Here is a 106551-nt window from a genome sequence, read left to right as displayed (position 1 = left end):
AGGGGGGCGAATTTAATTTGTTGTGGAAAGGGGGGTTTTTCAAAAAATTGTATAAAATCAGCCTTTTATCCAAATGAGCTAAAACTTTCAAAATACGTTCTTTACAAGGCCTGCTGTAAGCTGGTTACAATAGCAAAGCGCTTCTTTAAAGTCCGTCACTCTGATTTTTCAAAAGTTTGCGTTCTCGCCTAATAGTTGGTCAAGTGGACAGATAATGCCAGGAAATAATTCAGCCCCTAGCCATGCTCATTCTTAGGATAATGAAACTTGGCACACATCTGTATGAGCTCTCCACCTACAAAAAGTTTCATTGAAGCCATGGTCTAAACCTCTCATGAAGTCGGCCATTTTGAATCAAACGGTACCCTTATGAAAATAGAATCACTATGTTAAAATATTTTTAAAAAATCAGTTGTTTTCCCAAATGAGCTAGGACTTTTGGAATATATTCCTCTAATCGCTACTTGTTTGATGGTAAACACAGCATAGCTCTTCTTAAAAGTCCGTCACTCTGATTTTTCAAAAGTTTGTGTTAACAGGAAATTGTTGTATCTCAAAAAGTTTTATAGCAATCCTACCCAAATTTGGAACAGTTATTTATCCTTTGATTATAGAAAAGACTGCCGAGTTTGGCGTGAATCTATGCATGTTTGAGCATCTTATGGGGTTTTCAACTGCCACAGTATATGGAATTCAAGTTTAAAGATTTTTCTTTCTTTAAATTATTTAATAAATCATCTAAAAAAAATCTAGGACATGCAAGATGTGTTCCTTGACATTTGTGATTTTTTTCAGGATTTTATTGCAAACTATAGATTTTTAATGAATTTTTTTGTTTTGAGTAGAGTCGGCCATTTTGAATTACATTTCACCCTTATGTGAAATCACGGACCTCTTTTCAAAAAAGTGTATAAAGTTAGCCTTTTATCCAAATGAGCTAAAACTTTCAAAATATGTTCTTTACAAAGCCTGCTGTAAACTGGTTACAATAGCAAAGCGCTTCTTTAAAGTCTGTCACTCTGATCTTTCAAACGTTTGCGTTCTTGCCTAATAGTTGGTCAAGTGGACAGATAATGCCAGGATATATTTTTCAACTGCCGCAGTATAAGGCATTCACGTTTAAAGATTTTTCTTTCTTTGAATTATTTAATAAATCACCTAAAAAAAATCTAGGACATGCAAGATGTGTTCCTTGACATTTGTGATTTTTTTCAGGATTTTATTGCAAACTATAGATTTTTAATGAATTTTTTTGTTTTGAGTAGAGTCGGCCATTTTGAATTACATTTCACCCTTATGTGAAATCACGGACCTCTTTTCAAAAAAGTGTATAAAGTTAGCCTTTTATCCAAATGAGCTAAAACTTTCAAAATATGTTCTTTACAAAGCCTGCTGTAAACTGGTTACAATAGCAAAGCGCTTCTTTAAAGTCTGTCACTCTGATCTTTCAAACGTTTGCGTTCTTGCCTAATAGTTGGTCAAGTGGACAGATAATGCCAGGATATATTTTTCAACTGCCGCAGTATAAGGCATTCACGTTTAAAGATTTTTCTTTCTTTGAATTATTTAATAAATCACCTAAAAAAGAATCTAGGACATGCAAGATGTGTTCCTTGACATTTGTGATTTTTTTGGGGATTTTATTGCAAACTATGGATTTTTTAATGATTTTTTTTGTTTTGAGTAGGGTGTAATACCGCTAACCGTGGATTTTGGCAGTGCTGTTTCTCCATCTTTTGAATATATACTTTTGACCCACCAACTGAGATTGCTACAGCAAATATCTGACAGATGAGATTCATCCCCAGATATTATCTTTTATCCCTAGTTTAACCCTTCCTGACCAAAGCTGTGGTTGTCTCCGGCTGGTCCAGAAGTGAAGCGTGGCGCTTTTTCCGCTGGCTGGGAAGGAGCAAGGGGGCAGCGGTCACTCACCTCCCGCGGTCGCGATAGGCCGAGCGGAGAAAGAGGAGGATGAAGAGGAGCAGCACAGGGTGATGAAGAGGATGAGGGGAAGCAGCAGCAGGCATAGGCTGAAGAGCAGGAGAATAGGCTGGGAAGGAGCGTGGAGCCAGCGGTCGCTTGGTTCCCGCGGTCGCGACATACCAGGCGGTGCGAGCTGCGAGGGCCGTCAATACCGCTCGCGGTTTTAATTATTATTATTATTTATTATTTTTCTCCGCGTAAAAGAAACAGCATTTTGGAGGCTTTAGCATGTTCAAAAACTCACCAAACTTGGCAGTAAATTGTCCCCCTAGTGAAATTTACGTATGATAATGGAATCCAAAATGGGCGTGGCCAAATGGCTCTACAGCGCCGCCTAACGTGAGTTGGGGAAAACCGTAAGTCACAGAGATTTGAGATTTGGCAGGTGCATAGATCTCACCAAATCATGAAAAAAGTTACATTATGGGTATGCTCTAAAACCTACAGGAAGTCGGCCATTTTGGCTCAAAGGCCGATTTTTGGCACTTTTTCAATTTTGTTGACGTCGAACTTTCGCGAACTCCTCCTAGGGACGGTGAGCCATCGGCTTCAAACTTGGCATGTATGCAGATAAGGCATGTGAGATCCAAACTTATCAAACTTTTTGAGTTTTCCAGCATTTTAAAGGGGTGTGGCCAGGCCTCGAAGTTGGCGTACTCGCCAACATTTTCAAAATGCAATAACTTTTACATATGAAACTGAAATGACACGAAACCTGGTAGTATTAATCCTCTCTCGGTTCCCAACAAAACTGTATGTTAAAACTGTTACATAATTGAAGCCACGCCCCCTGAGAACCGGAAGTCACGTTTTTTACTTGGAATGGTCCCTCTCTGTCCTACTTGACCTCATCAACCTAAAACTGTGTCAGCAGACAGACAACATGTTGTCCTAACTTCGTTTAAGGCACAGAGAGCTTTAGTCAAATGGTGTTGCCGTGGTGCCATGGCGAAGTGAGGCGTTTCGCCATGAAAATACGATTGGCTCTCATTTCCTCATTTATAATCAGATCTGCACCAAAATCACAAGAGATGATCCTAGTCCAACTCCAAACAGGAATCCAGAGCAATATTTTGTGGGCGGGGCTTAATTTTCCTACAGCGCCCCCTAGAAATAACAAACTTCAAACCACCAGCCCCAAGCCGTTTTTAGTCCTAGAATATTGAAACTTTGAACACATTTGCACCTCATCAGGCCCTAACTAAAAGCCTCTTGGACCCATGGTCTAAACCCCACCGGAAGTCGGCCATTTTGAATTTCATTTTACTCTGTTGTGAAAGCACTGACCTTTTTTCAAAAAATTGTATAAAATCAGCCTTTTATCCAAATGAGCTAAAACTTTCAAAATACGTTCTTTACAAGGCCTGCTGTAAGCTGGTTACAATAGCAAAGCGCTTCTTTAAAGTCCGTCACTCTGATTTTTCAAAAGTTTGCGTTCTCGCCTAATAGTTGGTCAAGTGGACAGATAATGCCAGGAAATAATTCAGCCCCTAGCCATGCTCATTCCTAGGATAATGAAACTTGGCACACATCTGTATGAGCTCTCCACCTACAAAAAGTTTCATTGAAGCCATGGTCTAAACCTCTCATGAAGTCGGCCATTTTGAATCAAACGGTACCCTTATGAAAATAGAATCACTATGTTAAAATATTTCTAAAAAATCAGTTGTTTTCCCAAATGAGCTAGGACTTTTGGAATATATTCCTCTAATCGCTACTTGTTTGATGGTAAACACAGCATAGCTCTTCTTAAAAGTCCGTCACTCTGATTTTTCAAAAGTTTGTGTTAACAGGAAATTGTTGTATCTCAAAAAGTTTTATAGCAATCCTACCCAAATTTGGAACAGTTATTTATCCTTTGATTATAGAAAAGACTGCCGAGTTTGGCGTGAATCTATGCATGTTTGAGCATCTTATGGGGTTTTCAACTGCCACAGTATATGGCATTCAAGTTTAAAGATTTTTCTTTCTTTAAATTATTTAATAAATCATCTAAAAAAAATCTAGGACATGCAAGATGTGTTCCTTGACATTTGTGATTTTTTTCGGGATTTTATTGCAAACTATAGATTTTTAATGAATTTTTTTGTTTTGAGTAGAGTCGGCCATTTTGAATTACATTTCACCCTGTTGTGAAATCACGGACCTCTTTTCAAAAAAGTGTATAAAGTTAGCCTTTTATCCAAATGAGCTAAAACTTTCAAAATACGTTCTTTACAAAGCCTGCTGTAAGCTGGTTACAATAGCAAAGCGCTTCTTTAAAGTCTGTCACTCTGATTTTTCAAACGTTTGCGTTCTTGCCTAATAGTTGGTCAAGTGGACAGATAATGCCAGGATATATTTTTCAACTGCCGCAGTATAAGGCATTCACGTTTAAAGATTTTTCTTTCTTTGAATTATTTAATAAATCATCTAAAAAAGAATCTAGGACATGCAAGATGTGTTCCTTGACATTTGTGATTTTTTTGGGGATTTTATTGCAAACTATGGATTTTTTAATGATTTTTTTTGTTTTGAGTAGGGTGTAATACCGCTAACCGTGGGTTTTGGCAGTGCTGTTTCTCCATCTTTTGAATATATACTTTTGACCCACCAACTGAGATTGCTACAGCAAATATCTGACAGATGAGATTCATCCCCAGATATTATCTTTTATCCCTAGTTTAACCCTTCCTGACCAAAGCTGTGGTTGTCTCCGGCTGGTCCAGAGGTGAAGCGTGGCGCTTTTTCCGCTGGCTGGGAAGGAGCAAGGGGGCAGCGGTCGCTCACCTCCCGCGGTCGCGATAGGCCGAGCGGAGAAAGAGGAGGATGAAGAGGAGCAGCACAGGGTGATGAAGAGGATGAGGGGAAGCAGCAGCAGGCATAGGCTGAAGAGCAGGAGAATAGGCTGGGAAGGAGCGTGGAGCCGGCGGTCGCTTGGTTCCCGCGGTCGCGACATACCAGGCGGTGCGAGCTGCGAGGGCCGTCAATACCGCTCGCGGTTTTAATTTCATCTTAATCTCATTTCTGCTCAGATTGGCGTCCTGACTGCTTTATTACCGTAATGCGCCTTGTATGTGCGAAGCTAATCTTTGAGACGGAGCCATCATCGGTTGGTGTGGGCGCAGTAAGATTTCTGCCAGTCTAAAAAAATCTTTCTATAATTGCGCACCTAATGCTGCGTTTTAATGATACAGGAGGACCAGCCATGAATGTTTTTTTAATGCCTGCTGCGTGGATTTATGAGCTTTAGGACCCAGCGGTAAATCAACCTCTGCGGCTCGAGTGCGCGCGAGCAGTCCGAGAAGACCCGGTAGAACGGAGAGGGAGGGGGGGGGAGGAAGAGTGAACAAGGGAGAGAGAGAAAGAGAGAGCGACGACCGCCAGGGTCCGGATGACTAAGAGACGATGGACACGGTAGGCTAAATATAAAACATTACATTTTCAGTCGTTCTAAGCTAGCTGCCGTTCACTCCTAGTTATCGCTCACACGCGTTGGTAAGCAGATGATGTGAAGGCAGAGAGGGTCGCGCGCAGAGCGAGTGAACTTGAAAAGGGTTCTCTTTTCTTTTTTTTCTTTTTAATGGAAAATCCCAGCAACCAGACAACCTTCAATCATTGCTGGACTGGTGTTAAACACGCCTGGTTCGCAGCCTCCCTATACCTCTCCGCCTGCCCCCTGGCAATGCTCCGTCCTCCGCTGCCAGCAGATGCAGACAGACACATCAGCGCGAGGAGCTGTCCAATGGAAGCCCGCGGGAGCGCGCCTCTCAGGGTTAACGGGTGCATTCGGTGTGAAACGCGGCCCCGTGTTTTTTTTCTCCTTTTTTTCCCTTTACCTGACCCACTAAAGCTGATCGTCTCTGCAGACACGTGTCTGTTAGCAGCGGCTGGCTCTCCGCACAGCCCCGCTGGGATTAGACCCGTTTATAAAGGCTGTCTAGCAAAGGCCGCCTGAGGTCGATCACAATATTAATTGTCATGGAGCTTTTCTGCCCGGCAAGTATGGGATCAGCAAATACAACTGTACTTCCACAGTGAACTCTTAAAATAAAAGCTAAGTGAGGCATTCAGTTGACTTTCTCTACCCATTCTTAAAATTCCTCATGTGTGTTTATAACTGAAGCATAGCTGCTTATATTGTAAATAAGAAATATGCTAATAATATTAACATTTTCCTGCAAAAAGTAAAGGAAGATTTTTTAGGGATCTAATACCCTACGTTTGTCAAAAACAATAAATAAAATAAAATGTGTTATTACAAAACACAAGGGAATGTGAAGACCCCTTTATAAGCAAAGTACAAAATAAATTGTTCCTTTAGAATTAGGGAAACATTGCCCGTTTACAGAGGCGTAGGTAGAATATTATTATTAGGGTGGCCAGGCAATAACCAGTGTACACTGAGGGGTGCCCGAAAGCGGATAGGTGCCAGAACCTCAGGGTCAATCTACACTGTTCCAACAGGAAAATGAACAATCACAACATCCATATTTTCTAAATAAAGACAAACTATACTTTCCTACAGCGTTTGCTAACAAATAGACACATATATTTAAACATCCATGCTTTCAAAATTAAAGGTGTAGTGGACAAAATTCATTCAGTTTTTTAGTCCTGGGGCAAACATCTTAGTCATTGTCATTACTTACCTACTTTTATTAATATTTCATTCTGCATAAAATAAATATTTAAATGTACTAATATCTACATTAAATAGATTAATTATTATTAAAGTATTTATTTATCTCTGATTTCAGTGAAGATTCCTAGATTACTTGCAGAGACATACTTTTCTCTTTACCCCATGTAAGACAAGATATAGTTCTGAAAAATGAAATTAATTCTGTATTTATCTTAAATGTTAGTATATTGATTTGCATAATTAACCACAGTGTTTTTTTTGTCAGCTACTTGTTTACATATAGAAAATTAAAATGTTAAATAAGTTGGAACATTCCACTTGAGAGTATTACTGCTGCCACTATCTGTATTAGAGGTAAAAAATGGTAGGGGTGGCCACAGGGGTGGCCAATGATTGGGTAAGGGTGGCCATGGCCACCGCTGGCCCCCCTTCTAGCTCTGCCCCTGCCTGTATAACAAGAACAAGACAGTTGTAGGGGTCCTTCTAAAAATCAATGTAGTAAAAAGTGTCATTCAAGAAATAAAACACAAAATCCTCCGTTATAAAAGGCAGTACAAACTGTCCTTATTACCAAAATGGTGGATAAAAGGTACATTTAAAATATCTAATGAAATGGTTTCAAATGTCCTTAGTATTTGAGGTTTGAATGAAAATGTATGTACTTAAACAGATCAATGGCAGCACTGATTATAATTTTGCATTATATAAATTAAAAAACACCATAGAATTTATTTATTTTTATTTTTTTTTACTGAAACCTGAAATATTCAGACTACACGCAGCTCTTCTATCCTTTGTAAAAGATATAGAAGTTCAAGCTTTGGCAGAAAATTTTAGGAGGAAAAATCAATTCTTTTATTGTGAAAGAAAGGATTTTGCTGTATAGTCAATCGCAACTGCTGTGAAACAATTTCTCCTTCCACTCTTGCGGGCTCTTGCCTGGGCCTCTTACTACGTCTAATTTAAACCACTGCCATCAAGTTGCTTGGAACAATTTAAATGTGTGTATAGTATAAAAAGTGTGTGTGTATAGTAAGTTTCTGTAAGAGCATAAGGCGTGTGAATGCGTGTGACCTAAATACTTTATACTTGGAGGAGTTTGCTGGCCTGCAGCCTGGAACTCATATAGGGAAATCCAGGGGTGCTGTGATGGATTATATACAATCATTTCTGCAAAGCCCCCGCCCTTGTTTTTTTATTAGCAACTCCAGCCTGCCTTTACAGTAGGTGATGTAAGGCCAAAGTGGGAGCAGTGACATACTGTACAACACAATTTGATCACAGCTCCTGCAGTCACTCTGATCCAAAACCCTGCTGGGGTCTGGTTTTCTCTTTAAGAACAGATCATTCTTGTACATTTACAGCTGGCTTGTATGTCGACGTCACCGCCATTTTAAATGTGGCAGAGAGGAGCTGTAGGGAGAGGTCCCTGATCAGAAAGGATGTCTGTATTAAAATGGAGAAACCTTATAGTACAAACCAGATCTTCTGACATTAAACTTTCACAGGTTGATTAAAAGAAAAAATATATTTCAGTATTATCCCCTGAATTTGCTAACTTTGTAGCCTGGGTGCCAGTCCGAACTTAGTCCCGCCCACAAGGTATGAGTTCGGGGAAGTTCGGTCTGGCTCTGCTCCATAGTAGCGCGAGAGTTATCGCCCACTGTCAGGCGATCCAATCAAATTGTCAGGGCGGGCTTTATACGACGATGGACAGATGATCAAGAGTAACGTAATCAACCACGTGACCAAAGCGCGCTTGGGTGACAACAATAATGGCTGCCGCTGGAGAGTTTGGGTGAGTAGATTCTGCTATTAGGTCTGTTCTAGAAGATATCGACAGCAAATTAATTTTAAAAGAGGAACAGAGAAACGCGATCAAGTCTCATCTTCTTATTCTAGGCGTGAAACTGCACGCTTTGATTTTTGTGGACAACAGCTATGCCTCGCTTAACATACGTCACGCACTCCGTTGCTCTTATTGGTTGTAGATCTATCCAATTGAGTGCAGAGGCATTTTTTTTCCTGGTTCGTTCGAAACACGCCCCATAATCACAGCTCTATGGAGCAGTATCAGACTCATATTCTGACTAGAATTGAGTCGGACTACGTCAGGCTACTAACTTTGGGGGAAATAATGTAAATTCCCATGTATCGTAATGTAAATGTATATGGGATTATGAGGGTTAATTATTTCAATCTTTTAAACACATGTGAACCTTAAAATATCTGGTATTTTAAGGTATTTTTTGGTATTTTTTTGAGGCAATGAAGGAAAATTAAAATCACTAATATAATGAGGGGAAAAAAGGGAGTATGGAGTAAAAACATAACAATACAAAAGCTGTAATATTGAGAAACAACCGTTTATTTCAGATTTCGAGCTAGCAGAGTAAAGCCAAAAGAATATGACAATAAACCCATAAATTACAAAAATAAATTTTTTATATTATGAATATACATTATATCATAAAATTAAAATCCCTCTAATACTGAACAAGTGTCACAGCAGATCCACAACGTCAAAGATGGTGTACGCTCTGACTTATCGTTGCATATGGCCAACCCACAAGTGAGGCGTCTATGTGTTCATGTCTATGGCCTGAATGAGGGAAACTTTAAGGAAGCCTCGACATGTTTTAGCATGGAGGTTAACTGAGTGACAGTGGTAGTTAGTGAGGGATTTTCACCACCCTTGACCCCAGAGGTTAAAGGGAAGTTTAGAGAAGCTGTGACAAAGAAAGCCTATACCAGAGGCAAAAACACTGGAAAAACGATCTAGAAATAAGTAAAAAATTCTCAAAATATGTGTATTTACCCTTTTTTTTGAGTAGGTAAATGAGATGATATGCCAATGAAATGAGTATTTTTACTCTTAAAATAAGATATTTAGATAAAATGCACTTGAAATAAGACAATGCATTTGCGTTTTCTTATTTTAAATGTAAATTGTCTTGTTCCATTGGCAAAATGTCTCTTTTAACTTCTCAATTCAGGAACAAATGCACTTATTTTAAGAAAAAATTGCTCATCTAGGTTTAGATTTTTTCCAGTGTATGGTTTGAGCCAATAAGTAAATCCAACTGCAATAGCACGCGTTCAACCCTAAGAGGGCAGCAGTGAGGCAGTTTTAAGACAAAATTGGAAGAGCTAAACAAGTTCACATGAAAATGTAAAAGATTGCGCAGTAGCATTGAAGTAGCAGGCGATAACCCTAGTTTATAGTTTATTTGCAGAAAACAAGTAATTTAGGAGGGAGTTATACTTTAAGTTAAGCTAAGAGAAGAATTAAATATCTGGAAATGTTTGAAACTGTTCATGAAGTGTACCGGAACTCTTTTTTTTCCCCAGCCAAGTAGGACGTCAGACAGAAGATACTGAGTGAAGCAGGATTTATGTCAGTTTCTCTCTTTTTTTTTTTACAGAAATGAATGATTATACTAAGGCTGCTGATGAAACGGCTGACAAACATGCATGCTAAATGGTTTATGTGAGCCAAAAAATCTGCCGAAAATAAATACAAACAAAACAGTCGGTCAGTTTCAGGGCAAAAATAGATTGTTTGTAGGATGGCCACAACGTTCCCTTCAACCCTTATGGTTTATGGTCTCTCATTTACAAACTAATGCTAATAGAAAAAAAAATTAGTTCTCTCTGAACGTTTTCTCCTCCCTTTAGGGCTGCTCTCCCTTCATATGATCCAATGTGCCCTGTGATAGAATCATTTGTGAGAAGTCATAATCATTCACTTGTTTATATCAGAGATATGAAGAAGATTCTTTTAATTTACTGGAAACTGGAAAACCATGGGTTCATACTGCCATTTCGTTTAGCAAATGAGACAGCTTATGCACTGCAGCATCAGTCTTTCTGACAGCTGCTGAGCTACTCTCTCTATTAGCTTCTCCAGGGAACACCTGTGGGCATTTTTGCTTGTTTCAGCTTAGAGTTTGGATATTTCATTTTGCTGCTGTCCATCAACTGCAGCTCAAAGAGATCGATCTACAGCTGTGACTTCTGAGATTCAGTATCTCTTTGCTTGTGTGCATCAGAGCGAGTTGTAGGTTGAACTAGGGAGGTGAGAGTAACAGGAGTGGAGGGAGAGATTGATGCTTTAAACAAACCTGGTAAATTACCTTTAAACAAAAATGCTGTCGGTTTGTTAGTTTCATGATGTGTTTTTCTCTTTTTTCTTGCAGGAGAGGGTGATGCCCGATGAAAAGAGAGATCTTTGCCCTGCCGACTGAATGAAGCTGCCCCTGGTGTTTCTGAGGGCCCTCTCCATGTTTTGATCTGCTCAGTATCTTAACTTAAGAAAGTTGGTTTTCTTTATCTGCTTCCTGCCATGCCGTCCAACAATCCCGCTGCCGCCGAGCAGCTTCAGACGCCAGAGAATGACACCTCTAAAGATGTGGTAAGAGGCAGACATTCCATATTAACTTTATAAGATAAAATGCTCTGTGAGACTAGTTCTGCTGACACAGAAGTAGTTTAGACGGATGCAGCTGCAGGAGCAAATATAGGTCATAACTGAGGTCATTTTATTTTTTACAGGGGGGCAGTCTTTTTCAACAAACTCTTTTTTCCATCAGGCCTAAAAATAGGTCTCTGACCTCTCCTACAGTGCTGAGTGAATAAAATCCAAAAGTAAAATAAAAAACTTTAAAAAACATGCATTTAGTCAACTAAAAAGTCAAAAATAAGCATAGATATCATAGACATAAGAAATTATGAAGGAAGGCTAACTATAACAGCACCACTCGGGCAATGCACTATTAATCCTGCTTCCATCAGGAAAAACTACAATCTGAAATCTGAGATGATGTTTCGTTTGCTGAAGCGCCTCTGAAATGTAAATAGCACACAGAACAGTAGTAAGAAGCTCAGCATCCATGCTTTACCTGCTTTGTGAGTCAACTGTCATGATTGCTAGGTCTCTTCTAGGGATGCTAAATGTGTCTTTAACTTACATCAGTGTATCTTATGTGCATTTTGAGCTGGTGTCTCTCAGAAGGAGTGTGTCACCTGCAAGTAACCCAAGTTTGGTTGTTTGTGTGTGTGTACAGTATATGTGCATGTTCTTGCTTATGCTAGCTTTTTAGGACCGTTTTTGTTAATATTTAATAATCTTCAGAGTACCAACAGGCCTTATGTGGAGCAGAGGCTGGTCCTAATGTGGGGGAGCCCCATTTTTAACCTTAGAGAGTTAGTTTAAAGGTATGGTGAATGGTAAATTTGGCCAATCATATATGTCATCTGTCAATCAAATTTTTTCGGTCATAGCATCTAGATTCATATTTCGCAGCTAATATACGCAACGGTTGAAATAAGAAATAAGAATCATTTACTTTATCATTGAGTTCCGTCCCAGTGTTCACGGGGATGGATGTCTGTGTCTTCGGCAGGCGTAGAGCTAACAGAACTGGCAGCGTTGCGAGGCAAGGGCTCAAACATGTACGGCTGGAAGCGTTCTACACCAAACCAAGCTTTTGCCGCCCTGGCGTCCTCTTCCACAACATCTTCGTCCCCACTTTCCTCCTCTAAATAAAAAATCTATGACAGAGGAGACTCATCCATGACCTGCGACACAAAACTATCCTCCTCTTGCATGTTTCCGCTGTCTTACTATACTTCTGCACCCGAACACATCAAACGTCGCTTGCGCCTGGTCGCGAACCAGTTTTGCTGGTATGCTTCTGCAACATAGGTCTGGAATTTCTAGGGACGCACAGCAGTTTCGCACCAAAGCACTAGGGGGAGCCTTTTCGAGAATTCACGAGAACTTCTTCGGCGGCGCCGGCGGGAGTGTTTATTTTACAAAACAACATGTCTGAGGCGTCGTACAAGTGGTTGTGTTTCCGAACCTCCTTGATTAAACTTTCTTTGTGGTTATCCATTGTTATTATTACTGCTTGGTTTTTAAGAGATTGAGATTTTTTTAATCTAAAGTGTACGGGTTCACTGGAGGAACTGTTCTTTTTTATTTTTTTGTTTAAATTTGTTTATTTAAAACCAAACGCTCAACAGATGGGGCAGGCTGTATGCATTTGAAAAAACTGTGAAAAAAACAGCAGCAGTCTCTGGTTTAGATAATAATTATTATCATTTAAATATTTTTTTTCTTTCTTTCTGTTTCAAGTTTAAGTAGAAAAATCGCTGCTGCACGGTAGCACTTGGAAGGGGGGGAGCAGCAGATGGAAGGCGTTTGTGTGGAGGTACAATTAAAAACAGCATTAGGTTTTTTATTTTGTTTTGTTATAGGTTGCTTCATAACCCATAGCCAGACTAATCTAGACTTGAAAGACTTTCTAATAATTTTAAGCTTAATTTTTTATTGTTTATTTCATTGTAATTCGGATCTGTTTCATATGATTTAATCCACTAATGAATATACAGTGTGACAAACACTGATCTCGTTGGTAGTACAGGGTTGGTATTACAGGGTGGAGTGAAGCCATCTGCTGCCATATTGGTACTCCCTAGTTAGACTGGTCGCAATGTAAACAATAAGTGCGCTACAGCGTCAACCAATGATGATGTTCTCATTTTCAGGAGGGCTTAACACATTTGTAATAATAATAATAATTAATAAATTAATCACTTTGACTCACCCTAGCTGTTTCATAGCATAAGAAGATTACTGTAATTTATGAAGTCTATAAATCATGTAATATGACATATTATACAAATCCATCACAACAAAATGAAGGCGTTAATGGAGCACAATAATACAGATGTGCTAAAATTGATTAATTGATGATGTAGACGTAATATATACATGTATTGATGACATTGTTGTGGTAATTACGTACTACATATAATTTCAAGATTTCACATCAAGACTGAATTACAAGTACATGTCTTTAAAATGCTATATTAATTCCCTATTTGAAAATTGTGCATGCATGATGCTTTATACTTTTATGCCGTGTCTGTGCATTAGCCTTTAAAAATGTTTGAGTTGCTTTTATTTCGTCGATATAACATGCAATATGTTACAGCACATGAATTTTTCAAACGAGAAATACAACAAACACTACAAAAACTTCGACATTGTTAACTTAATAAAGAATTACTACAATTACATTTTACAGTTAATTACTTTCTATTTACTTTCTATTTTCTAATGTTAGACACAATGTCGATGGCTAACTCAGTCAATATCTTCGAGTCAGTCCGAGATAACAAGACTAATATTAAGCTACATACTATGGGATACATCAGTGTATATATGGATTTTCTTGGTAAGTACATCCACTGAATGTGAAATTACCTGTGAAACATCTTCCCACAGCTGGCAAACTGCTTGTTGTTGCAGCCAAATGCTACACACGTAGGCATTTTTATGGCGTGTCTTCGTGGGAGTAGGGAGTACCAATATGGCGGCCTGTGACTTCACTTTTTTCAGGATATCAGTAATCCAGTGAATTAATAGAGATCAGGGGTGCAAATCATTCTTTTGTCCTCAAATGTAAAACATCCCTACTTCCATGTCCACACGAGGCGCTGTGATCAGTGCTCACTCAATGACTAATATTTGCTTAGCTTTATATTAAGCTCCATAAAATTAACTGTCTCCAACCCTGAAGGCTCTTTTTTAAATCTTTAGCAGGTCCTTCAGATTACTGATTTCCCAGGGTTTATATTTAGGGAACTAATTCACTGTTTTGGTGGGAATGGTCAGAAAACAACCTTACACAGCTTCTTCAGCTTCCTGTGACCATCACCTTACATTTCTCTTTAATGCAGGGGAGAGAAAAACAGGATTGTGATCTTAACTCCCAAGAGGAGGTTTTACTTTAGAGATGTATAAGTCCTAAAATAACTAGTCTAAAATTTTTTAGTTATTTTTTTTCCCTCTAGTAGCTGCTGACAAACAGTCGGAATGTTGGGAATGTAGCAGAGGGAGGCATGATAAAAAATCCCGGCCTTTGACTGTTTTGTTTGTAGGTTAGCAACAAGAAATATTATATCACACAGAGTGATGGCATTAACAGAAAGTGGAATGTAAACAATTGCCAAAACAACAGTGGTTAACTCTTTAGGTCAACGACATGGACAAAAACAAACTGCTATCAGTTCAATATCTAGGCTATAGAGACTCATTTTCACTGGATTACATCTTATTGTCAAGTGGCACTTAATTTATGGGTTAGACTCAAAAGCAATGACACTGGCCTGATTTATTTATGTGATAAACTTAAGGTACAAAAACAAAATTTTACATGCACCCTCACTGGCGTCTACCCCCACTGGTGGAACAAAGCCCCGCAGCTGTACAAAACCCCAACCCTAAACAAGTCACAGGAAAAATAGAAAGAGCAAGGTCTTTAGTGAAACAACCCTTCCCCCGGAAAAATAAAGCCCAGAAAAGCAAAATTACCGGGGTAAATGTGTATCAAATGCTACCTGCGCTTTCAAAAGCCCCAAACTTATAAAAAGACACAAGCTATTGAGTGGCAATGGAAAAGGGGATAATGTTACAGTCAGAGTAGACAAAGAGCTGGCGCAGCACGCAGCCTTTAAAAAAAATGGGAACTTGTCACCACCGACAGGGAACCGTCCTGAGATACGATATGTGTGCATTGATTCATTTTGTTTGGACTGAGCTGATCCTAAAATGTTGGTTATAAGTGAAGCTATGCTGTACTCAGTTAAAGCTACAGTGTGTAATAATTACAGGCATATAAAGTCAGAAATTTAATATATTATACATAACTATGTTATTTATCATCACCTATGAGCTCAGCCTTTTAACCATAATATTTGCGCTGCCTTAGAATTCGTTATTTATAATTACATAGGAGCGGGTCTCGCAGCCATGGAGGCTGACATCTTTGCGCTACGGCAAGCGCAGAGGCAACAAACTAGCGATTGCGAGATCTCCCATGACGCTCAAAAATAACTACGGCAAGTTGAGAGAGATGAACTGAGACGGTACTGAACAGTAGATGGCAGTATTATGCCTGAGAAGCGTTTAGTCTGCCTGAAACCAAAGAAGAAGAAGAAGCAGGTATACTGCGCATCAGTAACAAGAAAGGTGAACAAAGGCGGCAGGCGTGAGTGACTTTGCAAACTGTTTGGCACTGTGTGGCCAAACATCAGACGAATGGAGGATCATGCCTACTCTGTATCACAACGAAAAGCGGCGGACACCGAACCCCCGTCATCTAAGAAGCGGAAACACGACGAGAATAAACGCAAGCGTGACAAGAAACGACAAAAAACACGGATCAACATTGGCACGGCATTTACACGATGGAAGTCACTGATGGAGGAAAAAGGTTTTCAAAGTGACGCTCAAGTTGCCAGTTTTCTCTTGGACAGGTAATTAATCCTACACACACAATTGTCTAATATCACTGCAGTTTTTGGAGTACAGGATGCTCAGACCTGTCTAAAACAATAACATGCTGCGGCGTGATGATGCTGTTCCTCTCCAGTATACTTATTCAGCAACGTCCCTGACGTTTCATAGGTAATGATTCAGTAATTTTCTGTAAAATAATTTTCTGGATATATACCTCGGTTATTTCTCTCCGGCTCCTTTGGAGATCTTCAAGCTTTTCCTCCTCTGCTCTCACCCCGCTGGCACCCCTCTCTCGCCTGGCCCTAGCTGCACGGCCTCCCTGCCCTCGCCCTCGTCCTCTCCCTCTTCCTCGCGTTGTAACCCCCGTGCCACCAAAATGACTTGGACTCTGTAAACGGGGAATATATATTCTTCCAGCGAACACAATCTCGCTGTTAAACTAATGACTACAATTAGTAGTCTGTTTATATCACCATGCAAAGCAGCTCACCAAAACGTCACAACGATGTAGAAAAAATAACGGGTATATTTATTATCTTAAGTCTACATGAAATCTATACCCTACTCAGACTAATGAAATACTATCTGTAAAATTATCTATGTAAACAAACCTCATCACTTGAGAGGGTAGGTGATGCGGACGTCGTGGAAGAAATTTTGTCCCGTAACGCTCGCCGTACTGTTGGGGGGGAGAAGCGGTGGGGGGGAGATGTTCATGTTGCTGCGGTCTGCAGTCTGACCGCTAGATGTCGCTGAAAATTACACACTGTAGCTTTAAGAAAAACATGGCTGGAACCTTTTTTTTTTTGCCAGCAATAAAGAAGGGGAAAATAAACAAAGGTTTTATTAGGAAAAAACAACATAAATCGAGACTAGAGCACTGTGGCATGACTGAGAAAGAAGGGGAGAAATCTTTACATGATTGAAATAAAATAAAAAAAACTACTTGTAATTAGGGCTGGGTATTTTCGCCAATGTCCTGAATCAATTCGATTTTGATTAATACAGTTCTAAATCGAGCTAATCATAAGTTGGTTTGGTCATTTTTGTATAGTGATTTGTAAACATAAACTTTGTTCTTGGACATATAAAAGTTAATCATGACTAGGAAAAGAAATCAATGAAAAGAAAACTGAAATACAGTATGAGTAGGGGAGAGATAACCACATTCAATCAAACCTTTGCATTCTACCTATTAAGTTTGTGGATTCTATGAATTCTATGAATGATTTTGTTAAATCAACTTCAGAAGATTGTAAAGACATCTGTTGTGGACATTCCTGGCTGTCTTTCTGAGGTTTTTATATTATTTATACTGATATCAGAAATATGACTAATTAATCAAAATGAGGAAATAGCCTCATAAGATTTGGCCATATTTTCAGCCCTAGCATCAGCTCAGTCGGACTTTTGCCGTTTTACATTCAAAGTCTATGATTGACACACATCAAGGTGCACCAATAGGTCCCGCGGCACATATGGAGTATTGAAAGCAGCCCATTATGAGTATTTAAGCGTTTGAGGCACTTCGCCAGCAGCGAAAACTTAAGTTGGAAAATCAAAACTTTTGCTGCACGATGCACCAAGCAATCAATCAATCAGAGAGAGACTCTAATATGTGTTGGTGCCCTGGTAGAATATGCTGGGTGAGATAAAAAAAAGCTCTGGAAGTGACCCTTGTCAATTCTAAGCTCTTGGAGTAGATGGTGAAATTCCCCACAGACTGAAAGTCTTGAAGCAACTGGGGAATCCAGACCGGGCACAGAGGCGCCCCACCACGGCATTCTCTAGTTTTGTTTAGTAAATCATTTAATTTAATCCACTATTGTACTGGCAAAGAGAAGAGGAGATTCCTTCCAATGTGCATTAGACTTTTTACACTGCAAAAAACATCTAGAAATAAGTAAAAAATGTCTTAAATTAAGTGTATTTACCCTTAACTTGAGCAGGTAAATAAGATGATCTCCCAATGGAATGAGTATTTTTACTCCTAAAATAAGATAATTAGATAATATACACTTGAAATAAGACTAAGCAATTGTTTTTTTCTTATTTTAAATGTAAATTGTCTTGTTCCATTGGCAAAGTGTCTCACTTACCTCCTCAATTCAAGAAAAAATGCACTTAATTTGAGGAAAAATAACTTATTTAGATTTCCATTTTTTTGCAGTGTACATTACACTTTGCTGATGTGTGCCAATAGCACCTTTGATGCTTTGGATGGGCATTTCAGCTTAATATGGACAAGCATCAACGACGAAGCAGCAAACGCCTTCTTGCTGCTCAAAGCACGTACGGTGCTTACGCAGCATAACATAAATTATATTTAATTTAACTGTTTATTGACAAAATTTGCAAAGGTTCAAGATAAATTTAAGATGAAGTGACACTAAGGACTACATATTCTATTTGCAAATTATCTTATTTTCCTGGTTTAATACCTTTAAACTGGTGATGCACAATATCATTGGCATTCTCTCTATACTAGCTTTAACACTAAGCATTTGCCATTCACTATAATTCGCTAGTATACAAGGCACTATACATGTCACCAGGACACCCTAGGCCGCAGTTCGATGATCGACTTTGTCATCGTTTCATTGGGCTTGCGGCCGTATGTCTTGGACACTCGGGTGAAGAGAGGTGCTGAGCTTTCCACTGACCACTACCTGGTGGTGAGTTGGCTCCGGTGGTGGGGGAGGATGCCGGTCAGACCTGGCAGGCCCAAACGTGTTGTGAGGGTCTGCTGGGAACGTCTGGCCGAGTCCCCTGTTAGGCGGAGCTTTAACTCCCATCTCCGGCAGAACTTCGAACACATCCCGGGGGAGGTGGGGGACATTGAGTCCGAGTGGACCATGTTCCGTTCCTCCATCGTCGAGGCGGCTTATCTGAGCTACGGCCGCAAGGTTGTCGGTGCCTGTCGTGGCGGCAACCCTCGAACCCGTTGGTGGACACCTCCGGTGAGGGATGCTGACAGGTTGAAGAAGGAGGCCTATCGGGCCTTTTTGGCCTGTGGGACTCCGGAATCAGCTGATGGGTACCGGCGGGCGAAGCGGCATGCGGCTCGGATGGTTGCTGAGGCAAAAACTCGGGTGTGGGAGGAGTTTGGAGAGGCCATGGAGAAAGACTTCCGCACGGCTCCGAAGCGATTCTGGTCCGCCATCCGGCGTCTCAGGAGGGGGAAGCGGTGCAGCACCAACACTGTTTATAGTGGGGATGGTGTGCTGCTGACCTCGACTCGGGACGTTGTGGGTCGGTGGGCGGAATACTTCGAAGACCTCCTCAATCCCACCAACATGTCTTCCATTGAGGAAGCTGGGCCTGGGGACTCTGGACTGGGCTCTCCAATCTCTGTGGGCGAGGTCGCCGAGGTGGTTAAAAAGCTCCTCGGTGGCAGGGCCCCGGGGGTGGATGAGATCCGCCCGGAGTTCCACAAGGTCCTGGATGTTGTAGGGTTGTGTTGGCTGATGCGACTCTTCAACATTGCATGGACATCGGGGGCAGTCCCCCTGGATTGGCAGACTGGGGTGGTGGTCCCCCTATTCAAAAAGGGGGACCGGAGGGTGTGCTCCAATTACAGGGGAGTCACACTCTTAAGCCTCCCCGGCAAGGTCTATTCGGGGGTGCTGGAGAGGAGGGTCCGTCGGATAGTCGAACCTCGGATTCAGGAAGAGCTCTATACCCTCAGCAGGGTCCTGGAGGGTGCATGGGAGTTCGCCCAACCAGTCTACATGTGCTTTGTGGACTTGGAGAAGGCGTTTGACCGTGTCCCTCGGGGGGACCTGTGGGGGGTTCTCCGGGAGTACGAGGTGCCGGGCCCTTTGATACGGGCTGTCAGGTCCCTGTCTGACCGGTGTCAGAGTCTGGTCCGCATTGCCGGCAGTAAGTCGGGCTCGTTTCTGGTGAGAGTTGGACTCCGCCAGGGCTGCCCTTTGTCACCGATTCTGTTCATTACCTTCATGGACAGAATTTCTAGACGCAGCCAAGGTGTTGAGGGGATCCGTTTTGGTGGCCTTAGGATTGCGTCTCTGCTTTTCGCAGATGATGTGGTCCTGTTGGCTTCATCAGGTCGTGATCTGCAGCTCTCGCTGGATCGGTTCGCAGCCGAGTGTGAAGCGGCCGGGATGGGGATCAGTTCCTCCAAATCCGAGGCCATGGTCTTGAGCCGGAAAAGAGTAGAGTGCCTTCTCCGGGTAAGGGGGGGTGTCCTGCCCCAAGTGGAGGAGTTTAAGTATCTTGGGATCTTGTTCACGAATGAGGGAAGAAGGGAGCGGGAGATCGACAGGCGGATTGGTGCAGCATCTGCCGTGAAGCGGGCGCTGTACTGGTCCGTCGTGGTGAAGAGAGAGCTGAGTCAAAAAGCGAAGCTCTCGATTTACCGGTCAATCTACGTTCCTATCCTCATCTATGGTCATGAACTCTGGGTCATGACCGAAAGAACGAGATCGCGGATACAAGCGGCCGAAATGGGTTTCCTCCGTAGGGTGGCTGGGCTCTCCCTTAGAGATAGGGTGAGAAGCTCGGTCATCCGGGAGGGACTCGGAGTAGAGCCGCTGCTCCTCCATGTCGAGAGGAGCCAGTTGAGGTGGCTTGGGCATCTGTTTAGGATGCCTCCTGGACGCCTCCCTGGTGAGGTGTTCCGGGCACGTCCCACCGGGGGGAGGCCCCGGGGAAGACCCAGGACACGCTGGAGAGACTATGTTTCTCGGCTGGCCTGGGAACGCCTTGGGATTCCTCCTGAAGAGCTGGAAGAAGTGGCTGGGGAGAGGGAAGTCTGGGCCTCCCTTCTTAAGCTGCTGCCCCCGCGACCCGACCCCGGATAAGCGGAGGAAGATGGATGGATGGATGGACAAGGCAGTTTTTGTGACAAACAAGTGAGGATTATGACTGCACCAGCAGGTCACATGAATCTAAATGATGCAGAAGTCTGTCACAGAAGAGAAAAAACAGTTTTGTTAAAATTTATTTCAAACCTTTAAAATAAAACATAAAATCTATTTTTATAAAACCGGAGGATTCAATTGCACCTCCTCCCCCTCCATACTGGAGAAGAAGGTGCTTCTTTATTTATACAAACTGATGCAGGACGTCTGCTGTTATTTTTGCTGCTTCGGTTAATATTACACCCACTGCCTCTCTTACTACAGGTGTCATTAACACCACTACTTGGCTTCGTTGCTCACTCAAGGACCTGTTTCAGCCAAGACATGCAAAGGGCCTGGCAGGCAAGCGGGAGTTTGTAATAATTAAACTTGGAGTTATTTATTTACATTCTCTGCGGAGCGGTTTTGCTTTCCACATCCTCTTCCACGTTTGGGAGAAATTAGGGTCTTTTACTTTTTTTTTTTTCGTTTTCTTTTTTTAACACAAACGACCAAGCATTTAAATGTTAGCATGGAGTCTGACAGGTGAAAAATGGTTCCTTTCATTTGTTCCCCCAAAGCTCTGGGCGGTCCTCGTAAATCAGGCACAAGTTTGCAGTTCATTCTATACAACAGCCACATAAAGACCAGTCTCTCTCGCTTGTTTCCACATTCTCACACTGGCCAGGAGCCAATACAAAGTTTTCCTTATAGAGTGTTTCTTTAAAACTTCCTGAGATCTCTAACAAAGACTCGAGAAAATCCCAGAGAGAAACCAGAGGAAACTCCCGCGTTTGAAGAAAGAAAGAGCGACAGAGTGGAAGATGAGGCGATAAGGTGTGAATTAGTTGCAATTTATGATCCAATCCGCATGATAGGAGCTCCTATTCTGATGTTAAAAATAGAGCAACAGCTCTGTGGGATCAGATAAGGGTATTTTTCCTTCTTTTTTGTTATAAATTTAAACAAAACTAAATTGGAGCTAAAACACTTATGGTTCAAAACACTTTTCAATTCTTTTTGGCAAATTGAGTCATTTAAAGGTAATAATGTTTACTCTTTATATACATACTGGCAGCTGCATTTTTATCAATGTTTATTTCCAATTAATTCCTTAATTAAATTTTAACATATGTCCTAAAAACATTTTTTTTCCACCTTGCTTCGAGCATGAACAATTATATATTTTACAAACTACATGGCTAAACTTCTGACAGCTGTCAGAAGTTTAGCCTTGGGTGTAGCAATTATATGTAACTGATCTTGTGGAAGAACATTTTGTCTCCAAACTCAAGCTGCAATATGTTTAAAAGCAAGACAAATTATGTATCTTACCAAGCACAATGGCTAACTGTTTAAACAGGCTATACATATAAAAAATATATATCTTTTGTGATGATTTCTTTTAGTTATTCTATTTGTTTGTTTGTTTTTCATCAAATGTACTTTGAGAAAATTACCGTAATTTTTGGTGATGAGCTATGGGGTGACAAAACTAAAAACCTGTAAGGCCATAATGGGCTTTGATTAAATTAAAAAGCATAAAAAGTTGCAAAACTAAAAGCCTCTATCTAGATTATAGCGTTGGCGGCATCATGTTGTGGAGGCATTTCGCTGCAGGAGGGACTGCTGCATTTAACAAACTAGATGGCATCACCAGGAAAGCACATTGCTTATAAAACATTGAAGAGACAACTCAAAACATCAGCCAGAAAGTTTAATCTTGGGCACAGACAGGTCTATAAGGTATCTGTCGAATTTAGCCGGAGAGTAACTTAAGGATTTTAGTGCCTTAGAAAGTGTGTTCAAAAAATATAAAAGGGATGTTTGACTAAGATGGCTCACAAATCTGACTCAGTTACAGTAATTAGGTCAGGGAAATGTGCCAATATTTTTGTAGTAGCATACTCTAAACTTTTTTTTAGCAAAGAGAGTTGAAAAGGTATTTCTACCAAACACACATAAAAATGTATCTAAACATATTTGTTTGAAGACCCAAGTCTTGATGTTTAGCTTCAGTTAAATCCGGAGTTTAAAAGTGGCTTGTTTTTTTATCATTTTGTCTCATTGTGCAACCCAGAAACACCCACAGTGCACATTTTACAAGTCCATGCTATTCACAAAGCAGGAAATTGGTCCTCCTCCTCTATTGACATCCTGGAGGGGCACTAACTTTACCACCCTTGCAATTGCCACTCCACATTCTTTTCTGGCAAAAAGGACAACTCTAATAACCAGGGACTCACCGGCAGAGAGTAGGTGTTGTTCCTTGAGTAACTTGTTGGGTTTTAATCCAGAGAAATGTGAGTTTAAAAGATTAAAAGGAAATAATCAACACAGAGACCGGGTTTTGTGACGTCAGCGTCTGCAGAGCGGAGAGAAGGTGCTGGTTTTCTGAGCCAGCAGCTTCCTTCATGGCAAAGCCTTTTATTAAGAGTTTACAACATCATAAGGCGGGCCTAAAACAGAAGACCCAGTAATGATTATCTGGGAGGATGCAGGAAATAAGATAGTGTGAATTGACCAACTGGCTGGATGGAAATCACACAACCGTGTGATTCTGCCTCATGACCTACAGGAGGTCATAAAAGTTTATGACCCTTCTGGTTGAATCACAGGATAGTTATCACTCTAACATAACTTTTTACTCAGGGTGTAACAGACTGGGAAACATTGTTAAATGAACAATGGCTAATGATGCTAATGTTGCATCCCCCTAAATTTAAATACACACATTAAATTCCCATGCATGATTTTTTATAAAAAAAAAAGGTTTAAAAAATGGGTCCAAATGAGCTCAATATTTAGAGTAAATTTCAATACAGTAACATTGTCAATGACCAGTGACAATGTTAATGGTCTCCCATTTAAATCACTCACTATTGAGTTTCTGGGGGCATTATCTATTTTTCTAAAAAAATTGCAAGGGTTCCCAAAGCACAGTTATTTTGTTTATAAACATGTAAGCATACTTTAACTGTTAATGTATTTGCAGAGTAGCTTGTTGTTGTTCTACACTAATGCCATCATACTAAACCCATATTTCATATGTCTTATTTATAATTCGGACTGTGTTTCAGTTAACACTGAGATCACAAAACATAAAATAACTAGATTTACAGGCTGAATTTAAGGCTCACTTGAGAAGAAACTTTTTTTTTTTTTGATTTTCTGATGTTGTAAATCTAACCCACGATCATTACATCACAGTATTGTAAAGGTTTAAAACTTTAAGTTTAAGGAGGAAACAATTTCTGTTATATTAGCAAACAAAATTTTCACAGTCTACGATACAGTTGTGCTTATACCATTGAAAAGAAAAAGTGGCCTTGAGGGAATGTGAGACTGCGACTGACCTAATCAAAGATGGCAGACCAACAACAGGTGGTGGAGGTTGAGTTCTGTTGGAACTTTGATAATGATTGTTTAACAAAGGCTATAATTTGGACCCCGCCCTGAAACGTGGATCTGGAATTGTTTTTAAAATGCTTGTGTGTATCAGCTCTGGTATTTTGTAAAGACTCCTTTAAAGGCTCCTTTATATGGGCAAAATCTGGACAAAATGTGTTTTCTTCTGGCCTATTGATCGATTTATAAGGCAGTTATGAACTGGACAGTAGATTCATAGTAAATCAGAGAAAATGCAGATGGGAATGGATAGGAAACAAGGCCACAGGAAGGAAACTGAGATTGATCAGAGGACATGGAGGTTGGGGAAAAAAGAAAGAGGACAAGCTGTCTGCTGCTGATGGGATCCTCCTCTGTCTCCTCTGATTTGCTGTCTGGTTGCCTGGAAACTGCCTAAAATAACCTGGTGTGAGACAGAAATAGAACAAAGATATACAGCCAGAATGGTCATTGTTTTTTTTTTTTATCATTGGCATACTTTTTAGGGACCTAGTCTGGTGCTGTATTTTTCTCTGTGCATCCTCATATTTAAGTTAACTTGTTTTATTTGATTGCATTTTCTGCAACATATTATAGATCTACAGTGCATATTGTTAGCATGTGTTTAACTGTGCCAGTGAGTGTGCATCGTGACATGGCCGTATGCACAGCACACCAGGCACACAGGCATGAAGCCATTACTTGTTTCAGCCGGTTGCTAGGCTTATCATCAGTGAAGTGACATCACATTGTTTAGTCAGCACCGCGACACTGCTGGAGACAGTTGCTAAGCAGTTCTTGCACCTTAGCAACCACACCCTTGTCCCCATAAGTGAGGTCTAGCTGCATAGGGCGAGATTGGCAGACTAAAGGTTTTTAATGACATATCTGTAATAAAAATTACCATAGTTATAGAATCAAAACTATATAACATAGCTTGTGTATTGAGGTGTTTTCTTTGCAGCTTAGTTAAACAAGTGCTACAAGGTTGATGCCTCTTTTTCTGGAGGTTTAAAAGCAACGGTTTCCACCCAAAACCCTTGTTGAAAATGTACAGCAACAATAAAATTCAACAAGCTCTCAGACTATATATTTGTAAAGAGGAAAAATAAATGTTTGAAAAAATTAAGATCTTAAAAGATCTAGAAAAATAATCTTGTTGAAGTTTTTTTTAATCAGTGTAATGAATACTACTGGATTTTATGCAAAATACCTTTCAGTAATGTGTGATTGTAAAATGGAAGGAGAAGGCTCAAAGTTTTTTTCTTCAAATATGGGGTACAGAGATATCCGAAATTAACCAAAGTTGAAAAAATATATTTATTATAGGGCTGCAACTAACGATTATTTTAAAAATCGATGAATCGGACGATTATTTTTTCGATTAATCGATGAATCGGACAAAAAATATTTTTTATATTAACCTCTTTATTCCAAAATAAACATTTTAGACAGAACAAACAAGCACACAAGTATAGGTTGCTCATTAACTGTACTGGTGCAATATGAAAAATAAATGTTTGTGTTAAAACTACGCAAACTTACATGAGAAATGTAGCTGTACATCCACAAAATATAGGGTACTTTGTTTCATAAAGCGCAAAAAAAGACATTTTTGTTTTTAAAGCCCCTAAGGGGTTCAAACAAAAGGCCCCCCCCCCATTTCAACAAATGAGTTTTTTTAGACTAGAAGAGTTCTGCCTTTTAAGACAGGAAAGTATAGCAGTTAAAGTTGCTACTTGAGAAAATACTGAACCATAGAGATAAAAATAGCCCTGTGATTCAAATTATAAATTGTATTTGGAATAAAAATGAGAGAACTAGGGGTGCTAAAAAACACATCCTCCAAAGACTCCAATTTACATGGGAATGTGGCATATAATTAATTGACATATTACTGATCTTGCTGGATTTTATTCTGCTTTACTTCCATAAATTGCAGGATCTTTACTTTATCTTCGCCAGAAGATTTAAACTTTAAAAGCCTTGCCCTGATAATTTGCAAGTTAATTTATTTATAAAGTAAATGTAAACGCTGCTTAAGCTAATTCAAATGAAATTAAAAGTAAAATAAGTAGCCAACCTTATCACTGTCTGTAACCTACTAACACGGTAAGGAAAGCATCAGATGAGCTACCTGAGAAACTAACGTAACGTTTCCCCACTTTAAAACCAAACAAACATGGTGGTTCCGTGCCATGTTAATTTCTTTTGAAAAAAGTTGCCATGTTATCACTTTTTTCACTTTACAAAGCGCAGGCTATTTTAATTATTGTGATCAATTTGCGCCGTCAATCCCGGTGCATGCGCGCTTCCTTTTTCAGTCTGGACGCTGAGGCTCTGACTGCAGCGCTGAGAGGGACTCCTGCGGGAGCGGGGGGAGGCGCCCCACGGCAGAGTAGGAACGATACATGCTTTCACATAAGAGTCTCCAAAAGCCGCCAGTGAAACTGAAAAAAGTCGCCAGATTTGTCGCTAGTCGCTTTTTTGAAAAATAGTCGCTGGAGGGGTCTGAAAAGTCGCTGAGTTGGCAACACTGCACCTGCGGCGCTGACTCGCTCTGCCATATTTTTTTTCTTCCTCTTTCAGTCAAGAGGCAGTGATGACGGCGCGGCGGATGACGCAATAATCGCGCGACACAACTAATCGATGATGAAATTCGTTGCCAACGCTTTTAAAAGTCGATTTTTATCGATTTTATCGATTCGTTGTTGCAGCCCTAATTTATTAGATGCCGTATTTTTCATTAAGTTAATCCATCCTTTTTTTTTACTAAGAGGATGATTTAAAATAATCAACAATGTCAGCATTAGTACTGCTTGCTGTACCTCATTGGTAAAATTAGCTAATGTTTTTCTCTGATCTCTTTTCATTTAGTCTCCGCCTGAGGGAGAGATGTACATAATGAACTGTCACTGTATGTAAAACTGTTATAAAAACCACTAGAGGAGCCAAACTACTCCTGGACTAAAAACACTCTTAATGCCGCAAACATAAAATTGCATGATGGCACTTCATTAAAGTTTTGACTGTTTAAGTTAAGCTGCAGCAGGTGCTGTTAGGTTTTTTTTGGCTCTTTCACATATCCTCTTGGGTCTAATAAAATCCTTGTTCACACTTTTGCTCTGCAGTCAGTTACATTGCCCAAGGCTGACGTGAAAAAATAGAACAGGTTTGGTTGGATCCACAGTATTTCGGGGAAAAGGCTCCCTTTGCACTAAAATCAGTTTGTTAAAGAAAACAAGTTTTACATTCATTGAGAAGAAGGCTTTGCTGCCTGTGTTGCTAAATGTGGAGATACTTAGTTTCTACTATTAGTTAGGTGACTGTGGGGTTTTTAGCAAAGTCCTAATGGGAGGCTTTATAGCAAACAGTACAAACAGGTTTGGCTGAAAAATGAAAACTCACAGCCCGTTTATGAGTATTTGCTACTACCAAGAAAATCCAATCCCATGAATCTACATCATTGCAAAGACTAACTATAAAGCACAGCTTCATTTTTTTCAAACTAACCTCCAACTGGATTATTTTGCAAGTTATGGAGAGTTGGCAGTGGCATATAGCCTTGCGGGTCCTAACTTAGTCTTCTTCATCATCATGCCAGAACATGTCCCTCCTTTCCCCCTCAATTATTAAGTTTTTTTTCTGTTTATTTTCAAACTTTTGAAAAAACATTTAAAACCTAAATGATTATTATTTCTGCACTATTGTCTTTGTTTTGTCATTACATTATTAAGAGATCTGACCCACATGCAGAAAACCACTCAGGGAAACCAGAGAAAATGTTTAACAGGTGTATTGAGGAGTTCAAAAGGGTTGGATTCAGGGGAACTCAGAGAGCTGGTGAACCGGAACTTGAAGTGAGAAGGGAAGTTCACAGAGATTAGTTCAGGGTCCGTGGGAACTTTGAACCACGTCTTGCAAAAAAAACAGAGATAAACGGGACTCACGATTGCAGATAAAGGTTTCTTCCCAGAATCCAGTCAGTGTGGGTCTTTCCAGAGATAGAGGGGCTCGTTAGAGGCCAGACAGGTCTTGGTTTGGTTGGTTCCTGAGGAGCAATGGAGCGGACTGCCACATAGATTTCCTCAAGAACTTGAACGGGAGGTGTAGAGATTGATCCCCTGCTAAGTGTGAAGCTCAACCATCCTTCCAGGGGGAGAAGGCCAAACATCCAGTTTGCAGGATGACTTCCTGCCGAAAGGCAAACGACAAAAATCACGTTAGACTCAGAGAAACAAAGACTCAGTTAGACTCAGCTAAACTCAGCTTAGCTAGAGTACCCAAAACTGGCAAACACTCTGGCGTCGAAGTAGTGGCAGTCAGCAGGTTAAGAGTCCTCAGTAATGAGCCAACCAGCCACAGGTGTGTGGGAGGACCAACGAGAACAGGGCGCCACCTGGTGGTGGAGGGCGAAAACACAAAAACACAACCCACACAGACTGGATTCCTAACATGTTTCTTTTTATTTGGCTATTTGGCTGATTTTTTAAAATCTACTGTATATCCAGTTAATAACGGCTGAGTCTCAAAGTTCCTTACTGATTATCTAAGGCTGACATAGATTTCTGAATGCTTATGGTTTCAAAAGTGCCAAAACATAAAACATCACAGGTTACACCTTGTATGTATCACTAGTGTTCACTGGAAATTGCATCTGAAAACCCTTCCAAGCAAACTAGTTTATCCACAATAGAAAGTGATCTTGTCAAAACATATTCTTTTTTTTTTTATTGAATTGTTTTTAAAATCAAGCTTAGTGAGTTGTTACTCAGTGACCTGCTAAGGACTCTGAAATTAGACTCCTTTCAAAACATTGTGTCCAAGTATTTGGCATTAGTCCAGTCCAAAAGTAGATTGAGCTGTCAGTTTTTCGTCAAGCTAATTACACGTTTTAAGAACCTTATCTAATTATATTTCATATATATGCTCTTGTTACAGGTCTAATAAAATACCTCCTTTCTGCTTGAAGCAATTCAGATTAATCAAATCATTGCCATGTACAACTAATAGAGATATTGCTATAATAGAAAGAAAATTATGGTTGTTTTTAGCAGTGAAATAGTTACACTGAAAAAAAGGAATTTTTGGTCCTGTAAATACCTTGGTTTTTATGTAAAATTTACTGCAAATTGCAATGTAAGTGCCTTTACTTCAAAATTTAATTAATCTTATAAAATAGTGTTTAAAAAACTGTTTAAATATGTTCCCAACTCAACAGATGCAAGTAATGGATATATATGGATATTAAGAGTAAACGTGATGTTTGTTTTCTTGCCTGACCATATTTAGGTCAGAAATAGAAAACATTTTTTCCTTGTTGGCTGCACGCCGGTACAGTTTGTAGCACTGCTGCCTTGCAGCAAGAAGGTTCTGGATTCGTTCCCTAATCCAGGGTCTTTCTCCATGGAGTTTGGATGTACTCCCCAAGCATACTCGGGTTCTCTCCATGTACTCCAGTTTCCTCCCACAGTTCATAAACATAACCTCTAGGTTATTTGGCTTCTCTAGATTCTCCTTGTGTGTGTACAATCTACTAGCAAAACAAAAGTACATCTTTTGCTGATCAGAAAAATTTGGTAGTGCAATTTACTTGCGTTTGTTTGATAAATCAACTCTTCTGAGTACTAAGATACACTTAGATTTTATTGAGAAATTTACAAAGAATTTCAATGTGGACAGGCTACCTATCTTTTTCTAAGTGAATGTTACTCCACATTTCTTTCAGTCTATCAAACCTTCCTGGTCAGATTTTTTTAATATATTTTTTTGGTTCTCTGATGTAGGATTTATTCAAGGGGGATGAATGTGGCCTTGTCTTTGCAAGTAACACAATGACTTTTCAGTCTAAATGTTACAGATATAGCGCCCCTCGTGGCTAAAAGTTACACAATGCCGCTCTAACTTCTCTTCTAATCCTCCTGGTTCATTGGTTCTGTGTTTTTTGTCTGTATTCTTTGTCTTCTAAAACCCCCTGAGTTTCAAATAACCATAAAGAAGAGGCTTTATTGTCATTTTACATCATATAATTAAAAGTTGTTTTACCGAATCTGCTTTCAGCAGTGTAAACATCAATAATCTATCCTCCCTTTATTCTTTTTTTTTCTGCCTGATTGTTATTTCCTTCTCTCACTTTTAACTTTTTGTCTCACACCTCTACTTTTTTTCCTTTTTTCTTTTTGTTTTTATCAACATGTCCATTAGATCTGAGATAATGATTAATAGTATTTAACTTACATATACTTACATCTTGGTGCATTAAAATCAAATCTCTAATGCTCCACTTGTGAAATTAAATATATTACTCTTGTCCTTGGGATTAAAATAATTAATAATTAATAATTAATAATAATAATAACTATTAAGTACTACCCAGATAGGACACAAGAAAAAAATAACAGTCTGTGTTCACATTAGTGAGAAAGAATTCAGTAGCTGTCAGCGTTGGATTGGGAAGTAGAAGTGTTTTTGAGCATGTATGTGTGTTTTTACAGGGTCTTTTCACAGCTATAGTGGGGAAAGGCTGTTTTAAGTCTGCATGACTCACGCTAGAGGGAAGGCGTGTGAAAAGAGTGTCCTGGGTGGGCTGGATCATCCTAGACCTGTGAGGCTTATCAGATAAGATGGCTTGAATAGATCTCCCCTAGGCATGGGAGTGGGGAGCCAAAGAGCGATTAAGCTGGTTCCTCTCAGCTGGCATACCACACTGTATTTCCATAGGTCAATATACTCTCTATTGTGGACAGTAAAAAGCTTTTCATCACAGGTGGGAGAAGTTTGTCTCTCCCTATTGTCTTAGAGGTAATATATACCACTGGGCCTTTACGATAATGTGGGTGGTGTTCAAAGTTCAACCCAAGCCCACCAAGTATGTCATTAAAGCAACTAGAAGTTGGCATCCTGGTAGTGGTCAGGAGTCGAAGGTGACTTCTTTTCTCTTCTTAGTGTAAAGCTGTATTGCACCAGGCTCCCAGACCTTGAACCCCCTCTTTTAATCATATGGAGTTAACTAGCAATGGCCTTTTTTAATTGAACATAACACTTTTGAGATAACATAACTTCCAGTGTATTCTCATTATTAGTTCATATGAAATCGTGCGAAAAGTTATGCACCGTAATTTCGTACGTTTTAGTTTTTCGCCGCATTTCGTTGTATTTTTACGTCTTGCCTCGAGACAAGATATCCTTGCGCATGCGCATCTTACGCACCATTAAATAACATAGAATTTAATGTACAATTAACCCTAACCCTAAGATACAAAACAGCAAGCAACCTAGTTAGAGACCTGAAGAAGTGATTATTGCACTGTTTTTCCCAGTTTTACGTCCGTCCGCGGATCTGCTTTTTTCGTCTGTCTGGCTGTGCATGCGCACTGATCTGTATTTTCGAGGAAAAACGTCTAAAACGTACGAAATACTGTGCATAACTTTTCGTACAATTTCATACCAACTGATAATGAGAATATGTTGCAGATGTAACTTCAGACTTTTTGAGGATAACCGCTACGGTCATACAAACATTCACTTGGTGAATATGTGCAGAAAGAGAGACTGTTTCTCTCAGACTTAGTCCAGTGAGAAGACTTTAAAGGATCTGTTAAATGAGTTAAAGCAGCTGAAAGGTCAATTCTGGCTTGTTTGTGCGCAACACGACAGCACTTCATTATTTCCCAACATAAAGCATAAACTCTGGCAGTCATCTCCTTCTGACATTGCAGCATTTTATGGCTGATGGAGACTGTTTAATAGGTTTACAAAACGTAAGGATTCCAAAGATTTTCTGGGACTGAAAAGTTTGGGAACTAATTGCAGTTTCAGCTCCTCTCACTGTCATTTGCTGGGCCTTGTCTGCCATATTGTTACTGAAGTACAGTATCAAACTTATATACATCAACTCACTCTCAAGCCCTGCCCTGTAGATAATTGTGATGATGATGCTGAGTTTGATGTATTTCTTTGGGTTTTCATGGAAAATATATGCTTTTCAATCTAAATACACATGGATTTTTAGTCTATAAATGTATAATTCATTTTTTTCATACTGTTTTATTCTTTGTCCAGTCATGAAATATTTGAGACTCGTTTTGACTGCTTTGGAGAGAGTTCGGATGTTAAAGTTTTGTTTTAATGAAGGCTCTATGATGTCCTAAATGTTTGGAGTTTTAAATATATAAAGTCACTTCTTGGTGTTTGATGTGGGCTCTTTTTCTGTGTGCCCAGGGCCAAGACGGAGCGGATCAGGACAGACCGGAGGAGCGGCTGCCAGCGAGCCCCCAAAATAAGAGAAGAGTCGGCCGCCCTAGCAGGAAATGCAAGCAGCTGCTTCCTGTGAGTACTGTAAAAATAGTCAGCTTATTCACCTCTGAACCAAAGCAGACTGACTGATCAGTTATTTATTTCTAAGCTTTTTTTATAGAATATACAAAAATATAAAACAAACATGATTGGTTTCTTGCTGTACAAAAAAAGGCTAATTACTTTACTCATAAATAAAAAACTGAATGCAAGGCTTTTAGCTAGGAAAGTTTCATAGGGTGTACACCTTGGTGTATCACATCTTTAGGCTTTGCACGGCTTAGGGGGGTCCAGGGGTACCCTCCCCTGGAGAATTTTGAAATGTAGACTTTTTGAAATGCTATTTCCTGCATATTGAAGTGGAATGCAGCTAACTTTTGTTTTGTTTTGTTGCAACACTAATTTTGTCCTGACTATGGGAAGTATGTGTGCTTGACTAGTGGTGGAAATTTCATAAGGAAGACATGAGATAATTTTTAGGTAAAATATTATATGTTTTATAGGTTAATTCAAGCAATCAGAAAGTGTAATAATTCTTTCCCACCACACAAGCTTTCAGCATCAAAAAAGTGCCTTCTGCTTCAGTTTTGATATTTGTACACATTACGGTCGGATGTGCCTCAAGAGCGTCTTTGATGCTCCTGAAGCGCGTCCAATAAAGTGTGTACAGATGCATCTTGTGCTTGTGTTGCTCCTGTATTCAATGGCAGAGAGTGGCTTTGCTATATTTGCTGTGATAAGTGGGTAAAAAGTTGTTTTAAAATATTTTTATGCAAGAAACTCCAACTTAAAACATTGTCTGTGCAGTCAGTTCATCAAGATTACAATCCTGCCTCAAAATATTTACCCCATTTATACTACCCTTGAAAAACTGTGCCAATACCGGTCCGAGCTCAGTAACTGAGATAACTTATCGTGTGTAAATGGAAAGCAAACTGAACTGAACTGAGGTAGACACAACCGGACCGCGCTAACTGCAGACCAGTTCCAGAGGTGGGCTCTGCTCGGTTTTCCCTGGCTCGGTTCTCTGATAACAAGAGCGCATGAGCAGAACGCGTCATCTCCGTCTGGCTGCACATCCCGATTCACACTCCATTCCAGTAGTTGGCGGTAATACTCCTCCGGAAGTTGCTTGCCAACCAACACAAAACAGAAGAAGAACAACTATAACTATAAATTTACTTTAAAGTAAATAAATCAAAGGTTGCCGTCTTCGCCTGACCCTCCGCAAACACCAAAGTACTGCTATAATAATCAAGCAAAACTTTCTGAAAGTAAGGGGCGCCGCCATTTTGATTTTCTTGATTCCCTCCTTCTTCGTCTTCTTCTTCTTGTGTTTTATGGTGGTTGGCAAACAACTTTTGGTCCATTACTGCCACCAACTGCTTGATTTCCTCCAGCAATACTGGCAGTAATACCACAGATTGTCACTAGGAGGCGAGGAGTCGAGGAACTGAGATAGTGTGATGTGTAAATGGTCGTCAGAACCAAGCTTGGACTGGTTAACTGATCCGAGCTCGGACCGGTCTCGGCATGGATCGGTTTTTCAAGGGTAGTGTAAATGGGGTAATAATTTCGCTGCCAGAGCTGCGCAGACTCCCATACACTGGAAGCATGCCCTGAGTGGTTGCCTCTTGGGGTTTTTCCCCTGCTATTCATGACGACTAAAAGTAGATGTTAGCGTTTTTCAGGTATATAGTACAAATGGAAAGCAACAGAATAATAAAAGCTAACATATTTTGCCAGCGTGTTTTGACAATTTAAGTTAATTTAGGCGTTAATAGGAGGTTTTAGGGGAATGATCATTACGCTCTGCATCAGGAGCGCTGTCTGTCTCCCTGCCACCTTGTAGATAAGCTTCTCTGGTTGATGTGGCGCGTTGAGCAGCAAAAGTAAAATTTTTCGAACTCCAGCATCTGCTGCTTGTGAAATTTTGAACATTTGTGTTTTCGGGGGGAAATTAGGGCGTACCAAAGCTGCACATTCCAAAATTCCAAATTGTCACTTTTTTAGTAAAGTGCTTACAGTCTACCTCTGTATGCATTGCTAGCTAAAGGTCTCCTGCATGCAAAAGAATTAGCCTTCAATAATTGTGTTTGACAGATACAATCTCATCTTCACCAAGGATTATGTGGGTTGCCTTCTTTTTTGCTTTGCCTCTTTAGATTTTTTTTTTGCTCTTCTATAATGAGCAAAAAATCTACTAAGAGCAGGGGTTTCCCCTGTGCATTGGCTGGTTGCAGTTGCATGCATGTGTAAAGCCTTTCTGCTCATGTAACAATGACCCCAGGGCCTTCTCATTATCAGTCATCAGCAAGGCTTCAACACTCACATTTTCCACTTATCTACTTTTAAGTCACAGTGAAACTGGAGTTAAAAGCATCTGGTGTAGTTGTCATGTGATAGATTTCAAGTTAAATATGGGGCTTCAGGATAATGGACTGTGTAAACGTTTGCATGGATTTTTAAACTCTCATGATGTTGGAGCCCGATTAGGCCAAGGAGTAAAAAACAACAGGTTTTAGTAATATTTTGTCAGATTTCAAACACAAATCTCCCAATAAGCATCTGTTTGAAATACTTAAACATTTAAAGGATGTCTGAATTGCTGCCTTAACTTCATTAATCATTTTTCGTTTTAGTTAAGAAAATATCTTTATAGGTAAAGGGTAACTAAATTCAGTTAGAGTGTAACTTCCCCACTGTTTTCCTTTTTAACTGTTCACCGAACATTTAGTTGTTTTATAGCTGTTCCTTTGAACAGATTTGATGATGTGTTTATTTTGGTGGTACTCAGCTTTCTTTTGCAAAAAAGCTCTGATTAAATTTCTTGTGATTTTTTTCAGCAGGCTTAAAAGAACAACATTGACAGGAATTTTTTTTGCGAGAGGGACATAAGTTAGTCCGAATGGAAAAAAAAATCTAAAACTTATTGTTAATTTTTATTTTTTTATTTAAGTGTTTTCTGTTCAATGACGGCACTCAGGTCTCATACTGCCTGGGCTGTAGATTTAAGAAATTGCTTAACAGATCCTGTCTGAAACCATGAAGTTGACTAAAATATCTTCAAAATATTTCTAAACCTTTTGGCTGTGAGTGAACAACAGGGATAGCCATGATTCAGGGGGTTATGGAAGAAGCTACAATTTAGATATTATATGTCTTCTGTGTTTATTGAGATTTGTTTAAAAAGCAGATATACTTTAGTGTAAAAAACTATCTTCCCTGCACTGCAGGTGGATTTCCTAGCCATGCTCAACCAGCTGCTCTCCTGTCCAGCCTTTTATCTCTAAGCACACGTCAGTCAGTTCCTGCTCTGACATCTGTTCTACTTCACCTTATTTAGGACAGCTCCTCCTTCCCAATAAGCTGTCTATTATGTTCCGTATACCATTGAAAGTCAACCTTATGTTGATCAAACAGTGAAAAAAGACCTGCATCTTTGCACATGTAGTCAAAAGAAGGGCTTTGCAGAAACTCGACAGGCTTATTTCAACACCCATGTTACCATAATTAATCAACCAAATTTTCAGGCACCACTATTACAACTTGTGAAGTCACCACCAGAGCTCCTTTCCTACCCTGGATAGAGTTTTTATTGTTGACACTGCAAAAGGTGAAGGGATAGTAGCTGAGGTATTCAGATCGGGAGCTTATGGAGAGTAAAGACTAATGCCCCAAATTAGGGGTGTAAATCACACGCATCATGGCGATTCGATTCAGTATCGATTTCCTTACCCAACGATTTGATTATTTTTGATACTCAAGAATACACCACAATATGATTCGATTCGATTAATAAGTTCTTTTATTTATTTATTTTTTTTAACCTTACAGGCTAGACAATGTTTCAAATTTGAAATAAAGCAATGAAGGCTGTAATATCGTTATGCATTTTATTTGAGAAACAACAGCAAATAACAGAAGTAGAAAAGTTTTACTCCACCTATTCCTATTTAAACCTCATTCCCTGAAAAATAATAATACCCCTGCGTTATAGATTCTGAAGGCCTTGCATCAAAAATATTGCACAAAATAAGTGCAATGAGTGCAATGCAATTCCTTGTCTCCAGACGTCCCCGCCCCCTCCGCAGACATTTCGCTGCACCCCTCCTAAATTGTAACTGACCGCACACAGTACCGCAGACAGGACGCCAGCTTGTTTTGTTTTTATGACCCGAATTGCGGAAAACAATTCGCGAAGTTTGGTCCGCTAGAAGAGCGAGGTGCGTGAGAACGCTGGGAGCCTTTTCCACCTGGATCTCCGCTCTTTTTGGACCTCATGTCCCTCCGTCTTCGGACTAAACTCGCCCCCACTTCCTCACCGCCTCGGCCGTATCTAGACCCACAGCGTTTAGCACAGACCAGACTTCAATATTGAGCATAAATAAACAAATGTCTGTGTCAAGCTTACTGCAACACACTGCTTTAAGAGTATAACCAGGAAGCGAGGTAGGAGGGAAAAATAGGTTTAGCGCCACCGCAGCACTGGAGGGAGAATTGCGCTCAGGAGCAAATGGATAAAAATAGACCACAGAAAAAAAAATAACATGAATCGATACTCTTGCGGACGTATCGATGCATCGGATCGTCAGCTGTTGGATCGATGTATTGATACAAAACGATTATTATTTACACCCCTACCCCAAATGTTAGGAACAACATATACCTCACTGGGTCCTCAGGGGATGGCTTCTCTATCAGCTGCTCAGTCAGCTCCAAATTCCAAGGTTTTTCTTTGACTGCCTCTTAGTTCCATTAGTCCCGATCCAGCACTAAAATGGTGGTATCGGTATCGGCGAGTACCGACAAATAGTGCACCGATACCATTTTGAGAGACAAACAATGTCACTATTGTCACCCATTCCAGGTAGGCAATAAAAAGTTTTGCTGGATTCACTTTGTACTAGTCTTTTTCCTGGTTCCCAAAGGTAGGCAACAGCCTTACAAAGCAGTAATGGCAATTATTTTACATCCAAATAATATGCTGTTCTTTATATAAACACACACACATCAATTTCAAACAGATGGTATCCGTATGGTATCGACAATACTGACCAACCAGGTATCGGGGCCAAACAATGGCATCGGAACAACACTAATTTCCATACAGTATTATTAATCTTCTCAAATATATTTCATGGTATCCTGGCTGGAGTTCCTCTCATGCTTAGTTTCTGACAGAAAGCCATGTAGCTGTAATATTTATTTATCCTTTATTTAACCAGGTAATACCCATTGAGATTAAAAATCTCTTTTGCAAGGGAGACCTGGCCAAGATAGGCATCAAAATTACATCACATCATTACATACGTATAAAAGACACACACATAAAAGCCAAATATGTACTTACAATAAAATTTCAATTAAAACATTGACATGTGAGGGAGTCTAACTCAAAACATCGAATTCTCAACTTAAAAGTATTCAAAGGAACCAATTTACTAAGTTTCATGTTATTTTGCAGCAAATTCCATGTAAAGGGAGCAGAGTAAGCAAAGGCCTTTTTACCCAGCTCAGTACTGACACGTGGGACAGAAAACAAGACAACAGCCTGAGAACGGAGAGAGTAATGACCAGTACTTTTTTTCATAAGAAGTGAACATAAATAAGATGGAAGCGCACCAAGAATAGCCTTATATATAAATATATACCAATGACAAAGCCTCCGTGTAGCCAAGGCAGACCACCCTACACGAGAATACAGCTCACAGTGATGGGTGCGAGCTTTACAATTAGTAATAAATCTCAATGATGCGTGATAGGCTGCGTCTATCATCTGCAGGCATTGAGCAGATGAATGCATATATAATATATCACCATAGTCCAGCACAGTTAAAAAAGTGGATGCCACCAACCGTTTTTTTACATTAAAAGAAAAGCACAGCTTATTTCGAAAGTAAAAACCCAATTTTAGTCTCAACTTTCTCACTAGACAGTGAACATGAGGCTTAAATGATAGGTTGTCATCAATGACAATACCAAGATACTTATAAGTTGAAACTATCTGTATTTCACGACCATCAAGAGTAACCACTGAAGGAACATTCAGTGACCTGTTCCGAAGGTCTGTGAAAAGCATACATTTAGTTTTTTCTGCATTGAGCACAAGTTTCAACTGTAGCAAAGTATTTTGGACCACATTAAAAGCATTCTGTAAGTGTGCAAGGGCTTGTTTAAGAGAAGGTGCACAGCAGTAAATAACTGTATCATCTGCATAAAAATGAAAATTTGCATCAGACACATGCCGATTAAGATCATTTATATAAATAGTAAATAAAAGAGGGCCTAATACAGAGCCTTGTGGAACCCCTTTAAAGATTGGTAAAATACCAGATTGAACACCATCATGCTTAATGCACTGAGTTCTGTCACTAAGATAGTTTGAAAACCAAGAGACAGTTTTCTTTGAAAACCCTGATTTAAGAAGCCTAATCTTTAGAACATCATGATCAACCGTGTCAAACGCTTTTGACAAATCAATAAAAAGTGATGCACAGTGCTGCTTCTTGTCACGAGCAACAGAGATATCATTTATCACCTTCATTGCAGCTGTGATGGTACTATGTTTTTTTCTAAAACCTGACTGAACTGGGGATAAAATGTCCTGGGCGTGCAAGAAGTCTTTCATCAGATCACTCACCAGGGATTTAAGCATTTTGGCCAAAACAGACAAATTAGAAATTGGTCTATAATTATTTAAATTTGACGGGTCACCCCCTTTCAGTAATGGACAAACAAATGCAGATTTCCAGATTTTAGGAATAGTGTTGCTCTTTAAAGTAAGGTTAAAAAGGTACGTTAGAGGCTGTGCTACACAATCAGCAGCTATTTTTAAGAAATAGGGTTCTATAAGATCAGGTCCTGGGGGTTTTTCAGGAACCAGTCCTTTTAGGGCTTTTTGAACGTCAGCCACTGAAAATGGAACGAGATTAAAAACACCCGTAGTGACTGGCACATCTCCACAGGGTGTCACAGCATAAGGACAAACAGTGTCAAACAAAGAACCTGACTGAATAAAATGCTCATTAAAATGATTCAGTATCTCTAGCTTGTCATAAACTACTACAGACTCTTTCATAATAGAAGAAGGAACATTGATACTATCTTTGTTAGAAGAAAGTAATTTTATAGCCTTCCAGAATTTTCTGGGGTCATTTAAGTTATTAGTAGAGACTGACAGATAAAAATCAGATTTTGCTTTCTTAATAGAAGAAGAACATTTGTTTCTTAGCCGTCTAAAAGCAAGCCAATCAGACGAAGAGCCCGTTTTTCTTGCTTTGGCCCAAGCTAAATTGCGGTCATGAAGAATATCTCCAAGCTCAGAGGAAAACCAGGGATTATCCCGCCCCTTAACTCTAAATCTCTTTAGTGGGGCGTGTTTATTTATTACTTGCAGAAAACTATCCCGGAAAAAGATCCAGGCTGACTCCACATCGGGAATCAGCTCCATTCTACTCCAATCACAATTAAACAAATCATGGCAAAAGCCCTGTTCATTAAAATTTTTAAGATTTCTCTTACATATTACACGAGGTTTACCTTTAGGCAACTTAGTATTCCTTACAGCAGTGATAACGCAGTGGTCACTTAGGTCATTGCAAAAAACACCAACAGCAGAAAATTTGTGCGGGACATTAGTCAAAATTAAATCAATTAATGTGGATTTCTCATGGCACTTAAGATTTAAACGAGTGGGAGAGTTGATTAATTGTGTAAAATTGACAGAATCACAAAATGACTTAAATTCATCTGAGCAAGGTTTTAGCCAGTCCCAGTTTAGGTCACCTGCTAAAATAATTTCAGAGTAGTCCAATCTGGATAAGAGTTGAATAAGAGTCTGCAATGCAGTACTGAGGGCAGAAGGAGGCCTATAACACCCAACAACAGTAACATAAAGGCCCTTGGCCAACTCCACCCTCACTGCCAAAAATTCCAGCTGCTTACCAACTGATTCTGAATGGACTAACTTCATATTAAATTTAGATTTAGCATAAATAGCAACCCCACCACCCTTCCTTAATCTGTCAGTACGAAACACATTATAACCATCTATTCCGATGTCCGAATCAGTAATTGATTTTGTCAGCCAGGTTTCAGACAGCACAACAATATCTGCATCTGTTAAATTCACCCAAATTCTAAGCAGATCCATTTTGGGTAACAAACTGCGAACATTTAGGTGAATTACACTCAAACCAGACATGGATTTCACATCAGATGGCAATGAAATACACTGCAACTCAGGACCTGGATTTGGCTGCACGTTGCCAGACAAAAGCAGCAATAAGAATATTAACCATCTCTGTTTACCATCAGTATACAACAGATCTGTAGAGTTTTTAAAATGAAAGTCCCAGAAATGTCTGTCATCAAATGCAAAATAGTCATTTAAAATCAAGAGATTTTGAAGCTGATGAATATCTCTGGGTAGAAACCAGGCTAAATTTAAGTCCTTTGCCAACTCTTTCGGCATTTGAGGGGAATGCACAAAGGCTGAACAGTTGAATCCATAGGCTACATCCAAAGAGCCATAAATGTTGTAAGATGTACTCACCGAGTGTAAATCACTTGATCTTAGATTTTGCACAAACAATGAGCAAAGCAACATTAAAAGAAAAGCCATGTTAGCAGAGGATGTTTGCAAAACCCGAATGAGCTGACAGGGCCTCAGGATCCACGCAGAGCCTGGAGTTGTTAGCTGGGCTGCCAGGGTCCGGAGAAGCCAGCAGAACCCCAAGATCCAAGTGAAATCTGGAAGGGCCAGCAAGGCCACAGGATCCAAACAGCACCCAGAGACAGTAACTGGCCTGCTAGGGCCTGAAGCCTAGAGATGGTAGCAGGGTTAGAGCTGAGCCAGAGAAGGAGGTTGGTAGCTAGGCTGTTTGGGCCTGGAGCCTAGAGATGGTAGCAGTATATAAACTAAATATATATATAAAATATATAATATAAACTGGCACACTGAGGGAAGGTTACAGCTACTTCCCTTTCCCCGCCTCAGGTTTTAACAGCCATCATTTTAGGCATGCTGGCAAAAGTCTTATCTTTAGACGGGTTGTTGAAGTACAGATGATGGAGATTTAATGTGCTAAGCCGAGATGGTTTATTTGGTGTTTTAAACTGCTTTTACCCAATATGATCTTGTCTTTGAAGCTTGGCATAGGTTGGCTATTAGCTAGCAACCTCCAAGTCACTTCTTGTCTGCTAACATTAACTTCCAAAAGAAGTGTTTCAAAGTATTGATGTAATGTCTAATGTGGATTTATCTACATACTCAATATGTAGACCATTTCTTCTCATCCATTCATTCTTTGTGTTGCTCACATTATGGCTTTGTGGTGATCAAAATGTTCAGCAGAAGCTGCAAGTCAGTGTAGTAGATCGAACAGTCCCAGGCAGGGGGAAGACACACCATTGAGAAAGAGAATCTGTGAGTTTTTTTTTCAGAAATATGTGTGCAGAAAGATGGTTTGATTATGCTTTGATGTCGGAACTCTTAGAAATGCTGCATGAGTAATGTGAGTCATGTCAAACGGACATGTAGCATGCACGGGACTGAGGTTGAAACAAACTCCACGTCTCTATCAGTAGTTCTTCATTGGCATTCTCTATAATAACACAATCAATCATAGCGGTACACAAAGGACACTAGCATTTGAACAAGCTGAATTATGTATACAAGTTTTAGAGTGGAGCCTTTCTTTCTCCCTCTCTGACTGGAGAGGGAGTTGTGCGTGAGTTATAACAAATGGCTGCATTTGACATATAAACCTCGTGAAAAGATTTCTGTATGCAATCAGGTGTTTAGGAGAACTTACATCGCCGTAAAGGAACATTGACCTATCATTGCAGGATTGTTGTAATTCAGTCACATTAGAGGTTTTTTAGTCTTTTCTTTTAGGAATCAGGTTGGGACTATGGCTAGGCCACTCAAAGTCTTGCTTCAGTGATTACCTTTCAGCCATTTAGTTTTGTTGCTGCAGAACCTAAGGTCATTTTAGCTGAAGGTTACTAACAGATCTTTTTTTTCAGGAGAACATGGTTCATCTATCACAGTAAGTCTTCCAGACAGCCCCAGACCACCACCACCTTATTGTACTGGTGGTATGATATGTTTCATCTGAAATGCTTTGCTGCTTTTGCCGTATATGTATAACAGGGTTCCCGCGGGTCCTTAAAAAGCCTTAAAAGGCATTGAATTCTTCAAAATAAAACTAAGGCCTTAATTGGTATTAAAATATCTTAAATCAGTCTTTCGTAGGTCTTAATTTTTAAAATATCATAAATAGGATAATTTTTTTTCCGATTTATTTTTGTAATCTAAATAAAACTTTAAAATTGACAATTTTTTTTTATTTAAAAAAAATAACGGCTCGCCATTATTGGTTCTGCCCCGATAGCGAAACCAATAAAAGCGTTGTTGCGGTCGGGACATTTGGGAGATGCGCCATTAACTTTTTGTCTGGGAAATATGAGCAAGTGTAAATGTAACGAAAACTGGTTATCCAGCCAAGAGTTTTCTCCATGGCTAAAACCAGGGAACATACATGAAGCACAGTGGATTTTGTGCAAAAAGTCATTCAAGCTCGGAACGATGGGAATTGAGGCAGTGGAGTCGCACATGCGAAGCACGAAGAACAAAGCATCAAATTCGAGTTACCGAGAAACAGCCGGTATTTCTCAGTTTTGTTCCACCCTTGTCTCTGCAATGCCTCCACTTATCACCAAATCAAACATACTAAGAAAACCATACAAAGAAAAATAGCTGCAAAAAAGACTTAGCACTGGTTATGTTGTGGCAGACTTGGGCAATGTGGAGACATCATCTCCATATCATGTTTTTGTTCTACCCAGCCACTGAAGCAGGTGAGTCCAATCTTCACCGTGAATTAACCTGTGCAGATTGGACTCACCTGGTTAATTGGCTGGGTAGATTAAATACATGACATGGAGATGACTTGTTGACTCCACATTGCCCATGTCTGTGTTGTGGCTTTAAAACTGATTTGTTATGTTCCCTGCTAAAACAAGGTTTGTGAATTCAGTTAAATAATTTTTAAAATATATATATGTGTGTGTGTGTTTTTAACTTTCTTCCTGTATGAGAAGCTTTTCAAAATTTTAAACAGTGCAGTGGTTTATGTTATAATAAACCTTTGGGTTAAGTTGTCGCAAGCAGGTTTTTCTTGTGAATTTGGTCTTAAATTTTTATTTCAAGTGGCATTAAAAAGTCTTAAAAAGCCTTGAATTTAACTTGCCTTATACAGTAGGAACCCTGTATAAGGACATCAACCTTCTGAAAAGCTTAACTTTTGTATCATCACTTCACAGAACATTTTTTGCAAAAGTCCTGGGGTTCATTAAGATGTGCCTGCAAATTCAAGAAAAGCTTTAACATTCCTCTTACTCAGCAGTGGTTTTCTTTCACTTCCCTTAACGGATTACGCAAAACCATGCTGAGTCAATATTTAATCATCCAGATTGCACCTTTCTTCATACAGATACAATTTACTCCCAGTTTTATTGAGAAGCTTCTTTAATGTATCTATTTACAGCTTTTATGGAAAAAATGTTAAACATTAAGAAGATTTGACCAATAATTGTTGGATCAGCTGTCAAAGAAACCCTCTTCATTATTGATATGACTGAACGACGGTAGGTATGAGAGTTGATTTTAAAACAATCTGCGATTTATTGATATTCTGATGCACTAAAGCAGAGAGTTTTTGAAAAGCTGCACATCAAAAAAGTACTTGGACTTTTGTAATACGATATCCTTTCTGTTAAACCTTATTTTTCTGTGGTCTTCTCCTTCCTATTACTCTGAGTCGTAGCCTTTTGAACAATTTGTACAAAATTCAAAATACATTTGATAAAAGTTTTAACGTATAAGACACCACCTCAGTCTTCCTTCTTAAGCAGTTGTCAGTAATTTTTTATCCATTACAATCCAATAATACCACCCATTTAGACACCTTCTTAGATGATAATAGAAAAGTAAATGCTACATCTATGCAGATTTGATTTCATGCTGTAAGTCTATGAACATGATACGACTGCTAGTTTCAAAATGCTATTTGTAAACCTGAGTGAAGTTGGCCCCCCACCTTTCTTCAAATCAGACAAAATGAAACGTTTGTGCAACAAACATTTTCATTTGTGCTGCTACCATTTTAAAGATATAAAGAGATGTTTCTAGAGGTATTCAAAGGTCAACCAGCCCCCCGGACCTTCTTCAAATGAGGCAAAATGGGTGTGAATTAACTCAGCTCCGTGCAGCAAAAATTTTCGTTTGTACCGCTATCATTTTTTTTCTTCAGTTTAAAATAATATAATCATAGGTTAGCAACTTATAATTTCTATGAAATTCAGAGTTTCAGAATGAACAAATGTTCACTGACCTTTGATGACTTCTACAAACAATTATTAATATAATTAAAATGATAGCAGTACAAAAAATGTATATATTATTTATTTTGAATTTTATTATATTTATTTTAAATATTTTATATTTAAAATTAATTTAAAAATTTTATATTGTTGTGCGGCAAAGATTTTCATTTGTACTGCTATCAATTTAATGATATTATCAAAGGTCAGTTAACATCTGTTTTTGCTGCACAAACGTAGGACAAACGTTTGACATCAATTTTGTCAAATTTGAAGAAGGTGGGGGGGGCTGGTTGACCTTTACATTTTCATTAATATCTTCAAAGCCAAAGCAGCACAAACAACAATTTTTGCTGCACAAACCAGCACAAACGGAGCTGAGTTAATTGACACCCATTTCGTCTGATTTGAAGAAGGTTTGGGGGTTGGTTGACCTTTGATGACCTCTAGAAATATTTCTTTATATCTTTAAAATGACAGCTGCACAAATGAAAATTTTTGTTTTCACAAACCAGCACAAACGTTTGACACGAATTTTGTCTGATTTGAAGAAGGTGGGGGGGCCAACTTCACTCAGGTTATTTTAACTGTATTTATTTCTGTTTATATTGATTTATTGACTTTATACTGTAGATCTCACAGTGGGGAAATTTACTGGAGAAATTGTATTCAATCTGTATTTCTATTTTTTTTATGTCTGTATTTTTTATCATTTATTTATTTGACTTGGTGTATTTTTGCATACTTTTAAAAGCTGCTACATAATCCATTAGAACAGAAACATATTTTCTCGCTCCCGTAGAGAAAGACGCCCTTTTATTCTCTCTCCCCTGTCAATGGGCAGAACTTTTTTTTCTCCCAGATTGTTTGACTACTCTACTGGGATTAGTCAGGATTTAGACAGGCATGTTTAGGTTGGAAGATGCCTGGTATCGCTGTTTGAATTTAACTCTGTAGTCACTAGGGGTGTGCAAAATAATCGTGATGATGATGCATCGTGATTCTAATTTTCGCGATTTACTGCATCGATTCTTGATGCCAAGAATCGATTATTAATTTAAAAAAATGAATAAATAAAATTGCATGAATGGTTGGCGAACATCAGCCAAAAACAAGTGTAATACAACTTCCAGTCCAGTAGATGTCGCTGCAAATGTGTTGACGCACGCTGCCTTGTGTCACAAGCATTTCCGGCTGCGGGATACTGTGCCGAGTCATTTAAAAACAAAACATGGAGGATAAAATATTGCAATGCATTGCAATAATTCAAGTATCGTGATGCATCGTGATAGAATCGCATCGTGGCCTGTGAATCGTGATTCGAATCGAATCGTGACTTCTTTGGCAATACCCACCCCTAGTAGTCACTCAGTTTAGCTCTGGGCTAAAGTGCAGCCACTTCTGCTAATTTGAATTATAATAGGAAATGATCTCATAGATGACGTTTGTGATATAGTTAGTCAGGAGCTCCTGCATAATTTCCTGAAATGTGAAACTATAAACACCCTTAAAATGAAACCATTTTGTTGTAAATGTAATATAAACATGTTTATCAGCCTTGACCCTTAGTGAAAAAGTGGAAGTGAATGTTCTCTTCTTTATGAGATGTTTGCTTCTTACAGATTAAAGAAACTGGTTAAAAGCTAAGGCAACAAAATCTAAATAGTAGATGCTTACTTGGATGCTTAGTGCAATCTATTCTAGCTGCTTAAGAACTATATGTTTAGCATTTGGCTGCTATTATTCATATTCTTGTGTTGGGCATTAAACCAGTGGCTGTATCTGGAAAATGATGCCAGAAAACAATACATAAAACCTGATGTGAAATACAACACTGCTTGTTGTTTAAAGTATAATGGAATTATATTTACTAAGTGGAAGATGGCAAACAACACAAAACTATCTTGTTTTAAAAAATCCTGTTTTAAAGTGTTTGATGGGAGTAAGTAAGAAAAAAATAAAGTAATTGTATACCTTTAGCCTTTAAAGAATTTCCTTTATTCATCAAAACCAGAAACATTGAGACAATACTTTTGTCTGGACGATAAATAATCCAACAAACTTCCCCAGTGGTTTTATTATTTCAGGATGTATGGATATAGCCATCTTTAATATACCGTGCAGTCCATGATTTATTTAAAATAGCTGAACAGGATGATGTTCATTATAAATGCAACAATCTTCCTCCGAGTTGTATACCTTAGTTAGGTTTTTTAAAGAGATTTGTCAGTGCTAATTTATAATTAGCGTAATTAATACAAAAACTACCCTTTTAATTAATCAATGCAAACCATTTTAATAGACATTTTTATGTAGGTTGGTTTTTATTGCTTAAAAAAGCAGCTGAGAGTTAGCTTTCCATTGTAGCCTTTATTTCTTTTGGAGTTTTATAGTTAAGCTCATAATGAAGCAAAGAGGGAAACTTCAGACTGAATTTATTACTTGAAAAATGAAAGGAGTAAATTACAGACTTACGTAATTATGGAAAAACAAATAGTTCAATGCTTTTTACATCAAATTGCATTATCCTTAAGTAAATTAATCAGTAGTGCACCCCCCTTAAAGAATAACCTTTAGTGTTTTAAGTGGGAAAAAAATTGCATTTTCAAATAAATTAACTTGTAATGTCCTTTTTCATGATTTATGGGTTTTAAACTGTAACAAGGTTGGAGTGAGGTTTGAATACACATCATACTAACCAGTTTGTGTGAGGTTCTTTTTTTTTTCCATATTCATCTTTAATTTTACACCAAATCTAGTGTTTGATAGGGAGCTTTTTTTCCAATGTTTTCTGACTAAGGCACAAGTTGAATTAAAATTCAAGTTTGATTTTTCAGTGTCTCTCTGTGTTTAGTGGTAAGAAAAAGTAGCAACTCATCCAACCTTCTGCTTTCATACTTTCCGATTGCAGAAGGCAGACACCTCAGACTTGCCTGATAATCATGTTCTTTAATTCCCCCCCCCCCCCCTTTTTTTTAAATAAGGAGCCCCTGTCACATCAATAGGGGGAGTGGGGGCCTAGTGGTTAGGGCATTGCGCTTGGAATCCAGAGGTTCTGAGTTCTAGCCCCACTCCCACAGACTGCCACTCTGAGTCCCTGAGCAAGACCCTTAACCCCACACTGCTCCCCAGGCAATGCACAATGGCAGCCCACTGCTTCTCAAGGGGATGGGTTAAATCAGAGTACATTTCGTTGCTCTGTACTTGTGACCGTGTAATGACAATAAAAAAGCTAAAAAAAAATATTTCCACAATTAAATGTCCAGAAGAGCCAAACCTAAATCTTTAGCATTTACTTGTAATTCAAATGATGAATAATTATCCCTCTAAGCCTACATTTCTGAAGTGTTTCTGTTTGTTGCAGTCATGATGAGAACAGCTCAGGTAAAACACACTTTGGCTCTTTTTTAAACAACTTATGTGGTGGTTTTCTAAACCAAAAATATAGCAATCCACTTCCTACTCAAAGATTTATTACCAATGGTTTAAATGAGGTCGCTTTTATTGTTTATTACTGTATTTTCATCGCACTATTGTTTTATTGTTTGCTGCATCCTGCCCTTCGCTCAGCTTCCCCTCGTGTATCCTCAGAGTTAATTCAAACTAATATTGCCTTTGGTCGGAAGCTATATTATAAACCGAGTTCAGCTTAGTGTCTGTCAGCTGTGGAGAGGAGTTGGGTACTTTCCACGCTGTCTTTCATTCAAGATTCGGGCAGCCTCAGATTCTTAGAAAAGAGGAAGTGGAAGTTATTGAAGTGGTATTAAAAATAGAAGAAACAACTTTTAATCAAGTAATGATTTTTTTTTCTCAAAAAATACTTTATTATAAAATATGCTCTGATATATCATTTCATGAAGCAAAGTTTGGCCATTTCTGCCATAACAGCATACTTACAAGCTGCATTAAGCAATATTCTGATGTAGTTCAACTGAATCAAATGAATCCCTGATACTGCGGTCTACTAACACATTTGGGTAATAGTTTAAGTTAACCTTTGCAAAAATGAAACCCAACTTTTGCACCTGCTCCTGCAAACACAACTGCACAACCAGCTCACTTAGTCTGGCTGTACACTTCCTGTTCAGCTCTAAGTGGCACATAGATGCGAGGTGGCTGAAGATCGTCGAGCTCGTGTAAATTAAAACAAACCCAGATGTTTTTCTCAGGAGCTTTGTGGACCAAACCAGAGCTGAAATGAGTTTACATTCGACACATGGCCAAAAAGATGACTGCGAACCCAGATTCCTCTGTTTCTGCTGAATGTGTAAGTAGTCAGTTGTTTGCCTAAAAGTTAGCTCTAGAAGCTTTTACAGTTATGTATTATATTGCTTAAAGCAGCTTTAAACTGATTTTGGTGCTAAAGCCATAAATGCTAATGCCACGTGTTCATATCTAGGCCACATGGTTGTACTTCATTTGCAGAAGATAGTCAACGCTTCACTCATCTGGTTTATTCATCCAAAGCTTGTTTTTTCTTGCATAATTTGTAAACAATCTAAGCTAACTGTATTTTTAAAGCACATATTTATGTTTTACATAGCAAGTTTTTAACTAATTCAACCACGTGACATCAGTGGTTGTATTTGTTTGATTTTAATCAGTTTATATTTTCATTTGAAAGCTAAAGATCTTTTTTGTGTTCTTCTTTTCCACTATGGCTTTATGTGTAATTTTTAAAGTTAAAATAAAAAAAAGACATATTTTTGCTGCTTTTAACAAGCTAATTTGAGTTATTGCACAGTTGTTTGTATATTTGATTTTTGAATGAGCCGTTTTAGTCATAATATAGCCAGAGTTCTGACCGTCTGTCTGTCAGGGATAATAGTACTACTTGGGTGTACCGGAGACATAAAAACCCCAGCCGCATTTTAGTAGTAGATCCTGCATTAACTTTTACAGCTGATACAGCAGGAAATAAGTGCCCTTATACTGCCTATTAGTATTAGACGTAGCTCAATCAGTGATACAGAGTGAATTTGAATTCATGTGGGATGGGTTAGGGTTTTGAAAACAAAATGTAGCTCTGTAAGAACGCTTGTCTCTGTTTGAGTAACAGTGTGAAAATTTGATTCAGTCTGTCCTGAGGCTCCATGGGTCACCTTTCCTGCGCTCTCCCTTTTACAGGCCTACTCAGCTGTTCATTACAGGCTTTGTGGGCTTGTTAGCACATGCTGCTGTTACTGCAGCCTTTGAGCTTCACATTCGTCTAGTCTTTTAACTTCCCCCCATAAAACCTGTTAGCAGCACACACATATATAAAAAAAACAACCTTTGCGGTTCTTTTAGAGCTTAAACAGAGAAAGTTTAGATGCCGGTCAGCTAATGATTAGGACCTAATGAATATAGCCTGGTTGAATCAGCCAGACATTATCCAGCGTACCCCCAAAAGATGGAGTCAAGCATTACAAAATTAAGCAAATAACGTTTTATCTGATATTTGTATCGTTTACCTTACCCCCCTCCCACCATACCCCAGACGTGCTTGTTAATAATCAACACTGGTAATACCTTCAATGCTACCCCCTTCTTATCCAGTGTGTGCTTGTGTTAATGGGAGCACTGCTGGAAATACCTGCTCAGTGTTACACTAATGAGATTAGACTAATTGGTATGTGCAGGTATTGCCGTAGCCGTTTCCCACTAGTTTACTTGACTGTATAAATTTGACACATGCGCATGTAGGATTGTTGTGAATGTGGTGCCCCTTTAAATTGTCTAGACAGGGCGAGAGAGGCAGTTTTCTCTGACCTAGACTTTGTTCTGTCTGTTTCTCAGGAGATGGCGGCCTCTGACCCCTGTGCAAACGCCCCCCCTACTCCGCCTGAGGAGCCGGAGCCTTCCCCGTCCTTACAGAAGAAGAGAAGGCGCAGGAAACTCAACAGAACTGAAAGGAATAAAGGTATAAATAGTAGTAATGACGAGTCAAATTATGCACCTTTGTGTCTTTTCTCTATGTACAGTTTTTTTTCTATTTTGTCTTGTTTGGTGTAGTTAAACTTATTTTAACATTATACAAAGATAAGTAAATCCAGCTACAGGTTAAATGGTTTTATTAATTTGGGGAAAAAGGTTATCGAAACCAACTTCACCCTGTGTTAAAAAGAAAATTCTCTTTTAAGTGCCATCAATGTTGGCCATATGTGGGAATATTTCTGTTGTTGTTTTGTTTTTTTGCTGTGGAGACATTTTGGCTTATTTCTGTTTCTTTAATTCAGTCACTTAGGAGGATTTTTAAGTATAAACAGCTTGTTTAAGATCACGTCACTGCACCAAAATTCGATTAGAGTCTGGAGTTTATCTTACCAACTCCAAAACCTTCATTTTGTTTTGGTTCTTTTGAGCCATTCACAGTTGGATTTCTGGTGTCTGTGGATCATTGTCCTGCTGCAAAACTAAATTGCATTTTAAATTCTTTGTCTTTTAAGTGATTTCTTAAATTCTGCAGGTCTGACAATAATCGAGCCTGACTACAGCATGAGAAATACGTAATTTTTCATTGTAGGTTAATGATTTAATAGGGAACACGGGCTAAGTTAATTTGATTAATTTAACTCAAAATTAGCACTCGAAATTTTGAAATAGTGAAATCTGTCTGAAAAATAAGAACTATGAAATTTTCCCTGTATAATGTAATTGTAGATCTAGTTTTATTGAATTTTTATTGAATTTGGTTATCTAACTTAGTTTATTATGTTCTTACCAGCCAAATAACACTGCTGTGTTTCAGTGTATTGTAATTTCAGAAATAGAGGCTTTTATATAGTAATGAAAGGCATGACTTTCCCTCCTCATTAAACTTGTTAAAATATACTAACAGCCCATTTCCTTTTTCCTCCTCTTCAGATGAACCGGATGAAAGAAACTGCGACTCTCCCAGAGAGGTGCGAAAACTTGTTGCTGCAATACTTTGGCTTTTGCCTCATCAAAATTGATTACTGATTGACTGATTAGTGTGCATTTTATTTGTGGGTGTACAGGGTGAGACCAGGAGGCTTCGGCGGAGGCCAGTCCCCAGAGTGACTTTCCAGGCTGGGGATCCGTTCTATATCAGCAGAAGGCAGAAGGAAGAATGGCTCAGCCGCTGGAAGATGGAGGTGGGAGATAAACAGGTCCCTGTCTGTGTGAAGATACTTGACAGTGCCATGCAAAAGTATTCATCCTGCCTTAAGCTTTTATATTTATTATATTGATTAACTTATATGTATTTTATTGGAATGGTATTAGATTGATCAACATTAGTCTGACACCCTTAAATAAAGGCAACCATTTGCCTCTGGATATTACCTATTTACTATACGGCTGTATAATAAGGAACTTAGCTATTGTGCCCTCCTTGTCATCATAAATTAATCATGCTCAGAATAAAACATGGTGGTGGTAGTATGATGCTCTGGGGATCCTTTGTTTTTATTTCAACTGTTCATGATTTACGGTAAGAACAGTTAAGGTAATAAACAGTAGTTATGAAAAAACAGCTGGGGGTGAAGATTTGTCTTCAAGTGTCTTCAAGTGGGACAACACTAAACATAAGGCCAGGTCTACATTCAAAGATCAAAGTTAAACCATGGGTTAGAATGGGCTTAAAAAGAATAGAGAACGTCTATTTACAGCTAATGTTCAAACTGTCTAACTGACGGTGAGCAAATTTTCAAAGGAGATCAGACACTGCAAACCCCAGCTTCTTTATTATTAAAAGCATTTAAAACTTAGGTATCATTTCCTTTCAACTCCACTATCCTCCCCTACTCTGTTTTTATTTATCAAATAAACTTAAATGAAACATTTCAGAAGAAGGTTTAAATTGAATTGATACTTTTCCGGGTGCTTTATATCTGCTCTGCAATATTTATCAGAAATAACTAAATGTGGTCTGATTTTCCGAAGTTAGATCACCTGTTTAACAGTTTTAAGTGATACACTGCAAAAACGATCTAGAAATAAGTAAATATTTCTTAAATTAAGTGTATTTATCCTTATTTTAAGTAGGTAAATGAGATAGTTTGCCAGTGGAATGAGTATTTTTACTCTTAAAATAAGATAATTAGATAAAATGCACTTGAAATAAGATAATGCAATAACGTTTTCTTATTTCAAATGTAAATTGTCTTGTTCCATTGGCAAAATGTCTCTTTTACCTCCTAAATTCAAGAACAAATGCACTTATTTAAAGAAAAAATTACTTATCTAGATTTCCATTTTCTCCAGTGTACCTGCTGTTCTTCAGCGGCTTGACTGCATCAGATATTAGCTGTGGTTTGTTGTTTGTTTTTTTTGTACTGCTGAATAGTCAAGTGAAGGTCAAATTCCTACAACTGTCAAGAAATAGATTTTATGCAGGTAGTTTGTTGATTGTGCAAAATATTTCCAGCTTATTTTCATATGTGCTATTTTATCCAATGTTTACTTTAGAAAATAAAACATGAAAACTAAATAAAATCTTCCATATTTTTGTTATAAACACTGCTATAGTCAGCCACTGATTTGCATAAAGCTCTAAACAGCAACCCTGCCTCTGCTCTAATAACCTAAAAAAATGACGCCTTTCTGCTGCTCTTCTTATACGCTTTGAGCAGCTTCACCATCTGGCATCCACCTGTAACCTCTGGATCATAGTTTCTCAAAGGGGAGGTATAATGTTCCTACCCGCTGGTCTGTTTTAAATATATTCATTTCTTGCGGAGCAACAAGGTCAGGGCCTAGATTTGCATCATAAATAATACAAGTAGATTGCCTACTCATCATTTGTTTCAAACGTTCTCTGCATTTTTACAGTTTTTAGTTATTAAAATTTTCTTTAAATAGAATAAAAGTTTATATTTTATACTGCAGTTGCAAAAATATACTGTGACATGAAACCAACAGAGGTATATAAATGTTACAGTTATGCAGAAATAGTGTTAAATGTGCTGCCTTAAAATAAGCTTTTTCCTCTCATACCCCTTTTTAATATTTCCGTGATTAGTTTTGTTTTGTTTTTATGTTTTTTTCCGAATTAGTATTCTGTAATCTAAAAATGTCCATATATGTGCTTAATTTATAAATTTTCATAAGTTTTTTGGGTTGTGTTATATGAACAACATATCTTATTTGAACCACTTTTTTAATCTGTAACACATTTTTTTTTTTTTATTTGAGTTTGTTTGCAGTCTTCTTTGCTCCACTACGAGGGTTTTAAATCTTAATTCAATCTTATAAATGCAGCCCAATTTTTTTTAAAGCACTATCAGACTTCGCACATAAAGCTACAAAAAGACTTTACTTCATGTGCCGCTACTCTTTTTGGATGTTCGCTGGTGTGCTAGGCTAATATTAGCTTGCCTTCTTTCCGTTTTGGTATGACCTGTTGGTGATTCAGCATGTTGCATGTTTTATTAAAGGCTCATAGAATGCAAAACCCAGTTTACATTGTCATAGATGAATAACGATTGTTCAGTGGGTGAAATGGACGTAGAGAAGTTCAATCCACATCGACACCTCCTTTCTCTGCAAATCTCACAATTCTAAACTTCCACCATAAAACGGGCAAATCCAAACGAAGCACCGAATTGACCTCAATTCAGGGGATGTTGCCTTATTTGGTTCTGGCCTGTACTTTTGTCACACCCCGAAATTGACATACAGACCAGCCCACTGGTTTACTGGCCCAATTGAGGGGGCGGGTATGAAGTGTTGACTGCTGGGCCGCTGACTGGACCGTTCTCAGCTAGATGAGGGGGGCTGGGGGCCCGTAACAGACATCCCAAGTCTCCCGAAAGTTCCGGGAGTCTCCTTGATATAGATAGTTGTTCACAGATGCCCGCAAGTGGGATAAATGATCCCTGATTTTAGACTATGCGAGGTGGTGTTATTTTGATGTGAGTGAGAGTGTGCAGGCAAAACAATGCATGCATTGTAGTCGGCCAAAATCCTGGACGATTTTGAAATTCCCCACGGACATTTTTTTTAGGTATGAAAAGTAGGAAATGTCCTGGAAAAGGAGGACGTTTGGTCACCCTACCATATCAACAATTTAGATGTTTTAGTTAGTGAGTGCTTGTTGCTATGATGAGTCGTTGTAAACCAACCAATCAGTGCACAGCTCATCTAAATATTCATGAGCATACCATAAAAGGAAGAAAGCCTGTTGTTTCATTCTGGGGCTCTTAACCAGGCTTGTATTAGGGCTCATAGAACAGCAAATATGCAATTTTCAGCCCAAGAGATGTTACACACCCTATTCAGAGACCTTAAAGGAATAGTACACCCAAAACATAATTAGCCTTCATTTTCTACTCACCCCCATGCTGAACAACACTCTGGAGTACTTTTTTGATATCTCAAATGCATCTGGAGATCTGAGAGGCTTCTTGCTGTCTGCTGACATTCAAATAATGGAGGTCTATGGCGCCCGAGACAGAAAGGTCCAAAAAAGTCCACAAAAACGTGTCAATATTCCTCCATACTGCTCGTCCAATGTAATCCAAGTGTCCTGAGTGGGTAGCATCCAGAATTTACTCGAAACGAAGTCATTTAGAACGTTTTAGAGCCTAAACAGTAGTGTATAGGATTTCCTAATAGCGCCCCCATGCGCGCTCACGATTCTACGGAAGCCGGCAGACCAAACCGGAAGAAAGAGCGCATTCAGCGTCTGCTCTGCCGATAATGCAAGCGTAGAAGAAGAAATGTGCTGTTTACCTGTGCAAAGAAAGAAACAACGAAAGAAAAATGTCTGAGGACTTCAGTGTTGAGGAAAAGCAGGAGTTCTTTGCCGAGCCTTTTCTCTATGAACCAGAATACACAGATGACGAACTTAGAGACATGGATGAGGCAGCTGCAGCTCAAGCTGAGCCGCAAACACCGTTGTGCTACAGACGTAGAGCGTCAGAAACGTGGTGTAAATGTGGAAATTGTCAAGCAATGCCAACAGAAGAGGAGAGCATTTGCTGTGTGGACTGGGACTTGTTGATGTCACCACTGGAGGATCTAAATATCTCCACTGATGAGACCGAGAGCACTAGCCAAAGACTTTGTGTCACCCAAAACACGGATTATCCACCATTACTGACCCGTGGCGTTCTGGAGATGTTTTTCCATGTGCCCAAAATCAATTGGAAAAAGAGGCCAAGACCCGCAGGACCAAACAACACGCTCTCTGCAGAGTAAGTTTTGTGCAACAGGCCTATGCCTTGCTAATAATATTATTATATATATCATATATATATATGATATATATATGATATATATATATGATATATATATCATATATATATATATATGATATATATATATATATATCATATATATATAGATATATATATATATATCATATATGATATATATATATATATATATCATATATATATAGATACATAATGTTAATGGTACTCACTGTGCAGTTTTTTGTATGTGATGCTAGTACTAAAGTCTGTTTACTCAGCATCTTACCCAGCTTGTGTCCTGGATGAGATGCTTTCTTTTTCACTTGTATTGCTAAAATAATGGCTCCATTTTACCCCCCCCCTCCCCCCTCCCCCAGTCAGTACAGGTTGGTGGCCTACCGTGTGGTACTCGAGTGGATTCTGAAAGGCGAGAGACTTGGCAAGGACAGCAGAAGAGTTTTACCAGCCTGTATTGTTACAAGCATCCATCCCAGCTACCCTTCACCAGATGGAGTGTATACTGGTTTCAAGGAGGCAGAGGCAGCTTTTGAACAGTTGTAAAGACTATAAACAAATCCTAAGAGACTCTTCCATATTAATTTGTACTACTTCATTATATTTCATATTTTTTCCCAAATCACAAACCTATACTGCCTCATTATAGATAACATTTCAGAATTTATGTAGCCGATAACTGTAACCTTTCCTGTACTATTGTGTTGTTTTGGAAATAAACAAAATGACTTTGGATGGTAAGAAAGATGTAACTCTGTTCCTTTGATTAAATATTTATTCTAGACCTAAGTGTGAAATGCAGACAAACCAACCACAGACACATGCCATTTTATTTAAAAATGTCATGTCATAACTATATTAAGTAAACCCCTTATCAGACTCTGTATCCCAGAATTTTGAAAAAAAAAAAAGGTTAAAATTACATGCCACCAGCTAGACTTTTTATTTGCATAAGTACAAATATAAAAAGGCAAGAGTAAAAATACTGCACCACTCAGACTAACTGCTGTATCGGGAAGTATGTTTTTGTATGGCTTCCTCTTTGGCAGGTTTTGGTTTCTGAGCAATGTTTTCTGGTATGGGAGGGATAGAAACATATGACTGGGGGTCTTTGATCTTGATGTTGGGCTCCAGGCGTCTCCGCACAACTTGCACCACCAGATTTTGCCGGAATGTTTGTGTTGTTGGAACATAGATCTTTTTGGCGACCCATTCTTTTGTTTGTTTTGGGTAAACCACATTGAACCGTGCTTGTCCTAAAAAACAAAGAAGAAAATGTAAGACAGAGGAAACATTAATGAAATAACATAGCTATTATAAAGCATTCAAAAAGTTTCGGTTTTAGGTTTCAAAAAAGGAACCAAGAAATTGTATCCAAATAATTAGGAATCTGGTACTTGTAATTTTGTGGTGGTGAGAATTAGGACCATAAAGTACCATATTTGTTATGCAGATCTTAGTGCAGCAGCTCACTAAACAGGTGCGGTTCCCATTGAAGGTTAAATGTAATGTTTGCTGTTTTTTCAATACAGCTCATTTTGAGGACATAAATGAGTATATGACACTGAGCACAGCGCACAAGGTTAGGTTTTTTTGTTTTGAAGATACTTTCTTGTTACCTGTGTTGGTGTAGGCCTGTTCACGCTGAACATTTTCATTGTGGTCCATAACGGCAAGCTGGGTGCGAGCTTTCATTGTTGAGTAGTGGAAGTGCAGTCTCTTCTCTGTGTATTTCAGCATAGATGCATGGAATACTTCAAGCTTCCCTGAGAAAACATAATATCAATCAATCAATCAATCTTTATTTCAGACACAAAAGAGGTCCATAGTAAAAACAGAAGAAAACAAAAGAAAAAGAAAACAAAAAGAAGCATGACATGATGCATGATCAGTTATTATTATCATAACTTTATGTTGCCTAAATGTGAAGAATGTGATGTTACTCACATCAGGGTCACCTCCACAAGTGGAACAGGCGTACCACAAGTGATTGCAGATGGATTTTATCCATGGTTGCAGGTTGTCCTTTTTGTTGGATGCTGACAGCAATTTTTTCATTAGCCCTACCAAAAACAGAACAATCGTCAATGAGTCTCAAGCAAGCATAAAATATGGCAACTGGAGTAAACGTGTGAGTAGAAGATGTTTTGTCTCTCATCCAAGAAACTTATTCCTTTATAAAATAGTCTGGTTGGGGAGTACAAGAAATGTATCCACCAGGTGTATGGTGGCAACGTCACTGAGGTGGCACTAAACGTTAGACAGGACATGTTGTTCATACAGGTGGATCAAAGAGTTTGGGAAGGATCAAGGGAACCAGGTGTTAGAGACAATATTGCTTTGTTGTTTCGAAAAAAAGAAAGGAGTGTGAGCTTTTTAAAATATTTAATTTACCTTCTGGGATAAATAAAGTATTTTTCATTTAATTTAATTTTAACGACAATGGGGAGCTCAGGGCTCAGAGAGTGTAGGTGATTGGAGATGTACAGTCCCAACAGACTGCACTTCTGCACATGGGTGACGTCAACATAGTCTTGGTGGGTATGAAGTACAAGGTGGGAGCAGGTAATAGAGGAGTGTGGGATCACAATGGGGCTGTGTATAACCTAGGCAGGTGCCAGCGCTTTGGCAAGGGAGGGGTAAATTATGTAAAAGTTTATGTGGCTGTACAAGGGCTATCCAAAGTATATTGTAAAAACATTTTCCTCATTATAGTAATTCCTTTACCATTGTACATTTACAAATTACAATTTGTCAGCTTACCCTTGACAACATGCCAGATGTCAAACTCATGGTGGATTTCCGGATACTCTTCGCGCATAATTTTTCGTATAGATGGTGATCGGTCAGTGGTTACCACCTCCACTTCAAGACCTTACTCAAGGAGATAATCAAGTCCTCTCCTGAACCCCACTGGCTCCATGGCAGCAGAGCTGGATGCCTCTGTCACCTGTACCACAAAACAAAAATTTAATGTTTAAAATCATTTTCATACATCTTTGATGGGACAGTGCTTGTCATAATCCGATAGCAACATTAATTTTGTAATATGTTCCACATATTACACATACATTTATTTACTTCTTTAATTTCATTCCGCACATGATGAAAATGAGAAACATTACCCCCAAAAAAAGGAAGAAAAACAATATAATAAATGCACCAAAATTGATAATAAATACAATAGATAATAATAATATTAAAAAAAAGATACAATAAAAAAAGAAAACTGAAAATAGATAAATATAGAAATTTAAAAAATAATGTAGGCTACATTTATCAAATTGAAGAACGAAAACGAGTGGGATTAAGTACAAAACCAAATTCAATCCCACCCTCTAAAAAAAAAAACATATACATAGATCACAGTCTTCCGCTTCACAATTATTATTTGCCAATTAGAATGACCAAAATCCAAATAAAACTACAAAATATATGCATATGTATCTTTGTGCAGTCAATTTGTAAACACACAATTGACAATTGTTCTCATATTATGTTGTAATATGAAATATGAAATAATAATTTCCCTTACCTGCACTAACTGAAAAAGGATTATTTCATTTGTTGTGTCCTCCATGAAGCTGTAGGTGTTGTATTTTGCGGAGAAGCCTGGGCTGTAAAGACAAAAAGATAAATATTATTTATTTATTTATTTATTTATTTATTTATTTATTTATTTATGTATTTTAAATCATGGATCACATTAGTATTTCTCTGGGTGCTAAAAGTTGAGTTATTATCATCCAGATTTTTATTTTTTATTAACTCCTAAACACTAACAACTTGCAGGCCATCAATGATCACATTGATTGATCACAAAATTAATATAATGTCACACTGAGCTGTGGAGCGGGTGTTTGTCAATAGGTGGGTTGTACATACATACAGTGTAAAAAAAATCCGTATGATAACAAAGCAACTAAAATAACATGACTTGTAAAAAATTCCATGATTGTCCAAATTGATGTGGAAGTTAACATTTTTACTCAAGTAATATTAGCGTGTTTTAACATTTTAACGTTTTTTAAAAAAGTACCGGTAAAAATACAGATCATATACAAACGTGTAAGTTACATAAATGGTTTATAAAGTACATACCTCTGTCCTTAGTTGTGACACCATCGACACAGCTGTACTCTTTAATAAAGCTCTTCCTTTACAGGTTCGGAAATCATCCGCTGAAAAGTGTTCACTACAGACACGGAGAGAATCCACGTTAGCTGTCCTTAGATCTTTTCGTAGAGCTATTAGCCACAGTTTTAGCCTTTCAGGGTCCCGAAGAGGTAATTTGTGGAAAGTTACGGAATGGGTTATTCCACACTGCCGCTTCATCTGATTGAAGCATCCAGGATAGGAACGCACTCGAACCATCTTCTTAATTTCACGACTAAAATCACTAATCAACAACTTTTTCAAACTCTGAGAGAGACTGACCTCGTGCTCACCTGGCTCAGGGCAGAAAATAAACAGGTGAAAAGCGGAACTTCTTCTTCTACGCTTGCATTATCTGCAGAGCAGACGCTGAATGCGCACTTTCTTCCGGTTTGGTCTGCCGCGGTTTCCGTAGAGTCGTGAGCGCGCATGGGGGCGCTATTAGGAAATCCTATACACTACTGTTTAGGCTCTAAAACGTTCTAAATGACTTAGTTTCGAGTAAATTCTGGACGCTACCCACTCAGGGCACTTGGATTACATTGGACGAGCATTATGGAGGAATATTGACACGTTTTTGTGGACTTTTATGGACCTTTCTGTCTCGGGCGCCATAGACCTCCATTATTTGAATGTCAGCAGACAGCAAGAAGCCTCCCAGATCTCCAGATGCATTTGAGATATCAAAAAAGTACTCCAGAGTGTTGTTCAGCATGGGGGTGAGTAGAAAATGAAGGCTAATCATGTTTTGGGTGTACTATTCCTTTAAGGACCAGCACCAAATACCCTATAGAATCATTCTATGACCCCTTTAAAGGTTCCAGTAAATATTGTGTGGAAAACAATGCAGAAACAGTTACTATTATGTTTCATTAACTTTGTGTTAAAAGTGTGAATTGACCAGTGGGATCAGATGTTAGAGTGCTGTGCTCAGGTCACTCCAATATGCTTGGGATACAGTGTGGGGTGGCATTATGTAGACTGGGTATAACTTCTATTAAATATACAGCACTTAAAATAACTGATCTAATCATTTTGACTTCAGAAACACAAAGAGCAAAGGAGCTTTTCTGGTGTCTAGGACACAAACATTGTTCCAAGGTTCTTCATTTTTTTTCCAAATGGAATATTGGGGCAGTTGGGGCCCTTATATTGTAATATTGTAACTTGTAATATTTGGGATTATTTTCAGTGAAATTTTAATACAACTAAGTTTTGATTAATTTGCACTCTTGTTTTGTTCTTATCAACTCTTGTGTTGTTTGGTTATTTACTCTGAAAGGGAGTTTATTCTTAAAAATAAATGTTTGCTGATATTTATTGGTACTTATTGGATTTTGTGAGGTATATATATATATATATATATATATATATATATATATATATATATATATATATGGATGCACTGTTTATACCCTGAAGCACCTTTTCTTCCTTTGGCACCTTCTTCTTCTTTTTGAATATTTGAGCCGATGTAATGAATAAATGTATCCATTGTGAGTTGAATAAAGCCACTCAATCAATAATAGTTTATTATTGGAAAGAAAAAGGGTATTTTTCTTGTTTTCAGCATCATAATTCCTTTTTTAAAAAAGGCATATTGGGGGGAAACATTATTTGATTTTTTTTAATTTACCCTAGCCAATTGCTGATTACTGCCATGTATTCATAAGCTGTATTTATAGCCAAGTTAAATTTCTACTTTTAATTGCTGCTTCTTTGTCCACTGCCAAGTGGGTACAAACAGATGGTATGATTTTAGCTAAAATCTCTCCAAAGCACAGACACACACACAAAAAAAAAAATACAGAGCACATTTTTAAACCTTCCTTTTTTGTATTTAGAGTAGATTTTTCTAAAGTATTTTTAGATGATAAAAACATTATACATTTCTCTGATCTAGGATCTCTTCAACTTCAACAAATACTAAAGCTCCTCAAAATCCTTATGTTACTGTACACCCGCTGGCTTTTTACTTTATTATGAAATAAGTGCTGTGCCTGGTAATATAATACCAGGCAAGGATATTCTAAATATATATAAACATAATTTTTCAAATGTTGTTTTTATATTTTAATGGAAGAAAGCTAACCAAATGAACCAATAAGGAATCCAGTTATCAAAACCGGAATGACTGTGATTACAGTATTTTGGTTCAGTTTCACTTTTCATACCCAGATAGGATAATTGCTACACTAGTAGAGGCAAAAAAAATATTTAAACAGAACCTGACTGACAAGGTGAAGAAATAAACTACATGAACAGCTGTGAAACATTCGGATAAACTTTTAGTCTGTTCAGGTATATAAAGTGGCTCAAACCAACCAATATAAATGTTTTGAAGTTTCCTAATCAAAGTCTAAACTTAACTCCAACAGAGATTGACAGACTGCTTCCTTTAAATAAAATGTTCTTAAAATAAAACTATTTTTCAAAGAAAATTGAGAACAGTTGTTTAAACAATTAAGAAGGCTGCTGCTAGGGCATGAGAAAATGGAATATTCATAATATAAAAGTTGCGTTCTGTACATAACTAAATATATAGGGAACAGCAAAATAAAAAAGAAAATAAACAAAGATAATCTCAACAAACGTAACAGAGAACCATAAAATTATACGTTTTTCCAAAGAAGATCTTCTAATTGATACTGAATATTTTTATTTTGAAAATATTTTCTGTCACTGCTGCAGCCAAAACATATTTTATTAACAGAGCAAATCCTGAGTAAGTTTGTGTATGAAAGTAAATGTCACTAGGAGTAAAAATGCAACTATATATTTGTGGCTTTGGTTGAAAAAGAGAGTTCCTGACTGAGGCATAGGGGTCTGTGGTTATAATGGGGGGAGAGAAAGTCACTGAGACTCAGAACTATGAGAGCGTGTGAGAACAAAGATGGAGACTGAAACCGACCAAAACCAGAACTATGAGAGCGTGTGAGAACAAAGATGGAGACTGAAACCGACCAAAACCAAAGGTGCTTGTTGTTTCCTCTGTCGCTTGTTTGACCCTATCCTCCAGTGCTCTGTATTGTAAGGGAATAACCTTAAAAATCAGCCTGACACGTGACTGCGGATCATGAAGAATAAGCAGGTGTATTTAAAGGGGAACACTATTTTTATCGTTTTTTTTTACATTGGGCCCTTGATTTTACGTTATTACATCATGTTCTACTCACCCATATTAGTTTTGTGTCATTTGGAGCTGTTCTGAAGATATTCCGTTATGTTATATCCAATTAACGTCTTCCTATTCTTCCTGTGGGCAACAAGTTTATGGTACGCCAACATTCATAACATTCAGGCGAGTGTGTATGACGTTATCCATGCGCGCCGGCTACTGTTCATTCATCCTGTCCGCAGAACTGCAGCTAATTTTACTCACATGCCTGGAAGATGTCTAGTGCTACTACCACAGATGATCTCGCTCTTTAAATGGAATTGAACGATTCAGATTAGCTAGCCGAATGAATAGAAGGGGTAGTGCGTAGCCGCCTGTGGCCCGGGCTGCCTGTTTCGACTCCAGTTCAGCGCGTGGATAACGTCATACACGCACCGCTTTGTTTATAAATATAAAAAAATATAACCGCGAATGTCTGGGTGACAGTGATTTGCCTACATGTTATGAATGCTGGCGTACCATAAAGAATACATTATGAACAGTTTAGTTTGTGCCTTCAAGTCTTTGCCCATAGGAAGACGTTACTTGGATATGACCTAACAGAATATCTTCAGAACAGCTCTAAATGACACAAAACTAATATGGGTGAGTAGAACATGATGTAATAACGTAAAATCAAGGGCCCAATGTAAAAAAAAACGATGCTCTCCATTAAAGTTTTACACTTAGAAAGGGCTTTACTCTTCTTAAACCTTCAACTCTACAAACTTGTTGTCATTTACATGTACTAGAAAAACAGACTCTACTGGGTCAGATTGATACCATCTGGTGTTCAAATCTCAAACTGTTACCAGCTCATGTGACAGATGGAACGAGAGAAAAAAAGACAGAAAGGTAGAGCAAATGGGACTTCCTGTCAATTCCATGTTCTCCTCTGTGACTCATCATCCTCAGCTTTCAGGCGTGAGCTGATGAATGCAATACAAGACCGTGGAATGAAATGTAAGCAGGACCACTGAGAGTTAACCATAATCCTGATAGAGGAATATAGAAACATACATTTTTGAAACACATTGATTGATTGATTTACTTTGTCGATCTCGCAGCGGAGAACTCAACCTGTTAAATCGACTCAATTGTTAAAAAGAAAAAGAAGAAGATATAGTTGCAGTCTGATTTTAGGATTGCAGAATATCAGGAAATCATGCAGTTTTATACTGTAATTATCCCTTTTGCGTTTCCTATTAAGATATTAGGACTTTTTTTCGGAGAACTTTAGCTTCTTTGGTGTGTATCAACTGTAGAGGGCCCAGCTGTTGGCTGGATAGCTTATTTTGGCATGCAAAGAGTTAATTTGTTACCACTCCCAGAACACACTTCAAGGCAGGATTTAGCAATCAGACACCCTCTGGCCATCTTTGGGTGTTTCCTGAAAGACTGTAAAGGAGCGAGGGGGTTGAGGTCAAATGACTGCTGTTGAACCTAAGAGTCGCTAACTGTGCTGTATTGGTCGACTTATGAAAGAGTGTGCTGGCATTGTGCTAAAAAGTGTAGTTTATCAGTGACAGAAGAAGCACCCCACTGTGGTGTAATGTGCATCAGTTCTCAACTACGGTACTCTAACCCCCTTAAGGGATTGTAGGAATGAGTTTATATGTGGAGGAAAGTAAACCAAAAAAGAGTGTTCTTTATTTAGCTAAAAAAAAAACTGCTAATGGTTTGATATACTTGCCACTGTTATTGAGAAATATAACCTGGAATGAAGCTTAGAGATTAAAACTCTTAGAAGATGAATAAGAAGATAAATAATTATTGATTACATGTTGAAAAAAAATATGGTTTAAATCATTCATGAGAATTAACTGTTCAGTTATGTGTTGACAAACCTAGGAAGCGCAAGATGACCAAAATAGTGTGTGTTTTTTTAGACAGAATATAAAACGGCAGTGAAACCGGTGACTAACGCAGAGATTAACATGTCCCAGATTTCTGCTGGCGTGTGATGAATTGCTTCGTTTACCAGTCAGTATCTGCAAACCAGCTTCCATTAAAGGACTGAAGGACTACCATTTTCTTGTTTTTAGGATTAATAGAATTGAATTTGTTGCGAAACGCAAGAATAATCTGGGACGTGAAAGATTTACAGATTTAATTTTTTACTAAAATAACTGCCCTTAAAAGTAAACGATTGCACTCAAACAAGTTGGGTTTTCTTTCACAAGCTTCTAACATTAGCTTGCTGAAACTTAGGCCACTTCCTCCTGACAGAGCTGATGTAACAGAGTCGGGTTTGTAGTTTCCCTTGGCAGCACACACTTTTTCAGGAACGTACACTTGTGTAAGTTCTTCTCTGACCTTTCAGCCCATGTTGGTACAGAGCTTTTTTTAGTCTATTCTAGGGCTGCAACTAACGATTATTTTAAAAATCGATGAATCGGACGATTATTTTTTCGATTAATCGATGAATCGGACAAAAAATATTTTTTATATTAACCTCTTTATTCCAAAATAAACATTATAGACAGAACAAACAAGCACACAAGTACAGGTTGCTCATTAACTGTACTGGTGCAATATGAAAAATAAATGTTTGTGTTAAAACTACGCAAACTTACATGAGAAATGTAGCTGTACATCCACAAAATATAGGGTACTTTGTTTCATAAAGCGCAAAAAAAGACATTTTTGTTTTTAAAAGCCTCTAAGGGGTTCAAACAATAGGCCCCCCCATTTCAACAAATGAGTTTTTTTAGACTAGAAGAGGGCTGCCTTTTAAGACAGGAAAGTACAGCAGTTAAAGTTGCTACTTGAGAAAATACTGAACCATAGAGATAAAAATAGCCCTGTGATTCAAATTATAAATTGTATTTGGAATAAAAATGAGGGAACTAGGGGTGCTAAAAAACACATCCTCCAAAGACAGATATTTACATGGGAATGTGGCATATAATTAATTGACATATTACTGATCTTGCTGGATTTTATTCTGCTTTACTTCTATAAATTGCAGGATCATCTTTACTTTATCTTTGCCAGAAGATTTAAACTTTAAAAGTCTTGCCCTCATAATTTGCAAGTAAATTTATTTATAAAGTAAATATAAACGCTGCTTAAGCTAATTCAAATGAAATTAAAAGTAAAATAAGTAGCCAACCTTATCACTGTCTGTAACCTACTAACACGGTAAGGAAAGCATCAGATGAGCTACGTTTCCCCACTTTAAAACCAAACAAACATGGTGGTTCCGTGCCATGTTAATTTCTTTTGAAAAAAGTTGCATGTTATCACTTTTTTCGCTTTACAAAGCGCAGGCTATTTTAATTATTGTGATCAATTTGCGCCGTCAATACCGGTGCATGCGCGCTTCATTTGCAGTCTGGACGCTGAGGCTCTGACTGAGAGGGACTCCTGCGGGAAAACGCGGTTGGGGTGGGGGATGCGCCCCACGGCAGAGTAGGAACGATGCATGCTTTCACGTAAGAGTCTCCAAAAGCCGCCAGTGACACCGAAAAAAGTCGCCAGATTTGTCGCTAGTCGCTTTTTTGAAAAATAGTCGCTGGAGGGGTCTGAAAAGTCGCGGAGTTGGCAACACTACACCTGCGGCGCTGACTCGCTCTGCCGTATTTTTTTTTCTTCCTCTTTCAGTCAAGAGGCAGTGATGACGGCGCGGCGGATGACGCAATAATCGCGCGACACAACTAATCGATGATGAAATTCGTTGCCAACGCTTTTAAAAGTCGATTTTTATCGATTTTATCGATTCGTTGATGCAGCCCTACTCTATTCCTAGCGTTACTAGCATCTACTTCTGCTTTCATTTTGGGGTTGACATGCACGTTTCACCCTAAGTCCTGTATCACAACATCTCTTTCTTTGACAGTGTGATAGCTGGACATTCCCAGGCGCTTATATTTGCATTATAATTGTTTTATCAGAGAAACGTGGCTCCGTCAGGCTTGGGGGAAACATACCCAAGGATGAACAAGTTAAGATCTAAAATTGTCCTCCACTTTTTTTTTCTATTTCCATTGTGTCATACAATGAGTAGATGTATTTAATAGTTTACCCTAAAAATATTATTATATTTAAAGTAAGATTGTTGAAAATAACAGAGGATTACAAAACCATGATGTCATCTGATGTCCCAGATGACTTTAGAGGCATAGTAATGTTAGGATAACCAAAATATAATTTTGTTAATCCAAACTGACCAAAAACATGGAGGAAATTTGTTGTCTGCTCTATTAAAAAAGGCACATATGTAAATGTCTGTTTTCAACTGTCTTTATATGCATATGTGCTTTTTAGGTTTTGCCTGAACAAATCCTGCAGCCATATCACTTCAACGGCTTACCTAACCTTTGACCTCAGTTTGCATACACACCTGGCACACAAACACTCACACACACATAAACACTACCCTAATTTGCCTGTGTCTATCATCACTCTAAAAGCCCTCAGGCTACCAAACACAAAACTTCTCCCCACCTATCGGTGCCTGTGTGTTGTTGTCGTTCACGTTAACATCTGTTAGGGAAAGGAGTCAGTAAATCACACACTTCACTGGCGGCCAATCAGCAGAGAGCAAAAAAGAGCAAAGAGGGCGAATGTAGCCGAGGAGACACGCAGTAAGAAAGGAGTAGGAAGAAGAGCAGGAAGGTGAGTCAGAGCTAGACGAAGAAATGACAGAGAGGAAGAGAGCCAGGGAGGAAGGGTTACACTTGGAGAGTTACCATGTGCGACTTGTAAGTAGCTTCTCCTTATTTTCTTTCCTTCTTTCTTTTTTTTTGAAGTGTTGCAAATTATCCACAGTAGTGTGTGGAGAAAAAAAGATGCAGCCAAGCTTTGGTTATTAAACTGGCACAAGCTGGGTTGACTGTCAACTTCTCTCAAGAGTTCTTTTTAGATCTACATCAAGGAGGAAAATGTTTTGATTTAATAATTATTTTAAATTATTTCTGATAAAACATTTCCAAATATTCTATCCTGTGGGAAAGCTAAAGAGTTCAGTGATGTTCAGTCAAAGCCCTGTGTTACTGGATTTAAAACCATGTCCCAGTTTTTAATCCTGCAATTTTTTTCCAGTTTTATTACATCTTCAACTGTTGTTCTGGTCAATCAAATCTGAAGTTTATGGCTGTTGCTGTGAAAAATTTCTGCATGCTTAATAGGGGCAAAACAGTTTAAAAATAATTTTTTTGAAAACTAAATACTCCCATCTCTAATCAGTATAAATGTTGATTAAATCACTTTTCTTAATATTATGCCTGTGTATAGTTTTGCATGGAGTGATTGAAAAACAACATTAAGCCATAAGAGAATTATTGCAGAATAGGCAATTTTTTTTTACCTATTATTCAGATTCTTCTAGACTTAGACTAACTTTGCTGTCATTTTGTATGCACTCTGTGTATTTAATGAAATGTTGATGCATAAAGCTTTTCAACAGTGAATGAGCAGCTTACAGCAGTGAAATGAACATTTTCTAAGCACAACATGTGTATTTATGGTTTTCATTTGCTTTGGAAAATAGAATTATGATTTACGTTACACTTCTAAAACATATTCTTACTACAAATTTTTAAATACTCACAAAATATTCTGTTTTAGTTTTGAACTTGCTGTATTTTTTAAGAATGTATTTATTTTAATTTATTTAAAATATAAAACTGTACTATTTGATCGCTTATTTTTCATTTTCATGACAAAAATTGCAATAACAGAGTCGAGCCAACCCTGGATTTACGAAAAAAATGGAAAGTCACCAAATAATTACAAAAACAAATCTTTACTTAATTTCCTTAAGCCATCAGGTATAGCATTTCAGTAGTAAAGATCATAGCGATTAATGACTGAATGTAGTGTGAAGCACTTCAGTCAAGTCTTCTGACTTGAAAAAGCGCTTTATAAATACAGGTCATTTACTATTTTTACTATTGTCGGACTTCATGCAAAAATGGAAAGTTTCTCCTCAAAGTATCCCATAGATGCAAGAGACTCAGAGAGAGACTATGCTAAAATTTTTTATTGAAGTGTAATTTTCTGAAGCAATGTTGAGTTCATCTGGAGGTTAGGGTCAGTCACGCTTGTAAACGTTATGGGCTTTAAGAGATGGCTCATTGGTTGGGTCAAAAAGTCAGGGATCGTAGGTCAAGGGGGCGGCACTAAGAGTGAAAACACTGACCAGTCCTTTGGGTTTTTCAGAGTTCAAAGTTGTAACTCACAACTATCACTCCTTCTTCAAACTTTTATTTTATTTTTTTAGATTTTAGATTAGATTCAACTTTATTGTCATTACACATGTACAAGGCAACAAAATGCAGTTTAGGTCTAACCAGAAGTGCAATAGCAGCAAATGCAGGATAAATTATTTGACCCTAACATTAAAATACTCATTAGTCATATGGTATTTGCACAATTTGATTTTGGACACAATTATTTTAAATTCTGTTTACCTGTTTAAACATTTAGGGAAATATACAGATCTGGGGTTGCAACAGGGACAGTTGGGCAGCCTCTCATCACAACAGTATAGTTTGACCAGAATAAGGTCCCACATTGTCACAGTCTGTCAATAAGGTAGCATAATGAAGGATACAAAGGCAGGCAGGAGGTTGACTGACCTCAAGGTTCTAATAACAGAAGAACCACGATGGTTAAAACTGTTGGACCTAGCAGTTTAGGGAAGTAGATATACAGAGGGAGGTGATCACATAAAAAAGGACTAAATGAATCAATAGTGTAACATATGCATAAGGTTCTATTATTTGGGGATGCGTCCTGTGTTGCTTAATCTTATTTATCTTGCATTTAATCCTATTTTTCTAGTCTAGACATACAGCAGTTTAAAAGTTTCTGTTAAATGATAGACGTACTAATTTGGTAAGCGGTCTCCAATGTCACTCAAGAATCTTGTGTTGGGATGTAGAGCTTTAATTCCTGAGGTGCCCTACCAGAAACACCTCAGGAATGCCCCGTGCATTCAAAATGTTTAACTACAAGCTGTTCAGCTGCCACACAAATCAAGTTCAGTAAGAGTTTTAATATACATTTTTTTTTAGCACTTATGGTACCTTTCCCGTTAAACACTGTGACTTTTTCAGCTTGTAATGCAGTAAGATTTCAGATTAAAATGCTTTCTACTTAGGTCCGTTATAATTTTTTGGTTCAATCTCTGACTTCCAGAGAAATGAAACTCAACATAAACACAAGGCACAGCAATGCTGCCAACTAATTCTATCGAGCCTCAATATTATTTTTTTGATTTCAGACATATTTTAATCTAATGTCCAGTGAAAATGATGTGTTTGGTTTTTTATGTATTTTCATGGTTTTCATGAACAATAACAATCTAATGTATTTATTAAAGCAAGCATTGGTGGTAGTTAAGGAAGCTAATATTTCTTGGCAACACACATGCAGCCATTCTAGGAGGGAGACTTAGGCTGATTTATTCCTCTACCTTATATACAGTATATATGTAAATAATATGTAAAAATAGAAGTGAAAACATATGGAAAAAAGATTACTGTGCATGTTAAAATGTGGGAGTCTGTGTATGCATATTTGATGAGAAAGAGCTGATTGAGATTTTACAGGTTCAGAGGTCAACTGAAGCAGGAAGAAATTACTTTTTCACCCCAGAGTTCAACTGAGGTGATCCATGGTGTAACCCTAAAACTCTCACTTTGACGATTTATCCCACTTCTGCTGTCCACCATGCTTCTTTTTCAGCCTGCAGGCCTTACTTCCTTTGTTTAGTAATACAATTAAGTTTTTATTACAAATTGCAGCTCAGCTTTGGTACAAACCTCAGTGTCCTGTTCACTATGTGAAAAAAAAGATTGGTCTAAGCCAATAAAAGGCTCCGGTGGAGACATTGAGTCTTTCATCTGGGCCACAGAGGGATTGTGACAGTGTAGTAGTGCATAAAGTCATTATGTTATAGGCAGTTTCTAACTGAGCGCATTATTTAGATACAGTCTGTCAGTGTGTTGTCTTCATATCAAAGTTTTATACTCTGCTAGTAATTAGCAGTAATCTCTCAGGAGACTTTAGTGTGTATGAATTTACCTAAATTAGAAATTTCTTTCCAGATTTAAAGTTCTGTACTTAGAGCAACATCTGGATCTTGATTAACTGACCAGAACTACTCGGAAAAATGTTCTGACATATCCTGTGACAATATGAATTATTATTAATACACTTTTTTTTTTTACTAATTTCCTTTTTTAACCATTGTACAAGTCTTCTCATGTTCTCTGATAAATAGTATCTCAAGTTCAAAAATCGTACGTTAGGTGGGATCGACACTGGTAGTCAGATATGATAGACAAATAATTTATCAGTATTTGGAGCTCAAAATGTATTACACTCGGAATACAGTATCTAGGAAACAGTGTGTCCAAGCAGACTATTTCAAATATATACATATAATATGCAAATCTAGTTGAATTAATAGCATTTTTATTGACTGAGTGAAATAGCGGATACCGGGGATGATTGGAACTAATAACTCTGAGACAATTGGGCCTACACTAACCATCTACGTCTGTCTGCTAATGGCCCATGTATTTAGTTTCATAGCCTTTTGTTTTTGTCTCCATGAGTATTATTCTGAGAATTTGTGTTGTTTATAAAACTTCAATGAATAAACTGCAACATTGGTCTCTCTGAAAAATGCACATGCACAGACATCTCACAATGAAAAATTATATACATTTTTAGATACTTCTTTCAATAACCATCCCAGATTATCACGGCAAACAAATGTATTCAAGTATCCATATCTGCTCAAAATCTAGTTTTAGAATGGAAAGGACTTTTTTTAAACAGATTTTTTATAGCAAAGATTAGTAAACTTTTATTTAACTTTTCTTCTAAGCATCCAAATATTGATAATAATCTATTAAGCCCCTCACCCTCCCATCGGTCAGATTAACATTTGGTGATCTTAATGTGCCCAGGACTTCCACATGCACCATTGTCGCCTTATGTCCCTGGATTTTGATTATCCTTCTCACAGAACAGCAAGTTCTAGGTAACAGAAATTATAGCACACGTTAATTATGTAAGTTTGATGTAAATTAAACAATTATTCAATCAACCTAACTTTTAATTAATTTATACAAAGTGTCAAAACAGGAATTCAAAACTACACATGTAAAAACACGTTTTTAGCATAAAATTTTAGACAATGATCTTCTATCTGGCTTCTAGTCTATTGGTTAGTTGGAGGCTCCAGCTGAATGTGCGGTATTGATTTCAAGTTTCTGATTGAAAAAAAAAAAAAGACTTGCTGCAGCTGTTCCCAGTCTCCCCTGCCTATATTTTTTTACAGATTTATAAAGTAAAAAGCATAAAAATGGTTACTTATTTCTCTTTCAACTATAAGCAATAAGTCAAAGCCTTGTTTGCAGAAGATTAAAGCAGGAGGTTTAGAGATTTCAAGACTTGTTTCTGCTCTCTGATTGCCGATTATTTAAACCTCTCATTGACCAATAGAAGAATTTGGGTGTTTTTAAAGTTTTATATAAGAACATAAAAAAAAACTTTTTTACTTTCTGGATTATTTAAAATGCAACTGTTTAAACAAATAGTATTGTTGAATAAAATAAATGTCACGTTATTTTAGGACAATAGGATTAATAAAAAGCTGACCTTTTAGATCCCATGGTAAACATTCATACTTGGATTGTGGTTACCGTCATTTAGCAGGATTCAGTTGCATTCCCTTTTGAGAAGTAAAACTTCCCTGTCTTGAATCATGGTTTTTTTTAGAATGCCCCGCTCTATCCTACGTTGTCCAAGACGAAAAGAAATAAAGCCTTTTAGAGCCTCTACACACCTTCTTCAGTTTCTTGTTATCTGCCTTCATCAAAGTCTCAGTTGTGGCGTCCTGAATGAACAGCGAGCGTGCATCGTTTCTCCTAATCTTATAACTTACATTTTTCAATGGAGGAAGTTAACCTGGGTCAATCTTCATACAGTTAGACATTTTGCAGCCTTAAAGAGCTCTTGTGTGGTTGTTTTACTGGCTATGCAGGGTTTTTGTTTTCTAAATGACCAATTGCTGATCAAGGTTGGTCAAGTGTTAAAATCACTGTAGATATTAGTACTAAATGAAAGCTGTACTGTTACGTTTAAAACTAAATAATAAACAGTAAAGATAGCTATTTACCTTAGTGGACACCACTGAATTTGGACACCACTGTTGTACAGATTTGCATGAGATTCCCCAAATGTGAGAAACTCCGAGCAGATTTTATTAGTAGTTTAATTACTTTATTAAAGGTATTAGTTTTTGCCATGTGTTTAAGTTGTTCAGTAGGATGAGTTCTCAAATCAGAGCTATAGTTTCTTTACGGATAAAACCTTAAACCTCTACTCAAACATAGTGGAACTGTGAGGAGAATCAAGACACTCCTATTTTCTTTTTGCTTGATTTTAAATATGAAATAATAATCAAAATAGCTGTCCTTATTTCCTATGGCATTTTTTAAGTTGAGGTTTTTTACAAGTGTTGTAGAATTAGTAGTAGGTAGTTCTAAAATAAATCAGGTGGTTTTTGAAAGTTACAAGATTCTTTAAAATTACTCTGAAAATTATACAAAAAATGCACTGATATTAGAAAATTTTATTCATATTTTTCAATACTCAAGTATTTTCATAAGTGAGTACTTCAATACTTTAACTTGAGTAGATGTTTGACTGATTAATTCTTACTTTCAGTGTACAAAGATAGCTGATTAAGTGGTGTAAAAATAATGCAACAATGGGTGAAATGATAGAAAGGGAAACATATTTAGGATTTATTAAATTATTATGTGTCATAACATTTTGTTGTTAGAGATCAGATTAAGGCAGATAACTTCAGTCTATTAACATTTTTTACATTATTTTTTTCTTAGTTTATACTGAAGCTGTTAAGTACATTTGTCTATAAGCAGGTTTAAAGAATTTCACACACAAAAAAAGAATGGATGATTCTTTAAAACACAGAAACTTTTCAAGAGTAAAGGTCTTTACCCTACTTTAATTTGATGGATATTTGATTATGCCCCTAATAATAAAACAACAAAACAGTAATATAATGTCACCACTGCTAGTCAAAAACAGATACTTTACACTGTAGATGATACTTAAACAGTATGAATGCTAGATTTTAATTTAAACAGTTGTAGTTTGTTTATATTCTTTCTTACTTCTTAGAGGCTTGTGACCCGCTCCTTTCATATCTTCTTTCTCATACTGGGAATGCTGCAGTTTCTCTTTCTGCTGTATTATCCAGATTTATCATATAATCCCATTTACTCACTGACTCTTTGTCTTCCCTCCCTCCTTCCACTTCCCTGAGATGAACCCGTTGAACTGTAATGCCACCGCACCCGTTTTCTCTGTGCTCACTTCCTGTTTGGTGAAACAAATAAAGAACTGTTTCTTGGTCTCAAAGGCCTTAATCTGTGGTGGCCGTCAGATCATTTGAAAAGAAAAACACTAAAGAAGCACAACTAGAAGAGTTTGTGATTATGAGATTAGACTAAAAGTAATAAAAATCTAAAGTTATAATCCAGAAACTTTAGACATTATATATGTACACATATGATGGCAGGATTGTTTTTTTCTGGAAATGGAAAACTATTTTCAGATTTTTTTTGAAAAGTAAACATGTTCTATTAATTAAAACATTTTACGATTTGGTGTTTTGTTGGAAATATTTAGATCTAATTTAGTTTCCTGTTCTAGCCCTATTTAGAGCCACTTTTTTTTATTTCAATAATTTTTAAGCACTTTTACTGTAAAGTAGGCTTCAAGTGGAGCTTTGGGTGTTAACTGCATCGTCGGAAAACATCGACGACGATTTACTTTTGTTGTCAGAAGTTAGGCTAAATGAAATAAACTTTAGAAAAAAAGTGGTTATAGGAGTTTTGTGTTTGTTTTTTCTCACAGGCAGAACGGAGGGCATACAGAGAGGCTGAGATTAGTATGATGGATGACCTATCAGAGAGTGGCTTTCAAAAAGAGGAGGAGCTAGCCAGCCCGACTCCTCCCCCTTCACAGCAACACACAGATCCGGCGTCTCCAACAGTTGCCGTGACACCCGATCCAGTTGCCAGAGGCGACCAAGCTATGGCCAGTGAGATTGAGTACCAGGTAACATACATAAGAAAAAGTCACATAATATTTCTATTAAAAAAAAAATAAGCTAACAAAAGATTACCTGTAGATTAATAAAGCTTCAAAAAATTTGCTTTTACTTCACTTACAGAAGATTTGCACTTTTTTTGTATGTTGCTGTGAATACGCAACAGTAAAAAATGTATTTTCTTATACTATGTAGGATCAGTTAATGATTAAATTATTAGTTTATTTACTCCTATTTAATTATAGCTTGTCTTCAGAATTGGTCTGTAAACCAAACCAACCAAACTATTAGAACCTCCACCTGGAAGGCTGAAGAATTTTAAAGGAGATAGATTAAAAGGGGATTAAGGTTAAATATTTCCTGAGGCAGAGGAGCATGAACAGACTTGTAGTTGAAGAAGGTTGGTTTCTGGTTAATCTAGTACCTCACAGCTAGGCCCGAGTTAGTAGATAGGAGTAGGAGTTGTTTTTGCCAGATTTTAGTGTGGGTGGAAATCGTGGCAGGAATGTTTTGGTCACGCTTCAGTATTTTCAGAACTTCTCTGGTCACCATCACTGTTGGCCAGGTGGGAGGTGATGAGTATGCTGATGAGTAAGATGTTCTTTGGCGTCTCTGTGGTAATGTTTTTTGGTACCTCATCCAAATTAGCCCTTCTTCTTCACTGTGTATACACTCTGTGTATACAAAATTACAATAAAAGTTTTGTCTAACTCTTCTCTAATGTATGTGTATGTGGAAACGAACATATTCAGTGAATGCAAATCCATGACGTTAAAAATGAATACTTGCAGGTTCAGGTCAGATGATTCTATATGCAGGGGTGGAAAGTAATGAATTACATTTACTCAAGTTACTGTAATTGAGTACTTTTTATGAGTAATTTGTAATTTTCTGAGTAGTTTTTGAAATATGTAATTTTTACTTTTACTCGAGTAAATTTTAACCTAAGTAGTTTTACTTTGCTACATTTAAAACCCCCTCACGTTACTGCATAACAAAAAAAATTTAAATACTGATGGTGAAAAAATTAAATGTGGCCTTGCCTTGCAATTACCCTTTGTATTGTCTCATAATCCAGTGCTGCGCTTCGGAAGATGGCAGTTGCTAATCACAATTTAGGGAGTATGGATGAGGAAAGGCCTGAAGAGGAAACATATTCTGGAGACGAAAGCCAGAAAAACCCTTGGCCATATTTGGAAGGATTATTTGTTTTCAAATGCACAAAAGGGAACAATGTGATAATGCAGTCCAACATGTGCCTGCCCAGCAAAGTGGAGCTTTCGGCTTTTAAAACATCAACATCCAATTTACGAAAAAATGTTGCGGTAAGTTAGTTATCATGGTGTTGTCTGTTGGACAGCAAGATTGAAAATTGTTTGCACTTTATGGTACATGTTGTTACTGTCCTTGTGCTGTGAGGAAGTATGTTCCTTAGCCCAGGTGATCTTTTGCAAGTGTGGATGTCCACTGAAATACGCCTTGAAATCGCTTAAAACACCTTGTGCTCAATTCGATTCATGACTCATCCTTTTCTTGCATTACATAACTCAAAGTAACTAAGTAACTTTTACTCAAATTACATTTTAAATGAAGTAATTTTGTGCTTTTACTTGAGTAAATTTTGAGAGGGGTAATTTTACTTTAACTCTGAGTAGAATTTAGGCAGAGTAAAGATACTTTTACTCAATTACAATTTTTTAGTACTCTTTCCACCTCTGTCTATAGGTCAAAACCAAATACATACATATAGAATACTGATGATACTTTAAAGATATTTTCAGTTCCCAGGGTCTCTGAATGCACCAGAAGGTAATAGGCTATTCAGCTGCTGTGTTAAGCTGTTAGTCATGATTCCACTCCCCCGCCATCTGAGACCCCGGCCCCCACCCGAAAACAGGGCCTTAAAGGAATAGTACACCCAAAACATGATTAGCCTTCATTTTCTACTCACCCCCATGCTGAACAACACTCTGGAGTACTTTTTTGATATCTCAAATGCATCTGGAGATCTGGGAGGCTTCTTGCTGTCTGCTGACATTCAAATAATGGAGGTCTATGGTGTCCGAGACAGAAAGGTCCATAAAAGTCCACAAAAAACGTGTCAATATTCCTCCATACTGCTCGTCCAATGTATTCCAAGTGTCCTGAGTGGGTAGCATCCACAATTTACTCGAAACGAAGTCATTTAGAATGTTTTTAGAGCATAAACAGTAGTGTATAGGATTTCCTGAAAGCGCGCACATGCGTGTTCACGAGCCTACGGAAGCCGGCAGACGAAACCAGATGAAAGTGCGCATTCAGCGTCTGCTCTGCCAATAATGCAAGCGTAGAAGAAGAAATGTGCTGTTTACCTGTGCAAAGAAAGAAACAACGAAAGAAAAATGTCTGAGGACTTGAGTGTTGAGGAAGAGCATGAGTTCTTTGCCGAGCTGAATGCGCTGGTTTGGTCTGCCGGCTTCCGTAGGCTCGTGAACGCGCATGTGCGCGCTTTCAGGAAATCCTATACACTACTGTTTGTGCTCTAAAAACATTCTAAATGACTTCGTTTCGAGTAAATTCTGGATGCTACCCACTCAGGACACTTGGAATACATTGGACGAGCAGTATGGAGGAATATTGACACGTTTTTTGTGGACTTTTATGGACCTTTCTGCCTCGGGCACCATAGACCTCCATTATTTGAATGTCAGCAGACAGTAAGAAGCCTCCCAGATCTCCAGATGCATTTGAGATATCAAAAAAGTACTCCAGAGTGTTGTTCAGCATGGGGGTGAGTAGAAAATGAAGGCTAATCATGTTTTGGGTGTACTATTCCTTTAAGTTTGAAGGAAAAAAAATAATAAAAAATTGCAAGTTTAAAAAAAATATAAAAATATGAAAACTAGGTTTTCGTTTTACCAAACATATTTTTCTGGTTAAAATTTCTTCCTTTTATGTTTTTGCCAATTTCTTTTTTTTTTTCAGGTTTAAACTTTTTTTTAAACAAAATTATGGTCCTTATTTAGCTCAATATACAGTCATTTCAGCAAAAGGTTGTTTTACAAAGTATTGACTCATATACAAATAAATGTCACATCTTTCTGCTTTATTTTATTACTGTTGTTCTTTCTGACTGTCAAAATATGTTTATCTGATAATCAATTGAGTGAATTTATTTATTTATCCAAACGATTTTTGCCATCAAAAGTCATAGTTTAAACCATAAGGAAAAAACAACAACATTAACATATTAATTAGTATATAGTCAACGCCATATTATGAATTTATAGCTCAGCATTAAAAAAAAATGTATTTTTAGTTTAAAAACGTATAGGTATTTACACCCCTTAGAATCTCTCCCCCTTGCCTTGCATCTTACCAATCTTACTAATGCTTCCTTTGTGGCCACAATGACCATAGATATATTAGTGTGTGAGATTGAACCTGACTTTTAGAAGTGCTGAAAAAGATACAACTTGTTTTTACTTTTGTATATCAACCAGCCTTGAATTTCTTTGGTTTGGTCATTAGAATATGATCTAGATGTTGTTAAAGGCACAGTGGCAAAAAAAAAAAAGTTTGTACATGTTTTGAGATGTGAAAAACTTCTGAAGATCAGTCCCTTTATGTTACAATGTGAAAGTTTTTGATGCGTTATAAATGTAAACAGAGAAGACCTATAATATTTTCCTATAGAAATAAAAGGGACTATTTTGATTCTGATCAGAATTTCACTTTGACCTCCTTGTATCTGCTCAGGATGGCCGGGGTTTCAGTATTGGAACGTTGGTGTTTGGGAAGCTGCGAGGTTTCTCTTGGTGGCCCGGACGGATCGTTTCCTGGTGGATGAGCGGGCGGAGTCGGGCTGCAGACGGCACTCGCTGGGTGATGTGGTTCGGCGATGGAAAATTCTCTGTGGTGAGCATCTTGAAAGTTATCAGTTAAAGCTGGAAAGAAAAAGTCAAACATTTGATGACACAAAAAAAATATTTTTTCTGGGTTTATACATCAGAATATGTTCCTTTTCTTGGATGTTTTGAAACGTTATCTTGATTCTTTTCCATTTCCTTTGACTTGATGCACAAAGCCTTGGTTATAATTTGCAGTCACACTGATGGAATCCAATGCTTTGAATGATTTGTACCTCTTTTTAACTTGTTTTTCAGGTCTGTGTTGAAAAGCTGATGCCCCTGAGCTCTTTCTCATCCGCTTTCCACCAGCCAACATACAACAAGCAGTCCATGTATCGAAAGGCCATTTTTGAGGCTCTACAGGTAACAAACCTAATGTTTACCTTGTGTTCTCAACATTGGAGAGTGTGTTTGAGAAACATTAAACTGACCTATAAAATGTAGGCTTTCTTCCTATTGACACTCATACATCTATGACTATGAACAAAACAAAACTCTATAAACATGAAGCGTAATTATTATTCATATCTTACGCAACATGATCTACTAATTTAGTAGTAGTAGTTATTATTTTTGCATCTGTGGAGGTGTGTTCTCCACTTCTGCCCACATGCTGTGGTAATATCTGAGTCCAGTACCTCAATCTGTAATTTGGCTGGTGTATCTTGCAAGGTATCAATGACTTTTTGTGATTTTTTGTTCTTTGAGCCAAAAGAAATTCTGTATTCTTGATTATTTTTTAACAAATGTGTTTCTATTTCTTATTAGTTTGAGGCTAAAGATTCACAAGGAAAGAGATGTCAACTGTGTGGGTTTGACTGTGTTAAGGTTGCAAGTATGCGTGCAGGAAGACCAGTTCCTTCCTGTGATGCAAGTGACGAGGCTGAAGGCGTCGAACTTCAGACCAGACAGATGATTGAGTGGGCCATGACCGGCTTCCTTCCAAATGGTCCACAGTCACTGGATCCTCCAGAAGGTGACCAGCTGCAGCACATTCACCCTAAACCAGTAGATACTCACCACTCAATGGAGACACACTTTTTTATGGGGTTTAGAAATGAATCAATCTTCCATTAAACTGGGTTCTTACTGGTCTTTGTTTATTATGTGTTTATTTAATTTTTTTGCAAAGCAGGCAAAACAAATAGCAAAAAAGTAGCCATAGCAACAATGCAAGGCGTAAACAAATAAGACATTAGACGTAAAAAAATATATTTACAGCAGATATAGATACAGCAAACATTTATCAATTTTTCAAGGAGACAAAGATGCAGTATGTTACGTGAAGAATGTTTTGCAGATAATAATCTGTAACTCTGCTTGTTTATCCCAAACCAGATCTACTAGGTCAGACGTTATTAAATATAAGGATGGTGGGTTTTTTTCCGCTAATGAAGTAATATTAAATAAATAATTTCCCAACATATCTGCAAATCTGAGGTGGCTTAAATATAGTTTATTTGATCCCACATAAAGCTTGCTAAAACTATTAGAAAAATGTTAAGGGGGTTGAATTTATAGAGATCCTTTTAAACCGAACTCTTTTCCTCCACAGAGGAGCAAAATCAGTTTAAAGAAGGATACCTAGAGATGATGCCAGAGGCAGCATACACACCTCCACCTGCAAAGAAACCCCGCAAGAACTCAGCAGAGAAAGCAAAAATCAGGGAGGTGATCGACGAAGGGACCAGAGGTAAATCACCTTTCATTCAAAGATGCTCGTTCTAAACATAAGATCTTTTTTCTTTAATCCCTAAAAAGTTGAAGAAAGAAAGAAGTGTGTTCTTACTTTTATCTTTATTGTGTTTTTGTGTATGGTCAACATTTTTCATGTCTTTTTTTCCAGAGAGACTCATACATGAAATCAAAAAGAAGACCAGGAATATAGAAGGTAAATAAATCCATTTAAGTTTAGCCAGGCACTGTTACATAATATATATGTGCAATAGAAATTGATCTTTTAGTATAATTTAGGTTTTTATACCTGATTTAAAGCTCTTATAATCCTCAAGAATCTGTAGTTCCAGGCAATCAATTTCCTCTAATAAATATGTGATTTTTTTTTATGTATTTGTAATATGACTGATGAACTCTGCATTTTAGTACAATAATTAGGCCATTACTGCTAAGTAGGCTTGGTTTAAACATTGTTTTGTCTTCCCTAAATAAGGTTTTTATTTAATTTCCTGTTTCCTTAACACTAGAAATACCAGGATTTTTCTGCCTACCTAGAACTACCAGAGAGGGGTCAATTGACCCGGCGGCTTTTCCCGAATACACTAATCACTCATTTTGTCATGGTAATGAGGCTGTTATGGGCCGTGTGTGGGGTGAGGGGTGAGGGGGTCACACCTCACAGTGGTAACAGCCAAGACAAACAGGGACAGACACCTTCTTCCCAGTGTGTTACAGTTTTTCTCCCTTGGTTTTGCTTATTTCTTGAAATTGAGATGTCATTCTCAAAACATGGACAAATCCCAAAACTAATTTGCAGTTCCTCACAACAGAATGGCATTTATCATAACTTTCATCAAATTTCAAATGCTTTTGTACATGTCTCAATCATTTAGTACATTCTTGCAAATGGCTATGTACAAGTAAGAGTAATAAAGATAATTGTGCAAAGAACATTCTATGAGTTGCAAAAAAATGTGCAAAAAAACTTACTAGGTCAGTTGAGACAGACAAGATTAACATGACCAGGAAAGAGTGTTGACAGATACATTTATGATATAATATAGAGATATAGAAGTAAAAGAAATGAGACATATTTCAAGTCAGTATTTCCATAGTGTAATCAATAGTTCCATAGTGCAGTGATTGAAAGCTCAAGCCATTGTCTGAATTTTTCCAGAGTCCCTCTTGTCCCTCTTTTCAGTCTCTGACACTGTTGAATTTTTCATAAAATGTAATGTTGTCAAAAGTGATTGGAATCTGTTGTGGGGCATCACATCAGCAACTGGGGAGTTCCGCGTATCTGTCTCCCAATTAGGGGTGTGCAAAATAATCGTGATGATGATGCATCGTGATTCTAATTTTCGTGATCTACTGCATCGATTCTTGATGCCAAGAATCGATTATTAATTTAAAAAAATGAATAAATAAAATTGCATGAATGGTTGGCGAACATCAGCCATAAACAAGTGCAATACCACTTCCAGTCCAGTAGATGTCGCTGCAAATGTGTTGACGCACGCTGCCTTGTGTCACAAGCATTTCCGGCCGTGGGATACTGTGCCGAGTCATTCAAAAACAAAACATGGAGGAGAAAATATGGCAATGCATCGCAATAATTCAAGTATCGTGATGCATCGTGATAGAATCGCATCGTGGCCTGTGAATCGTGATTCGAATCAAATCGTGACTTCTTTGGCAATACCCACCCCTACTCCCAATACATACGGGTTCCAGCCATTTGGACCAAGCCCATCCTCAGGTACATGCCCAACATTTTCTGTATTTCCTTGATTGTGGCATTCACAGATCTTCCATTACTTTGAACGCTGTACTCATTTGTATGGGTTGCCAGAGCTTGAGGCCCCGTCCACACGAAGCCGAACCCTGGCCTAAACGCACAAATTTTTCACCAAACCAGCCTCTCATCCACACGAAGCCGGCGTTTCGGCGGTCTGTAAACGATCTTTTTTTTATTCAGTTTTCAGAGTGGGAAGATTTTGAAACGCCGTTTTCGCGTTTCCATCTTTAAGCTCTAACCGCATTTTTTTTTTTACACGCATGCGTCATAGCGTCGCCTCTAAACACGCATGCGCGACACAGTATCACAACAACAATGGCGCCGTACTGTGTTGAATGGTTGCTGCTAATGCTACTCACCCTGCTGTCGGGCTTACAACAGAATCTTCTTCTTCTGGAATATCTCCAGGAAGAACAGAGCAATATCGACGACATAGTTCAGCACCTGAATTTGACTGAACCACGAAAATGGACCCGCAGGGCAACCATGTATAAATATTAGTGCGCATGCCCAACATTTCGTCGCCTATTATTGCTTTGGCACCACAGCGCCACTTACAGGCCTTGGATACATTTTGCAGCGTTTTCATGCATTCGTGTGGACGATCACATTTATTTTACGTCTCCGCCTTTACGACAAACGTTCTGGAAAATATTAGCGTTTCGTGTTCGTTTTGATTTCGTGTGGACGGGGCCTGAATCATGTCTTCTGAGACAAGCTTTTCAAAGTACTGCAGCGGTGTGTGGAGGACAGTTGCATCATCTTGGGGGTTACCTTCCCCCACCTTCCCCACATAGGCTCAAGCGACTCTGTGACTCAAGTGACAGCTATGAGCTGCTAACAGCCACATTTCCACAACAAAAGGAGTGTCCGCAGGAGGTCCAAAGGGTCAAATGACCCTCTTGTAGGGCTTTTAGGTAAAAAGGTCAATTGACCCCTCCTCCCCTCCCAACTTAATCATGTTTTGTTTTTTTTACTGTTGATGCATAACAAATGCTAAATAATGAAAACTGCTATTGGCTTGGTGCTCGTAATTAAGAGCAGGAAAAATCTTTGAAATCCTCACTTGTTATGTATGATAACTTATTCCTTGTGTTTTACTGTTCAGAAATCTGCATCTCCTGTGGAAGCCTCAATGTCTCTCTGGAGCACCCTCTTTTCATGGGAGCGATGTGCCAGGGTTGCAAAGTAAGAGACCTCTGTCACAGCTTTGCTTTATGCACAGATTATTTTTGCAAAGATTTCTAAAACCGTAGCTGGGTTCTGACTGTATCTTGCAGTTTTCAAAGTTTGGCTCTGATGATCAGTGAAAACAAAAAAATGTTTTTAGTAAAATGTTTTTTTGTTTTTTTTTGAGTACACAAAACTGTGATGTGAGCAGAGTTTTAGGACTCACTGTGGCTGTTTTGTGTGTACTATTGGTTGGTATGTTTTTTCTTGTGTTTAAAGAAATATCTCTGCGATTAAGCTTGTCAAAAAGTCCATAAAAATGGGATTTTAAATTTGACATTGGTTCGTCCTTTAACTACGATACCTCTTTGACTTTCATGATTTGTAAGTAAATTATATGATAACATTAATTAGTTTATAAAGATTAGATTTTAAAGTAAAAAATAAGCCAAAATAACTACATAAAAAAAGGTAGAATTTTGTTAATGTTGTGTTATCCTTCAACAGAACTCCTTCCTAGAGTGCGCCTACCAGTATGACGACGATGGCTATCAGTCCTACTGCACCATCTGCTGTGGAGGAAGGGAAGTGCTCATGTGTGGAAACAACAACTGCTGTAGGTCTGTACCATAGCAGCGCATTGCAATGGGTCCTTTAGCCCTGCTCTGACATTCAGCAGCTTCTTCTCGTGGACAGGGCATAGTTTTGGATTTCACATTTACAGACAGAGTTTATACATAAATGTCACATTCTGATTTGTGGCTGTCTTCATGGGGAACAGAGTCAGCCAGCTCATGAGGACCAGATTTATTTATATGAGTCTAGAGTACACAGTTGATCTTAGGATGTTTGCGCTTAACCTCCTGACTGAAGTCAGAATTCTGACTTTTTTCTCAGAATTCTGACTTTTTCCTCAGAATTCTGACTGTATTCTGACAATAAAAAAAGTCAGTGTTCTTAGATTAAAGTCAGAATTTTGAGAAAAAAATTCAGAATTCTGAGATTAAGGTCAGAATTCTTAGAAAAAAGTCAGAACTCTGAGATTAATGTCAGAATTCTGAGAAAAAAAGTCAGAATTCTGAGATTAAAGTCAGAATCTGAGAAAAAAGTCAGAATTCTGAGATTAAAGTCAGAATCTGAGAAAAAAGTCAGAATTCTGAGATTAAGGTCAGAATTCTTAGAAAAAAGTCAGAACTCTGAGATTAATGTCAGCATTCTGAGAAAAAAGTCAGAATTCTGAGATTAAAGTCAGAATCTGAGAAAAAAGTCAGAATTCTGAGATTAAAGTCAGAATCTGAGAAAAAAGTCAGAATTCTGAGATTAAAGTCAGAATCTGAGAAAAAAGTCAGAATTCTGAGAGTAAAGTCAGAATTCTGAGAAAAAAGTCAGAATTCTGAGATTAAAGTCAGAATCTGAGAAAAAACTGAAATACTAAACTGAAATAAAATTTAAAAATCAGTTAACTTTTTTTTTTTTTCCAGTGGCCCTAATCCTCTTCCGTACATCCAGGCTCTGTCCAACTGCCTAATTTTCACTTTAACATGTAAACTGCAAGTTCATAACTGTTGGATACACACATTAAACTACAAACAGTCATTTGCAAAGTTTATTTTTGCACTATGATGCAAAAGAGGTGCAAATGCTTTGCAAAAAAAATGAAGTTCAAAAACACAAAAAAATAGACTTAATCAAAACACAAAACCCACTGCAAATACATAAATTATGCCAATACACAAAACACATTGGCCATTTTTCAATTCACAAAAACACGAGTACGGACTTGTGTTCTCGCCAAGTACGTTCTTAACGAGAATACAGGAAGTATGGAGAATAGAAGCATGCAGAATAAATCTGGCACAATTGGAACAGAAGCGCACTCATGATATCAATACATTCAAAGCTCGTCTGGAGCTGCATTTCACCTACTGTTATTAGTAGTCTCTAGATAATGATCAGTTCTTAAATTTTTCATATAGTGAAGGAATAAATATTTAACACAGTCAGATAAATACAAATTTAATAAGTGTTTTGTCAAATAAAGCCAACAAAAAACTTCAGAGCCAGCAGTTCTTCTCACACAGCTATGCAGAGAGAGGGCCACTGCAGACGGGCTAACGTTAACCATGGCTGTGGCTAGCCTTGAAGGTCTGCTGGTCCCCACGGTCCTCTAAACATCTTACGCGATAGATCAGTAAATGGGCCATATAGAGATGCTCAAAAGTATAATGTTCTTGCCTTGAATGATCTTAAAATATACTTCTATAGAACAACAGTCCCCTGAAAGCTGCTGCTGCCCTGGTGCATGCTGGGACAGCATCTTGAGGACAGACAAGTCTGCTCTGATGCATACTCAGTAAAGTGAACAATATCCGGGGACTTAGTCTGTTCTCGGTCTTGTGTTCTTGTGACTTGGAACAGTGCTAGGGCTGAGGCTGATGACGTTTCACGAGTACACGAGCACATGAGAACATGCAAGTACAAATTGAGAAACGGCCATTTAAATGGAAAATTCAGCAATTATCAAAAACAACTGCAAGCTAAGAAAAGCTGCAAATTAGATCGAATTGTCAGTATGATATTATTACTATAGAATTACATTTTGATACATCCTAACGATCAAATGATAATTACATTAGACTGTACTGGCTGGGCTCAGAAAAAATTTGAAATTCATTACAATCATAGGTGGAGGAATCCTCTCCGATGTTGTGTAGTGATAGGACAAAGCTTAAACATTAAAGTAATCCTTCGTATAAGCATGGAAAGCATTAAGAGCTATCTATGTCTGTTTGCGCAGGTGTTTCTGTGTAGAATGTGTCGATCTCCTGGTTGGAGCCGGCTCAGCAGCAGCAGCCATCAAAGAGGATCCCTGGAACTGCTACATGTGCGGACCCAGGAGCGCCTACGGATTACTGCAGCGAAGGGATGACTGGCCAATCAGACTTCAGCACTTCTTTGCCAACAATCACGAGCAGGAATTTGTAAGCCTGGCTGTGTGTTCACTTAGAATGCATGAATTATTGATCAGCCCCTTTGGTTTAGATGGCCCTCTCCGGATGCCAGCTGAAGTGGACAGTAGAACCATGACACATTTCTGTATACATCAAATTCAAAACTTTAATCAGTTTTAATTTTCTAATAATTAGTAGACAGCCAAATAGATAATTTTCCCATTTGTTTATTATTATTTTTTAATAAATTAAAATAATCAAGAATAAAATACTTTATTTATATCAAATTAAATCTTCCTCCGTCATACTTTCTTTCAGGAACCTGCCAAATTGTATCCTCCAGTTGCAGCCGAAAAGAGGAAACCAATCAGAGTCCTGTCTTTATTTGACGGCATTGCCACAGGTTTGCATGCAAAGCTTTAAAAAGTTTTCAATTGCAGTTTTCATTAGAAAAATACCCTCACATTTATGCTGATGATACTTTTCTTTAGTTTATCAAAGTATTGTACCTTTTCTCTATGTGTAGGTCTGCTGGTGCTGAAAGATTTAGGCATCCAAGTGGACAAATATGTCGCCTCTGAAGTTTGTGAGGACTCCATCACTGTTGGCATGGTCCGGCATGAGGGACGCATCATGTATGTGGGGGATGTACGCAATGTAACCCGCAAGCATGTAAGTAAAGGATTTATATTTAGTTTAGGTACATCAAGGCACTAGTAATGATCAGTCTACCAGACTTGTTTTATCCCTCTGTCATGATTTTAAGTGGTGCTGTGTTTCTCTCTGTCAGATTGAAGAGTGGGGACCATTTGACCTGGTAATTGGAGGAAGCCCCTGTAATGACCTCTCTATAGTCAACCCTGCGAGGAAAGGCCTGTTTGGTAAAAAATATCTGTCCATCTAGTAAGCTGTAAATATGGTTAGTTAACTTTAAAAATAAAACGTAAAAACTGAACTTTATCTTCTTGCAGAGGGCACTGGCCGTCTGTTTTTTGAGTTTTATCGTTTGCTCCATGAGGCTCGACCGAAACCTGGCGACGAGAGGCCGTTTTTTTGGCTCTTTGAGAATGTGGTCGCCATGGGAGTCAGCGACAAACGCGACATCTCACGCTTTTTAGAGGTAGGTCCTGAAAAAAATTAAAATAAACTATTAGCTTTTAGATTAATTGAACATCTTCCTTCCTTCCTTCCTTCCTTCCTTCCTTCCTTCCTTCCTTCCTTCCTTCCTTCCTTCCTTCCTTCCTTCCTTCCTTCCTTCCTTCCTTCCTTCCTTCCTTCCTTCCTTCCTTCCTTCCTTCCTTCCTTCCTTCCTTCCTTCCTTCCTTTCTTCCTTCCTTCCTTCCTTCCTTTTTGTCTTTTCTTTTTCAAAACATCAACATGGTTGTTATCTTCCAGCTTACTTTAAGCCACTTAACAAAAAAGTGCTTTTAGTAAATAAAAGTTCAAATTAGGGCTGTCAAACGATTAAAATTTTTAATCTAATTAATCACAAGGTTTCTTGAATTAATTTTGATTAATCACTAGCCTAAATATTATTGAAAAATACACATTTTCTATGGCAACTTAGCCATTGCTTTTTTTTTTTAGCAAATACAGGATGGGTGAATGGAACGTTTTTGCGTTTAAAACAAACAGCTTGACTTTTAAACAATTACATGAGGTCATTTTACCTATTATTTATTCATCTTTTAGCCAGTTGTTAAGGCAAACTAACTGGTTTACATTTTCTTAATGTAAAGCGGACCGTTACTTAATGCCCTGTGTTCGGTGAGGGTGGTCTGACGCATGCGTGTCGTAACAGCTGAAGTTGAAGCCCCAACAAAGGAATGCTTGGCATTAAGATGATATTTAAGGCTCCAGGTGCTTCGCTGAAACGAAAATTCCTTCTTGCAGTGTGAGCAAACCACAACATGTTTATTTATTGTCCCGTCTTTGTATTTTTTTTATTCACGAACTGTCCATCCAGCCAGCCAATGGGTTCTTCTAATTCCTCCATCTCGCTCATGTCGGACAATTGAATTGTGGGTAAAACAGGGCGGGACTGCGTTAATGCGTTAAAAAAAATATTGCGTTAATTCCAGAAATTAATCATCTCGCGTTAACGCGTTCATTTTGACAGCCCTAGTTCAAATGTAATCAAGTTACAGTATCACATTAGAGGTTGAGGTTTATCTGCAGCATTTGCTTTCATGAAGTAAAATCCGAGGATATCTTGTACTTCTACTCAGTGTAACCCAGTGATGATTGACGCCAAGGAAGTCTCTGCTGCCCATCGTGCTCGCTATTTCTGGGGAAACCTACCCGGCATGTCCAGGTGATGAACGCTCGAACATATCAGGGCCTATATATATATATATATATATATATATTTTTTTTTTTTATGTTTGTCTCTTGATCTCTTAATTCACGTGATTTTTTTTCCATCTCTTTTGGCAAAGCAGACCTCTGACACCAATGGCAAATGACAAACTTGACTTACAAGAGTGCCTGGAACATGGACGCACAGCTAAGGTATCTACCTACCTTTAGATGAGCGTGTGTGTTTGAGTGTATGTTTATTTATTTATTTCCTGTTTGTTGTTAAAACTGCCAAGCTGAAATGCATAAGTAACTTTCAGGATATACATTTTCTATTTTTGGTATTTTCTCCAACCTGTAATATACATGATTTTGTCTCTCACTGTTTTATTACAAATTTCTCCCTCTGCCTTTGCTGTTTTTGTTTTTTATTCTTATGGTCTTTACCATTTTGACAATTTTCTCCTCTGTACCTGTAAGGAGTACAGTTGTAGGATTAAAAAAGAATGCATGTGTCTGTGTTTTTCTGTGTGTTTGCTTCTGGATGCAAATTCCAGTTTGAGAAGTTGCGTACGATAACGACCCGCTCCAACTCTGTGAAGCAGGGGAAAGACGAGCATTTCCCAGTCTTCATGGACAACAAGGAGGACATCCTCTGGTGTACAGAAATGGAAAGGTATGTTTGTTCTCTGCTTTTTTACAACCACCATCCTCACAGGCGTGTTTTTTTTTTTATTATCTTCGACTATCACTTGTAGTGCGCACTTAACAGCAAGATGGAGCGCCAGAAAAAAAACTATCCGGGGCGCAAAACAGAAAAAGAAAAAGGGAGAAGGATAAAGTTGTTGGTGGGATGAAAAAAAGGCTTTCAATGTGGTTGAAAGACAGTAGGTAAGTTCTGTCAGTGTATCAACAACAGGGCAGGAGGGTTGTGAATATTCAGGTCAGAGAAAGCTAGTCTGATACGGAGTCGCCCCATATTTGGCTGTTAAATGTTGCTTCCCCTATTGAAGCGATAAGGAACACGATTTGTTCCATATTTCTAGGAATATCTGATACATACGCCTGTAAAACACACATATCCACACACTAAGGGCCGGATTTATCAAGATCCAATTTTGCGTGCAGTAATTTGCGCTCGCAAACTGGAATTTTGCGCGAGGGGCTGAACCATGGTTTGTGGGTGATTTAACAAGAGCGATTGCGTAACTGGTGGCAGGTGCAAAACTGTTGGAGACGCCCTATTTAAATGATGGTTTTGCGCGTTTTGTGGTTTGCGGCAAAGTAGTTTGTAGTTTGTGCAAACTAGTGCATTAAGAAATTTTAATCTTACAGTGACACCCCCACCCCCTCCAAAAAAAAAAAATATATATATATGTATGTATATATATATATATATATATTAGTGCTGTCAAAATTATCGCGTTATTAACGCGTTAACGCGAGGCCATTTTAATGGCGATAATTTTTTTAACGTGAGATTAACGCTATGTGGTTTTATGGTACAATTTTCCAAGTACATCCTGCTGCAGCCTGCGGAAAGGCGGGGCTATTTTCCCCCAGTGTATGCATTTCTCATAGGCTTCGAGAGCGGAGCTCCTCAAGGAAAAAAGACGCTCATACACTGGGTGAAGCTAGTGCCTTTTCTTTAAGCCCCACCACCAACAAACAAGTTGAGTGTCTGGTAACTAGTAGCTACCTGAAATACGCTGAGAAAACAGATTACTGAGGTGAAATGGAATCTGCTACGGCACTCTTGCCATCTGTGTACGCCACAGGTCAGTATCGCGTGTGTGTGGGTGGGTGGGTGCTTGTGTGTGTGTTCTCATTTTTGTTAAGAGGCTGAAAAGTAACTTTCTAGAGCATAGACTACCTCCATCTAGTGATGTCGGTCTATTGATTTTGATGTATTGATTGAAAATTGTTCATTATTATCTTGGTTAATTAACATCTAATGTTAACTCTACTACATTTTATAGCAGTAGGGTAAAATGCTTGTCTTTGTTCAAAAGACTGTATTAACTGTAAAGACTGTCTTTTACATCAGCCTGTTTTCAGGGCCTTTTTTTTTGGCTACATATTTGTTATTTTTTGCTACATGCCTCCCCATCTTCTTGCCATATGTTTCTATGGCATAAATCAGCATCTGTGACCTGTTCTCATTAAAAAAAAAGAACATTGGCACAAACCTAGCCTGTATGTATTTTTTTGTATGTCATCGAGAGTATTTAAATGATTTTCAATCAGAAAAAAAATGTGTGATTAAAATGCGATTAATCGCGAGTTAACTTAGGCATTGATGCGATTAATCGCGATTAAAAAAATTTAATCGATTGACAGCACTAATATATATACACTATATTGCCAAAAGTATTTGCTCACCCATCCAAATTATTGGAATCAGGTGTTCCAATCACTTCCATGGCCACAGGTGTATAAATTCAAGCACCTAGGCATGCAGACTGTTTTTACAAACATTTGTGAAAGAATGGGTCGCTCTCAGGAGCTCAGTGAATTCCAGCGTGGAACTGTGATAGGATGCCACCTGTGCAACAAATCCAGTCGTGAAATTTCCTCGCTCCTAAATATTCCACAGTCAACTGTCAGCTGTATTATAAGAAAATGGAAGTGTTTGGGAACGACAGCAACTCAGCCACGAAGAGGTAGGCCACGTAAACTGACGGAGCGGGGTCAGCGGATGCTGACGCGCATAGTGCGAAGAGGTCGCCAACTTTCTGCAGAGTCAATCACTACAGACCTCCAAACTTCATGTGGCCTTCAGATTAGCTCAAGAACAGTGCGCAGAGAGCTTCATGGAATGGGTTTCCATGGTCGAGCAGCTGCATCCAAGCCATACATCACCAAGTGCAATGCAAAGCGTCGGATGCGGTGGTGTAAAGCACGCCGCCACTGGACTCTAGAGCAGTGGAGACGCGTTCTCTGGAGTGACGAATCGCGCTTCTCCATCTGGCAATCTGATGGACGGGTCTGGGTTTGGCGGTTGCCAGGAGAACGGTACTTGTCTGACTGCATTGTGCCAAGTGTAAAGTTTGGTGGAGGGGGGATTATGGTGTGAGGTTGTTTTTCAGGAGCTGGGCTTGGCCCCTTAGTTCCAGTGAAAGGAACTCTGAATGCTTCAGCATACCAAGACATTTTGGACAATTCCATGCTCCCAACTTTGTGGGAACAGTTTGGAGCTGGCCCCTTCCTCTTCCAACATGACTGTGCACCAGTGCACAAAGCAAGGTCCATAAAGACATGGATGACAGAGTCTGGTGTGGATGAACTTGACTGGCCTGCACAGAGTCCTGACCTCAACCCGATAGAACACCTTTGGGATGAATTAGAGCGGAGACTGAGAGCCAGGCCTTCTCGTCCAACATCAGTGTGCGACCTCACAAATGCGCTTCTGGAAGAATGGTCAAAAATTCCCATAAACACACTCCTAAACCTTGTGGACAGCCTTCCCAGAAGAGTTGAAGCTGTTCTAGCTGCAAAGGGTGGACCGACGTCATATTGAACCCTATGGATTAGGAACGGGATGTCACTTAAGCTCATATGTGAGTCAAGGCAGGTGAGCAAATACTTTTGGCAATATAGTGTATATAAACTTTGGCAACCTTTATTCCCTAAGGTGGTATGTGGCTGAATTTCTACTTCAGTAAAAAAAACAAAAAAACTGGTGTTTTGTATTGGCCTGTAGAAAAATGCACATACCAAATGGCTCACAATGGGACTGTGGATGAGATGACTGCACGTACGCATCCCCGCAGCATTGGCATGTTGCTCCACAGGCGCAGGGGAGAGGTCGGGGTTCTCCGGTAGGGCGTCAGGGCGACATGGCATTTAGAACGTTGGACAGCACTTCTGAAAAACGAGATCCCAGATGCAAAAAAGTGCAATGTTGCAAGGAGTTTTGTGATATCTGGTATTGCGTGACTCCTCTTTGTGGCTGGCTCCAAATCCATTCGGAGTTCCCCCAACAGCTCCAAAATGGCAATGCTGGATAAACGATATGTTTTGATGATCGTTTCCTCGTTCATTCCAAAAATATTCACACGGAGTGAAAAAATGCGTTCTCTGCGTGTCCTTGCTTCATTTCGATGTCTCCTTCTTGCGACAATAACCGCTGCCATGTGTGCGCAATTAGGCATACAGACCATTTGCACCTTCTTTTGAAACGTGTTAAATATAGTCAGATACCGTTAGCAAAATTGCTTTCAGGTGTAATAAATCACTTTGCGAGTGCTAAATTAATATATTTACATGTTCTCCTCCCACAAGACGCACTTTTGCGTGTAAACGCCCCATATTGCATATTCATTGCAGAAAAAGTACTAAATGGATAAGAGGCGCTATTTAGCACGTTTTAAAGACCAAATCCTTTTAGCACGCTGTTGATAGATCAGTTTGTACATTTTTTAGCGTGCGCAGTGACATAGCTCACGTTTTTATACACGCAAACCTTTGATAGATCCGGCCCTAAGTGTAAGAATGACCGAAATAAAACTTGTGAAATATTAACACAGGAAAGCTAAAATGTCGTGGCCAGTGCCCAGCTATGATCCAACGCTTAGCCCTCTAGGCTGCAATTTATTCACTCATACGTACATTTCTTATTGATTTTTTTTAATTAAAGATGAGTTGTACACGTTTATGTGTGTATCAGACACATTAATCCAGTGTCATTATAGACCTTAGACTCAGTGACCCATGTTACCAACCTTTTTGGCAGGCGGACACTTGAGTTTAAATGTTTTATTCAGTATCACTACAGTGGTGTTGTTATGTATCTGATAAACTCAGATCAGATGCAGTGTCCAGTCAGTAACTGTTATCCAACAAGAAGATCATTCAAATTTAAAGATTAATTTTTATTGTAGTTTGACTGCTTTATTTTTTAACCCTACTTAACATAAAATTAATTTAATTCAGCTGTGAGGATGGAGAGAAAGAAGAGAAGATGACAGAGGAAGAATCAGGACAGACAGGGGAAAGCAACAGGTTGGTCTAATATTAGGTGGAAGTGAGGGAACAGCTACTTAATCCCAATCGATAATGTTTAAACATTATTTTTAAAAACTGCATTAAGATCTGTAATTTTTACAACTAATTTATAATGCTTTTTGACCATATGACTTAGTGGAGAACGCCACAGACAAGGGGTGAAGGAGACAGACATGAGGTCGGTGATAGAAGAGACGAGTGAGGACATCAGGTAGGAATAAATACATTAGGGAGGCAGCCCCTGGGTGTAACAAAGGGCTCTGTTCACCCCCTTCTGCCTTGTCACCCACCAAAATAAAGTCATTTTAAAAACGACTGCTGTCTTTATTTGTAAAATCTTTGGAAAAACATGTATTGATACAATGTATTGAAATTTATGGTTGTGATAAAATTAAATATGAGAAAACTCACATTGCTAATTTTGCAAAGCAATAAAGGTTATATCTTATTTAAAGCAGCAGTGTTCAACACATGTTTTACCCTTTTACCCGAATTATTTGATGCTCTATAGATGGTTTTGCTTTTATGATAACTACCTTTATTTATCTGGAAATTTACTGAAATAATCAGTAGAGTTGCACAGGATTCGGTTTCTGCAATGATGTTACATGAAAATGCACATATTCACTCCACTAAGCTTTCAGGCTTAGAGGAACTGCTCTTACATGCATTTTGGTAATGTGCGTTAGCCCAACTGACACTGAACAGTGATGTTTAAACTAGAGAATCTCTCATCCATTTTTTTTCAGATCCAATCACTTGTTGAACGCAGGCCTGCAGCTATTGATTATTTACTCTTGTGATCAGTTTCCATATTTCATATATACATATATGATTTTTTTTTCTTCATTTGTATACATACAGAATATCCATCAGGTAAGGCTAAAACAAGCTCACTAGAGGAGTTCTTGATAGAGCATTTTTATAGACAAGAAAGATTTGTTTCATCTGATGTAGGGCTGCATCAACGAATCGATAAAAATCGACTTTTAAAAGCGTTGGCAACGAATTTCATCATTGATTAGTTGTGTCGCGCGATTAATGCGTCATCCGCCGCCGCCGTCATCACTGACACTTGACTGAAGCGGGGGAAGAAGAAAAAATACGGCAGAGCGAGCCAGCGCTGCAGGTGCAGTGTTGCCAATTTAGCGACTTTTCAGACCCCTCCAGCGACTATTTTTCAAAAAAGCGACTAGCGACAAATCTGGCGACTTTTTACGGTGTCACTGGCGGCTTTTGGAGACTCTTACGTGAAAGCATGTATCATTCCCCCCCTGCAGTCAGAGCAGCAGGATGTTTACCCTCAGCGTCCAGGCTGCAAATGAAGCGCTCATGCACCGAGATTGACGTCGCAAATTGATCACAATAATTAAAATAGCCTGCGCTTTGTACAGTGAAAAAAGTCGTAACATGCAACTTTTGTAAAAACATATTAACATGGCACGGAACCACCATGTTTGTTTCGTTTTAAAGTGGGGAAACGTAACGTTAGTTTCTCAGGTAGCTCATCTGATGCTTTCCTTACCGTGTTAGTAGGTTACAGACAGTGATAAGGTTGGCTACTTATTTTACTTTTAATTTCATTTGAATTAGCTTAAGCAGCGTTTAGATTTACTTTATAAATAAATTAACTTGCAAATTATGAGGGCAAGGCTTTTAAAGTTTAAATCTTCTGGCAAAAATAAAGTAAAGATCCTGCAATTTATGGAAGTAAAGCAGAATAAAATCCAGCAAGATCAGTAATATGTCAATTAATTATATGCCACATTTCCATGTAAATATCTGTCTTTGGAGGATGTGTTTTTTAGCACCCCTCGTTCTCTCATATTTATTCCAAATACAATTTATAATTTGAATCACAGGGCTATTTTTATCTCTATGGTTCAGTATTTTCTCAAGTAGCAACTTTAACTGCTATACTTTCCTGTCTTAAAAGGCAGAACTCTTCTAGTCTAAAAAAAACCTAATTTGTTGAAATGGGGGGGCCTGTTGTTTGAACCCCTTAGGGGCTTAAAAAAATAAATAATTTTTTTGCACTTTATGAAACAAAGTAGCCTATATTTTGTGGATGTACAGCTACATTTCTCATGTAAGTTTGCATAGTTTTAACACAAACATTTATTTTTCATATTGCACCAGTACAGTTAATGAGCAACCTGTACTTGTGTGCTTGTTTGTTCTGTCTAAAATGTTTATTTTGGAATAAAGAGGTTAATATAAAAAATATTTTTTGTCCGATTCATCGATTAATCGAAAAAATAATCGGCCGATTCATCGATTTTTAAAATAATCGTTAGTTGCAGCCCTAATCTGATGTAAAAAAAATGATTTCATCTGTAAAATTTAGTTTTAATGTTTGCTTTACGTGGGTTATTTATTCAGAAAATTATTATTATTCAGCAAATGCAATATTTTATTCTGTACACTTACTTCACATTTCGATTCAAAAATCCAAATGAAGTTAAGTATTTAACTAGCTAATTAATTAATTACAATTAATCCAATTAGTTGTTTCAGTCCTGAATCAAACTCTGCTGCAAGTTTAGTTAAATATGATGCACTAATTTAATCAATGCAAATTCAGAGTGTTTTCATTTGATTTGTGTTTGTCATCTCATTTTATGCAAAATAGTATTAAAAGGGGGGTTTGTAGCATTTAAATTAAGAAGTTTTTAACTTTTTGACCCAAATAATTTAAAAATCACTCAAAATATAATTTTTTTTGCCTGAGATTGTTCCAGCTAATCCTGTAAAATCTTGTACTACGGTATAAATATTAAAATTTCTTAAATGTCCTGTTTCAGGGTGTTTGGTTTTCCTGTCCATTACACTGATGTGTCCAACATGAGTCGTCTGGCGAGGCAAAGGCTGCTGGGTCGTTCCTGGAGTGTCCCCGTCATCAGGCACCTGTTCGCCCCGCTCAAGGAGTACTTTGCCTGCTATTAACTACAAACCCAAGTCTCTCTCTCTCTCAGACACACACACAAAGAGACACACATGCTGGTTACCACAAACAGAATACAGTCAGTATATAAAGGTTGGCTGATGCAGAATGACACAATACTGGGCAAACAGATATCGACACACACAAAAGCAACAGGTAATGTAGACCACTGGCTGACCTTAGTTCCCTGGTGCTACCGTGGTGATTTATAAACGCAAACACACACAGGGTTTCTGTACTGTAACTCATTAGTATACTTCCTGTCCAACCTTGAAACTGATGTCTTCTGGCTTTACTGTGCTGCAACAGCTAGTTACAACCTCCAGGGGGTGCAAGTGTAACAAAGATGCTCCTGCTTTTTGTTTTTGAATATGTCTCTGAATACATAAAAACACCAATGAATCCTTATGCCATAACACTGAAATCTATTAAAGTCTAGCAACATAAAGAACTACAAAAATTCAAAGGCAAACACACATAACAGTTAATGATCGTGGTGCTAGTGTGGTGGTGATGGAGTGCAAATGGTGCCACCTAAACACAACATTTCTACAGGTTTTGGTGCTCTTTGGGGCTAAACAGTCTCTGTTTTTTTTTAGTTGTTTTAGTCTCTGCAGTCTTTGTTTACTGGTGATAAACTAAACCTTTTTGTTTAGCAAAATAAGCAAACAAAAAAGAACAAGAAGACTGAAGACATTTGGGACCATATTTAGTTACCTTACTTTTTATAAATGTAGGAAGGCAAAGCTAATATAGCTCAGGTGTTTAAATAAGGACTGTTTCACACCTTGTTTAAGTTGTAAATGGTCAGATTTCTTTGAGGCAGAGCTATCAATAAGCATTCAAAAATTAATTTGTGCTGCCCATAATGCCAACGGGTAAAAAAATAGTATCCACAACCTAAACTCCTCTTAAAACACAAAATGTTAGATTAATTCCCCGCAAACACCACACGTCATTTAGATGTTGGTTTTTAGGCTAAATCTGGTCTGTCAGTCATTGTATTGATTTGGTCCGGAAATAGTTTTTTAAAAATGGGCTGTGTTGGTCTGATTTTGTCCCACTTTAGTCCAATAATAGACCAAAATGTAGACATCATTTCGACAATATGATAATAACGACAATCAGAACCTCAAACATTATGCAACTTTTAAAAAGTCTAGACCTGGGCACATGCATCCATCAAAAGTGAATAAATAAAACAAGAAAAATATATCCATATCCCCATTTTATTTCTAAAAAAAGACTTAACTTTTTCTAGACCTAAATGATATTAAAAAAAATTTTAATGATCCCAGCCAACTGTAATAGAATATATCAAGCGATGCAATTAAGGTCCTTTATCATAGCTGCATATCTGAGGCTAAGTGAAAAGTTTTTGCAAAATAGTAACAGAGACAGCTGCTAATAAACAAAATAATTCATGAAAGAATATTTTAATAAGACATTGCTAAGAAAAACCCTAAGTTGTTTACTGTGCGTTTGCATGTTATGTATTTCTAGAAGATTGACTCTATCTATCTATCTATCTATCTATCTATAGATAGATAGACATATATATATACATTAGGGCTGGAACGGTTCACAAAATCCACGGTTCGGTTCGGTTCACGGTTTCGTGGTCACTGTTTTCGGTTCGGTTCAGTATATGTTTATTGTTACACCGAAAAATAAAAAAATAAATAAAAATCATTTAAAAAAATTTATGAAATTAATGAAAAAATAAAAAATATTAATGAATTGTCATTATTTTTAATGATCCGTGGAAAACCCTGGATCATTTCCGCATGTTTTGCTGCTTTGAATTTAATCATCTCGCGTATGCCCTCTACGATCTCCAAGGAACTCAGAGCAGAGCGGACGGGAGCCACAGTGGAGGCTGTATGCTTTGCTTTGTGCAGGCGGTCTGGAGCGCAGCGGGGCGGAGCGGAGCGCTGACGGAGTATGTGGGATTTCGGGTTTAGCCTGACTTGTTGGTCCTGTTGCTGTTAGCATAAACAAAACGTGTTGCACAATGCTTGCACACTGTGTTTATCCACAACTTTCTTTTCACAGTCATCGTAGGTCACTCTAAATGCAAAGTGGTCCCATACAGCAGACCTATAAAGTGCTGCTGGCGCGTCTTCCAACTCCTGTTCTTTCCCACTCGCCATACCCACACAATTCTCCACAACAACTGATTTTTTCTGCTACACCCGGCTACGCTGCTTCACTTCTTCTTCTTGTTTACTACTGGTGGTTGGCTTTGGTCGCAGTACCGCCACCTTCTGCTCTGGAGTTTAAACGCTTCACCTATGAGAAAAAGGAGCAGCGCATGAACCGAACGCAACACATGCGAACCGAGACAGTCGAACCGAACTGTTCGGACGGTTTTCATAAACCGTCCCATCCCTAATATATATATATGTATATATATATATACATTAGGGGTGGAACGGTTCACAAAATCCACGGTTCGGTTCACGGTTTCGTGGTCACGGTTTTCGGTTCGGTATATGTTTATTGTTACACCGAAAAATAAAACATTTTTATAAAAATTATAAAATTAATGAAAAAATTAAAATTCATGAAATTAATGAAAAAAATTTTTTTTATGAATTGTCATTATTTTTAATGATCCGCGGAAAACCCTGGATCATTTCTGCATGTTTTGCTGCTTTGAATTTAATCATCTCGCGCATGCCCTCTACGATCTCCAAGGAGCGGAGCGGACGGGAGCCACAGCGGAGGCTTTACCCGCTCCGCCCCGCTGACGTACATCGTGCGGAGCACTTGTGTTTCATGTAAATCAATGAGAGCTGTTCCACATCCCCCGCTGCACGTACGTCTTCTCCGTCCGTCACCGACAAAATACGGAGCCGAGCTATTTTTTGCTCCGCTCCGCTCCGGCCAGATCAAGTCCCGCAATTCCATATATATATATATATATATATATTTTTTTTTTATATACCTCAGTGTTTCTGCTGAGGTAACCAGCCTACAGCATAAATTTACAGGTTGTATACCGATACTATACCGAGATATGTAAGTGGACAGTTTTTTACTTGATCGTATTTACCCAGGATGAGTCTTGAACTGAATTAACCGACTGATGTAATTGGGAGAGAATACCGCAATTTTTTTATTTTTCAAAATAAAACATTACTCAGACTCTGCTCGTCGATAAATTATATATCTATATATATATATAGATATATAATTTTGTTTTTTTTTTCTGTGTGGCCCGGTACCAAATGACCCACGGACCAGTAACGGTCCGAGGCCCGGTGGTTGGGGACCGCTAACTTAGACAGCAAAACTCAGGAGGATTACCCAGATATGCATGACTCAAGCGAAATACCACTTTGTGCATGACTTTGATGAAAGGATATTATTATAACGTGGTTTAAAAGCTCAAAAAGGTAGATTTTAAATGATATAGACCCATAAACTACATAATGTTGCAATACAGCCTATCCCTTACACTAGCTCTGCCTCAACGAAAAGTTTAAAGACTTGGTAGGATACAGTATCTTTCTTGCAGCAGCATTTACAGTACCCTGGTGTTATGGTGCAGCTTCTCTTGTGCCTCAACTCCGGTATTGCTTCATTTTCTTTTACCTTTGTGTTTTCCAGGAGTTGTGCTCGTAGAGATCCACTTTGTGCTTTAGTTACTGCATAGTAGCAGCAACATCCACTGAAATCAGAGTCAGACCTTTACTCCAGACACTATGCTGTTTTTTTACTTCCTGTGACTGAAACAGATAACCCTGTATAAATAACGCACACCTTCTTTTAAAACAAAGAAACACCGTTTATTGGCTGGTCATTATGCCTTTTAATCCAATGCTGCAATAATATAAATCACTCAGTTTTATAGAACTGAGATAAGTGGTTTTTGGACATACAGGCCCTATGAGAGACTTCCACCTAGTGATGGGTAGGTTATTTACACAGGGCTGTCTTCTTAGAAAACCTTTCAGTCTGGTGCTTGTGGTCCTCAGGCGGCGCTTTTTTCCCCAGGAAGCCTTTCAGTCCGCTCAACCTTTCTCAGATACCAGCTAACAATTGAATCCATGCAGTCTATGCGGACACACACACGCTTTACATGCCCAGCCTCGCACGTCAACAGTAAACCAGCAGGTTCAACGTTTTTTTTCCACCATGTTTACTCTCCATCTATACAACCAACCTTCAGGTGCTTTTTAAACTCTGCTCTTTTTTACAGTACTCTCTCTGCAGGTCAAAAAAAATCACACAGTCATCTGCTGGTTACACAATGCCCACCATTTCAGCTTCGTTTTAACAAAACACAAACATACACACGCATACTGTGCTCTTTGCCGGTTGCCTGTTTTACCATCAGGCTTCCCAACGGCGCTGGAGGGTGACATGGTCTCCCCACATCGCTCGGTGCTCCCAACCCCAGTCCTTCTCCTTTCTTCCCCCATCACCACCTTCCCCAGGTGCTGCATGTCAGTCAGTCAATGTAATCTCTGATTCCATGTTAGATTAGGGAGTATTGATAATAATAACAATATGATCATAATAATTACAATAATAATCTGTTATTGTGTGTGTGTACTGTTCCAGGTTGGTGATCAGTTCAGTTCAGTCTTGGCCTACAGATAGGGGAGAGAGAGGCTATAGAAAGCATATTTTACAGTTAGTATAGTGACTTGTGCTATCGTACCATGAATGCCAGGAGAAACAGATGGAAAGATGAGCTGTTCAAAAGTCTCAGACCAGAAATGAGTTGAAACAAGCCAAGTTAAACCTCATCTGAGATCAAACCTGTCAACTTTTAGGAGTTTTTTTCTCCAACCAAAAGTCTGAAAAATAATCACAAGATAAATTCCAGGAGCTTAAATGTTGTTTACAGGGTTGCAACATAATATACAAGGAGTCTTTATCTATGTATATTTTCAATGTATATATATATATACTGATGACTGGATAATCTAAGGATAATTTTAAAAATCTGGTATAGATAAGGAACTTTATCTTTTGAATAACGTTTGTGGGAGTTTTTACAAAAAACAAGTTCCACACACGGTGACTTTAATCAAAGACTGCTTCGTTCTGGCTTGTAAAAAAAATGTTTTAACACATTTCTGTCTGAGAGTGCAGCAGGATTAAAGTGATGAGGAAAGAAGTCGCCGTTTCTAAACGACGGGCGACAAGGTGATGATGTTTCTGTTCGCCTATCGACAGCTTTTAGGCTGAGTGATGCGCTGTTTTTAACACTGATACACTTTGCAGACAAACATACATCAGAAACACTGTTATAGACAGGGCGACGGATGCTCAGACACACAACAGCTACAAATACAATGCTGCAGCGCATGCAGACACTCATCTCATTGACTAAATGAATGATGAGCTTCTATGAAAAGTGAGGACCCGTTGGTGTTTCAAAAGGTGCTAAAATTTTATCGGAAAAACAAGAAAAATATATTGTTAGTATAAATCAAGTTTGTCTTTAAAATGACTGTATTTAAGTTTGTAGTAGTTAGGAAAAGGCACTATTATTTTACTCTTGTATGAATATGAACTAATTAAATTGCATTTTAACTTTGTACTTGAACTATGTAAGAAATGATAAGTGAATAAAAAACAACTGTTTCTTGTGATTGTGTGTAATCTACCTGTGTTAATTTAAGAGGTTAACTTTTGAATTTTATCTGTCATTGTATCTTGCAGCCTCCACTTAAGAGTTTATACATTTAGTTGAAACTTATTAGACTCCTAATGAGCAGTTTTATAAACATTACTAGATATATTTTTGGTTAAGGTTAGGTTAAACTTTCAAAAGTTACAATCTTGGTATTGGTAGCCATATTTGTTCTCCCATAATTTTAGTGCATTTTATTGTTAAACATATTCATATTTATTTCACTGTGTTATGATACAGTTAACTGCCCTAAAGGAAGCTGCAGTAATTTTAAAGAAAGTCAAAAAAAAATTTTCAGGCTCTTTCATCCCCTCTTTTTTAGGTTTTTGATATTGTATTCGAAAAAATTGAATATGCAGATGAAACCACATGTATTAATTGTACATGCTTGCCTATTTAAAATATCAATATCCCTGTATAAATACTGATATTGAATTAGACAAACCTTGCCTGTTAAAGGTTCGTTGTGCCCATACTGCACCCTGAAAAAAAAAAGGTAAAACTGATGGAGTTAAACAGTTGTTGGATGCATCTTACTTCATTACAAATGCTTCATTTACATAGATGTAAAATTCTTATGGATGCTAAAAAGATATTTTATTTGAAAATAAAATCCTAGTCTGTTGTTTTGTTTTTCATGGAGATGATGCTGCTGCTTTTAAACACTTTTATGATTTAGTACCAGGGGGTCAAATTTCGGTATTTTTGTAAAAAACAAAATGTTGCCTTCAATGGCGTGTAGGTTTTTTTTTATTGTTTTTTTAGTAGAATTATTAAATATTATTTAAACAAATATACTTAATTTTCATTATTTCAATAAAAAACATTTTTGCCTTATTCCGTTTTCTAATATCGTTGAAATAACATTTAAAGCTACAGTGTGTAATAATTACAGGCATATAAAGTCAGAAATTTAATATATTATACATAACTATGTTATTTATCATCACCTATGAGCTCAGCCTTTTAACCATAATATTTGCGCTGCCTCAGAATTCGTTATTTATAATTACATAGGAGCGGGTCTCGCAGCCATGGAGGCTGACATCTTTGCGCTACGGCAAGCGCAGAGGCAACAAACTAGCGATTGCGAGATCTCCCATGACGCTCAAAAATAACTACGGCAAGTTGAGAGAGATGAACTGAGACGGTACTGAACAGTAGATGGCAGTATTATGCCTGAGAAGTGTTTAGTCTGCCTGAAACCAAAGAAGAAGAAGAAGCAGGTATACTGCGCATCAGTAACAAGAAAGGCGGCAGGCGTGAGTGACTTTGCAAACTGTTTGGCACTGTGTGGCCAAACATCAGACGAATGGAGGATCATGCCTACTCTGTATCACAACGAAAAGCGGCGGACACCGAACCCCCGTCATCTAAGAAGCGGAAACACGACGAGAATAAACGCAAGCGTGACAAGAAACGACAAAAAACACGGATCAACATTGGCACGGCATTTACACGATGGAAGTCACTGATGGAGGAAAAAGGTTTTCAAAGTGACGCTCAAGTTGCCGGTTTTCTCTTGGACAGGTAATTAATCCTACACACACAATTGTCTAATATCACTGCAGTTTTTGGAGTACAGGATGCTCAGACCTGTCTAAAACAATAACATGCTGCGGCGTGATGATGCTGTTCCTCTCCAGTATACTTATTCAGCAACGTCCCTGACGTTTCATAGGTAATGATTCAGTAATTTTCTGTAAAATAATTTTCTGGATATATACCTCGGTTACTTCTCTCCGGCTCCTTTGGAGATCTTCAAGCGTTTCCTCCTCTGCTCTCACCCCACTGGCTCCCCTCTCTCGCCTGGCCCTAGCTGCACGGCCTCCCTGCCCTCGCCCTCGTCCTCTCCCTCTTCCTCGCGTTGTAACCCCCGTGCCACCAAAATGACTTGGACTCTGTAAACGGGGAATATATATTCTTCCAGCGAACACAATCTCGCTGTTAAACTAATGACTACAATTAGTAGTCTGTTTATATCACCATGCAAAGCAGCTCACCAAAACGTCACAACGATGTAGAAAAAATAACGGGTATATTTATTATCTTAAGTCTACATGAAATCTATACCCTACTCAGACTAATGAAATACTATCTGTAAAATTATCTATGTAAACAAACCTCATCACTTGAGAGGGTAGGTGATGCGGACGTCGTGGAAGAAATTTTGTCCCGTAACGCTCGCCGTACTGTCGGGGGGGAGAAGCGGTGGGGGGGAGATGTTCATGTTGCTGCGGTCTGCAGTCTGACCGCTAGATGTCGCTGAAAATTACACACTGTAGCTTTAAACCCATCACATCTCCCGAATAATGGGATAGATTGTCCCCTCCCCCCCCTGAGTAAACATCTGACCTCTGATTGGTCGGTTTTTTTCTGTTGGTTGGGTTCAAACGGTTTCTGATTGGCTGCTCCTTGACCGTCAGCCGAGAAGCATCTGCGGCTCGCGCTCTGCCAGCTGTCCGCGCGTACTCTGCTTGTGCTCGGACCGACGGACAGGAGCTCCGGTGGAGGAGTACCGTGTGAATCCACACAGGAAAAAAAAGGTAAGAAAATACTCAATAATTAGAAAAACAACGAAGACGTAGTGGTGTATTTAATGAGGATAAACACCTGCTGAATAAAACGGGCTAATTCTGTGTGTTTAGCCCAATTTACGACGTTATATTGTACATTCAAACGCTGTTAAACATTAATAACGGTTGGGATTCTCTTAATATTCCATCTGGTGCTCAGTGTTATATACCTGCCAGCCATTCATAAAGCATATTTTCAATAAATTTAGATAGACATAATTACAGTACGCCCTTTATTTGCTAATAAAGGGGAGGATATTTGTTAAATGTAATCAAAACACGGCAAAAATGTAGGTTTTGCATTGTGTCAAAAAAAACTAATGCGCTCGCTGGTGAAGAAATATGATTCGGATGTGATTGTGTCTGCATTTTGGCCCGTTAGTGCATTAAAGGCTAGTACATGTTATGTAAGTCTGTTTTTTAGTTGTAGGTTCTCCCCTAGCTAGAAACATTGAGGTATGGTGAAGATGATGCTTCAGTCTCTAATCACATTTAGCTGGTTTAAATATATATTTTTTGTATATTAGGATGCACAGCTCGAACAGGTTATTTATTTATTTTTTTTTATTGCTTGGTTGGATGATCTTTTAGTAAAGCTAATTAAAATGAATTTATTATATAGGATATAATTAAATAATGTGGTTTATTCTGTGTTGTATGCATATGCATTTTATTTCAGCCTCTAGTTTTATACACACTTTGCAAATATATGAAATTGTGTGGACTGTTTGGTAAATGGTGTTATGATGCAATGACTGAATGTTTTAAGGTGCTACACCTATTAGTCCTCAGCTTTTGGGAAGATTACATTCAACAATTAGAGCAAGTTTGCTTTACAGATCCTGCTTATGTTCATTGCTATGCTTTAAAATGTGAGTATCCTGATGTGAAATCCGTGTTTACCATCTGTAAACAGTACTGTTTCCAAGTCATACAGTGAACGGCTGTTAATCCAAGTAACAAAGGAGCAGTCGTCATCATCATTCAACACATATTGCTCTGAATGGGAATGGACAAGTAATTTTGCATATCTTAAGTACCACCTTTGATGGAGTAAAACTACAGAAATTAAGTGGCATACAAGTATATCTTTAGAGGTAATTAGTGATGGGAACGGCAGTTTAGTTGAGTGGACTGAGACTCTAGAATCTTTACATTA

The 106551-nt window shown here is 38.2% G+C and overlaps 1 protein-coding gene and 1 long non-coding RNA gene across 14 annotated transcripts; one reads left to right on the top strand and one right to left on the bottom strand.

The window, feature by feature from the left end:
* The first annotated feature begins 5224 nt into the window (after positions 1 to 5224).
* On the top strand, positions 5225 to 97537 carry LOC119774693 (DNA (cytosine-5)-methyltransferase 3A-like). Of its 13 annotated transcripts, XM_038272352.1 has the most exons (23): positions 5225 to 5382; positions 10810 to 11024; positions 32390 to 32497; positions 50633 to 50756; positions 51701 to 51738; positions 51835 to 51951; positions 75233 to 75436; positions 79167 to 79325; positions 79574 to 79681; positions 80147 to 80294; positions 80874 to 81011; positions 81165 to 81209; positions 83902 to 83981; positions 84471 to 84583; positions 86761 to 86944; positions 87233 to 87317; positions 87441 to 87586; positions 87705 to 87795; positions 87886 to 88034; positions 89143 to 89228; positions 89356 to 89425; positions 89770 to 89888; positions 97024 to 97537. In XM_038272352.1, the coding sequence occupies exons 2-23, from the start codon at positions 10956 to 10958 to the stop codon at positions 97163 to 97165; spliced, it is 2523 nt and encodes an 840-aa protein (XP_038128280.1). In that variant the 5' UTR covers positions 5225 to 5382; positions 10810 to 10955; the 3' UTR covers positions 97166 to 97537. The 13 variants fall into 13 exon arrangements, with proteins under 13 accessions (XP_038128280.1, XP_038128271.1, XP_038128269.1 ...); XM_038272343.1 differs by lacking the exons at positions 50633 to 50756; positions 51701 to 51738; positions 51835 to 51951 and adding exons at positions 94148 to 94216; positions 94356 to 94430 and having other exon boundaries at positions 89815 to 89888; XM_038272341.1 differs by lacking the exons at positions 50633 to 50756; positions 51701 to 51738; positions 51835 to 51951 and adding exons at positions 94148 to 94216; positions 94356 to 94430.
* On the bottom strand, positions 58029 to 60137 carry LOC119774695. The gene is made up of 4 exons (XR_005279561.1): positions 60112 to 60137; positions 59546 to 59627; positions 58774 to 58960; positions 58029 to 58073 (listed from the first exon to the last, which is right to left on the bottom strand). It is a non-coding gene; the product is annotated as an uncharacterized LOC119774695 (long non-coding RNA).
* Positions 97538 to 106551: the final 9014 nt, after the last annotated feature.

This window comes from Cyprinodon tularosa, unplaced genomic scaffold (assembly GCF_016077235.1).
Source record: "Cyprinodon tularosa strain WSP-4 unplaced genomic scaffold, ASM1607723v1 ctg825, whole genome shotgun sequence".
Lineage (NCBI taxonomy): Eukaryota > Metazoa > Chordata > Actinopteri > Cyprinodontiformes > Cyprinodontidae > Cyprinodon > Cyprinodon tularosa.
This window is presented reverse-complemented; position numbering and strand designations above follow the sequence as displayed.

What these genes read in the sequence shown, in the direction of transcription:
- LOC119774693 (XM_038272352.1), top strand. Translation starts at nt 10,956, where the DNA reads ATGCCGTCCAACAATCCCGCTGCCGCCGAGCAGCTTCAGACGCCAGAG. An exon ending in CAGAACTGAAAGGAATAAAG is followed by an intron (nt 50,757 to 51,700) that starts GTATAAATAGTA and finishes CCTCCTCTTCAG; the next exon opens with ATGAACCGGATGAAAGAAAC. An exon ending in GATCGACGAAGGGACCAGAG is followed by an intron (nt 81,012 to 81,164) that starts GTAAATCACCTT and finishes CTTTTTTTCCAG; the next exon opens with AGAGACTCATACATGAAATC.